The 144179-nt window shown below is 40.1% G+C and overlaps 4 protein-coding genes across 8 annotated transcripts; 3 read left to right on the top strand and 1 right to left on the bottom strand.

The window, feature by feature from the left end:
* Positions 1–39105: 39105 nt before the first annotated feature.
* FAM76A (family with sequence similarity 76 member A) lies at positions 39106–66165 on the top strand. 4 transcript variants are annotated; one of them, XM_081308678.1, is made up of 10 exons: positions 39118–39591; positions 40793–40857; positions 44274–44328; positions 45521–45673; positions 51986–52143; positions 54401–54487; positions 55025–55156; positions 59462–59597; positions 63184–63285; positions 63836–66165. In XM_081308678.1, the coding sequence occupies exons 1-10, from the start codon at positions 39511–39513 to the stop codon at positions 63920–63922; spliced, it is 1056 nt and encodes a 351-aa protein (XP_081164804.1). In that variant the 5' UTR covers positions 39118–39510; the 3' UTR covers positions 63923–66165. The 4 variants fall into 4 exon arrangements, with proteins under 4 accessions (XP_081164806.1, XP_081164804.1, XP_081164807.1 ...); XM_081308680.1 differs by lacking the exon at positions 45521–45673 and having other exon boundaries at positions 39106–39591; XM_081308679.1 differs by lacking the exon at positions 55025–55156 and having other exon boundaries at positions 39127–39591.
* An 8545-nt stretch (positions 66166–74710) lies between these two features.
* On the top strand, positions 74711–112937 carry STX12 (syntaxin 12). The gene is made up of 9 exons (XM_081306220.1): positions 74711–74966; positions 88717–88786; positions 91251–91350; positions 96690–96827; positions 102644–102687; positions 105444–105549; positions 109244–109316; positions 110189–110271; positions 111443–112937. The coding sequence occupies exons 1-9, from the start codon at positions 74849–74851 to the stop codon at positions 111533–111535; spliced, it is 825 nt and encodes a 274-aa protein (XP_081162346.1). The 5' UTR covers positions 74711–74848; the 3' UTR covers positions 111536–112937.
* On the bottom strand, positions 97573–98088 carry LOC308656691 (large ribosomal subunit protein eL42). The gene has a single exon (XM_081308012.1). The coding sequence runs from the start codon at positions 98003–98005 to the stop codon at positions 97685–97687; it is 321 nt and encodes a 106-aa protein (XP_081164138.1). The 5' UTR covers positions 98006–98088; the 3' UTR covers positions 97573–97684.
* A 5565-nt stretch (positions 112938–118502) lies between the features above and the next one.
* On the top strand, positions 118503–140973 carry PPP1R8 (protein phosphatase 1 regulatory subunit 8). Of its 2 annotated transcripts, XM_081307748.1 has the most exons (7): positions 118503–118634; positions 120489–120549; positions 127085–127238; positions 129197–129417; positions 131423–131567; positions 136871–136935; positions 139562–140973. In XM_081307748.1, the coding sequence occupies exons 1-7, from the start codon at positions 118579–118581 to the stop codon at positions 139913–139915; spliced, it is 1056 nt and encodes a 351-aa protein (XP_081163874.1). In that variant the 5' UTR covers positions 118503–118578; the 3' UTR covers positions 139916–140973. The 2 variants fall into 2 exon arrangements, with proteins under 2 accessions (XP_081163874.1, XP_081163875.1); XM_081307749.1 differs by lacking the exon at positions 127085–127238 and having other exon boundaries at positions 118567–118634.
* Positions 140974–144179: the final 3206 nt, after the last annotated feature.

Here is a 144179-nt window from a genome sequence, read left to right as displayed (position 1 = left end):
TGCTAGGCACTGTGCTAAAGAAGCAGACCCTCTGGGATCAAATCTTGGCCCTGTCACTGGCTAGAGGTTTGCCTTAAGGAAGTTATGTAACTTCTGTATCCCTTGATTTCTTTATCTGTAAAATGGGGATTCTAAGAATGCCTAAGAGGGAAGTTGTAAGGGTTAAATGAGTTAATATATGTAAAACCTTGCTTCTGGGTGCTGGGAGCTGGATTCTGAGGCTGGGGATTTGAACTTGGGTCCTTGGGCTCTGTGCTTAGGTCTTCTTCTTGGAGTATCCAAGGCTCCCATTCTTTCTTCTCCCCCCCCCTCTCTCTTTTTTAAGAGAGAGTGCATTTTTTAATATTTATTTTTTTTAGTTTTCGGCAGACACAACATCTTTGTTTTTTGTATGTGGTGCTGAGGCCGCATGCATGCTAGGCGAACGTGCTACTGCTTGAGCCACATCCCCAGCCCCTCTTTCTTCTCTCTTTATCTTTTTTTTTCTTTTGGTACTGGGGATTGAACTCAGGGGCACTCAACCACTAAACCACATCCCCAGCCCTATTTTATATTTTATTTAGAGACAGGTCTCACAAAGTTGTTTAGTACCTTGTCTGTTGCTAAAGCAGGCTTTTTGAACTCGGGATTCTCCTGTCTCAGCCTCCTGAGCCACTGGGATTACTACTGCACCCAGACTCTCTGTCTCTTTCTTGTAGAGAAACACTTTATTCATATATAATAAAATACTGGAACATAGCCCCACTTTCTTTCAAACTTGTGTATGAAAATGCACTTAGTAGATATTTACATAGTGCTCTTTAAATGAGCAAGTTCTCCATTGTAGCCTAATAGAGAAATCAGATAATGATCCAAATGGAATGTTCCAGTGACAAATCAGAAGTACACACATTAGAAGCATCTCTCCATAAAACCTTCACTTGTTGCTTGACCATTATTTGTATTGAATTTGCAAAGAGACAGACTCTAACAAGGGATACCATTTCTTTTCTACCCTAATACTAAAACAGGGTGATATGCCAAAGCAGTGGTTTCCACAACTGTCTGCACATTAAAATCACCTGAAGCTTTTTAAATTTAAATTTATTTTCAAAGCTGGGGCTGCACCCAAGAACAATTAGATCACAATCGTTTTTTTCTTTTTTGGGGGAGTGGGGAGGGGGATTGAGCCCAGGGTGGTTTACCACTGAGCCACATCCGCAGCCCTTTTATTTTGAAACAGGGTCTCACTAAAGTTGCTTAGGGCCTCACTAAGTTGTTGAGACTAGCCTTGAACTTGCATAGGTCATAATCTTTATGGGCAGTCACAGGTATCAGTATTTTTTGAAACCCCCAGGTGATGTGATTCCATGTGCAGATGTTTGGGAAACACTATGTAGTGAGAAATAAGGAGCCTGCTTTAAAGTAGGTGGTCAGGGAGGACTTCTCTGAGGCAGTGACATTTGAATGGGAACCAAAGAGTGAAGAAAGAGCCATCATTTGGAAATCCTGGGGGAGCCGGGCACAGTGTACACACCTGTAATTCCAGTGGTTCAGGAGGCTGAGGCAGGAGGATTGCAAGTTCAAAGCCAGCCTCAGCAAAAATGAGGCACTAAGCAATTCAGTGAGACCCTGTCTCTAAATAAAATACAAAATAGGGCTGGGGATGTGGCTCAGTGGTTGAATGAGCCAGTCCCTGGTACCAAAAAAAGAAAAAAGAAAAAGAAAATCCTGGGGGGAGCCTTTGGGAAGGCCTTTAGCCTGGGCCCCTGCATACCTGAAGGAAACTTTGTTTTAAATGGGGAAGATTGAGAAAGGAAAAGGCTTGGGTTTGTAGTTTCCAAGACCTTGAGTGCATGATCATGACTGAGGGGAGACCCTCTGTCCCATCTGTAGGTTGGCACCTGAGGCAGCTGAACCATGCCACATTCCTGGGAGCAATGGGTGCTGGGAGGTGAACTGTACTCTTCGTTAAGAATTCATGATCACATGGGCTGGAGTTGTAGTGCAGTGGTAGAGCACTTGTGTGGCAGGTGTGAGGCACTGAGTTAGATTCTCAGCATCACATATAAATAAATAAAATAATTTTAAAAAATTCATGACCACAGGGCTGGGGCTGGGGCTCAGTGGAAGAGCACTTGCCTAGCATGTGTGAGGCACTGGGCTCAATTCTCAGCACCATGTAAAATAAATAGAAATAAATAAATAAAGGTCCATTGACAACTAAAAAAAATAAAAATAAAAAATAAAAAAAAAAGAATTCATGATCACAGCTGGGCATGATGGCTCATGTCTGTAATCCCAGCAGCTCAGGAGGCTAAGGTAAGAGGATCATATGTTTGAAGTTGGCCTCAGCAATTTAGCAAGACTGTAAGCAACCTAATGAGACTCTGTCTCAAAATAAAAAAAAATTAAAAGAGCTGGATGTGGCTCCATGGTTAAGCACCCTTGGGTTCAATATCCCCAGTACAAAAAAAAAATCATGATCACATCCATACTCCCAACAATTTGGGAGGCTGAGGCAAGAGGATCTCAACTTCAAGGCCAGCCTGGGTCTTTTAATGAGAATGTGTCTATAAATAAATAAACAAACAAATAAATAATAAGGCTGGGATGTAGCCCAGTAGGTTCAATCCCCAGTACCCAAACAAAACAATACAATTCACGGTCACCACTTGGAGTACCAGTGGCTACGTCCTCATGTCTATCAAGACATCTCCACCACTGCCACTTGCCCCATCTTTTTTTTTTTTTTTTTTTAATTTTTTATTGATTATTTAAAGCATTACATAGCTCATGATATATCATCTTTCATACATTAGACTCAAATTGTGTTTTGAACACTTGCCCCATCTTGCTGTGACCTGTAACTGAGCGGTTCCTCCTCCTCCTCACACCTTCCCCTTGAGAGAGGCAGGCAAGGGCTGACCACTAGCTAGACAGTGACAGACTTGCTTAGCAGGCCCCACAGCAAGCTCCTGCTTCTCTGTCTGGGGCTGGTTTCAGAATGCTTTGCTGTCTCTGATCCTCCTACTTCTGACCCTACCGGGGAGATGTGGTTCTCCACTGTATGGGACATGGGTCTGTGGAGGCTGGACATCAACCTGGACAAGCAATTGTGTATGGTTAGACTAAAAACAGTAAAAATTACCCCAGTTTGGGTTTTGTGTTTATTTGCATGGCTGGCCTGGCATTTCCCTTGGTGTTGACTACAGGGAAAGAGTCAGTCCAGTAAATACATGCTGGGAGAATGATTGGGGACAAGCTGTCCTATGGGGCCATTTGCTCACACAGATAAAGAACCACTGGGCCCCTGCCAACCTCTGACTGGGCACTAGATCCTCCACTGGGAGCTCAAAACTGGGGGTTGGGTTTGGGGGCTTGGTTTTTAAAGGGGGGTGGTATTTATGGATAGGTGCATGGCTTGGTATTTTTTCCCCCTTCCATTTCTGGGGGCTGAACCCAGGGCCTCCTTTATGCTAGGCAAGAGCTCTACCACTGAGCTACACCCCAGCCCTTACGCCTTGCTTTTGGAGTAGACAAGGCTCCTTTTCTTTACTGATCTATACAGCTGAACCTGTTGCCTGCCCTGACTCTTTTGTGGTTTCATAGCACATGGATTCACGTGCTTGACCCTGCCTGTCTTCATTGTCTGCTCTGTGGAGATGTCAGAGGGGAAAGGAAAGAGAAAGCTTCTCTTTCTGCATCTCTTCATGGGGCCTTCCTGGCACCCCCTTTCTCTCCCCCAATCTTTCACCCCTCCCCCCAGCCATCTGCTTAAAGGAAGTGGCTCCTCAGTTCTTCACAGGAAATCGCAGGCCTCCTCTGCTTCAGCAACCTCCAGCTGCTGCTGGCCCAGGTCCTCTGCTGGCCCAGGCCCCTTTCTAGGTTGGACCTAGGGACACCCTGTTCCTAGCATCACCCTCTGCTGCCCAGCCAAGAAGAAATATGTGTGTGGAGTGCTCCTGTCATTTCCTTTAAATTCTTCTGACTCAGTCTTGGAGCACAGGCTGTGGGGCCTGGAAATGAGACCTGAGTGTAGAGAATCCTAAATGCCATGCTCAGGAGTTTGGCGTTTCCTGAATTGTAGGACTCAGGGCCTGGAAGGGAGAGGAAGGGCAGGCTCTGCAGGGATCCTGGGGATGGATTGCTCCTGAGCTTCAGGATCTCCTGCTGCAGAGCAGGGGCCCAGGCTATTCATTTCAGTCCCAGGTGGAGGCTGCCCCAGGGAGGGCTGTTGGTAAATGTGGAGCTGCTCAAGGATAATGAGGGGTGAAGATTCCAGCCTGGGGCTGGACTGCCACCTGGCGGTGATACAAACACATAGCACTGTGAAATTGTGGGAGCCCTTGAAGAGAGCAGACTTTCAAGGGTATCGGGGCCAGGAAGGCCTTTAAAAGATGAGGAAACTCTCTAGATAAATAATATTTTTTTTTTTGGTATTGGGAACGGAATACAGGGGTGTTTTATCACTGAGCTGCATCGCCAGTCCTTTTAATTTTCTTTTTCTTTCTTTTTTTGAGAGGGGGTCTCACTAAGTGGCTTAGGGCCTTGCTGAGATGCTGAGACTAGCCTTGAACTTGCAATCCTCCTGCCTCAGCTTCCTGAGTTGCTGGGATTACAGGTGAGTGCTGGATAAAAAAGATTTTATTAAAGATCTAGACACCTTTAAGCCAGGTGAGGAGGTGTCTGCCTACAGTCCTAACTATTCAAGAGGTAGAGGCAGCAAGATTGAGACTTAAGTTCCGGCCTGGGAACATAACAAGATCCCACCCCCAATCCCAACACCAAATAAAAAAGAAAGAAAAGAAAGAGAGAAATAAAGATATATCTCTAAACTAAGAATTTGAGAAAGACATTCTAGATGAGAGAAAAACTCCTTCTGTCCTCCATTTTACAGACCAAGAGACAGATTCAGAGAGATCAGTGAGTGCAGAGGACCTCAATATTGTCATACAGCAAGGCAACAAAAAATTGGGTCTATTTTATTTGGCACTGGGGATCAAACCCAGTGCCACACATGGGAAGCATGTACTCCAGAGCCTGCCCTTCCTCTCCCTTCCAGGTCCTACGCTACACCCCAGGCCCGAGGGTCTGTTTTTGGATTCATCTTCAGGTATGGTCCCAGAGGGAGGAGGTCCCCTGTTAGTTTCTAGTCACTGCCATTTGTGACCAAACATGGCATCTCTCAGCACCATCACCCACTTTAGTCACCAAAGTTGGCATTACAAGGTGGCTTTTGGCTGCTTCCAAAAATAAAACCCACACTGAGAGGGCCAGGAACCCAGAGGGCTGAGGCAATGCAGAAGTGCGTGCTTCATGCTCAGTAGATGTTTTCAGAGCAGGAAGCTGGAGATGATGGTATTCTACCCCCTGGCTTTAAAGACAAGGGAACCAGGATTCAAGAGAGCAAGTAACTTGACTAAGGCAACCCAACCTGCAGCTGGGCCAGGGCTCACTGTGTCTCTTTCTAGGGCTGTTGCCAAGCAGGAGTCTATAAGTGTATTCAGCATCTTTTTTTTTTTTTTTTTTTTTTGTACCGGAGATTAAACTCAGAAGCATTTGACCACTGAGCCACATCTCCAACCCTATTTTGTATTTTATTTAGAGACAAGGTCTCACTAAGTTACTTAGCACCTCACTGTTGCTGAGGCTGGCTTTGAACTCGCGATCCTCCTGCCTCAGCCTCCCGAGCTGCTAGGATTACAAGTGTGCACCACTGCGCCTGGCTATGCTGAGCATATTTTGACCTGCTGTGTTACTCAGTTCTGGTGTGTGTTCCCCATGCTGCCTCATGCTTTGTGGCCCATGAAGGCTGACAAGGGAGAGCATAGATGAAAAGAGATGAGGGTGAGGAGTTGGTGACGGGAGGGAGAAGAGGAGTCATGGATGGGCTTTGAACTTCAAGCAGATAGGGATTGGGTCTCTTTCACTGTGGTGTCTTTCGCAGCTGGCACAGTGCCTGGCACAGATTGGGTGTCCAGTAAATGCCTGTGGAATGAAGGCAAAGAGTTACTCTGCACAGGCCCCCAGGGATCCTGGGGGTGGGTGGAGTTTCTTCTTAAAGGACTGGTCATTTTCAGTGTCATTTAGCCAGAGGACTGCTGAGGCCTGGCATCTAGAATGCTGGGGGGAAGAGTTGTCCGTCTCACTCTGGCCTGGATGTGGTGGGGTGGGGGGGAGAAAATCCTGGAGGATGGAGCCCTAATTTGGTAGTCACCTTCAGGAGAAAGGAAGAACAAAGATTGTGAGCTCCAGAGAGCAAACCCTGGCTTCAAAGTTAGATTGTCTAATTCCTGGTTGTCCTTTGGCTATTTGGTCTTTGTTTTATGCAAGTCCTTAATCACAATGATAACTGACATTTAATAAGTGCTTGCTACGTGCCAGGCACCATGCTAAGCCCTTTCCATGCGGTGCCTCTATGCCTCTGCATGTCTGCCACAAACAATGCTTCTCTAGGGGCCTGGGGCAAACCAGCTGAGGCAAACAATTGCCATCTGCAGAGGCGGCATTGGAACAGGGGACAGGAGCAAGCAGAGTGGGATGAAGAATTACTGGATCAGAAGAGGGACTGGGTTAGGGGAGGCACCTGGCTTGGAGTTCCTTCTCACTGAGGTATTCCAGGCCTCTTATAGCTCTTTTGTGACCAGCCTCTTTGATTCACAGACAGCCACCTCCCGGGAGTGCAGGTCTGTCTCCTGAGCAGACCAGACTTGCAGTGAGCCTGGTACGCCCACTCACAGACCAGGAAGAACCATGATTCTCCTTAGTGCTGAAAACGGTGCCACCTTGTTGCCATCTTGATCTCCCAGGCCTCTTTGCCCTTCTCCTGCCTTGGTCTAGGCACAGAGGTTCCCCTGAACAGGCCTCCCAAGCTTTAAATCTCCCCAGCAGAGCTTGGATTGTCAGGGGCTTCATACGCACACTATCCATCCATTCCTTAGAGTTCAAATATGAAAGAAGCCTTTGTCAACCCCTCAAAAAAGCCACTTTACACCCTTTCCCCAGGGCAAGGCTCCACCTGAGGGAGTAACTCCAGTGCTTCCTCACAGAGTGGAGTCCTGGCTTCTCCATATTTGCCTAAGCAGAGAGAACAACCTGAGCTCTCCTGGCCCCCCCTGCCCCCAGCACTCCGTGAAGTCAAGCCTGGGCATTCCTTGCTCTGACAGGAGGAGGCTCTGCTGGGAAGGAGCCTCAGGGGAGGGGATGTCTGAGCTGGGTTCAGAAGGACAAAAGGGAGTTTTTCAGGCAGGTGAGCTTCAGAGAGACATTCCAGGCAGAGAACATCCTGTGCTACTGAAACAAAATCAACTGGTTTTGTTCCGCAAGCTGTGGTTGACTTGGGAAAATGAGGGTGGGGGTGGCGGGTGCGGATGAGGCAGGCCAGAGCCAGGTCTTATTGGGCTTCTCATTGCAAGGGTGATTCACAGGACAAAGTGTTTTCTGGGAGAAGTTATTCTGTTTTCTCATGTAGGTCATTGGGGAGAGTGACAGAGGAAGTTCTGGATTCCAACTGGAAGAGGGAGGGCAAGGAGGAAGGAGGGAATTCCTGGGAACTTTGGCTAGCCCTCATCCTGGCCTCTTCCCCCATTGGTTTCAAGGTGCATGCAGATGGAGTAGTCCTTGAGGACAAGGCTGCCACCAGCCCTATAAAACAAAGTCACTGGGGCCCAAGCACCAGGCCAGGGAATACAAATGTCTGGAAATCATTGGTCAAGTCTAGCCCTCTGAGTTCCAGATGGAGAAGCAGAGGCCCTGAGAGGGGATGGGACTTTGGCAAAGTGAATCCTATTTCCCTGTGTTACCATCCCAAGTCAAAGATGTGTGTCAAAGATAAAGAAGACAAAAATAATGGTTCCTTCTCTTTATGTCTTGCAGTAAAAATGCCATGATATTAATAATGCTAACAACAGCCAACTCTGTGGAGACCTCCCTGTGTGGACTGGGGGATTCACAGTGAGGCATCATTTCAACCTGTCACAGCCCTGTAATGTGGGAAAGGACACCATCTTATAGAACAGGAATGTCCCTAGCCTTGAAATGTCTGGACATTTCACCTCCCACGTAGGGGCATGGCCCTTCTCTGTCTGCCCGCCTGCTCCCTCTGAGAAGAATCCTATCTATGTATTTATTTATGTATTTATTTTTATGTTTTAGTTGTAGATGGACACGATACTCTTATTTATTTATTTTTATGTGGTGCTGAGGTTGGACCCCAGTTTCTCACACATGTTAAGCAAAGATTCTATCACTGAGCCACAACCCCAGCTCTGAAGAACTCTTTCTTTGGGGCTGATTATTTGGATTTTTGCTGTCCAGATCAACAGAGGAGGGAGGGATCAAAAAGGTCGAATGGGCTGTGCAGGATGCTGTGCACCTGTAGTCACAGTTATTTAGGAGGCTGAGGCAGGAGGGGGGACCAGCATTCTTGTAACACAGCAAAACCCTGTCTCAAAAACAAACAAACAAAAACAGAGAGAAGGGGCAGAAGGGGAAGTTTGTTAATTGTGGGTTTTCTCCAGAATTTTGGAGGAAAGAGAGAGAAAAATTTTTTTTAGATGAGTCACTTTGAGCTCTGTATCTACCCACTTTGTGGTGCTTTGAGGTACAAAGAAGACCAGGGTTGGTGTGGGATTGCTTTGGGGTGCTCACATTTGTTTTCCACTGTCATTTTCTGACATCGCACAGATTCAAACAATGTTGCGCTGAGGGTGATCATCCTTATCCACAAATAAAGGAATTGATGTTTGTTGTGATTTGGCCAAAGCATCTGTGGGGCACCAGAGAGGCTAATAGCACGGCTTCTGGCATCACACCTACTGGGTTTGAATCCTGCCTCTGGTTCTAAACTAGGTGGGAAAACTTGAGTAAATTACTTAATTCCTCAGTTCTACAGTTTCTCAGTTTCTTATGATGGAAATAATAAGGATACTCACCCCATAGAGTTGAGGTAGGCTGTGAAAATGGCTCCAAAGAGCAAAGAGGACCACCTGGTCTTCACTGCTCTTGCAGATGCTCTGCAGGGTGGCCACAAGTGTATAGATGCCCCATTCAGCACAGACAGTCACAGAACTGGCTGTGATGTTCTGCCTGAGAATCCTAGTCATGAGCCCTGTTGAAGGGACAGTGCTGAGGGAGAACCCATCCCAGGGACCCCCTTCACCTGCTAAAGCTCTCTACCCTGCAGACCACTTCCTCCATGCAGGCCTGGCACCCCAGAACCCTGAAAACCATCTCTGAGTTTTCTCCTGCCTGTGGCACAGGAGAGAATGCCGAGTGTGTGAGGGGTTCCCTACTTTATGTCTGATACTCAGGAACATTCCCGGGCGGGGGGAACCCCCTCTCATTTTTTTTCTCAGTGTCTCACAGAGGGGAAGGAACTTTTCACAGGCAACGTGCCTGGCACAAAATAGGCATTGAAAAAATTTCAGTAGCATGGAGGAATTGCCAAGAGCAGGGATTTGAACCCTAGACCCTGGCTATAGCAACCCTGCGCTGTCTGTTGTTATATCTCCACTAGTGCAGAAGCGGGTCTGGGTCTCTAAAGCAAGGATCCTGAACTCTTCTTTGTCCCCTAGGATCCTTACCTGCCTCCACGTCACGCAGGTGGAATACCAGGTGTCAAAAGAGCGATACCGCCTTCTGCCGCACGGTGGCGCGCCGCGCGCAAACTCTGTCGCGGAACCCCGGGATGGAGAGAAGGAGCCTCCCCAGGGCCTTTTTGGAGCCACATCATCTGGGTTGTCTCCCTTTCAGATTTAGAATGAGTCAGTGGGGGGAAAAAAAGCGAGGTGCGGTGGGCTGAGGCCAGAACCAGGAATTCCGTGTCCTCTCGGCACCCATGGCAGTGGTATTCTGCCCCACCTGGTGGTAGTGAGACTTAGTGGTACAGGTGCCTGGCACATGATGACAGCGCTCCATTAGTTTCCGCTAGTGTCATTACCGTGTTTTTCTTACTCTTGTGATTACTGGATAAGAGACCTTGGGAAGGATAATGAAATACTTTTCTTCTCTGGGACTCAATTAAGTTTCCCCAAAAATTGGGATATTAATAGAGCCTATTTCAGAAGATGGCTATGAATTTAGAAACTGTTGGGTGCTGCATCCTTACCAGTTAGAACAATGTCTGACACATAGAATCTGCTTTACAATATATTTTTTTAAGTACAATTATTTATTTTTTTGAAGCTGATCATCGAACCTGGGACCTGGAGTATTATAAGCACATGTTCTACCACCAAGCTACACCCCCCAGCCCCAATAAACTTATTCTTACAATGCTTTGAATATCTATCTACAGGAACCACACATTGGCCTCACATCAATTTCCTTTTTCAGAAAGCAAGAACAGAAGGTTAAAGGAGCTTGCCCAAGGTCACACAGCAAACCAGGTAGCCTAGATACATATTCAAGCCTATGAGAATTCAAAACCTGAGCTAGAAATGTAACTCAGTAGAGTGCTTGCAAAGGCCCTGAGTATAATCCTCAGCAACACACACACACACACTCACACAATTAAAAACCTAAAAACCTACAGCTGGGGCTGTAGCTCAGTGGCAGAGCGCTTGCCTAGCATATGTGAGGCACTGGGTTCGATCCTCAGCACCACATAAAAAAAATAAACAAATAAAATAAAGGCACTCTGTTCATCTACAACTACAAAAAATAAAAAAAAACTAAAAACGGAACTCTTTCCCGTATGCCGCAAAATAGGAAAGTACATATGTCGCCCAACTCACCTCAAATGTGATCTTTGTCAGCTCAATGTTAATTCTTTGAATTAAAAACAAACAAGCCAGGCTTGATGGTGCATGCTTGTAATCCCAGCAGGTTGGGAGGATAGGAGTTAGGAGGATCACGAGTTCAAAACCAGCCTCAGCAATGACGAGGCACTAAGCAACTCAATGAGACCCTGTCTCTAAATAAAATACAAAAAAGGCCTGGGGATGTAGCTCAGTGGTCAGGTACCCCTGAGTTCAATCTCCTGTAACCCCCAAACAACAAACAAATAAAAACCTTCCACACATGGAACATTTAGCATTTTATGACACAAGGTCACTTATAACAACCCCATAAAATAGGTACCATTGTTATAAACCATATATTATATATAAGGAAACTGAGATTCTGAGAGACTAAATAATATTCTCAAGGCTGCACAGACAGAAAATGGTAGAGTCAGGATTTAAACCCACAATTGAGGGCTGGGGATGTGGCTCAAGCGGTAGCGCACTCGCCTGGCATGCGTGCGGCCCGGGTTCGATCCTCAGCACCACATACAAACAAAGATGTGTGTCCGCCGAGAACTAAAAAATAAATATTAAAAATTCTCTCTCTCACTCTCTCTTTAAAAAAAAAACAACAAAAAAAAAAACCCACAATTGACTGATGTGCATGACCACACTTTCAGCAACCCCTCCAGACGGTTTCATCTATCCTCAAAGATAAGCTCACTATCCAATTAGATCCGACAATAAAGGAGCTTCAGAAATCATCCAGACCTTTTGGGATGTAAGTGGTTTAATCTCTATTTTACAGAGGAAGTAACTGAGATGAAGAGAAGTGACAGGATTGAGGCCACAGAGAACCGTTGTGACACCTATGAGCTAGGTCTCATGCCTCTTGGAGTTTTGTATTCCATCTCCCTAAAAGCCTCTACCCATCCCTTTAGTTCCAGCTCAGGGAACTAAAGGGACCCAAGGGTGCTGCCTCACTAGTGGTCATCCTGGCTCATAGGGGATGGGGCTCACAGGCAGGCAGCGTGGCTGAGGGTGTTATTTCAGCACCCACACTTCATGGCTGCTGGGTTTACCTTGGAGGAGAGATGAGAAGCCATCTTCCTGCCTGGAGCCCGCTGATAGAGGGGCACAGCAGTGAGGAAGCCGCTCTCTGGCTTAAGGCTGTTTTTTTATAATCACATTTGGATCGCCTCCACCCCACCCCAGGCAGCCAATCCCTGTCAGAGTTTCCATTTCCTGCACTCTGCAGAGTTTTCTGGTCTCCTGTCTTCCAGCTCTGCTTAGTGGCAGCATCTGCGCACTGCCTGCTGGCAGAAAACTGTAATTCAAGCCAGAGACTCTCAGAACAGCCAAGACGATTCAAAGCATGTCACGCCATGGTGGGAGCCACGGCCCTCCTGGGCTTAGTGAACTTGGCCACCAGTTTCCCTTGGGGTAGAGAGGCCTTCTACAATCCAATCCAATTTATACTGATACGTACCATTGGTTGAGCACGTGCTGAATGCCAGGGCCTGCAACATGCCCTTTGTACATGAGCTCTTTCCAATCCCACAGTGGTCTTGTGATGTACCGTATACTGTTTATAATCCCCATAAAGCTTTGGAAACGAAGTCCTTCCATTCCATTGTTCTCTCAGACTGGCTGCTTGCTTCTGGGTGATGGGCATATGGTAAGAACAGGGAAGCCCATATTCATGTGGCCGTCATCAGACTTTTTTTTTTTTTTTTTTGGCCTTAAAGTGGGTCCCCTGGCCCTGGGTAATAGATGGAGCATTTTTTAAAGCCTTTGGATGGTGATACTTGTAGAAGCACCATGGGTAAGCAATGCAACTGTTATTTGGAAAACAGCAGTTCTAGTAGGGATGAAGGGATCTGATGGAATTGACCTGCCACCAGGGGGCTGGCTGCTCTCTCTGAGCCTATTGCTGCCTCCTTCTGGCAGGTTGGCTATTTGTTGGCAGTTGCTAGATCAGCCTTGATGAGAGGGAGCCCAGGTCATTGGGCCCATTCATAGTCTCTGTTGCTGCCGCCATGGATACTCTTTATTAGGTCTATTGCAAAGCAATAGGGAGTGAAGTTTAGATGCTGGCTGACATCCACAGGTTGGGACAGCCTGACCATCTGGCTACAGAACCTCCTCTGCAGATGATCTCTGGGTCAGTATCAGTGTAAGACCCAGAGAGCTACAGGCCTTGTGCCCATTCCTATAGGTCCATCCATATGTCCCCTACCCAGACCTGTGTCTCTCTGATCTTCCAATCATTGCTATTGCCATGTCCTTGACCATCTAGCCAAGCCACTTGCCACTTATTATGTATTTGTGTATGTCTGTACTCAGTCCATCTCTCTCTGCATATAAAGGGGATGACAGTGTATACTGCTCATAGTTCTACCCCAGGAGGATTTGCCACTGTCCTTCAGCCCCACTGGGGTAATAGAGTAGTCCATTTCCAGCTGGTGTCAAAATATTATATTGACTTATCTGTGAACTGGGTTCAGCTCCTTATCTCCTTTGTCAAAGGTGTGGTGTCAGATCAACAGGTGCCATAGGAGTCTAAGACCCCTGTTCACTTGACTTTCTCATGCCTTTTTGGATCTCTTTGGTCCAACCATAAATGTACCACTTCCATTGTGTATTGGATTGTGATTGTTATACCCTTCTAATAATATCTAGCTTAAGGGTTGGGGGTGTAGCTCAGTGGTACAGTGCTGGTCTAGTAGGTGCAAGGTCCTGGGTTTGATTCCACCCACAGCAGGAGCGTGTGCGCGCACACACACACACAATCTAGCTTAATACACATAACCAGCCACTTGGCATCCAATAGTCAGATGTTTAGTCACTACTGGGGCCCAGTGATACAGCAGGACCTTTTGGATCACAGTGAGCATAGCCTAACTCCAGAATCCTAGGAGTCTTCATTGCAAACCTCCTTTTTGGACTTTCAGAGACTTTACTTCTCACAGATACCCTCCGCAGCAGGATCCTATGATCCCAAGTGACAGCATAACTTGTTTTGTGGCCTGAACCTGCTGGACAGCCTTCTCTTGCTCTGGGCACTACTTAAAATTGGCAGCCTCCCAGGCCACCCACTAAAGGACTGGAGAAAGCCAGGTGCAGTGGCACATGCCTGTGATCCCAGCCATTTGGGAAGTTAAAGCAGGGGCATTGCAAGTTTGAAGCTGGCATTGGCAACTTAATGAGACACTGTCTCAAAATAAAAAGGACTGAAGATGTAGCTCAGTGGCAAGATGCTTCTGGGTTCAAACCCCAGTACCAAAAAAAAAAAAAAAAAAAAAGACTGAAGAAATATTTCTACATGTATAAATTCTGCCTCTAAGATTTAAAGAGACCCGCTGCTGGGGATATAGCTGAGTGGTAGAGTATTTGCATTGCATATGCAAGGCCAAAAAAATCCTGAAAAATTAATAAATAGAATTGCTGAAGAGACTCACCAAACACTGTGACCTTTCTAAATGGAGGATATATGAGGTAAGAGAACTTGTAGTTGTCATGCCCTAAACCACTGAACTCCTAAAAATGTTACCAATGTGTCAGGACCATGATTTTTTTTTTTTTTTTTTTTATTATACCAGGGATTGAACTCAGGGGCACTCAACCACTGAGCCACATCCCCAGCCCTATTTTGTATTTTATTTAGAGACAGGGTCTCACTGAGTTGCTTAGCGCACTTTTTGTTAAGGCTGGCTTGGAACTCAAGATTCTCTTGTCTCAGCCTTCCAAGCTGCTGGGATTACAGGCATGCACCACCGCGCCCAGAAGGACCATGAATCTTTATGTAATTTATCTTCCACTCTCTGGCAAACATTGTGCTTACCATTTCCTGTGTTTGTGCAAACAGCATGATATCATCAATATAGTGGATCAACATGTTATCCTGTAGAATGTCAAGGAGATCAAGGTCTCTGAAGACCACATTGTAACAGAGAAAGTTAGCAATGTCTTGAGAGGAGAGAGTGAAGGTGCTATTGTTGCAATAGTGTGATATAAAAAAGGAAACTGCCTTTGGTCATCTCTTTTTTTGAGGGGAGTGATTGAATCCAGGAGTGCTTAACCACTGAGCCACATCCCTGGCCCTTTTATTTTTTATTTCAGACAGAGTCTCACTAAGGTGCTTAGGGCCTTGCTAAGTTGCTGAGGCTAGCTTTGAACTCGTGATCCTCCTACCTCAGCTTCCCAAGCTGCTGGGGTTATATGTGCACCCGGCTGGTCATCTCTTCTTAAACATATTGAACAGAAAGTCTTCACCAAACTAATACTGACACCCAGCACTTGAGTGCATGTGATATGTTCCAGTGAAGATACCACATCTAGTAAAGCAGCTTTGATGATTGGGGCTCCCACATGGATAAATTTACAGTTGCCCATCCATCATTCACCATGATCCACCATGATTCAGAGGACAGTGAATTGAATGGGTATATGTTGGGGAATACAACCACAGCCAAAATATTATGTTAGAAATAGCACTGCAGCCAGGCACAGTGGTGCACGCCTATAATTCCAGTGCTCAGGAGGATCATAAGTTCAAAGCCAGCCTCAGCAACTTAGCAAGGCACTAAGAAACTTAGCAAGAACTTGTCTCAAAATAAAAATAAAATAAAATAAAAAGGGCTGAGGATGTGGCTCAGTGTTAAGTGCCCCTGGGTTCAATCCCTGCTACAAAAAAAAAAAAAAAAAAACCTATAAAAAATAAGTTGGTAGGGTAGTGTGTTGGTTGATTTCATGTGTTAACTTGACTAGGCCACAGTACCCAGATATTTGATCAAATACCAGTCTAGATGTTGCTGTAAATTATGAACTTATTTATTGCAGTGTTAGGAATGGAACCCGGGGCCTTACATGTGCTAGGCAAGCATTCTTCCACTGTGCTACACCCCCAGCCCTGAGGATTGTTTTTAGATGAGATTAACATTTAAGTCAGTAGGCTCTGAGTAAATGAGGTTATCCTCCATAATGTGAGTGGGCCTCATCCAATCAGTTGAAGGCCTTAAAAGAAAAAAGACTCCCCCAGGAAGAGGGAATTCTGCCAGCAGACGGCCTTTCGACTCAAGCTGCAACATCAACTCTTCCCTGTGTCCCCAGCCTGCCAACCTAAGCTGCAAATTTTGGACTTGCCAGCCTCCACAATCGCATGAGCCAATTCCTTAAAATAAACCTTTCTCTTTTTTCTTTCTATACATATGTGCGTGTGTGTGCGTGTGTACACGCATACATATACATTCTATCAGTTCTGTTTCTTTGGAGAAACTAATACAGGCAGTTTCAGAAGCCCTTGCTTGGTTCTTCCTATCATAAGAGCCTTTCCTTCACAAGTCATGAAGTCAATAGAAATTCTCTCAGCTTCTACGAGACCCACTGGACTTAGGCTACATACCATCTGTCTCCTGGCCTCCTTTATCTCCTGTTCTACCTAGGAAACTATAAAGGTCCTTTGTCTCCTAGTTTCCATATCAGCTCAGACTCCAACATTTTTTTTAAGAGAGAGGGAGAGAGAGAAAGAGAGAATTCTAATATTTATTTTTTAGTTTTCAGCGGACACAACATCTTTGTTTTGTAGGTGGTGCTGAGGATCGAACCCGGGCCGCACGCATGCCAGGCGAGCACGCTTGAGCCACATCCCCAGCCCTCAGACTCCAACATTTTAACAGCCTTTGAAGATTCTGAATATTCTTCTTTTCCAATGCACAGTTCCCCTGGCACACAGCAGCAGATCATCCCTTTTGGGAGGGATTAGAGAGAGGAATATTTATTATATATAATTGTGTTGTCTTTGCATAGTTGTTTCCATAAGGGGGCGTGGTTTATGCTGTAGTTAAGAGGTTAAGTTCTCTGAATTTAGATCTATGATCTGGATGGGGAAGTGTGATTTCCCACTATGGTAGCTTATGTCAGTCTTCTGCTTTCCAGCTCTTGACTTTTTAAAATAGAAAAAATCGAAGATCATCTAATCAGCTGTCCATCCATCCCGTCCTTATAATGAATCTGCCACAGATTTATCACTGACCAAAGCACCCTCATGGTCTCTCTGGCCTTGGTGGGTATGACAATAATTACATTCACCTGGCCTTGAAGGCCACCTTGGCCATTCTGGAATCCCAATACTTTGATTTTACAGATCCCCAATTCCATGGCAGCATCTCTTTTTCTTAATCTCAGCCAGTTGCAGACAGACATCATTGACTATGCAAAGATGTTGGTGTCCTCTTTATCTGTGAACTCCTTATTGCCCTAGTGGAGACAAACTTCTGGGCTCTCTGACAGAACATAGGTGCTAGGTTCTTGGGTCTCACATTCCCTCCTCTCTGGTCTTTCTTACTTCACTTTAAATACCCTGTCATGTAAGTTCTAGCATTTGACCTCATCTATTGTAGGCCATAATCCTGCCCAGGCTTTAAGAAACCATCCTTGGGCCTAGTTCTGTGGCTCAGGAGGCTGAGGTAGGTGGATCACAAGTTCAAAGCCAGCCTTAGCAAAAGTGAAGAGCTAAGCAACTCAGTGAGACCCTGTCTCTAAAATTCAAAATAAGGCTGGGGATGTGACTCAGTGGTTGAGTGCCTCTGAGTTCAATCCCTGGTACCCCCCCCCCAAAAAAAAAAAAGAAAAAAGGAAGAAAAGAAAAAGAAACCATCCTTGCAAACTATCAGACCATATTTTAATAATATATTGCTGAATAAACAAATGGCCCAAACTTACAGACTTATAACAACAGCCTTTTATTTCTCACAATTCTGCAATCTGGGCGAGGCTCAGTTGGGTGTTTTGCGACAGCTGAAATGTCCAAGATGTCTTTCTCGCTTCCATAAATGGCAGCTCAGCTGGGATGGAGGCAACACCTGGGGGCTGCTCATGCATCTCTCTTTCGCAACATGGTGTCTCCACATGGCTAGCTCTCACTTCCTCTCAGTATGGTGTCTCAGTGTGATTGGATTTCTTCCATGGTGGCTAACATCCAAGAGGGAGGAAATGGAAGCTGCCAGTCTTCTTAAAGGCTAGTCTGGAATTGGGACAGAATGGCTTCTCCCACATTCTGTTGGTTAGGGCAAGTCACAGTCCAGTGCAAAATTAAGGATAGGAGGAAATACAATCAATCAATCTCTCTCTCTCTCTCTCTCTCTCTCTCTCTCTCTCTCTCTCTCTTTCTTCTCCTCCTCCTCCTCCTCCTCCTCTCCTCCTCCTTCTTCTTCTTCTTCTTTTTTTTTTTTTCCCGATACTGGGGATTGAACCCGAGGGCACTCTACCACTGAGACTTTTTATTTTTTATTTTGAGACTAGGTCTTGTTAAGCTGCCCAGACCGGCCTCAAATTTGTGATCCTTCTGTCTCAGCCTCCCAAATAGCTGGGATTACAGGCGTGGGCCACTGTGCTTGGCTAGACTCCATCTTTTGATGTGAGGAGTGGCGTGTACATAAAGAGAAGGACTTGATTATGACCATCTTTGGAAGCTGTCTACCAGGCACTAGCTCCAGGCATCCTTTGCAAGAATATCAAAGCCTGAGTCACTGAAGAATGGTCTGTTGTCAATGCAGTCCCCCTTAGCTAGTTTTATCTTCTACCCTGACAGCTCCCCTGCCTCTCCCTGCCATGTCTAAAATCCCCCAGATCACTCCCACATATATCAGCCAGGTCTTTCATTCCTTTGAAGTATAGTGTATTGTTCCCAGGTCAGGACTCAAATTCCCCCCTTCTGGATTTACTAGCAACTGATCCCAGTTTCTTGAGGGAGTGGTGGAGACAGGTCTGAAGGAGGACAAATGCCATATTATGAGGCATTTCTTTCTCAGGATTTCATGGTCTCAAGGAAAGACGAAACTGTTCTTCCTTGACAAGAGGAGAACAGTTGCTTCTGCCATCTAGGAAAATCCAGGAGAATTTGTAAGATAAAGATTCTTATGATTGTCTCCCCTGATGTTTCTAGGTTTGTTTCCCCAATCAATGTCCCTGTTCTTGGGATCTTTTTTTTTTTTTTTGAGAGAGAGAGAGAGAATTTTTAATATTTATTTTTTAGTTTTCGGTGGACATAACATCTTTGTTTGTATGTGGTGCTGAGGATCAAACCCCGGCCTCACGCATGCCAGGCGAGAGCGCTACCGCTTGAGCCACATCCCCAGCCCCTGTTCTTGGGATCCTACCAGGGCTTTGATTTGGAATAGGAGACCTACTGATACTGTGTTTTTAGAGTCCTCTTCAACTCTGCTCCTTGTAACCCAATAGTGGATTTGATTTTCCACAGAGTCTTTCCTTCACCACAAGTAAAACATTTAACAATTGTGGTGCTCATTGAAGGCCAGGGCTATTATCATGCTGCTTACCATCAGCAATGGGGTCCCTATTGCCTTCACTTAGGTGAGAAATTCAACTCCCAAATTATACCCTGAAGATTGCTTTTGATATGAAATGTCAGCCTGTGTTCCCTAGGAAGTACAGGCTGAATCAAAGGTTGGATGCTAATGCTTTCTTGGGGGTTGCAATCCTAAGGTAGCAAAAGTCTGCACTTTGGGATTGTGTTAACTCATTCCACTGAGCTGTTGCTGGGGAAACCAGAGCCTCATAGGTCCAGCTGGGTCAAACTAGAGTATTGAAGCTGCTGCAGTCCCCACTATCACAGGCTTAATAGAGTTCCTGTCAAAGACTAGCACTTGCCTCCCAGTGAGGCTGAGGCAGCCAATAATGCTTGATGAGGTTATGTTGGATGCTGGGCCCTTCCACTGGGAAGCATCTATACTGAGTCTGGCACAGTCTGAGTGAGGACTTTGGCATTTACTTAGAATGATATGGGAAGCTACTGGAGGGATTTGAGCAGAGGGAAGACATGTCTGGCAAATTTTAACAGGATTGCTCTATCTGGCCAGCAGAACAGTTAGGTCATTGCCATGACCCAGATGTATCGATCAGGGTTCTATCAGAGAAGCAGGAGCACTAGAAGTCATATAGAATAAGGGATTATTATAGAGATTTGACCTAATGCAGTTATGGATGCTGGTTAAACTGTTTATGAACAGCTGTTTTTTGTGCATCTGGTGCCAGAGCTGAAAGACAACAGGACAAGCAGCTGGAAAGGAACAAGGGCTGTGTAGAGGGGGAGGGCAAGGTCAAAATGGAGCAAATGATGATGAACTGGAATCTACCAGAACAAACTAGATCTCCCAAGAGTCTCTCCCCAACTCCAAGCCTCCAATTTATTTATATTTATTTATTTATCCGCAGTGCTGGGGATTGAATCCAGAGCTTTGCACATACTGACCATGGGCCCTGCTGCTTGGGCACATCCTAGCAGCAAGATGAGCTGCATCCCCAGTCCTCCAAGTCTCAGTTTTGATGATGACCTGCTTCATCAACACGTCCCTAGCCCAGGAATTTTTTTTTTTTTTTTAAGAAAGAGAGAGAGAGAGAGAGAGAGAGAGAATTTTCTTTTTTAATATTCATTTTTCAGGGCTGGGGATGTGGCTCAAGCGGTAGTGCTCTCGCCTGGCATGCGTGCGGCCTGGGTTCGATCCTCAGCACCACATACCAACAAAGATGTTGTGTCTGCCGAGAACTAAGAAATAAATATTAAAAATTCTCTCTCTCTCTCTCTCCTCTCTCACTCTCTCTTTAAAAAAAAAAAAAAAGAAAAAGAAAAAAAAAGAAAAAATTCTCTCTCTCTCTCTCTCTCTCTCCTCAGTCTCTCTTTTAAAAAAAAAAATATTCATTTTTCAGCGGACACAACATCTTTGTTTGTATGTAGTGCTGAGGATCGAACCCAGGCTGCTTGAGCCACATCCCCAGCCCAAGATCAGGAATTTGACAGGAATTTGAGAGGCTGAGGCAGAGTTGGGACCACAGCCATTCCAGAGGGTGCTGGGATGACTGTGGGCCGAACTGCTGCCTCACAGCAGCAAGGGAAGCCAGTGGATCAGGGAAAACATGCATGAGGGGCAGCTGTACCTGACCCTGTGCTGGCCTTCCAAGTGTAAACGAGCCTATAGCCTCACTTCTGCTTTCTAAATCCTGCCGAATCTCCTTTGAAAAATTATCTCCCCAAAGTACACAGGAAAGGAAATTCTGGGAAAAAAGGTTCTAGCTTAATTAAGTTGACACAACATCAAGCATCCCATACCAGCTGAGAAGTTAAGATGACTTGGACAAGAGTATTGGCAAAGAGGGTGTGAAAAATACTTTAATTCTGGAGGTATCTTAAATATCACTCACTATCTGAATCTATTTTGTCCCTGGGTTTGGACGATGAAGTTTTTTTTTGTTGTTGTTGTTTTAAGTTTTGTTTTTCTTTTCCTGTGGTATTAGAGATTAAAGCCAGGACCTAGAACAGCTAAGCAAGTGCTCTACCACTGAGCTACAACCACATCCTTTTTTTGTGTGTGTGTGAGATAGAGGGTCTCATTAAGTTGTTTAGTCCAACCTCAAACTTGTCATCCTCCTGCCTCAGCCTCCCAATTAGCTGGGATTACAGGTGTGCACCACCACACCTGGTTTAGTCAGTAGGTTTTATTGTGATCAGCAGATATGTCAAATTTTGAATTAGTGGAATGAGGAACATTATATCATAAATAACCACACATGAAGGGCAAATTTTAAGTAGGCCAAAGGTGATGGTGGACAACTGGGTTTTAAGCGACTTATATCAAGTCTAAAAATGGATGCCGATGTGGCAACTATATTTAACAAGTTTATAGCAAAACCTAATCCCCAGTGGGATAATATTAAGAAGTGGGGCCAGCTGCACACAGTGGCACTTGCCTATAATACCAGCTACTCAGGAGGCTGAAGCAGGAGAACCACAAGATCAAGGCCAGTCTGGGCAACTTAGTAAGAACCTGTCTCAAAATTAAAAAAATAAATAAATAAATAAAAAGGGCTGGGGATGTAGCTCAGTGAATTCAATCCCCAGTAACAAAAAAGAAAAAGTGGCGGAAACTTGGGAGGTGATTAGGTTATGAGTGAGGAGCTTCATGAACAGGACTAAATGCTCTTATAAAAGCAATCTCAGAATAGCCTCACTCAGTCCCCTGAGAGGTTACAGTGAAAAGCTGCCATCTGTGAGGAAGTGGGCCCTCACCAAAACCATATCTGCTTGTACCTTAAGGTTGGACTTGCTATACTCCAAAATTGTGAGAGATAAATTGTTATTGTTTACAAGCTACCCAATTTATAGAGGTTTGGGGCGGGGGGCGGGGGCGGTAGGTACCAGGGATTGAATTTAGGGACACTCAACCATTGAGCCACACCCCCAGCCCTATTTTGTATTTTATTTAGAGACAGGGTCTTACTGAGTTGCTTAGTGCCTCGAAGTTGCTGAGGCTGGCTTTGAACTCAAAATCCTCCTGCCTCAGCCTCCTGAGCCTCTGGGATTACAGGTGTATGCCACTGTGCCTGGTTATAGTGTTTTTGGTATAGCAGCCTGAATGGACTATGACAATGAAAGTCTAGCAAAATGATTCACTTTAATGATCATTGTACATAGCTAAGTGTTTTGTGGGTAGGCCAGAAATATTTAAATGAGAAATAAAGTATGTACATAAATAATAAATTATTATATATGCCCCTATAAGGAAAAAAAAAGAAAAGAAAAGAAAAGCAGCCCTGACTTTGAAAGGCACTCACAGGTAGGCCACACTACTGAACATAAATGATCTTAGAGAACACTAATCTCAGAAAAACTCACCCTGAGACCATGAAAAATGAGACAAGGGCCACTTTATATTTTGTCTAAGCACAAACAAGGCCAATGTGCCACCCACAAAATATCAAACACACCCACTCCCTGAGCTCAAATAAATGACTGCTACATACACTTTACCCTCATGTGAGTCTCCTCTCCCTGAGGATAAGATTTATTGAGATACTCAGTCACAGAATTGCCCCTGCTTTCTGCCATTAAATCTGGAGTGATCCCATGCATTCTCTGACTTTTTCCCAAATCACTCTACCCAAGCCCACATGCTAACAGGTTTATTCTGAGACCCTCTGTGATATCCTATGTGTATTCTCCCTCAGGAAAATGCATAATAAATCCAACTTGTTAACTCCAGGTGTTTTTCTGGCAGTCTTTGGCTATAGAGCGTTGACACCAAGAATGTATTTTTCTTGACAGGTTTCAGCAAAATCACTAATATATCATTATAACTGAAATTTTGCACCATTTGTGGTGTGGGTTTTGTTATTGTTATTGTTGTTGTTATTTTGACAGTAACAATCTAAAGCAGCTGTTGACAAACTATAGCCCTGGGCCAAATCAGAATGGCTGCCTGTTTTGTAAGTAAAGTTTTATTGGAACATAGCCACACTCATTCTTTTATATATTCCTATGGCTGCCTTTGACCTGCAATGACAAACATTTGCTACAAAGAACAAAACAGACTACAAAGCCTAAAATAGTTATTATCTGATCCTTTACAGAAAAAAAATTTGTCAACTGGGCATAAAATGGCTCATGCCTGTAATCCCAGAGACTCTGGAGTCTAAGGCAGGAGGATCACAAGTTGGAGACTAGCCTCAGTAACGTAGCGAGACTGTCTCAAAACTAAGAAATTGAAAGGGCTGATGATGTGGCTTAGTGGTAGAGCACCCCTGGGTTTAAACCCCAGTACCAAAAAGAAAAGAAAAGTTTGCCAATCCTTGGCAAAAGAATGAAACTCCCAAGTTGGGCATTGTGGTGCACACCTATAATCACAGATATTTGGGAGACTGAGGCAGGAAGTTTGCAAGTTTGAGGCCAGCCTCAGCAACTTAGTGAGACACTAAGTCCCCAGTGACACATAAATAAATTAATAAATAGGGCTGGGGATGTAGTCCAATGACAGAACACTTGCTTAGCATGCAATGACCCTAGGTTCTATCCCCAGCACCAGCAAAAAAAAAAAAAAAAGCACTAAGAGGCTGAGTGGGGTTTGGGGGTATAGCTCAGTGGTAGAGCAACATAATTAGCATGTATGAAGCCCAGGTTGGATTCCCAGCACCAAAGCAGGGGAAAAAAAAACACATGAAAGTGTAATTGTTTTCAAAGTAGACAAAATATGAATATATTTTGGTTAAAAATTAAAATTTTAAATGTTAATTTTGGGTGGGGAATTGAACCCAGGGGTGCTCTACCACTGAGCTGCATCCACAGTCTTTTTTAAATCTTTTATTTTGAGACAGGGTCTTGGTAAGTTGCTGAGGCTGGCCTCCAACTTTGATCCTCCTGCCTCAACCTCCTTAGTTGCTGGGATTACAGGTGTATGCCACTGAACCTGGCTAAGATTTTTTTTTTTTTTTTTTTTTTTTTTTTTTTTTTTAGTATCAGGGGTTGAACTCAGAGGCACTTGACCACTGAGCCACATCCCCAGCCTTATTTTATAGAGACAGGGTCTCACTGGTTTGCTTAGCACCTCGACATTTGCTAAGGCTGGCTTTGAACTCGGAGTCCTCCTGTCTCAGCCTCCTGAGCCACTGGGATTACAGGCGTGTGCCATTGTGTCCAGCTAGGATGTTAAATAGTTTTAAAAATTACTCCAAACTATGTAAGATTATCTATTAAAAATAAAGGAAGGAGCTGGGGTTGTGGCCCAGTGGTACAGTGCTTGCCTAGCACATGTGAGTCACTGGGTTTAATCCTCAACACCACATAAAATATAATTAAATTAAATAAAGTTAAAAAAAATAAGAAAACAAAGCAAGCTAGACCAGACACAATAGAGCATGCTTGTAATCCCAGCAATCTGGGAGTCTGAGGCAGGAAGAATACAAGTTAGAGACCAGTCTGGACAGCTTAGTGAGGCCCTGTCTCAAAATAAAAATCAAAAAGGGCTGGGGGGAGCTCAGGGGTAGAACATGTACTCAATATGTGAAAGGGCCTGGGTTCAACTCCAGGACCAAAAATAAAAGTTCTTAAAACTGACATAGTTTGTTTTGCTTTTTTTTTTTTTTTTAGTTGTAGTTGGACACAATACGTTTTATATTTATTTTATATGTGGTACTGAGGATCGAACCCAGGGCCTCACACCTGTTAGGCAAGCACTCTACCACTGAGCCACCCCAGCCCTTGCTTTGTTTTTTAAATTTAATAAAATCCTATTTTTAAAACAAAACTTTCTGACATTTTAGTGTTCAATATCCATCTAAATGCCAATAGAAAGAATTGGTGCCACTCTCCATGTGCTTTATTTCTAGATTTGTACATACACGGATGAGTAATAAGACTTGTTCAGTTGGAAAACATCTCTCAGCAGCCATGTGGACCTGTTGTAAATGCCAAGGTAATCTGTGAATACCTCCAGTTTGGAATACTAATGAAACTGGAAGAGAAGCAAGAAAATGGACCCTGGGCACTACGTGGAAATGATATTTTTGTTATATAAGAAATACTGTCATGTGTGCTATCAGAAAAGGAGGACTTGGCAAGCCAATTAATTTATCTTTTTCTCTTACCTAAGCTGTCTCGCCTCAGTCTTCCCCAGTCTCCAAAGCAGTGTCTGTCTCTGATGTTGGCAGCGACACAATCTGTAAACCTTTATAAGCCACTGGCACAGTCCACTATTGTTTCCAGGACACAGGGCAAGAAATTTTAGAAGCATTCCCTGGAGCCTGAATGGTCCTGGTCCTAGGGTGGATGTTTATGATTCCTGGTTGTCCTAGACCATAGCGGGCTGCAGGTTCTTAGCAACGGAAGCACTTTCATAATTTATTTATTTATTTTTGGTACGTGTTGTGTTTGTGATATGTAGAGTCCTCTAACACAGAGCCTAAATACTGAAAGATATTTTAAAATTTTTATCTGCATTGCTTTGTTTCTGACTTTGGAAGAGAGTTCAAATAGTGAGGGCTGTGGGGCTGGGGTGGTGGCTCAGTGATAGAGCGCTTGCCTAGCGCTGGGTTCTATTCTCAGCACCACATATAAATAAATTATTAAATAAAATAAAGGTTCATCGACAATTTAAAAAATATTACCACCCGTAATCTCGGTGGTTTGGGAGGCTGAAGCAGGAGAATCACAAGTTCAAAGCCAGCCTCAACAAAAAAGTGAGGCACTAAGCAACTCAGTGAGACCCTGTTTCTAAATAAAATACAAAATAGGGCTGAGGATGTGGCTCAGTGGTCGAGTACCCCTGAGTTCAATCCCCAGTATCAATAATAATAATAATAATAATAAATAAATAAATAATTTAAAATATTGAGGGAAGGCTGGGGTTGTGGCTCAGCAGTGGAGCGCTGGTGTGTGTGGGGTGCTGGGTTCAATCCTAAGTATCACATATATAAATAAATAAATAAATAAAAGGTATTGTGTCCAACTAAACTGAAAAAGAAAAATAGTGAGGGATACCTGGTCTTTTGCTAATAGAACCAATAGCACTTACTGACAGACTAGATGCGGGATATGAAGGGAAAAAAAGAGAAGTCAATGATGATACCAAGCTTTTTGCATGATCACCTGGAAAAGTAGAACCGTCATTACTGAAGGAGAGAGGACTACAGAAGAGCTGGGCATTTTTGGACTTATCAAGATTATTTATTTATTTATTTATTTATTTATTTATTTATTTATTTTGCAGTACCGGGGATTGAGGCAGGAGTAGGGGTACTCTACCATAGAGCTACACCCTCAGCCCTTTTAATTTTGACACAGAGTCTTGCTAAATTGCCCAGGCTGGCCTAGAACTTGCAATCCTCCTATCTCAGCCTCCTGAATGGCTGGGATTACAGGTACTCATACCGTGTACCTGGCTGGACATGTCAAGGTTAAGAGAGTTTCTTGACATCCAAATAAAGATGTCGAGTTCCGGAGAAGAGTTCAAAATTATCAGTGGTTGAAAACTAAGAACTAAGTGAGATCACTTAGGATGAGGAGAGAGAGAAAGAGAAGTCTAAGAGCTTTCTACTTTTTCTCCCAACTGGAGCCCACAGGAACAAGCCTCAAACATTCAGACTGTGAACAAATCAATGGAAGGCTCCTGGTTGCCAGCATGCTTACATGGAGTACAGCCACCAGCTGACCTGAAACACTGGCCCTAAGGCCATTCTACAAGACAAAAAATAAAACTGTACTGTTGAAGCCACTGAGTGGTTGTTCATTCTCTTTGTTATAGGAGTCTAGTCTTACCCCAGGTGGCAAAACTCGTGGAAGTTCATTCCCAACAGTGTCCAGGAAGAGAAGAGATGGAACGGTGTGGGGAGCCATTCTGACACGTGATTGGGTGACTCCCGTTAAGGGCCTGAGGCACTCTGGCTGTGTCGGAGTTATCCCGACCCTTTCCTGATGAGAGAGCCCATCCGTGTGGGGGTGTGCGTAACCACTGACCCTGGAGACCCAATCACTGACCCTGACCTTGGAGTGCAGCCCCCCCTCAACCTTCATTGGATGGAATTCTCCCCTGAATCTCTTGTCCCCCCAAATAAAAGGCTACTCCCCGGCGTGTTCGCTCTCTCTCTCTCTCCTGCTAGCCCAGAGTAATCCTCGCTGCCCTGCTGGGCGGCTGGAGGCAGGGAAACAGGGAGGCAAGCCGTCTCGGACCTAGCAATGTAAAATAAGGTACTGTCTGTGTGTTTTATTTTGATCTCTTCTAACTAACTTAATGCCAGAACCTCATTAATGAAACCACTGCGCAGGCCGCGTGGTAGAGAACGGTTGTAGAGTGGGATTCCTTATGTTTGAGGGGGGCACAGGGAAAAATGTGGAATTGTTTTCTAAAATGGCTTCAGCAAAGCAGATATGGCAAACAGGAAGAGACCTTGTCCAGATGAGGAGGACCCAGTAGCAAGCCACCTGATTGATGATTGACAATAGATGGAGAAAAAAAATGTCAATATGGACAGATGATAAAGACCAAATACTCCACACCCTGCTCCATTCCACCTGCTTTTTTTTTTTTTTTAAGAGAGAGTGAGAGAGGAGAGAGAGAGAGAGAATTTTTAATATTCATTTTTTTTTTTTTTTTTAGTTCTCAGCGGACACAACATCTTTGTTGGTATGTGGTGCTGAGGATCGAACCCGGGCCGCACGCATGCCAGGCAAGCACGCTACCGCTTGAGCCACATCCCCAGCCCCTCCACCTGCTTTTAGTCTAAGAACTCTCAGAACTTTCCATTTGTACACTGGGTTCCATCTTCACCCAACTACTGAAAGACTTTTCTCCTGTGAAATTTCTCCTCTTCATCTTGCTTCATCAATTTCTCCCTTTATTTCTGCTTCCCATTGCTATGTCCTGATCTACTTTCCTCCACCATTTCCTTCTATCATGATGTTCTTCCTCATCTTGAGCCCAGAGCACTGGAGTAGGCCAACCATGGACTGAACCTTTGAAACTGTGACCCAACATAAAATTTTCCTCAAGTTAAAACAAAAACAAAAACAAAAACAAAAACAAAACTCCCTTACTGTGACAACCTTCATTAAAAAAAAAAGAAAGAAAAAAGAAAAACAAACCTTCTCCTGACCCTCACACTCCTTCAACTGTTCTCCCATTATTAGAAAAAATATACTCTAAATCCTCTATACTCACTGGCTCTACTTCCATACTTTCTATTATCTTTCTTTTTCCACCCTCTCCTATCTAAGTAGAATTAAATTAGAATTAAAACCTATTCCAATCAAGCTTTTCCTCCTGCCAACCCAGTGAAACCACTCTTATCAAGGTCACCAAACACATCTATCCTGCCAAAGCTCTAAACAGCCTTTAACACAGCCAATAATTTCTTTCTTGAACCCCTTCCTTCTCTTGGCTTCTCAGATCCCAAACTCTCCTAGTTTTTTCCTCTCTCACTGACTATACCTTCTTAGTCTCATATGCTAGATTACTGCCCCTCCCTCTGCCACCCTATCCTCATTCCCCAACCTCTTAATGTCGGAAGTTCCAGCTCTGTCTTTAAAACTCTTCTCCTTTTCTCTCTCCCCCACCTTTTGTTATCCATCCTTCCCTCTGTTTCATTTCCTTCTCCTCCTTTCTTTCCTCCCTTTCTTTTATGAGATAGGGTCTATGTTGCCCTAGCTAATCTCAATCTAATGTACTCAAGCAATCCTCCCATCTCAGCTTCCTGCGTGCACTCTACCACGCCCAACTTGGAACTCTTTCTGCACTCACCCTCCAGGTAATCTCAAGGTTTTTAAATCCATCTATTCATTCATGACTTCTAAATTATACTTCCAGCTCTGGCTGCTTTTCTGTATCCCAGGCTTATATCTCTAACTGCCTACTAGCTCACAATCATCAAAAAATTATCATGGTCAAAACAGAAGCCTTGTGTTCCCTTCCAAATCAGCTTTACTACTCTTCACATGTCAGTAAACCCCATCACCGTTCACCTAGCCACTATGCCAAAAACCTAGGATGCTTCCTTGATTCCTCTCAGTTGCTCATCCCTCAGCCAGTCATGTAAATTCTAGTCTCAAAATTTTGTCCTTCTTTATGATCTTGGATTTGGAAATGGTTTCTTAAACATTACACACAAAAAACAATGCTAGACATGGTGGTACACACCTGTAATCCCTGCAATTTGGGAGATTGAGGCAGGAGGATCACAAATTCAAAGCCAGTCTCAGCAACTTAGTGAGACTCTGTCTCAAAATAAAATATAAAAAAGGCTAGGGATGTGGCTCACTGCTAGAGTTCCCCTGGATTCAATTCCAGTAGCAAAATTAAAAAAGAAAAGACACCCAAAGCACAGGCAATAAAATAAAATAAACAGGACTCCATAAAAATATAAAATTTTGTGTATTGAAAGAATGAAAAGACAATTTACAGCCTAGGAGAAAATATCTGCAAATCATCTATCTGATAGTGGATTAATATCCAGAATATATAAATAACTAATGCAACTCAACAACAAAACTCAAATAGTGTACTTTTAAAAATGGGCAAAGGGTCTGGAGATGTGGCTCAAGCGGTAGCGCGCTCGCCTGGCATGCGTGCGGCCCGGGTTGGATCCTCAGCACCACATACCAACAAAGATGTTGTGTCCGCCGAGAACTAAAAAATAAATATTAAAAATTCTCTCTCTCTCTCTCTCTCTCTCTCTCTCTCTCTTAAAAAAAAAAATGGGCAAAGAGCCAGGTGCAGTGGCAGACACCTGTAATCCCAGCTTCTCAGGAGGCTGAAGCAGGGCAATGAAAAGTTCAAGGTCAGCCTTGGCAACTTAGACTTTGTCTCAAAATTAAATATAAATATAATAATAATAATAATAATAATAGGCTGTGGATGTAGTTTAGTGATAAAGTGCCCCAGGTTCAGTAAAAAAAAAAAAAAAGGTATGTGTGTGTGTAGAACTTGAATAAACATTTTTTTCCAAAGAAGATATACAAATGACCAATAAGCCCCCACAAAAAAATACCCATCATTATCATTAGGGAATTGTAAATAAAAACCACAATGATATACTACTATACACTAGGATGACTATTATAAAGCAAAACAAAACATCAACAAAAATGAAAAATAAATGCTGGAGAGGATGTGAAGAACTTGGAATCTTCATGTACTCTGATGGCAGCATAAAAATGGTACAGTTACTGTGGAAAGCAGTCTGCCAGTTTCTCAAGAAAGCAAATGTAGATGGGTCTGGGGCTGGGGCTCAGCGGTAGAGCACTTGCCTCGTGTGTGAGAGGCACTGGGTTCGATACCCAGCACCACATAAAAATAAATAAACAAATAAAGGTAATTTTAAAAAGAAGAAGAAGGCAAACGTAGAATCACCATATGACCCAGCAATTCTATTCCTAGGCATATATCCAAAAGAATTGAAAGTAAGCCAGGCGTGGAGCCTGTAGTCCAGGAGGCAGAAGCAAGAAGATCTCTTGAGCCTTAGAACAAGTGGCATTGTTCACAATAGCCAAAAGGGGGTTTTATAGTTTGAATGTGTTCCCTCCAAAACTCAGGTGTTTAAGCTTATTGGTCAATGTGATAGTATTAAGAGGCAATTAGGCCAGGTGTGGTGGCATACCTGTAATCCCAGAGGCAGGAGGATTACAAGTTCAAAGCCAGCCTTAGCAAAAGCGAGGTGCTAAGCAATTCAGTGAGACCCTGATTCTAAATAAAATATAAAATAGGGCTGGGGATGTGGTTCAGTGATTGAGTGCCCCCAAGTTCAATATTATCCCCCCTTTTTTTTCTGTGTTGGGGATAGAACCCGGGGCTTCCACATGCTAGGCAAGCACTCTCTCACTGAGTTACATCTCCAGCCCCTAGACCATTTCTCTTGATGGAAATCAAGACCCTTTTAAAAGAGTCTTCAGCTCTCTCTTGCTCTTTAGCCTTCCTCCATGTAAGGACACAGTATTCTTCCCCACCAAAGGATTAGCATCAAGGTGCCATCTTGGAAGCAGAGAACAGCCCTCACTAGACATCCAAACCTGCCAGTGCCTTGATTTCAGACTTCTCAACCTCCAAAACTGTGAGAAATAAATATTTTTTCTTTATAAATGACTCAGTCTCAGGTATTTTTTATAGCAGCACAAAATGGATAAAAACAGGTAGAAACAATCCAAATAGACATTAACAGATAAATGGATAAAGAAAATATGGTATATACATACAATGGAATATTATTCCAACATAAAAAGTAATGAAGGTCTGGTTCATGCTACGTGGGTGAACTTTGAAAACATTATATTTAGTGAAATAAGGAGACACAAAAGGACAAATATTAGTGTCTGTTGTTTGAGCTATCTAGAACAGGCAAATTCATAGAGACAGAAAATAAAGTAAAGATTATCAGGGGAGCCCAGTGCAGTGGCGCACACCTGTAATCCCAATGGGTAGGAAGGATGATGAGGCAGGAGAATCGCAAGTTCAAAGCCAGCCTCAGCAATGGCAAGGTGCTAAGCAACTCAGTGAGACTCTGTCTCTAAATAAAATACAAAATAGGGCTGGGGATGTGGCTTGGTGGTTGAGTGCCCCTGGGTTCAATTCCCAGTACCAAAAAATAAAAATAAAAAAGATTATCAGGGGAATAGAGGCAATGTGGAGTTATTGCTAAATGGGTACAGAGTTTCTGTTTGGGATGATGAAAACATTCTGGAAATAGTGATAATGGTTTCACAACATCGTGAATATATTTAATGCACTGAATTATAATAATTTAAAATTATTATTCAATTCCAAGGACTGAAAGCATACTGTTTACTGATCTCAAAGAAAGAACTTTGAGGTCTCAACAGAGGGATTTTGGACATTTTGTTTCTCACACATGCCTTGCTGGTGCAGACCAGGATACAATGAAAGGCCACAGCATGCCTACAAGCGGGGGGAATATGTGGACAGGTTTTATGCCCACTGCACAGGTGGATTTCTCCAAATATTTTATGAATATAGTCTTTTACTTTACAGCCAAGTTCACTCTGTTTTGAACTTCACCTAAAGATGAGAGGTAAGGGAAGTGGCCAGTTTCCCCTCTGCATTTCCTTTATTATTATTCTTTAGAGCCCTTTTTATCTCCCTACAAGCTTTCCTAGGCACTAATTAACGTTTAGCCCAACAATAGCTAAAGTGACAAATTATACATATTTTACTATAGTAAAAGGAATGAGCGGGGGCGCTGGGGTTGTGGCTCAGTGGCAGAGCACTTGCCAAGCAAGTGAGAGGTACTGGGTTTGATCCTCAGCACCACATAAAAATCAATAAATAAAATCAAGGTATTGTGTCCATCTACAACTAAAAAAATTAAAAATAAATAAATAAATAAAAGAAATGAGGGGCTGGGATTGTGGCTCAATGGTAAAGCGCTTGCCTAGCACACGTGAGGCTCTGGGTTTGATCCTCAGCATAACATAAAAATAAAATAAAGATGTTGTGTCCACCGAAAACTAAAAATAAATATTAAAAAATTCTCTCTCTCTTTAAAAAATAAAATAAAATAAAGATTATTGTGTACACCTACAACCCAGAAGCCAGTTATAATTTTAAAAAGAAAGAAGGAAAGAAATGAAAGGGGAGAAAAAAAAAAAAGACCTTCTCTCAAATCTGACCACGTTCACCATCTCTACTTTCTCCCAAGTTTCACCCACCATCACATCTGGCTATGTAAATGGTCTTCCTGCTTCTCTTCTCATCTATTTCTTCACTACCCTCCAATTACTTCCTATCACCCTCAGAACAAAATCCTAATTTACCATGGTCCACAAAGCTCTGGAGGATTTGTCTTCTGGCTTCTCTGACCTACCTCCTATCACCAGTCCATTCACTGCCCTAGGCACCTACGCTGCTCTTGTTACTAAAATGCCTATTTCTACCAGTCTCAGGCCATTTGTACTTACTATTCCCTCCAACTGGAATATTCTTGCCCATATCTTCATGTGATTGACTCCTTCACTTCATTCATGTGCCACCTTCTCAGGGAAGTGTTCCCTGAACATTCTATCTGACATACAATCTCTCCCATCAGTCTCCATTCCTTTTCCTTGCTTTATTATTTATTTATTTATTGGGTACTGAGGATTGAACTCAGGGGCACTCAACCACTGAGGCACATCCCCAGCCCTATTTTGTATTTTATTTAGAGACAGGGTCTCACTGAGTTGCTTAGCACCTCACTTTTGCTGAGGCTGGCTTTGAACTTATGATCCTCCTGCCTCAGCCTCCGGAGCTGCTGGGATTACAGGTGTGTGCCATTGCTCCCAGCCTTGATTTATTTTTTGACTGAGCATTTTGCATTACCTTATTGTATTATACATTGGTTTTCACAGGTATCATTTTTCTCTCCCATTCCTAGAATGGAAGCTGCATGGCAGGATCTTGTTCACGAGAACTTGCTGTACTTAGAGGGCCTAGCAATGTGCCTGATACTTACTAGATGTTACGTGCATATATTTAACTTTTTTTTCCCAGTGCTGGGGTGCTTTATCACTGAACTACACCCCCAACTTATTTTGTTTCATTTTGGGACACAGTTTCACTACGATGCCCAGGCTGGACTTGAACTTGCAATTCTCCTGCCTCAGCCTCTTGAGTAGCTGGGGTTAAAGGCATGCACTACTGCACCTAGCTCAGTGCATGCTTGGAAACTAAATTCAGGTTTTCAAAATTGTATTTTATTTTCTTATTTCTTTGTACTGGGGATTGAACTCAGGGCACTTAACCACTAAGCTACATCCTCAGCCCTTTATATTTTTTTTATTTTGAGACAGGATCTTGCCAAGCTGTTTAGGGCCTCACTAAGTTGCTGAGGCTGGCCTTGACCTTGGCAATCCTCCTGCCTAAGCCTCGTGAGTCACTGGGATTACAGTGCTCAGTCTAAATTCAGTTTAAAAAAAAATATTGAATTGTGGACTGAGAATACCTATTTGCAGCAGAAGCCAGTTATAATTTTATATATACACATTTTAGTTGTAGGTGGACACAATACCTTTATTTTATTTTTATGTGGTGTTGAGGATTAAACCCAGTACCTCACATGTGCTAGGTAGGCTCTCTGCCACTGAGCTAAAACCCCAACCCAGAAGCCAGTTCCAATTTCTATCAACTCCCTCTTCTTCACTTTGGACCTGTGCTGTCCTCCTTAACGTGAAGATTTTCTGGAGACTGGAGGAAGGAAAGCAATGACACCTTGAAAGAGGTGACCCTGTCGAAGCTAAGGGTCCCACTCTGAACTTTCATGATACTCTACACATCACAATTTATTTGTCCATTATTCTCTCAATGGACAGTTTTTTTCTTTTAACATTTTCTTGTGCTACTATGAATAAAATTACTTTAGAAATACTCTTTTCTCACTGTTCCCTCAGGAGTATGTCCAATTGCAACTGCTAAAGACATTGGAAAGGAAGGACAAGTTTTGACAGGGTACACATGCAACAAACACAGGAATAAGTTCAGGTCAGTTCAGGAAATAGCAGTTACTGTCCTCGCTTTAGTTCTCCATAGCTGATGACTTTTGTTTGTGTGTGGTACTGAGGATCAAACCCAGGGCCTTGAATGTGCTAGGCAAATGGTCTTCCATTGAGCTACATATCTAATATCTAATATCTCTTGCTTTATTCTTGGACTCTCTGAAACCACTCTTTCCTCTGCATTCTCTTGCTCATAGCTTCTCTGCAGGCAGCCCTTCGACTGGACCTCTAAATTCTGAGTTTCTCTTGCTTCAGGAAGAACATTGCCCTCTCTTCTCTAGGCCTCCAAGATAACATTATCCAGACTCAGGGCATTAAAATTCACATATATGGGCTGGGGATGTGGCTCAAGCGGTGGCGCGCTCGCCTGGCATGCGTGCGGCCTGGGTTCGATCCTCAGCACCACATACAGACAGGGATGTTGTGTCCGCCGAGAACTAGGAAAAAATAGATAAGTATTAAAATTCTCTCTCTCTCTCTCTCTCTCTCTGTCCCCCTCTCTCTCACTCTCTCTTTAAGAAAAAAAAATAAAATTCACATATATGTTGATAATCCCCTGCTGATATATGCTGATAGATTAAACTCTATCTTTGCTGGGTGCAGTGGTGCATACCTGTGGTCCCAGCCACTTGAAAGCAGGAGGATTGTTTGAGCCCAGGAGTTTGAGCCCAGCCTGGGCAACATAGCAAGATCTCATCTCTGGGGGAAAAAATAGTTTTAAAAACTCACAAAAACCAAACTCTAGCTTCAACCCAGATCTCTAAGAGATATGGAGTTACCTAAATGATGTGTGTCCCTCAGGATGTCCCAGAGGTGTCTGGAACTTAACATGTCAAATAAAACTCAAAGTTTTGTCTCTGAAACCTATCCTACTATTCTTCCCTTTTGCTGGATATGCCACCATGTACACAGCTTTCTTCTTTCCCCTTACCACCTCCCAAATCTAATTCATCCCTACATCCTGTTGATTCCACCTCCAAAATACATTTTGCATCTGTCCACTTCTCTCCACTGCAACCTTTTAAGCACCACCTCTCATGTAGATGACTATAATACCCTCCTGAGTGATCCCTCTGCATTTTCTCTGTCATGGGCAGTCTATTCTTCTCCTAGCAGACAGCCAATCTTTAAAACATATATAAATCTAATCATGTTACTTGCCTGCTTAAAAACTGCCTGTGGTTTCTTTCCCATTTCACTTTGAAAAAAATCCATATCCAGGGCTGGGGCCATAGTTAGTGGTAGAGTGCTTGCCTGGCACATGTGAGGCACTGAGTTCGATCCTCAGCAGCACATAAAATAAATATATTGTGTCCATCTACAACTAAAAAATATTTTAAAAATCCATATCCATATCAGGGTTTACAGGTTAGGCAAATCTGGTCCCTGCCATTCCTGCCGACAACTCTATTTGCCCTCTGGCCCAGCCAGCTAAACTGGATTCTCTTTCTCTCTCCTCTCTCTCTCTCTCTTTCATACTGGAGATTAAGCCCAGGGGCACTCTACAACTTGGTCATATCCCCCAATCCTTTTGATTTTTTATTCTGAGATGGGGTCTAAATTGCTCAAGTTGGCCTTGAACTTGCAATCCTTTTGCTTCAGCCCCTCAAGTTGCTAGGATAGCAGGTGTATGCCACCATGCTAGGTTTCTCTCTGTTTCTTGACCATTCCAAACTCCACAGCACCTGAAGTTTTTCCCCTTTCCCTCTGCCCAGAATGTTCTTGGTTGTATCACATGGCTAAGTCCTTCTTGACCTTCAGGTTTTGGCACTGTCTCAAAGTGTTTTTCTCTTTCTACCTAAGTGACTCTGACTCCCTCTACCTTCTCCCGTCCACATTGTTGTCTATCCTTGTAGTGTGTCTTTTTTGTGTGTGCTAAAGTTGAACCCAGGGCTTGCAAGTGCTATACCATTAGCCACTTCCCCAGCCCTTTTAAGATTTTAATTTGAGTGGTTGGGAAAGGTGGTGCACTCCTGTAATCCCAGTGTCTCAGGAGGCTGAGACAGGAAAAATCATGAGTTCAAAGCCAGCCTTAGGAACTCAGTGAGGCCCTAAGCAACTCAGCTAGACCCTGTCTCTAAATAAAATACAAAAAATAAAAAAATAAAAAAGGGCTGAGGATGTGGCTCAGTGGTTAAATGTCCCTGAATTCAATCCCACCCCCCCACCAAAAACATAAAAATAAAAATAATAAAGAAAAATTTTTTAAAAAAATTTTGAGGCAAAGTCTGGCTAAGTTGCCCCAGGCTGGCCTTGAACTTGCAATCCTCTGCCTCAGCCTCTGGAGTTGCTAGGATTACAGGTGTTTTCCACCTTGCCCAGCCTAGACCACATCTTTTAATGGCTGGGATCAGATTGTCTGTTGTACTCCAGTGTACAACCAGCACCTAAACCAAAGTCTGGCACAGAGTAAATACTAAATATTTACTGAGTAAATGGATTAATTAGCCTTGTACTGGGTAAAAGGGATACAGAGGTGACCCATTTAGAAGGGAGGATGTATTTACATGACCAGGACACCAGAATCTTTCTTCTAATAACTAACATTTATTAGTTCACCAATTCAAGATCCATTTGTGTGTGTGTATGTGTATGTGTGTGTGTGTGTGTGTGTGTGTGTAAACGTACATATATATATTTTTAAGATGGGGTCTTGTTATATAAGTTGCTCAGGCTGGTCTTGAATTTGTGGCTTCCCAAGTAGCTGAATTTACAGGTGTGCACCACCACACTGGGCTTTGTTTTTTGTTGTTGTTGTGGTAGTTGGGAGATGGATTTAGATCCATCATGAGGACCTTAGGGTCCTCATGCATGCTAGGTAAGTGTTTTAGCACTGGGCTAAACCCCCAACCACCATTTTGTTTTTAATGTGCCCAAAGTCATACAGTTTCTATAAGTGGTAAAGCTGAGAATCAGGCAATCTTCCTTCAGAGCCGGAAACTATTTTTTAGGTAGGAGGGATTGAACCTAGGGGCACTTAACCACTGAGCCACATCCCCATCCCCTTTCTACTTTATTTAGGGACAAGACTTTGCTAACTTGCTGAGGCTGGCTTTGAACTTGCAATCCTTCTGCCTCAGCCTTCCAGCCACTGGGATTATAGCTGTGTGATACCGCACCAGGCTGAGCCTGCACTCTTTTAAAAATAATTTGAGGTGAAAGACACCGTTTTATCAGGTGTGTGTGTTTGCCGTACTAGAGAATAAACTCAGTCCCTACTGAAAGCTAGGCAAGTGCTCTACCACTAAGCTACCCCCAGATAAAAATTAGCCATTTTATTTTTTATAAAAATATTTTTAGATGTAGATGGTCACAATACGTTTATTTACTTATTTTTATGTGGTGCTGTGAATCACCACTGAGCCACAACCCCATCCCTTATTTTTAATATTTTTATAGTAGATGAACACAATACCTTTATTTTATTTTTATCTGGTGCTGAGAATCAAACCCAATGCCTCACACGTACTAGGCAAGTGCTCTACCAACTGAGCTATAACCCCAGTTCATCCAAAGTTAGCCATTCTAAATTGAACAATTCAGCAGCAGTTAGCACATCAATATTGTGCAACCATCACCTCTAGTTCCAAAATATTTCCATCAACTCCAAAGCAAAACTCCTACCCCTTAAGCAATTTCCCCCTTCTCTTCTCCATGCACTTTTTGATCTTCACAATAACCCAACTGTATGATTGAGAAAAAGAGGTAAGAGTTTAGTGATAGTTCCAAGGTCACACTGCTAGTAGATATGGAAAAGTGATTCTGACTCCAGTGCCTACACTTTTGGAAGAAACCACAAGGAGGGGGGCTAAATTTCTGTTGGGGCAGGGACCTAGAACTAAGTGCGCCCTCAAGTGTTGAGGTAAAACTGCAATTAGGACTGTACAGGCGATTGGCAGAGCCAAAAGTAATGCAAGCCCTAGAGCAGTTACAGGTCAGGAATTAGAAATGTCAGCACTGCAGGAAGCTTTGCAAACACCTCAAGAACAAGTCTGTCACTCTTTGGGCAGCTTCAATAGGCTCCAGTCTGTGAGTCAGAAGAGGCACAGCTAGGTGGGCGTGTTTTGCCTTCATGGGGTCAGGCCCTCCCCGGAAACCCCAGGTGAGTTGCCAGGGTGTATAGATCCCAGAAAAGAGGAGGAAGGAGATCTGAGTCAACAGCATCCCACTCTGAGGGGGGCCTCAAGGACACGGGAACTCCTTGGTCTTATACTTCTTGGAGGAACTGTCATCTCTAGTATCCCTCTCCCGCAACACAGGGGCGCTCTTTCTGGGGCTCCTCTCGCTCCCCGCCCCTCTCTAGCGATCTCAGATGAGGCACTTTTCTGAGTTATATTCAGTTTCCTCTTCTCCTTTGAGAGGGCTGGGCGGGCCCATCCTGCTCCGAAGAGAAGGCTTCTTTCGCAAGCTCTCTACTTTTTTTCTTGACCAGGGTAGTAGCCGAGTTCTAATCAACAATGCCCGGCGTTCAGCCCAATTCCGCCCCAGGTGTTGCCAGAGGGCAGCTCCATGGAAAAAACATCACAACTTCACGAAAGTATCGCGAGAAGCGCAGTTGCGCCCGCGGCCCAGAAGAGGCGGAGCGAGGGCGGGAACGCTGAGTGAAGGGGGAGGAGCCAGAGCGCTTCCGAGGTCCCGGTCCCGAGACTGTCTCTCCCTAGGCAGCGCCCCCGCGTGACTGCGCTTTACATAATCGCGGCCTCACGCGTCACAGTGGCGTACTCCAGTTCAGATCGAATCAGAGTGGTGTAAAGCTTCGCGTTAAACCCTCTCCTGCTTGATCGACGTCGAAGTGAACCAGTGAACGGGCGTTCAGCGCCGTGGTGCCCGCCCCGGTTCGCCCAGGCCCGCCCGCGCCGGCCCGCGCCAACCCGCCCTCCTGCCGCAGCTAGCAGCCTGCCGCCACCGCCAGGTTGTGCCTCAGACTGTCAGATAAAGCGGCGGGCCGGGCCCGCGGGGCGGTGAGCACGGCCCGGGCCGGACATGGCGGCGCTCTACGCCTGCACCAAGTGCCACCAGCGCTTCCCCTTCGAGGCGCTGTCTCAGGGGCAGCAGCTGTGCAAGGTGCGCGGGCTGGGGCGGCGGCCGGGAACTGGGGACGCAGCAGGCGCGGCCCGGAACTCCCGGTTGTGCGGGACGCCCGGCGGGGTCCCTCAGGCTGGGTGTGGCAGGCCCGCCTAGCTGAGGAGACGCTCCCTCCCCTCTGGGGGCCGGCGGGGCACGTGGGGGAGTCCCAGGCCCAGTCCAGGCCCCCGGCGGCTGGCGTGTCCGGGTGCTTAGCAACCGCGGGGGATTGTTTTCCGAACCCGCGAGGTCGGGGGAGGGGGACGGCGGATCCCCTACTTGCCCCTGACCAGCCACTCCGGGGATTCCTTTGGGCTGCCTTCCCCGCCAACGCGGTCCGCCCTGGGTGCCTACTCAGGGACCCCCTGCTCCGTCTGGGTTAAACTTGAGAGTTGAGTGTTGCCAGGGAGGAGTGTCTAGAACTCGGACACCTCACGGGCACTCTTCATCCGGTCTGAATCGAAGGTGGCAAGGCTCTATTTAAAAAAAAAGTCCCCAATGAAGCGCACGAATCAGGATGACTTTTAAACATCTAGTTGGTGGCCTTCGGTCCTCGCTTTAACCAGTTTTTACTCCTAAAGTCACAGTGTCTCTAACTTTGCTTCATTCACTGTGCCTATGTCAATGAATAGAAGTGCTGCAGAGCAACAATAAAAGTTACCAAGCCCACTGAAGAGTGATGTTGAGATATCCTTAGATAATCCAGAGTTTGTGACTCTGATTGGAGTAAGTCACAGTTGTATGTCAAGATTGCCTCAGATGGCCATGTTTACCAGATCTGAGAGAAGGCAAGCGCTTGAGTGCCCTTTTTAGCCTAAAAATTACATATGATTTAAGGAAGTTTTAAATATATAAATAAAAATGATTTTAATCTAGCACCTTCATTTCACAAGTAAACCTGCTCAAAATCACACAGTAGCACAAGAATCAGAACTAGAATCTAGGATTTCAGATTCTCACTCTGGGTCTTATTCATATGTTTGTTTTGCAATTTATGACCAGTACCATACAAATTCTTACTCCCACATCAACAGCACAACAGTGATGCAAATATTACAGAGGAGGAAAATAAGGCCCAGAAAGTTAAGTGACTCACTCAAGCATAGTGGCTGTGCTAGGAATAGTACCCAGGTCTTCTTCCTACTGAAGGCTGTTTCCATTTGTGAGTGCCTTTTAAAATTATATCCTCATTTCATTTCAGGAATGTCGGATTGCACACCCAGTTGTGAAGTGCACCTACTGCAGGACTGAGTACCAGCAGGAGAGGTAGAGTTTTGGTTGACCATGAAAGATGTTATTAGGCTCTTCCCTCTTAAAAAACTGTGTTTGTATTTCATGTGCAGATCTGTAATTAATTTCATTGTAATATACAGATCAGTAGTGAATTACATTATTTACAGATTCAACAGTTTCCTGATACATTGAAGGGTGTATAATACATACATTATATCCTAAATTTTATCCTTTGATTGCTTTTTTAATTTTTTTCTGTACTAGGAATTGAACCCTTGAACATGCTAGGCAGTGCTGTACCACTAAGCTACATCCCCACCCCTCTTTAATTCAATTTAATTTTTTAAAATACATATTTATTTTTTAGTTGTAGTTGAACACAATATCTTTATTGTATTTATTTATTTTATGTGGTGCTAAAGATAGAACCCAGGGCCTCACAGGTGTGCTAGGCAAGCGCTATATGGCTGAGCCACAACCCCAGCCCCCCAATTTAATTTTTATTCTCAGATGGGAGTCTCACTAAGTTGCATAGGCTGTCCTCAATATACAGTCCTCCTGCTTCCACCTTCCAAATAGCTGGGATTATAGGTATGTACCATCCTGCCTGGCCATTCCTTTAATTTTTAATTTTTATTTACTTATTTATTTTTTCGTGGTGTTGAGGATCAAACCTAGAACCACATACATGCTAGGCAAGCACTCTACCACTGAGCTACATCCCTGATTGCTTACATTTTTAAAGTTACTTAGTTTTCAGGTCCTTGATCATTTTATATAGGGGTTATGATCTTCTAGCCCTAAAGAAACCAACCCCATAGCAGTAAAACATGAGCCTCAAGTTCCAGTATGTATATGTACAGAGGATGAAAAATTTATAAGGTCAAAGAAGATACTTTTAGAAATATGACAATCCTGATAAAAGGTTTGTTAGCCCTAGCCACATTTGAAACTCATTTTACACTTTCCTGACGTGAATCAATCTCTGCCTGCGCTCTCCTTTTGGTACTAGGATTGAGCCCTAACCCTAAACCCCTCAGCCCTTTTAATTTTTTTGAGACAGATTTTGCTCTCTTGCTAAATTACTGAGGACCTCGCTAAATTGTTGAGGCTGGCCTTGAACTTGAATTTGTGATCCTCCTACCCTTTCCTCCTGAGTTGCTACGATTACTGGCTTGTATCACCACACCTGGCAAAATACTCAAATCTTAAGTACTTCATTCAACGAATTTTACAAATAGTAACCCCTAAACCTACAGAATGTTACCCCCATTCCTTTCAGTCCTGTCATGCCTCCTCCTAGTCAATCCTCAACACTCCTTGTTTTCCGTAGGCAACCACTATTCTGTTGATTTTCATTTCTGAGATCAATTAACTTTTCCTATTGAACTTCTTATTAATGGATCATACGGATCATACTTAGAGCTGTGTTTTATCTTTCTCATTTAGGCCAATAATTCATCGTGAATTAATTTTTGTGTAATGGTGAGATATGAGCTTTGATCCTTAATTTACACCACACACAGAAATTAATCGAAGATCATGAAAAGACATTTTTCTTTTTTTTAAAATATTTTTTATTAGTTATTGATAGACCTTTATTTATTTACTTATATGTGGTACTGAGAATAGAGAGCCAGTGCCTCACACATGCTAAGCAAGCTCTCTACCACTGAGCCACAACCCTAGCCTAAGGTCATTTTTCTTTGTGTGTGAGTGTGTGTGTGTGTGTGTGTGTGGTTTTTTTTTTTTTTTTTTTTTTTTTTTTTTGGTACAAGGGATTGAACCCAAGGATCCTTAACCACTGAACCACATCCCCAGCCCTTTTTTACATTTTATCTGGAGACAGGGTCTCATTGAGTTGCTTAGTGCCTCTCTAAGTTGCTGAGGCTGACTTTGAACTTGTAATCTTCCTGCCTCAGCCTCCTGAGCTGCTGGGATTGTAGGGGTATATGCCACCACACCCATGCATTGTGCTGCTTCACTAATGCTAAGCAAATACTCTACCACTGAACTACATCCTCAACACCTGCACTTCAGTTCTTTACTGTTTTTCTTTCTTTTTTTCTTTTTGGGTGGTACTGGCGATTGAGCCTTGTGCATTTGAGGAGAGTACTTTACCACTGAGTTACATCCCCAACCTTTTTTATTTTTATTTTGAGACAAGGTCTAAGTTTTCTAAGCTGGCCTCAGCCTCTTAATTAACTGGGATTACATGTGTGTACCACAACACTCAGCTTGAACTGCCTTCTTTAAGTAGCAGAAAATTGCCCTGCCCTGGAAAGTATTTTGTTTGAGTATCTTATTTATTTATTTATTTTTATTTTTGTCAATGCTTATCTCAGAGAAATCAGATTATTATTTTTTTTTAGTACTGGGGATTAACTCAATTTTGAAACAGAATCTTGCTAAGTTGCTTAGGACTTTGCTAAGTTGCTGAGGCTGGCCTTGGATTTTCTTTTTCTTTTTTTTTAATATTTATTTTTTAGTTGGACACAATATCTTTATTTATTTATTTTTATGTGGTGCTGAGGATTGAACCCAGGGCCTCACATGTGCTAAGTGAGTGCTATACCACTGAGCCACAACCCCAGCCCCTGGCCTTAAATTTTCAATCTTCCTGCCTCAGCCTCCCAAGTCACTGATATTATAGGTGTGTGCTAGTGTGCCTGATGAGAAATCAGAAATTTTGATGAAATATTTGGTTTTAAAGTCTATTTCCCCACCTCTGGGATTTTCATATGCTTTTACTTACAGAGGACCTTAGTCTGTCTAAGGTCATGATTGAATAGCAAACACCCAGTCACTAAGCTATATTCCTAGCACTCTGAGTTTATTTTCTAAATCCAAATACTTTATTCCTTATCTTAAATTTGTCAGTTATTCATCTGAATTAAAGAGAATTAATTTATTTTCTGCTAGTCCATTTTACTCTAACATAATTTTTTTTATATATATTGGGGATTAAACTCAGGGGTGCTTAATAACCACTGAGCTACATACCCAATTTTTTTTATTTTGAGACAAAGTCTTGCTGAGTTGTTGAGGGTCTTGCTAAGTGCTGAGGCTTGCTTCAAACTTGCTATCCTCCTGCCTCAGCCTCCTGAATTGCTAGGATTACAGGCATGTGCCATTGCACCCCGATCTAACATATTTTGAAATCTTTTCCATATCTGATAGTTTTATTTATATGGTAGTTAAAGATGTCATAATCAGAAATAACTCACTGTTCATATTAAGTGAAGACTTATTTTATTTGAGATGACAAAATTAATAACCACATAATAATTCAAAGAGCTATTGGCCAGATAGATACTCGAAAGTCAGTTAATTAAGTGTCCAGACCATATTTTACCTTGCCCTTGGGCAATGAGCAAATTCCTTAGACTTAAGGAGGAATTCATTTACAGATGATCTAAGAAAAACTTGTCTTCTTTTTTCTTTAATAGCAAAACCAATACAATTTGCAAGAAATGTGCTCAGAATGTGCAGTTGTATGGAACGGTAAGTAAGATTTCTCTGTTCCTAACAGTGAGTACCTGGTTCTTTTGGAAATTTTTCTTCTGTAGACTATTAATGTCATTATAACATTTTTATTAGAACTAGTTATATTAATATATCTAGTATGTCATTTTTTAATCTATTTAATATTTACTGAAATGGACTTCTGTGTTTATAGTTACTCTGTCAGGATTGATTATAATTTTCCTTGAGTGGCATTAGTGATCAGTATGAAAAGATGAGGTGAAAGATGAATCCTGTGTCTTGACTTCTTTGTTAATAGTTGACTATTTTGAAGAATTATCTTTTTTTTTTCTTCTTAATGTTAGTGTTCAGAATACTATTTCTAAGCTAGGTATAGTGGCTCATGCCTATAATTCTAGAAACTCAGGAGTCTTAAGGCAGGAGGTTGGCAAATTCCAGGCCAGCTTGAGAAACTTAGTGAGACTCTGTCTCAAAATAAAAAATTAAAAAGGGCTAGGGGTGTTGCTAAGTGATAAAGTGCCCCTGGGTTCAATCTGCAGTAACCTCCCCACCCCTACAAAAAAAAGAACATTATCTGTGCAGGCATTTTCCTGATATGTTTATACACTGATGATGGTAAAGTGGCCTTTTCAGAAATTTGGAAGCACTTGCTGGTTTCTCCAAAGAGCTGGTTCTGTTGCATTTCTCATAGAAATCTCATCATGCATACTAATGGGTTTTTGTCATTTGTTCATTTATTTAAGAAATAGTCTTGTGAAGAAAAATGTTTGTTTTAAGAATAAGTTTTGGGGACTGGGGTTGTGGCTCAGTGGTAGAGCGCTTGCCTAGAATGTGTGAGGCTCTGGGTTTGATTCTCAGCATAACATATACATAAATGAATAAAATAAAGCCATCAACATCTTTAAAAAAAAAAAAAAAAGAGCACCATGAGTTCAAAGTCAGCCTCAGCAAAATCCAGGCGCTAAGCAACTCGGTGAGACTCTGTCTCTAATTAAATACAAAATAGGCTGAGGATGTGGCTCAGTTGTTGAGTGCCCCTGAGTTCAATTCCCAGTACCTCCCCCGCAAATGAGCTTCATTTGATCAACTTAAAAGCAAATTTATAAAGTTGGGAATATATTTTTACTTACTCTGTAGGAATTATTGCTTTACAAAAATGTACTGGTATTTTATCACATGTTTATTTGATGCATTTTTCCCCCTCTTTAAGCCCAAACCTTGTCAGTATTGCAACATAATTGCAGCATTTATTGGCAATAAATGCCAGCGTTGCACAAATTCAGAGAAGAAGTATGGACCACCATATTCTTGTGAGCAGTGCAAGCAGCAGTGTGCGTTTGACAGGAAAGATGATAGAAAGAAGGTAAATATGTATTTTTCTTGATTTTTTTTTTCTTTCAGAGAAATTAAAGTGGGCCAATTAAAAAGACATATAACAGTGCTCTATATGTGTAATGTGAAATGAATTGCATTCTGCCATCATGTATAACATATTAGAATAAATAAATAATAAAAAAAAACTTTATAAAAGACATATAACAGAGTTCCTTTCTTGGTTCTCCTCTTGGCCTTGAAGAAGGTAATTAGACTGTTTAATTTATCAAATGTAAGCCATTATATTCCAACATTTTACAAGAATCCAAATTACAGGGATCAATATCCCTGTAATTGGAAATATTGTATTCTAGGTAGTAATTGGCAGAAGTCTATAGTAAATTCTGTAAGAGGAGGTTGTGACTTAAAATAGTGCTATTACTAGTATTAATATCTGATATCTGGTTCTTTACATTTTTTTTTTTTTTTTTTTTTTAGTATTGGGGATTAGACTCAAGGGTACTTGACCACTGAGCCACATCCCCGTCCCTGTTTTGTATTTTATTTAGAGACAGGGTCTCACTGAGTTGCTTAGTGCCTTGCTGTTGCTGAGGCTGGCTTTGAACTCACAATCCTCCTGCCTCGGCCTCCTGAGCTGCTGGGATTACAGGCATGGATCACTGAGCCCAGCTCTTTAAATGTTTTTATATGTTGAAGTTAAAAATCACAAGAAGCGGGGGCTGAGTTTGTGGCTCAGCAGTGGAGTGCTCGTCTTGCATGTGTGAGGCCCTGGGTTCAATTCTGAGCACCACATACAAATAAATAAATAAAATGGAGGTGTTGTGTCTAACTACAACTAAAAAAAAAATAAGATATTAAAAAAAAAAATCACAAGAAGCCGGATACAGTGGCACATGTGTGTAATTCCAGCAGCTCAGGACGCTGAAGCAGGAGGATCAAAGAGTTCAAAGCCAGCCTCAGCAGTGTCATGATGCTAAGCAACTCAGTGAAAACCTGTCTCAATAAAAAATACAAAATAGGGCTGGGAATGTGGCTCAGTGATTGAGTGCCCCTGAGTTCAAACCATGATAACCCCTTCTCCCCCACCAAAAAAATCACAAGAACATAGTTATTTAGTGTCCTGTTTAAAAATTTCCCATGGTTTCTGGTTATGCTTGAACTAAAACTCAAACTCCTTCCTTACTTGCAAGTCCTGTACCCAGCAGTCAGTCTCATCTTCTGTCATGCTTCCAGTCTCTTCCCTTCTTCCATTCCTACTGGCTGCCTTTCAGTCCTTCAGACATGTTAGTCTCATTTCCTCAACACTGCCACCTTTAAGCTGGCTGTTCTTTTGCCCGATGTGCCCTCTCCACAGTGTTTCAACCCAGATGCTACCTCCTCACAGAGACCTTCTTTTACTACACTCCCACAATTACTACTCCTTATATCCAATTACTTTCTGTTATTGTCTTCATAGCATGTAACATTGTGAAAATTGATCTTGCTTATAAATAAGTATTTTTCCATTCTTGCTAAAAATTAGCTTTTTTCCCATCTTATTGTTTCTACTATATATTTCCAAAGGCCTGGCATATGGTATGTAATAAAATAATATTTGTTGACTAGAAGAATATAGTATAGAAATTCTTTTTCAGTGGCCAAAGGTAATTTTCAGAGATGCTTAAGCTTTCAAGAGCTGACTATTGCTAACCAAACATGTTCATTTATTATGAAAGGATATAACTTTCAGTGACCAGAGTACTCCTGCCAACTAGGGTACCTTTCTCTGAATCAAGATACTAGAGAAGCTGAATTAGTAATCAAGAGGTAGCTTATAACTGTATGCTGCCCAGGTCTAGGCAATAATGCAAGCTTTGCAGTCCCCCACATCTGAGTCCCTTCTTACTCCTGGAGCTAGCTAAATGAACCTGGGAAATTTATTCTAATTATGCATCAGTTTCTTTATTTTTCTCAACAGGAATAAAAGTAAATACTTCACTAGGGGCATGAAGATATTTAATGAGATAGTTATATAAAACAATTTTGAGCTGACACGTAATATAACTCAATAAATGGTACCTGTATTAATATTAATTAGTATAGCTAATTTAAAAAATCTGTTTATACTAGAGTTCCTTAAGTTTCTACTTGTTACAATCCTAAGCGTTTGGGATATTTTTAGACATACTCAAAAACTTTTGAGACATCTACTGGGCATCATGGCATGGCCTAAGATGGAGACTAAGACTGGAAAATCACAAGCTTAAGAACAGCCTGGGAAACATGGTGAGATCCTACCTCAAAAAAAAAAAAAATAGAGAAGGCTAAACTCAGGGATTAAGAGAGGGTGCTTTGTGGCTGGGGATGTAATCTATTGATAGAGTACTTGCCTAGCATGCACAAGGCTCTGGGTTTGATCCTCAGCAACACATACACATTCAACCATAGAATGGATCATTCAGACTCAGAATGCATTTTGTATTTATTTAGAGACAGGGTCTCACAATTAGTTATATGAAATTGGACAGCTTAATCTATTCGTGTTCCAGTTTTCTTATCTGTAAATGCAGATGATCAGACCTCAGTGGTGTTAGAAAGGATGAATTATTATGTCTAAGTTCCTTAATGGAATCTGATACAGATTTAAGTGCTCAATCAGTGTTTTATATATGTATATTTAGGTGTTGGGAATTGACCCCAGAACCTAGTATATGCTAAGTCAGTGCTCACTGAACTACATCCGCAGCCCTTTTCATTTTTTTTATTTTGAGACAAAGTCTGGCTAAGTTTCCTAGGCTGTCTTCAAACTTGTAATCTTTCTACCTCAACCTCCCAAGTAGCTGGGATTACAGACATGCACCACCACACCTGACAATAATTTGTTTTTGATATTTTAATTCTCAAGATTATCTTTATGTTTAAAGTTTATTTACTTATTTATTTTGGGGATGCCAGGGCTTGAACTCAGGAGCACTTGGCCACCGAGCCACATCCCCAGCCCTATTTTGTTTAGAGACAGGATCTCACTGAGTTGCTTAGTGCCTTGCTGTTGCTGAGGCTGGCTTTGAACTCTCAATCCTCCTGTCTCAACCTCTTGAGGTGCTGGGATTACAGGCATGCATCACCATTCCTGGCTTTAAGTTTATTTTTATTTTTATTTATTTTATTTAATTTTTTTTAAAGAGAGAGTGAGAGAGAGAATTTTAATATTTCTTTTTTTAGTATTTGGCGGACACAACATCTTTGTTTGTATGTGGTGCTGAGGATCGAACCCGGGCCACACGCATGCCAGGCAAGCGCGCTTGAGCCACATCCCCAGCCCCTAAGTTTATTTTAGAGGAAAAGATTTATTTTAGAGGAAAGATTTATCCTTGGTTCTCTGTGCAGTTTCTTGTTCAATACTTATTTTCTTTCAGTGGAATTGCATTTTTTTTTTTTAATCCTTTGTTGAGGGGGTAGGGTCATGGCTCAGTGGTAGAGTGTTTGCCTTGTATGTGTGAGGCACTAGGTTTGATCCTCAGTACTACATAAAAATAAATAAAGATATTGTGTCCATCTACAACTAAAATTAAAATTTTAAAAATAATCCTTTGTTAAATTCTTAAATAAGACCTTATTCTCACAGACTTTATATTCTTTTTTTAAAGTTTATTTATTTATTTTAGATATAGGCGGACACAATACCTTTATTTTATTTTTATGCAGTGCTGAGGATCAAACCCAGTGCTTCAAGCATGCTAGGCAAGCACTCCACTGCCGAGCCAGACTTTATATTCTTGTGTATCAGAGAGAGATGTATGAAGACAAAGAAGGACATAAATAAACACAAATTTTAGAGTACCTGGTAGAAAGTCAGTGAGGTTTCCACCTAAATTGGGCAATCAGGAGATGACATTTGAGTTGAAACTAAAATGATGAGAAGACAGTAGGCACTCTCGAGGGCAAAGGTTTCTGGAAGAGACACCAACTGTGCAAAGACCTTAAAGTAAAAATGAACTTGGCACTTGGGGAGAACAGAAGGCAGGGTGAATAAGGGGAAGAGAAAGAAAATGAAGTTGTTATAGACTAGGTAGAGGTTGCATTTAAATCACATTAGCCATTGTAAAGTTTGGATTTTATAATAGATGAGAAAATCTTGGATTTTAAGGAAAGAGTATGCAATCACATTTACATTTATGAAGCCCTCATCGGCTGCTATGAAGAAATAGTTCACAAGGCCCCAGGAATGAGAAGTAGGGTGGTCCTTTGAATGGCTCTTGAAGTAGTGACAGATGAGAATGGTGTAATGGAAGTAGTGGAGTTAGAAGGAAGAGGATAGTTTCAGACTGATGAATTGCTGATGAGTTAGAGAACAATGATGTAACAAACCCTTGTTCGAGATGGTGCATATGATCTAATTTTAGCAATTGTAAATGCAGGCTATAAAATTCTATAAAATATCAGCAACCTGAGTAATTACACCCAGCTCTACACAAAGGGTTTTGCATTCCAAATGCTCCACAAAGGCACCCCAGCTTTAGAGGGTGGTGGAAGTCATTCTGCTTTCCTAGTTTGTGTCTGGCTCTCTGGTGCACAGCTGCTTCTGTTTAAAGGAATCAACATTATCTAGTTTAGACTGCAATGGAAGGCTGCCACCAGGGACTGGTGTCTGGAAGCTACACATCCATTCGTCTTTCTCTGGGGAAATTATTTCCATCTCAGAGAAGGTATCCAGTATGCCATTTTGTGAGCCATTATATAATGTATTAAAACTGAAGTATGGGAGAGTTTGGGTACATGATAGTCTAAGGTTATAAAATTTCATTTAGGGAGAATAAGTTTAAGAGATGTATTGTACAATATGGTGAGTATAGTTAATAATGAGTTGTATTCTTTTTTTTTTCTTTTTTTTGTTATTTATTTTTTAATTCTCGGCGGACATAACATCTTTGTTTGTATGTGGTGCTGAGGATCGAACCCGGGCCGCATGCATGCCAGGCGAGCGCGCTACCGCTTGAGCCACATCCCCAGCCCCATGAGTTGTATTCTTGAAGATTGCTAAGAGAGATTTTTTAGTTTTTGTTTGTGTTTGTCTTTGGTACTGGAGATTGAAACCAGGGGTGCTTTACCACTGAGATACAACCCTAGCCCTTTTTATTTTCTGAGACAGGGTCTCCTTAAGTTGCTAAGGGCCATGCTAAGTATCTGAGACTGGATTTGAATTTTCTTTTTCTTTTTTTTTTTTTTAAAGAGAGAGTGAAAGAGGAGAGAGAGAGAGAGAGAGAGAGAGAGAATTTTTTAATATTTATTATTTTTTAGTTCTCGGCGGACACAACATCTTTGTTGGTATGTGGTGCTGAGGATCGAACCCGGGCCGCACGCATGCCAGGCGAGCGCACTACCGCTTGAGCCACATCCCCAGCCCGGATTTGAATTTTCAATCCTCTTGCCTCAGTCTTCCAACTCATTAGGATTATAGGCATGCACTACCATGTCCTGCTAGATGTGTTCTCTCTCTCTCTCACACACACACACACACACACACACACACACACACACACACAAATACAAATGTAAGGTAGCTGGGAGCAGTGGTGCATATCTGTAATCCCAGCTGGTTGGGAGGTTGAGACAGGAGGATCTAGAGTTCAAAGCCAGCCTCAGTAAAAGCGAGGCGCTAAGTAATTCAATGAGACCCTGTCTCTAAATAAAATACAAAATTGGGCTGGGGTGTGGCTCAGTTCAATCCCTGGTATCCCCACACACACCAAAAAAAAAAAAAAAGGTAAGGTAAGGCTTGTTAATTAGTTTGATGTAGCCATTTCACAATTTCTATACATTTCAAGACTATATGTTGGGGCTAGGGATATAGCTCAATTGGTAGAGTGCTTGCCTTTTTAAAAAAGCACAAGGCCTTGCTTCGATCCCCAACATCACACACACACAAAAAATACATGTTATACATGAAAATACATACAATTTTTATTTGTCCATTTAAAAAGCGAAGTATAAACTTTGTTTCATCTTCTACCTTCTCCCTGCTGAGTTTCCCATAATGAGCACCATGGAAACATCTGTCTTTTGAAATTCTTGTGGGACCTTTGCTCTGGTCTGTGTTTGCTAAGATGAAGAAAAACAAAATAAGCAGGAATAAAATAGAGGCTGTTTTTACTAAACAACTTTTATGTTGGCACCATGCTAAGTGTTTTATGTACATTATGTTACTAAATCCTTGTAGCAGCCCTCTGTGACTTGCCCAAAGTTACACAGCTGACAAGTGGGAGAGCTGGAACTTAACCCAGGGGTTCTAATTCCTAGTGCCCGTATTCTCAGTCACTGCACTACATTTCCTGTTCTTTATCTTTGTCGCCTTGTCTTTCAGGTAGATGGGAAATTGCTATGCTGGCTGTGCACACTTTCATACAAACGTGTTCTCCAGAAGACCAAAGAGCAAAGGAAGCACCTGAGCAGCTCTTCTCGTGCAGGCCACCAGGAGAAGGAACAGTACAGCCGCCTGAGTGGTGGTAGCCATTATAACAGGTAACCCCAGGTGCATGAGATAGGACTAAAAGTGCTAGGTAGGTAAGATGTTGGGCAGTTAGGGAAGATACTGTCTTGTATAAGTTTTCCCATTTTCTCTTTGGTGACAAGCCTGTAGGAAGAATCCCATTTATCATATTTTATAATTCCTGTATCTTTCAAGAGCCAGGGAGATTGATTTCTTTCTTTCTTTTTTTTTTTTTAAACAAAAAACACGGGCTAGGGATGTGGCTCAAGCGGTAGCGCACTCGCCTGGCATGCGTGCGGCCCGGGTTCGATCCTCAACACCACATACAAACAATGTCCGCCAAAAACTAAAAAATAAATATTAAAAATTCTCTCTCTCTCTCTCTCTCTCTCTCTCTCTCTCTCTCTCTCTCTCTCTCTCTCTTAAAAAACAAAACAAAAACCACTAGGGATTGAACCCAGAGGTTCTCTACCACTGAGTTACATCTCCAGCCCTTTTAATATATTTATTGTTTAAGACAGGATCTTGCTGAGTTATCCAGGTTGGCCTTAAAACCTGCAGTCCTCTTGCTTCAGCCTCCTGAGTAGCTTACAGGTGTGTCCCACTGCATTTGGTGCACTTTAAGGTGTCAGAATTTTCTGACTTCGTATTGTGTCTTAAAGTTTTGTGGAACTTACTCCATGTGTAGTGTTCTTGTCATCCTTTGGATTTTTTTTTTTTCTTCTTTAAAAGACATTTCACTTCCTGAGGGACACAGCTTTTAAAATGTCTATTTGGCCAGGAGAGTGATAGATATTCTAGATTTGTTAGAGTGAAATCCAGTCAAAAAATGTTCTTCCATTGATGCCTTAACCTTCCTGTCAGAGTATCTGTAGTAGTGTTAAGATCTGTGGCTCTGGATTGAATCCTGGCTCTGCCAAGTTTTCTATGGGTATCTTGGGCAAGTTTTCTCATCTGTAAAATAAAAGAAATAATAATATTACCTCATGAGGTTGTTGTAAAGATAAATTATATAGTGCATGCACAGTGATTAGTTTTATAACTGTCACATAGGAAGTATTCAATATATTTTAGTTATTTTTTATTATTACCCTCATGACTTTGTTTATTCACCAGACATTAAGTACTCTAATGGACCAGGGGTTCTGCTGGGCATATAGAGGTGAACAAAAGAGTCATGCTGCTCTCCAAGAGTATGCAGTCTGGTAGAGAAGACAGACTTGTAATCAAATCATTGCAGCCTAATGTGAAGGGCACCACAGTGGGAACATATCAAGATACAAGTATGGGAGGCAGTAATAATTAACCATCTCAGGAAACAAGGCATGGCAAGCTTAGAGAAGAGCTGTTAGGTAACTGGATCTTGGGATGAGTTGGATCATCAGATAAGACTGGGCAGTGGCATCCTAGGCTAAAGGAATAGCATTTACAAAGAATTTGAAGTCCTTTTACTCTGTTGAAGCTTGTGATTGCAAGCTGCAGAATGGAAGGAAAAAGGATCATGCAGACCTAATAAAGGAGTGTGAAGTTGGGTTAGTAGGAAGCCACTGAAGGGATCTGTGCATGGGAGAGACTAAATCTGCATTAAAAACAACCTTGATTGGTGGAGAAGCATCAGAAGTAAAAAGGTCTGGGGGCTACTTAAGAAGCTTTTTTTGTAAGAGTTCAGATAAGAGAAGTTCAGATAAGAACCTTATCTGAGCCATGTTGGCACATGCCTACAATCCCAGTTACTCTAGAATAGGAAGCAGAATTGCAAGTTCAAGGACAGCCTGGGAATCTTAGGGAGACCTTGTTTCTTTTCTCTTCTTTTGTTTTTGTTTTTGGTACTAGGGATTGAACCAAGGAGTGCTTATTGAACTACATCCCCAGCCCCCCCCCCCTTTTTTTTTTTTGAGAGTCTTGTTCAGTTGCTTAGGGTCTCACTTGGCTCATTTGGTTGCTGAGGCTTGGCTTAAACTTGTGATCCTCCTGCCTCAGCTTCCTGAGGTGCTGAGACTACAGGTGTGCACCATTGGGCCAACTAGGAGACTGTTTCAAAATTAAAAAAGGATCAGGGTTGTAGCTTAGTGATAGAGTACTTGCCCAGCATATATGAGGCCTTTGGTTCAATCCCAGAAAGAAAGAAAAAAAAAAAAAAAAAGAAAGAAAAGGAAAGAAAGAAAAAGAAAATAAGGTCTTGCACAGAAAAGCTACTATCTTATATTGGTTCAATAGACAGACTTTCATTGTGGTATCTTATTAATCTTTGATTTCTAACATGTATTTCTCTATTTTTGCCATTAAAAGCCAGAAAACACTTTCTACATCTTCAATTCAAAATGAAATCCCAAAGAAAAAATCCAAGTTTGATTCAATCACAACAAATGGAGACAGGTGAGCCAGTTGGAGTATGTGTGCACACACAATTGAAATGCATACACAGTACCTAAAACTAGAATATGTTTTAGGTTGTACCTTGGAGCTAGTCTACAGCTGTCAGTGAACCATTGAGGGATTAGCTACTTGATAGCTGATATATTTAACAGTACTTATAAACAGCAGTACTGATATCAGTCAAATCTTATTTAAGCATAAGAATGTGTAACTTGTAACTGGATTTAATAGCAGTTGAATTCTGCAGTTCACTAACTAACTGTCCTACACTGGTAAACACTGAATGTTTTTCATTGTGGTCTGTGCCTGTAGCTTCCTCTAGGAAGGGTAGGAGTTGGTTTTCAGAGGTAGAGCAGAGACAGGTGGGGTTAACGCAGTGTTGTGTGAGAGGTATTCCATACTTTCATAGCATTCAGAAAGCCAGCCCAGTGCAGATACTGGATCAGAAGAGAATGAGATGCATTTAAATATTTTTGTTTTATTTCCAGCCTGTCTAAATGCATAATTTTATTCCTCACTTTCCTCTCTCCTTCTCAGCGATGCTTCCTCTTACGAGCTGCTTTGTCCTAATATCCAGAGTGCCCCGTCCGTGTTGGTGCAGTGGGCCACTTCCCAACAGAGTCTTGGGGCCAACCATTTTCCTGTTCCTCCAGGCCCGGGCATCTTGAAGTGAGATCACCTAACACAGTCCCTAAGTCCTTGGAATCATCTCTAGTCTGAAAATGTCTCCCATTCACAGTTCTCCCTCCCATTCAGTGGTGGATACGGGAACAGACCCTCAAATAGACTTACCAGGGCTGAATTTATTCATCAGAGTATAAAACATCTGTGAAATTTACTCTTTCCCACTGTCTTTTTCATTAAATTTATTTCAGACCCTACCAAGATAGTGTCTTTTTACAACTAATTTAATTTATGTTAAACTTCTTGAATTAAACCTTCTGGAAACATGTAACTAAATGTTCAGATTACATGAGGGAAGGAACCATGAAGACCATCTTTGTGATCAATTTTTCTATTCTCTGAGCAGTCAGCCTGGCCATTCTGAAAGCATGTGAGGCAGATAGTCTATCATCTCTGTCATTGTGCATGACCCTTCAAAAACTACTTAAAGGAATGAAGTTTTCTTTGTTTTTTAGGACACAGGGTCTCACTACATTGCCCAGGCCCAAATGATCCTCTCACCTCTCTATATAGAAGCAAGGCATTCAAGCCAAGACCTATACCTGTATTTATTTATTTTTCTTTTTCTAGGTTTTTTTCTTTTTCTTTTTAAAGACCTATACCTTTAGAGTTTTCATTTCTGTTTGTGCTCATTTATAACCCAGGTTGGATTGAATGACCTTGATAAAGCTCTTTCATGCCCTCTAATTTAACCAAGTAGTCTTTAAGTTTATCATTTAGTAGCTTATTCTGTTCTTGAAATATTGCACTGTTTTTGCTGTCCATTGCCATGGATACAAGAAACTAAAAACTCCATCTCTCTGTTCAGACTATTTTATTGCATCTCAGAGTTCAGTCACCAGCAGTGACTGTATTCCTCATGTAGGATGCTGATTCTTGAGGTCTTTTATCCATACAAGATACTGAAAGATCATTTTCTCCTTAGATGAACATACTGATTGTTTAAAGTATAATTTAATCTCAAAATTGGAAATCTGGAAAAATTTTTACACATACGTAAATTCTATTTGAATATACTATATTAGTAGTCTTAACATTTTATTCCCCTTATTTGTATTTAAAAAAAAATTTTTTTGTAGTTGTAGGTGGTCAGAATGCCTTTTTATTTTACTTATAATTTTTTATGTGGTGCTAAGGACTGAATCCAGTGCTAGGCAAGCACTCTGCCACTGAGCTATAGCCCTAGCCCCCTTATTTGTATTTTTAAGAAAACATTCATAACACAGGATAAATTACATTTTGCTATTCTGTTTAGTTTGTGGGTTTTTTCCTGCTTTTAATTTATTTTTAAAATAAATTCTTAGAGGCTGGGATTGTGGCTCAGTGGTAGAGCACTTGCCTTGCAAGTGTGAGGCACTGGGTTTGATTCTCAGCACTGCATATAAATAAATAAAAGTCCTTCAACAACTAAAAAATTTAAAAAAAAAGGCATTATGAGCTGGGTGCAGTGGTGCACTCCTGTAACTCAGTAGAATGAGGCAGGAGGATCTCAAGTTTGAGGCCAACTTTAACCCTGTTTCAAAAGATAAGAAGAGGTAGGGATATAACTCAGTGGTAGAATGCCTCTGGGTTCAATCCTTAGTACACAAACAAACAAACCTGAAGCATTCCAACAGTCCTTTGGGTTTTTTTTTGTTTTTTTTTTTTGTTTTTTTTTTAAGAGAGAGTGAGAGAGGAGAGAGAGAGAGAGAGAGAGAGAGAATTTTTAATATTTATTTTTAGTTCTCGGCAGACACAACATCTTTGTTGGTATGTGGTGCTGAGGATCGAACCCGGGCCGCACGCATGCGAGGCGAGCGCGCTACCGCTTGAGCCACATCCCCAGCCCCAGTCCTTTGTTTTTTTAAGACGTTTTTAAGTCACACAGACTAAAAAATTTTAAATGCATACCTATGTACCAAGTATTATCAGTCAAAATGTCTATTATTTACCTTCCTCTCACTTTTTAATTAATCACAAACCACTTTCCTGTCCCCACCTTTAAAATATTCATATACTTTTAAATTTATGCTCTTACTCTTTAATATTTACTCTTTATGCCTTCTGCAAGTTTGCTCCTTAACTTTTCAATGATTCTCCTCTCCTATTTATTTAGTACCAAGGCATATTTTTTTCTTCTCTTATTCTTTATCCATTAGCTTCCTATATTGTACAGACAGAACACATTATCTTAACTTTCTATAATAGTTTAATAATCATAAGGCTTGGTCTTTTCTGTTTTTCAAAAATTATAGCCTCACTATTTTTAATTTGTTAAAGTTGTAACAAAACTTTTTAATTTAAGGAAAATCTGAGCTAATGATTATCATTCATTCCTTCCTTGAGAAAATGTACCAGCTACTTTTTGATCATATTTATTTATTATTCCATAGGAAATTTTTAAAAAGCAGTTTTGGGGTAGTGAGTGTCATCGAGGCAGACCTTGTGGCTTATTGTGTCTTAAGATCCTTTTTTTCCTTGTAATTTCATTTTATTCTCCCTCCTGAAAGATAGGACTTCTGTGTGGCATTTGAGGACCAATGTGCAGGGTTATAGGGAGGCAGGTTTGGGTTCAACTTAAGGAAGATTATTATATTAACAGCTTTTGGGAGAGACAAGTTTCATGGAGAAGTAATGAGCTCCCTGTCATTGAAGGTATTTGAAAAAAGACTGGCTTTTCTGTCTTGCTAACATAATCCTCTTTTTTCATTTCTGTGGTTCTTATTGGACGAAGAGTTAGAGAGTCAGAGAGATAAGCCCCTAACATAGGATAGACAGAACTGGTTTTGTCACAATTTATTGGTAGGAGAAGAATTTTCTCTCAAGAAACAGAGGAGAGCATTAGGACCCTTGAGGACAATGATGATTTACTTATACTACTAGCTCATTACTCTGTTTCATTCATTTCTGTATTTGTATGTTTATATAGACTGTTGGTTGAGAAAAGACAGGTCCTTGGTAGTACTGAAATACATGTAAAGCTGCAGATATAAGGATACTTCACATATGAAACTGGTAGAGATTGTCATATGTCTTTTGCATTTACTTTTTGTTATCCAATAATTCTGTACAAGGATCAGTTTGTGAAATTAATCTGTTCATTCTTCCTCTGACATTCTTCTTATATGCTTCATGTAGACTAGAGTGGGGGACAATGTTCTCATCAATGAAATGTGTCTTCCAATTCTAACCATAGAAATGTTTGATTTGGTAACTGTGGGGAAGTATGTGCTGTGGTCAGGCTTGCTATTTGGAGTTTCTTCCCAAGTAGAGAAGATGGGATGTGATTTAAGATATAAGAAGGAGCTAGGTACAGTAGTGAATGCCTGTAATCCTGGCTATTCAGTAGACTGAAACGGAGGATCTCAGAGTTCAAGGCTAGCCTGGGCAACTTAGTGACATCCTGTCTCAAAATAAAATTTTAAAAAAGAGATGAAGATGTAGCTCAGTGGGAGAGCACTTGCTTACATGCATGAGGCCTTCCCTATGTTCGAACCCCAGCACTGAAAACAAAACAAAACAAAAAACAGGAAGAACCAACCACAAAGAGAACTACAAATTCTTACTCTATTGTCATAGCAAGTTGATTTGTTTTACTTTATTTTTTTAAGTTATTTATTTATTTGGTACTATGGTTTGAACCAAGGGATGCTTTATCATGGAGCCACATCCCCAACCCTTTGTATTTTTTATTTTGAGACAAGAACTTTCTAAGTTGCTTAGGGACTCATTAAGTTGCTGAGACTTGTATTAAATTTGTAATTCTGCCTCAGTCTCCCCAGTTTTGGGATTATAGCCATGTAGTACCATGTCCAACCCCTTCCTAGTAGTTTTTCACAAAAAGAACTGGTATGAAATGCAGCATCTTCTCAGAAGCCACATCTCCTCATAATGTATACACTTATAATCTATCATCTATCCAGAATTCTAGGGACGTTTTCTAATCACAGATATTATAGCTCTTTCCGAGGTACATCTTGGGGACCTTTAGTGAACCTGAAGGAGTATCTGAGGCTCTTAGAATATAGCATTTACTTTAATCCTGAATTTGAGAGAAAATGCTACAGGATACCACTGTGTTATGGTTTGAGTTGGTGTCATTCTTATGATCACCTAACCTGTGTAGTTCCAGTTCAGCAAATGCTCTTGAGTTTGGTGTGTATGAAGCAATGTCCTCAATACTAGGAATTCAAATAGTTACTCCTGCCCTTGAGGAGTTCATAGTCAAGTGGCCTAGGATGCATCCTGAGGTAGAGAAAAGTATATGTCCATCCAAGTTATGATTTTTTCACCCTCCATTTTTCTATTCAGCTTTTCCCCAGACCTGGCTCTGGATTCACCAGGCACTGACCACTTTGTCATCATTGCTCAGCTGAAAGAAGAGGTAGCTACTCTGAAGAAGATGTTGCATCAAAAGGATCAAATGATCTTAGAGAAAGAAAAAAAGGTATGGTTAGTTAACACTTTTCAGACCAGAATGATGCAAGGGTAAGGTGTATGGGACATGATGATAACTATTTGAAATTTATTGAGTAATTACTATTGATGCTTTTAGAGAGATCCCATGGCAAGGTGGGATGTCCTAGGGAGAGGCTAACCATTTGTGGTTACTCATGGGATGACATTACCTAGGTTAATTACCTTAGCCCAGTGGGTTCAAAAAGCTGATTTTTCTTAGCATTAAGAAGGGAGTTCCATGGCTGGGGTTGTGGCTCAGTGGTAGAGTAGCATGTGTGAGGCCCTGGGTTCGATTCTCAGAACCACATAAAAATAAAGGTATTGTGCCCAACTACAACTAAAACAAAATATTTTAAAAATATATTTTAAAGAAAAAAGGGAGTTCTACTTTTTAGGCAGGACATTTGTTAACCAAGATAAAGGAGATGATGTATAAAACCACAGTGTCTACTTCTTAATTCACAGTAGGACATACAATAGCATACTACTATTCTCAGCATGAACTACCTTGGACGATTGTAGTCAGAAGATGCTGAATAAGCATGGAGTTGGAATAAGAAATAGTGTTTATGTAATTGGAATGTTTAATGCTGTCAGGCTAAAAGAATCTGTTATCTCCATTTCTGTTATGGGGATGGCTGTATCCATGGTCCAGTAATACTCAGAGTATGAGGCCAAGGCTCCCCACTCCCTGGACAGTGTTTAGGTGAGCCCCTCTCCATGACTCTTGCATCACTTGCTTTGTGTCATTGCTGCAGCTCCTTTACTAAGTGACCCACTATAAATGCATAAATACCTTATTAATATTTTAAGTGTTAACATTCTATCTGCACATTAGAATATTTTCTATATTCTTATATTTCTAGTATATTTACATTAATATCTTTAGAATGAGACCAGTTTTATTTTGGTCTAAGAGTCATCTGCTTCTTCCCCCTACCCCCATTGATACTGGAGATTGAACCCAGGGGTACTTTACACTGAGCTACATTTTGAGCCCTTATATTTTTTATTTTGAGACAGGGTCTTGCTAAGTTGCTGAGGCTGATCTTGAACTTGCAATTCTTTTGCCTCAGCCTCCTGAGTCACTGGGATTACATGCGTGCACCATCTCCCTCTCTCTTAGATGGAGGGGAGCTTTTGACGTTCTAATTTGTTGTTTATTATTATTTTATTTCTGGGTTCTTAGTATCTCATTTTGTAGGGTTGGGGCAGGAGTACTAAGGAATCAAACCAGGGCCTCATGCATAATAGGCAAGAGCTCTACCACTGAACTACATACCCAGCCCTTTTTATATTATTTTGAGACATGGTCTCCATAAGTTGCCCAGGCTGGCCTTTTTTTTTTTTTTTTAATTTTTTTTCCCCCACCCTTTTGGAAGGGCGTTGTTTTTTTTTTTTTTTTTTTTATTATATTTATTTCTTAGTTTTTTTTTTTTGGTGGACACAACATCTTTGTTTGTACGTGGTGCTGAGGATCGAACCCGGGGCGCATGCATGCCAGGCAAGTGCGCTACCGCTTGAGCCACATCCCCAGCCCCCCAGGCTGGCCTTGAACTTGCATTTCTCCTGCCTCGGCCTCCTGAGTTGCTGGGATTATAGGCATGTGCCTTTGTACCTGGCTAAGAGTATCTGATTTTTGCCTTCATAACAAAAACTTTTATTGCTGACTTTGTGCCTAGTTTTACTCTAAATGCCTTTATGTATTAACTACCCATATAACAAGTTTTTGAGGCAAAAATTATTATCATAATTTCATATATATATATTAGTTGTAGATGGACACAATACCTTTATTTTGTTCATTTATTTTTTTTGTTATTGATTGTTCGAAACATTACAGAGCTCTTGTTCATTTATTTTTATGTAGTGCTGAGGATTGAACCCAGTGCCTCACGTGTGCAAAGCAAGTGCTCTACCACTGAGCCACAACCTCAGCTCCTATTATCATAATTTTATAGGTGAAGAATATCTCTGCTGTTTTTCTTTTAGGGCTCCAGTTACCTCCCTTATGTCTGTTCCTCCCTCCATGGCTATATGTTGTCTTATACCACATTCAGAATGCTGTGATTCATTCTAAGTGACTCACAGACATTTACAATGTTAAATTATCTTTTGCTTTTCCTTTTTTTTTTTTTTTTTTGGAGATGAAGTCTGTCTTTGTTGCCCAGACTGGCCTTGAATTCCTGGGCTTAAGTAATTCTCCTGCCTCCCAAGTACTGAAACTATGGGCATGCACCACTGCATGCATTATTTTCATCTGATTTCTATCTCATTTTATAGATGAGGAGACAGACCTAAAGAGGGTAAATAGTGTGTCATCACACAGCTAGTAAATGGCAGAACAAGGTTATGAATTTATTACCCATTCTGACTCTCTTGTACTTTCTACTGTGTTGGGCTATATCCTGCCAGTAAAGAAGGCACCATCCTGCCAGGTGGATTCATGGGGGGACACCCATATTCTTTCAACTTTACAATGTGACTGACAGATGAAAGTAGACCCAAGTATATTCTCATCATGGACCAGATCAGAATGGCACATAACAGAACATTTGCAAAACAGACAAAATAAACACTTGTTTTTACTGCTTTGCAGAATTGGAGTTTTGAAAAGAGCAAAAACAAATAGACTGTTTCATATAGATTTCAGGATTAAGGACACATTCCCTGGCTTGCGACAAGCTGTTCTGCATCATGCCTGCCTTTTTATTGGTCGGGGATTAAGCCCAGGGGCATTTAACCTCTGAGTCACATCCCCAGCCCTTTTTATTTTTTATTTGGCAGAGGGTCTTTCTGAGTTGCTGAGGCTGGCCTTAACTTGCAGTCTTCCTGCCTTAGCCTCCAAGTCCCTGGGATTATGGGCAAGCACCACCATGCCTGGCCTGCCTGCCTTTCTTTAGCCTCCTCTCCTGCCACTCTCCAAGTTATCATTCATTCAAATAATCTCTCAATTATCTCACATCTCTCTGCCTATGTCCACACCATTGCCTTTGCTTAGATATCATTCTTAATTTATGTGCCTATTGCTTCTGTGCCTCTTAAACTCAAAATAATCTTTCTGACTTACATGTCCCTTCTTTGTGCTCCTTGAATAACATTTCAAAATAAAAAGGGCTGGGGATGTAGCTCAGTGATATAGCACTGTCTAGCATGCATGAAGCCCTGGGTTCATTCCCCAGCAAAGGGGGGCAAAACATGAAATCTTAAAAACCTGCTAGTGGTTAATTAACAGAAATACTAATTCAAAACAAGGCACGGTGACACATACCTATAGTCGCAGCATTCAGGAGACTGAGGCAGGAAGATCCTTTCATCTCACTTAAGGGACATCCTGAGGAACAGTGAGAAATCTGTCTCTTAAAAAAGAAAGAAAAGAAATGTTAGTTCAGGATTTTTTATAATTTTCAGGGAAGCTTTAGAAAAAAGTAGGATACTCCCTGGCTTTGGCATAGGTATGGATCTGCAGGACAGCCCTGGATTTTTTAATTTGTTGGACCACTTAGCTGTCTGATACCAAAACAGTTCTCATTACATAGAAATTTATTATGGTCACTCTGCCTTTTTTCCTTCAGATTACCGAGTTGAAGGCTGATTTTCAGTACCAGGAATCTCAGATGAGGGCAAAAATGAACCAAATGGAGAAAACGCACAAAGAAGTCACAGAACAATTGCAGGTGACTGCTTATTATGTGGTAACTAGAATACTTGGCTGAGTGTATTTTAATTCATTTTCTCTTAGGTTTTTTTTTTTTCTTAAGTATTGACATATTACATTAGTCTCCCTTTTGGATATCTTTTTGTTTTACTCTTGGATATGTTCTGATCTTTTCCTCTCAGAAAATTTGCAAATGGTTCCTTGATTTTGGAATGTGCCAGATGTGATTCCAGGTGTCTGAATTACGGATTCTGTTTAACTTGCTCATTAAGGCACTGCATAGTTTGTATTACATGGAGCATCCTTTTGTAATAGTGGATGCCAAGAGATTAGCAAATACTTTTTTCCTTAAACCAAATCTCAAGCCCTAGAGTTTTCTATTATTTGTTTTTACCTGTAGAATGGTTCATCTCTTCCTGACCCTCTACATTATCTGCCTTCACATCTGCTTGGAAAACTTATCCCATTATTAATTATTATTGTCTATTAAACTTACTCTGCATGGAAAACATATTCTTTCCTGGGCAAACATCCTCTCACACTGATTTATTTGTTTATTTAATTTATAGGCCAAAAATCGAGAACTCCTAAAACAGGCAGCTGCCTTGTCCAAGAGCAAGAAGTCCGAAAAGTCAGGAGCTATTACCTCTCCATGACAGACTGCAGGAGGCTCTTCAGCAACAGCAGATGGGGTCATCCTGGGTTAGGGTTGGAGACCTGGCTGTTCTCTGGGAATTGCAAACTTTCTTAAGAATCTCTATTTTATTACAGTTATCCTTCTTTGTGTGATTGCAGTGAGCTGAATGGAAACATCTAGTTTGTGCTGTGTTATGACTGCATGCTTGAGTGTTTGGGATTTCAGGTTCAATCTCCTTCTCTTTCTCTCACACTACTCCTTCTATGCTTTTCTTCCTCTTCTACCATTTCTTCCTCTTTTCTTCTCTCCCTTCCCTTTTCTTCCTTCTATCCCTTTCTTCCCTTTCCTCTTTCTCTATGTATTTTGGTTCTACTCTTTGTTCTTTTGTGGTGGTCACTGCTCAGTGTTATGTGCAGAATGATTTTTTATGTCCATCCTTGCATCCTGCCATACCCATGAGCAAATAGTTTGGCATTAATTGTATATCACTGCCACCCTCTAACTTTAAAAACTGCCACCTTAAGACTTGGTACAATGAGAGAGGCTTTCTCTCTCCAATAAATCTTTTGCTTCAGGGTATAATCTTGGGTTTTTTTCCAGGTATATTATGTATGAACTTTGTACTATGTATAGCCAGAGTTTTATTTATTTTTTAAAAAAAGAAACTTTTTCTTGATAAAAGAATAATGGTAGCCTAGCTAGTTGTTCTTGTAAAAGCGATGCCTCTTGGGGGGAAAAAAAAAGTCCTATTCTCTAGCTTTTAGAAAATGCATCAGATCTTTTCTTTCTTGTTAACTTTAGAATCTTAAAAACTGATTACTAAGGTGAAATAATTTCAATGTATACGTATGGAGTTAAGTGCCTTTTAGAGGATTTCTTGGAAGATCATTTAAGGAGATACTTAAGGGAGGTTGCAAAGATTTTGAACAGTCTGTCTTTTTAAGTAAGGGCAGAAAGAAAGGTTGTCCAGGTTGTACTGGACATTTCCCTCCCCCACTTCCTTTATTCTTAGGTAATTGATTTTAAATTCTCATACTGCCACTTCTTTTTTTTTTTTTTTAAATACCCTTTACCTATATAAGTTGTTATACTGGGCTATTATTGTCAGAAAACATTTTTTTTTTTTTAAACAGGAGCAGATTCAAAATGGTTCAACTATAGGGACACTCTGGGATCAGTATAAACTGCTCAAGTATGGACTATTAGTCCAAATGGGAGAAATAATATCATTGTACTTTCTTCCTATTTCTCTTCACCCACCCCAGCCTGTATACTCCCTGCTTTTAATGGAAAGGTATTGAATACATGTGCTTCTCAGAAGCAGTTTGGCGTCAGCCAGAGATATGTGTGGACTGTCTTCCCTTCTTATCACAATAGGCACATGGATTCACTTTTCCAGGAAAGGGATAGACATGTATTTCTAGCTGTACTCTCAGGTACTCTATGTGGTCTTTTTAAAGAAGTTGGGGATGTGTATAGTATGTGCTGTGAAGTAACAAAATCAACTACCCTGGAATTATTAATGCGGGGGGGGGGGTACTAGAGTTAAAGGTAATGGTGAGGGCAGATGACATTTGTAGTCTCAGTCTACCAAAATTGTAGCAGTAAATTTAGCTTGTTAAAAGCAGATGTTCTATAATCTGTGATAGCATTCTCACAAGTGGAGCCATGCACATAATTGGACAGAGATGTGGAAAGGGTGGCTTCCTTCTGCTAAGAGATACAGTGGACCATGTGGCTTAGATATCGCCCTGGTAGGGGATGTAATTTTCCCTTCTAAGCAAGGGGAACAGCAGTGCTAAATAGTTTTGTAACTTTTTGAATGAGAAGCTTTTAGGTAAACTGTCAGATAATATTTTTTAGATGCATTTGCATTGGCTATGGGGAAAAGATTGAGAAAAATGACAGTCATTTTTTTTTTAAATTTTAAAGACTGAGAAACTCTGTTATCTGAAGTATGATAATATAAAAACATTTAGTTTTATACTAAATCTTTTTTTAAGGTCTTGGCATTTAATATAAAGCAAACCCACACATTTTCTAACTTTCCATAAGTTCTTAAAAGGGAAAGAAGAATCCTTAGTCTTGAAATTTTAATTTTTAAAAATCATGACACTGTTTTGCCATGAAATTGAGTAGCTAACTTTTGGTAACACCTTTTGTTTCTTTGTATGTTTGTAATAATGGACATTTTAAAACAGGAATGTTTTGGTTTGTACAGACTTTGACAAATGTGTGTTAATAAAAATTCATATTGACTCAAGTATACAATTATTAGTTTTTGTTTCTCTTCCTCTCATCTTCTTCCCCTTTTTCTTCTCCTTCCTCCTTCTCCTCTTCTCCTCCTCCTTCCCTTTTTCTTCCCTTTTCTCCTTTTTTCTTCTTTCTCCTCCTCTTCTTTTTTAAATCCTTGGCCCTCTAGTTTATTTTTTGCCAGTTCACCAGTAGACATATCCCATTATCCCCTTCAACCCTGAAAACAGAATGTCTTGCTTGTAGACTAATAGGGAATTTAATATCCATCAGAGGATAAAATCATTCTCTCTGTGATTTCATTTATATAGCTTAAGTGCTTGCATTACGCTATGCAAGGCAACAAGAGTAGCAGTAGCAAAACCAACGAAGTTATTGTCCTCAGGGATTTTACTCAAGTGGAAAATTGGACAACATCACACCATTGTTCCTTGATTTTAACATTTATCATTATTATCCAAAATATAGCTCAGTATAAATTTTCATAAGGCACAAGTCAAAGCTTTTTGAGTTGCCATCTCAAAAGAATGTATCAGTTTGAAGCTCTAGTGTTAATATGTCTTTATATTAGAAGCACTTTTCAGGCATTGTCACTGTCACACTTTGGTTATCTCTACAAATGTATAATTTGTTTTCTCTAAATAGATTGAAAATCATTGTATGTGAAATAATTTAACCATTTACTCAGTCTTAAAAACTACTGAAGGTGGAGAATATGGCATAATAAACAAGATATCATCTAGTCCTTTGGAAAGGCCTTCGACCACTCTAAACCCTCAAGAGTAATTTGGCAGGCTTTGACTTAATCCTCTTCAGTTTAAGATCATATGTCGGGCTGAGGATGTGGCTCAGGTAGAGTACTTACCTAGCATGCACAAAGCCCTGGATTTGACCTCCAGCACCATTTAAAAACAAAGACGACCATATGTTACCTGTAGTCTATGCATTTTCATCTGATGGCCCGCTCAAGTGCCTTGGAGGAGAGACCATTGTTTGGAAGGCAAGAACTGTTAGGAGTCACAGACTGTGCTGGTTAATATCACCGGCAGAACAAATTATCCCCAATAATGACTTCGAACAACAATCTTAACATGCCTACAAACCCTGTTTAGTCAAAAAAACTGGTCAGGGCACTGTGGGGATCTTATCTATTCCACAAAATTGGGTTCTGAGCTTGGAAGATTAAGAAAATGAGGGACACAGGCAAGTGGTGCAGGCCTATAATTCCAGTGGCTGAGGCAGGAGGGTGGCAAGTTCAAAGACAGCATCAGCAACTTAACAAGCCCTAAGCAATTTAGTGAGACCCTGTCTCAAAAAAAAAAAAAAAAAAAGGGCTGGGGATGTTGCTCAGTGGTTAAATGCCCCTGTCTTCAATCCCTGGCACCAAAAACAAAAGCTGAGGGACACATGAACAGGGCTAGAATTCCCTCTGAAGGCTTGTTTACTTTTTGAAACTAAGTTTAGTGCTTGGGACGAGTAAAAGTCTAGTGCTGACTAGAGAGCACTTATGTGACCTCTCCATATAGTTTAGCCTTTCCCACCAAGGTAATCAGACCTCTTAGGTGTTGCCAAGAAGTACACGCCCAAGCACAAGGGTCCCAGTGAACAAAGTTGAAGCTGCATTACATCTGACCTGTCCTCAAGGATCACATAACCTCACTTCCACCATACTCTGTTGGTTGAAGCAGTGAGAAGCCCACCTAGACTTAAGGAGAGGACACAAAGATCCTTTCTCTTGATGTCAGGGTAACAAAGTAGTAGTGGGATGGAAGCTATTGTTACCCTCTTATCAAAAACAATCTGCATCCCAGGGAGTAGCTTTTGGAACAAAATCAGATCCAAGAAAGCAAGACAGAAGCTGTAATGTCTTTTATGTCCTAATTTCAGACATCACCTATCATTTCTGCAAAAATTTTATTGGTTTTAGAGGTAAAATTACTAATACTATTCAATGTGGGAAGGGATCACCTAGATGTGTTCATTCAAGGAGGCAAGAATCATTGATATGCATCTTTGTGGCTGGGCTGCCACATTGACCTTTGATTTTTTTTATTTTTTTATTTTTTTTTGTGGTGCTGGAGATTGAACCCAGGGACTTGTGCATGCAAGGCAAGCACTCTACCAACTGAGCTACATCCAGCCCGAACACCTGGATTTTGAAGGCAGCAATGAAATTACCTTTTTGAGGAAAGTAATTCACATTCCGTAGCAATTACTGGAATAGTGATTACTCTGCCCACAATGAATGGGAATCTCTCTGCAATGCAGTATCAACCATGCTTGAAAAGTGAGATTGCGTGTGCCCTAAAATCAGATTGCCCAGCATTGAAATCCTGTCCCCATTTACTCTTAGGGTTGTTTTAAGGATTAAATAACACATGCAGAGGCTTTTAGGATAATGCTTGGCACATAGTAGACACTTGATTTTGTAAACTATTGTTATCCGTGACTTCTATAGAAGGAACATTTTCTGTTTCTTGAGATGGGAGGTGATAGAGGGATAAATTAGAATGAACGTGTGTGTTCATTTGTTTTTTTTGCTTTACAAGGTCATTTTATTCCAAGATTACTTTTAGGCCACAAGAACATTCACACAACACAAGTTTTATGCCTCTTTTACAACTCCATATTACCCATCTCATGCATGTCACTTTATTGTACTGATTCCTAGAGTGCTATTTTTTTTTAAGTTTATTAATATAAACCGGCATACTGGGGTTGGGAATGTGGCTTAGTGGTAGAGCACTTGCATAACCATGCTGAGGCCCCGGGTTCAATCCAAGCACCGCAAAACCAAACCAAACCTGGGATATAAAATGTATCCATTTTAGGAACAGATAATTGAGTTTTTGATGATTGTATAATCATCACCACAATCAAAATATAGAACATTCTGCCATCCCCAATTGTTCCCTTGTGCCCCTTGGTAATCAATTTTCTTCTCACTCCAGTCCCTGGCAACTGTTAGTCTAATTTCTATTCCTATAGCTTTTCCTTTCCCAGGATGTCATATATATGGAATCATACCGTATGTAGCCTTTTGTGTCTGACTTCATTCACTTAGTATATACTTGTAGTTCATATTGTTGCATGCCTCAGTAATTTATTGCATGTTTTAACAGTTTCTTTTTATAGTTGAATAGTTTTCACCATGCAAATGTACCACAACTTGTTTATTCAGCAGCTGATGGACACTCAATCTGTTTCTAGTTTTGCGTTATTATGAGTAAACCTACCTTCAACATTTGCATACAGGTTTTTTGGAGACACATGTTTTCATTCTTCCTGGGTAAATAACTAGGAGTGGGATTGCTGGGTTGTCTGGTAAATGTATATTGAGCTTAAAAAGAGGCTGTCAACCTGCTTTCCCAAGTGACTGGAACTTTTTGCATACTATAAGCATTGTACAATAAGTACTAATTTCTATGCAGTCTTATTTGCAACCTAAATTAATTTCTTCATTGACCCTTCCCTACCATTCTACAAGAAGCTTACCATATTGGTGATAATGACACTTCATCTTTAAAATATGAAATTTTTTACTGAAGTATAGCACACATACAGAAGAGGGCACACATCACAAATATAGGACTTGATGAATTTTCACAGAGTAAGCACACCAGTATAATCACTACCCTGAATAAGAAATATTATCCTGGGCTGAGGTTGCAGCTCAGTAGTAGAGCACTTGCCTAGCACATGTGAAACACTGGGTTTGCTCCCCCGCACCACATAAATAAATGAACAAGATAAAGGCAGAAAAAGAAAACATTCTTTAAAAAAAAATTTTTTTTAGTTGTCAATGGACCTTTATTTTATTTATTTATATGCGGTGCTGAGAATCAAACCCAGTGCCTCACATGTGCTAGGCAAGTGCTCCATCACTGAATCACAACCCTAGCCCTCAAAGAAAACAGTCTCAAAAAAAAAAAAAAAAAAAAAGAGGGGCTGGGATTGTGGCTCAGTGGTAGAGTGCTCGCCTAGCATGCATAAAGCACAGGGTTCAATCCTCAGAACCACATAAATGTAAAATAAAGATATTGTGTTCATCTAAAACTAAAAAATAAATATTAAAAAAAAAGATATATCCTATAGGTTCATTCTATGTACCCATTCCTAGTCGCTCTCTCTTCTTCCTCAAAACTGTATTTTTCTGACTTTTTCCTTGTGTTAGGGATTAAACTCAAGGATGCTTTACCACTAAGCTACATCCTCAGCCCTTCTTATTATTTATTTATCTTCTTTATTTTTTCCCAAGTTTTGAGACAGATTTTTGCTAAGCTTCAGAGGTTGGCCTTGAACTTGTGGTTCTCCTGCCTCTACTTCTGGAGTAGCTGGAATTACAGGTGTGTGCTACCAGGCCAGGCTGTATTATTCTGGTTTTTAAATAACAGCTCCATTTTTCCAGTTTTGAGATTAATAAAAAAAATGGAATGAGACAGATTATACTTTGCCTTCTTTAGCTAAATGTTGTTTGGGAAAGTTCACTCAGGTTGTTTACCTGCACTATGGCATTTATTTTTATACTCAATAATACTACAATTTATTCATCCTACTGTTGATGGATATTCTAGTTGTTTCCAGCTTGGACTTAGTAAAAATAAATGTTTCTATGGACTCTTTCATAATAGCCACAAACTGAAAGCAATCCAAATGTCCATTAATAAAAGGATAGATAATTAAACTGTAGCACACTTACATGCTGAGATTTTTCTCATCAATAAAAAAACACCAAACTTGATACATTTAACATTATGTATAAATCTCAAGAACATTCTATTAATTGAAATAAGCCAAACACTACAAACTACAGAAGGTACAAACCCCAAGAATAGGCAAAACTAATTGGTAGTGATAGAAAATATCAGAAAGTAATATCTGGAGATGAGGATAATTGATTGGAAAGGAGCATCAATTGAAGACATTTTCTGGGTGGTGATGAAAATGTTCTCTATCTTAATTTGACTGGTACTTAACACGAGTGTACACAGGTGTCAAAATTCATTGAACGAAACACTTCATATCTGCATGCTGTTGCATATCAGCTATAATTTAATAAAAATTAAGTATTGATAAATACTGCTTAGTCCTAAAGATGCTGCTATAAGCTATTCCTGGGTTTTGGAACATGTGTATGCAAATCTATTGAATATATAGTTTAGGACCACAGGGTACAGATGAATATGGATTCTGCTTCTTTTTTTTTTTTTCCTCGTACCAGGGATTGAACTCAGGGACACTCGACCACTGAATCATATCCCCAGCCCTATTTTGTATTTTATTTAGAGACAGGGTCTCACTGAGTTGCTTAGCACCTAGCAGTTGCTGGGACCCTTTTGAACCTGTGATCCTTCTGTCTCAGCCTCCCATGCCTCTGGGATTACAGGTGTGTGCCACCTTGCCTGCTGGACTCTGCCTCTTTTTTTTTTTTTTTTTTTAATATTTATTTTTTAGTTCTCGGCGGACACAACATCTTTGTTGGTATGTGGTGCTGAGAATCGAACCCGGGCCGCACGCATGCCAGGCAAGCGCGCTACGCTTGAGCCACATCCCCAGCCCTGGACTCTGCCTCTTAACAGCTGTATGACATTGGACAAGTACCCATAATCTCTCGTTTCCTTATCTATACCAAGGAGCTAATCTCATCTTGATGAGGGAAAACCTGGGAAGGCTATTTTTTAAAAAATATTTATTTAGTTGTAGATGAACACACATTATCTTTATTTTTATGTGGGGCTGAGGATTGAACCCAGTGCCTCACAACTGGGAGACAAGCACTTTACCACTGAGCTACAGCCTCAACCCTGGAAAGCTATTTTTGTTAATTGACAAAAGGACTTAGTGCTGAAGGATCTTATTCTCTAAAATTTTAGATTTTCAGAAAAAATTGCTCTTTGATATATTAGTAAAAACGGAATACTGGGTCAGTGCAGTAGTGCACGCCTATAATAGAATTGGCTCCGGAGGCTGAGGCAGGAGGATTGCTCAAAGCCAGCCTTAGCAATTTAGCTAAGCCCTAAGCAACTCTGCAAGACTTTGTCTCAAAATAAAAAATAAAAAGGGGCTGGGGATGTGGCCTGGTGGTTCAGAGCCCCTGGTTTTAATCCTTGGTAAACATACACACACACATATACGCACACACAAACAAAAACAACACTGAAAACCAAAGAAACAAACAAAACAGAATATTCTAGTCTTACTAGAAGAATCTGAGGTTACTTTGATGCAGAGAGGCAGCCTCAATTTTTTTTTTTTTTGTACTGGGGATCGAACCCAGTGGTGCTTAACCACTGAGATACATCCCTATCCCCATCCCCCCATTTTTTATTTTGAGACAGGTTCTCTTTAAATAGCTTAGAATCTCTCAGACTTGCTGAGACTTGTTTCAAACTTGTGATCCTTCTGCCTCAGCCTCCCAAGTCCCTGGGATTACAGTTCTACTGTGCTTGGTAGTAGACTCAATTTCTAACCCAGGTTCAGAACTTCAGATGAGAGGCTTTCAAATACAACGTTCCACATTTATCTTCATGTTTAGTTTCCAAGGAAACAGGATCCTGAGTTCTGTTGTTAGCTCAGGCCTGATGATAATCCTTTTACACATAGCCTGGTGTGCTTTGAAGCTGCCAAAACACTGCTTCTGGCCTTGGGATGTAGCTCAGTGGTATAGTGCTTGTCTAGAATGCCTAAGGCCCCAGGTTTGACCCCCAGTATTGCAAAGACCGAAACCGACAAACAAAAAAATTCTCCTGCTTTCAAATTTTACCTCCAGTCCGTCTTTCCCCCAAATCCTAAAATAATTCTCCTTCTTCCTGTGTTTGGTGACATGCCCCCATGATTCCTCTAGTGTGCAGTTTATAGCAGTAAGTTAATAAACTTAACTTTGTCAGGCAACAGGTGGTCTTTATCAGACGAACTTTATCTTGGGAACTTCTGATAATGTATACAAAATATGTTCACACCATCTGGTACCTACTAGAAATGGTCAAATTATTCATATTATTAATGTATTTATTTAATAAATATTTTTTTTGAAATCCACATTTGCAAAGCACAGATTCACTGCTATGAAAGATGTGAAATCACCTTTTTTTTTAATATGGAGAAAGAAAACAACAATTATATCTTCAATTCTCAGGAGAAAAATACCTTTACTGAACTTCACTTGTAGCTCAGTGCCATAGTGCTTGCTTAGCATGCATGAGGTCCTAAGTTCATCACCAGCACACACATAAAAGAAGTGTCATATGTAAATTTTAAAAATCTCAAGATTATTTTTACAGGGAAAAAAGTACAATTTACATGATTTTCTATAGGATTTGAAAAAACAAAACAAAACAAAACAAAAAAACAAAACAAAACTATGGACTCTATAGAATTAGTAGGGTTTTAACAACAGAACAAGAGCCCCAAATCTGTCCCTCTCTGTGGAGGAAAAAAAATGCACTCCAAGGAAAAAAAGCTGTAAGGCTGAACACCAGCTCATTCACACATTTTGGGCCCCTCCCACACAAGCAAGCTGCTTCCTCCATGCATTTTTCAGAGATTACAAAGCAGGCTCCAGTGTGGTTGGGTGGAGAACACAGGAAACCGCCAGTTCCCCTTCACTTCTCATCATCTGGATACTCCCAAAGCAAAATCCTATCCGTGTTTTTACTTTTACCATACGCTCACAAAATGCAGTCTTCTATGGAAACATTGTGCTTTTACACTCCAAATTAAGGGAATTATTTTTAAATTTTAGGAGTCCAGTTCTTCTAGAAATCCTTGCTTTGGATACAGATGAACAGGCTATTTGTAAGAAATTTAGATAGAGAATGGATTTGGAAATAAGGGAATGAGTTTTAGGGAAGTAATGAGATGACAAGTCAGTTTAATGTTTGAGTTTTAGAGTCAAACTTCAATAAGGCGATTAACCTCTCTGTTTTAATTTTTTCACCTGTAAAAGAAAATAATGTTTAGTTTTTGGAGTTACTTTACGGCAACATTTTAAAAACCGATTGTCCATTATCTATTTTAAAGAACACTGTCCCTTGCTATGAAAGTGCTTATCAACAAGTGAATCGCAGTGAGTTTTCACACACAGTACGTGCTCAACAAATATAATTATTATTTTATTGTTTAGATTAGAAGAGGGAAGGACAGGAGAAATGAAAATGGTTTGAGAACCATAAAAGTGCTCTGCAAATACTACCAAAGTCGTAAAGGATGAAAGTAAAATGAGGAAAATTTCGGTTACGGTTTGGTTACGGATCTGTCTCAAAGTTGTTTAATTCTCCCATATTTGGGCCTGAATTCTCAGAATAGAACAGAATAGGATGTAAGGGCTGAGATCATCTGGTACAATTTTATGCCTCCTGTCACTACGCCCAGGCGAGAAATAACACCGCCACACAAGCTCCTCCAATCGGAGCCCCCGACTATCTGATGTCATTGTTCCGCCCCACATCGCCACGCCTAGAGCACTCTAGCATCTATGCCACCTTCTAGCGCTGGTTCCAGCAGCGCTTGCGCACTGCGAAGAGGGACGGAGCGGACGCGTGCGCGCTGCGTGTGGGCGGGGCTAGTGCGCACGCAGCCTCAGCCCCTTCCCCGCCCTTTCTCTTCCCGGTTTCGCTCTCAGACTGCGGGTACCTTCTGGTGGCTGCTTCCGGTAGGAACGCGGTGCAAGGCGAGCTGGTTTCAGTTCCTCGCCATGTCCTACGGTCCCTTAGACATGTACCGAAACCCGGGGCCCTCGGGGCCCCAGCTCCGGGACTTCAACAGCATCATCCAGACATGCAGCGGCAACATCCAGCGGATCAGCCAAGCCAGTGAGCCAGGGACCCAGCTGGGGGCGGGGGGCGTCCTGGGGACAGGCCTGGGTGAGGTTGCCGCGACGCGGAGCCCGGCTGGGGCCACGACTAAGGCCACATCTGAGATGGTCTCGAGCTTCCCCTCTGGGGGCGGCGGACTGTCATCCCGGCGTCTATCTGGCCCGGGTCCCCCCAGGATCCCTAGCTCAAGATGAAGCTCTATAGTTTCTTTTCAGGAGTTCTATCCTCTCAGTGTTGGAATCAACACAACAGACCTAACAGCCTGAGGTTGGGAAGTGGGGTGTGTGTCACCACGAGGGCAATGAGTGCCTTGACTTGGCGCAGTGGTCAGCCAAGTTTTTCCTGTCATCCCCCCCCCCCCCCCACCTCGCTTTCCTCTTTGGCCTGTTTTAATCAGGGATTGTTTACTGATTGAAGCTTTAGAATGAGCCACTGGCTCCTCGGAAATCAGCAACTTTCAATGAAGGGAAGTGGAGAGTGCATGTGTTTGGGTGACAATATACAGTCTTTCCTGTAATGAATTTGGAAGTCAGACACAATGACTGGTAGTTGGGTGGTGGGTGACTTCTATTTTAATAAAGAGAATTCACTGGAAACATTTCTTTCAATTTATGTTATTTTGGTTTTTGTCATAAAGAATTTGTGTATTTGGGTTTCAAACAGATGAAAAGAGTAACCCTGCAGATCTACTCTTTTGAATAAATTTGATACACACAGAAGCTCAGGGACTTAGCCACAACCACACAGCAAATAAGAAATGGTTTGGTTGTTGATGGAATTAAGAATGTCATCGCTTATTTTAAAATACTCTCCTCATCATTAAGATCTTGAGTGAGACTGTAGCATAAGAGTCATATATTGGCTGTTTCTTGTGTTTGAAAATTATCTCAGAGCTTTAAAAAGAGGAGGTCTGCCACAGAAACTTTACTTGGAAAGAATGATGATCATCAACCTTGTTTATTATTGTGCTTTTTGATCTTGGCTCTACTCTGTTAATAGAACTAGTTGGACCTCAATTATAATTATTTTCTATATTTTAAAGAATGATCTACGACTTTGATTTTAGATTTACATGTATGTTGTAGAATTTGAGAGGTGGAAAGTTTCTGATGGGAAGGGATTGAACTGGATGATTTGGAAATGGAAAGAATGTGTGGCCTGTTAAGTCTAGAAACTTAAAAAAATGACTGCTGGTTAGAAGGTATAGTACTTTGTGTTCCAATTTCTTTTTGTGAAGGAGCTGTAATACAGGTTAGCTCAGAAAATTCTGGTTCAAGGCTGAAATTTTTTTGTTGGACTAAATCTTTTTTTTAATGTCTATTTGTGTAATATTCTGTAGTTTTTGAGTATCAAGCTATGGGAATCTGTTGAGAACATTAACAATCAAAATAAGGATGCTATAGAAAGGTTTTAAATAATAATAACATGTAGGTATTCAGGGGAGAGAGAGAGAGAGAGAGAGACCTTTTGAACCAGGTCTGGGACAATGGTAGAAAGAATTTAAACCTTTGAAGGTAAAGAGAAGAATAATATTTCAGGAATCAATAACATGAACAGACATGGCAGTAGGAAAGCATAAGGTATATATAGAAAAGCAGAGTAATTTGGCTAGAGTGATGAACTCCAGAAAGAAGTGGAAAGTAGATTGGAAAGGTAAGTTGGGGCACAAACAAAAAGGACATTAGGGACTTGGATATAATTCTTTAGGAATGTGTAAACTGAATTGGAAGTGAGAGAGACTGAAATCAGGGATATCAATTAGGGACAATGAAAATGAAAAGGAAGGAAAAGATAGGAGAGGTTTCCTTGGTTATAAAATGGGTAAGATTTAGCTTTGATTTGGCTATGGGCTCAGGGGATTATTGATCAACCATTGATAATATTAAATAGCTTTTAAGTACATTCTATTTGCTAGGCAATATGAAAGGTGCTTTTTGGGTAGTATCTTACTTAATTTTATAACAATTCTGTGAAACAGTTACCAACATTATTTCGGTATTATGGATTAGGAAACAAATTGAGAGGGTTAAATAATTTCACAACTAACAATTCAGATTTAGTTGAAATTTAAATTAAGACATTACCTTAATTTGAAACCAAGTCAGTCTCTGGTGACTAGCAGTTTACCTTTTTTTTTGTTTGTTTGTTTGTTATTGGGAGTTGAATCAAGGTTTTTTTTTTAACCACTGAGCTACTTCCCCATACTTAATTTTTTAAATTGACACAAGGTTTCATCAGGGCTTCCCTAAGTTGCTGAGCCTGGCCTGGAACTTGTGATCCTCCTGCCTCAGCCTCCTGAGATGCTGGGATCACAGGCATGAGCCCCGCTAACAATAAACCTTTTTATAATTTCTAAAGAGTATTACAGTTCTATAGCAGTTATCACTTTAAGTATACAAGTGACTTGCTTTTCAGTTCTCCAGAGGACACTCTGCAGGGGAATACCTGAAGTTGGGGTGCTGTATTTTCTTGTGATATGCCCCTCTCCTCTGCTAGATTGTTCTCTCTTTTGAGTCAGGGACATGACTTATTCAACTTTATATTTCTAGTACTTATTACATTCCCAGTATATGATAGTCACTCATTCAATATACAACATATAATATATTTTAACTATATTTAGTATTTATATATATATATCTTCCACTGAGCTACATCTTCAGACAGGGTCTCACTAAGTTGCTCAGGCTGGCCTGAAATTTGTGACCCTCTTCCTTAAGTCTCCTGAGTAGCTGGAAGCAACAAATCTTCTCTAAGCCCCTGCTATGTATGTCTTGGGGATAGAGCAATGAACAAGTGATAAATTCACTGCCCTGATATCATGTGTGTAGATATATGTACACACACACATATATACTCTTACACATATAAATCGTATCAAGTAATAGTGCTATGAAGAAAAATAAAGCAGGGTAGAAGAGAGAATGAAGGGAGAGGAAGGATGGGTATGCAATTTTAGGTAAGTTGGTCAAGGAAGGCCTCTCTCAGGAGATGGTACATTAGTTAGTAGATATCCCAATGAAATGAGGAAAGGAGCTTTGTGAGTAGTAGGGAAAGGCGTTCCAGGTGGACGACAAGGGTAAAGGCTTCGGTATGTTCAAAGAATAGCAAGGAAGCTAGTATGGCTGGACTACAGATAGAGAGGAGAGTGAAATAGGAAATCGGCCAGAGAGGTAGCCAGGGATCATATCATAGGGTCTTGAAGCTTAAAACTTATATTCAATTGATTTGAATTAATGAGGTTTTCTACTATTTCAGAACTCTTCCTGCCTCTTTTCCCTTGTACTATGTGTTACCTATCATATCCCAAGTACCTTAGGCAGTTTGAGTCGAAATTCTTCCCTTGGGATTATTTGGTGAGGGACTGGGAATTTAAATTGGTTGGATGACATTGGGTATGCCCAGAAAGGCTGGTGCCTATCTTCCAAACCTCCCAGACATGGCCAGCATAATTCATGAAAAATGTAAGTATGCAGACACATACCCATCAGCCCTGCAAGGACCTGTACCCATTGAAAATGCGAGAGAATAGCTGTTTTTTCCAAACTGCTCAACCACTTGTGTGGGTTTGGAATTGTTGAGCGCATCGTCCTGACATAGGGCAGCCTACCGCGTGGGTTGTTACAGGTACAGCTAAGGTTGGCTGCCTGGTACAAACAGTTGTTATCAGTATGTGTGGGGTACAGAGGAAGAATACTTGACTGCTAATTGTGGAATGAAGGGCAGGTGTTGCTAAGGCAGATATGAGGGGGGAAAAAACCCCAGTAGCCTCAAAGTTAACTCTGAAATCAGACAGCATTTCTAATTTATTGTTCTATTTTGTTTACTGATAAATAGTTGAACTTTTAAATGTTCATGAAATTCTGTAGGTTCTTTCAAAGTTATTTTCATATTATTTCTCCCTTTTTATTTCATGGCCTTCTTAAGTCTTCATATTGTCAACATTTGTACTCCAGAAGCATATTTGGTGTGTCTGATTGTAGTCTCAGCCCGTTCTGATTCATTCTGGTGATTCTATTATCAGTATGTCTAAAATCTTCTCTTCATGGTACTCCTCACTTCCTCAAGAACCTTGGTGGATCTCTGTTATCTACTTCTTAGATCTTGACATTCCATCTTGTTTTCATTCTCTGTGGTCTCAACCCAAATCAGCCATATTTTCTACTCCTCTTCACTCTATGCTACAAGCAGTCTATTTTTCTTAACGTCCTGAATTTTTAAAAAAATACATTTTTAGTTGTAGTTGGTCACAATGTCTTTATTTTATTTTTTTAAACATTTTTTTTTAAAGAGAGAGTGAGAGAGGAGAGAGAGAAAGAGAGAGAATTTTTAATATTTATTTTTTAGTTCTCAGTGGACACAACATCTTTGTTGGTATGTGGTGCTGAGGATCGAACCCGGGCCGCACGCATGCCAGGCGAGCGTGCTACCGCTTGAGCCACATCCTCAGCCCACAATGTCTTTATTTTATTCATTTATTTATTTTATGTAGTGCTGAGGATTGAACCCAGCTCCAAGCTTGCGCTAGGCGAGCACTCTACTCTGAGCCACAGCCCCTGAATTTTTTTTTCTCCCAGTTTTTGCTCATTTCATTCCTCCTTTCTTTAATATCTATGTTCTCCCTGTGTTGCTGACCATTTAATGATATAAATCCTTTGAGTTGTACTTAAATCCTGCTCCTTATAACTAAGCCTCCCTTTGCTTTTCAAAGATAAAGTGAGGTCAGAAAGATCATCGGCATATCTGTAAATGAGCCCCACTTTCTTTATACTGTTAATTTTTTTTTTTTTTAAAGAGAGAGGGGGAGAGAGAGAATTTTTTTTTAAAATATTTATTTTTTAGTTCTCGGCGGACACAACATCATTGTTGGTATGTGGTGCTGAGGATTGAACCCGGGCAGCACACATGCCAGGCGAGCGCGCCACTGCTTGAGCCACATCCCCAGCCCCTGTTAATTTTTTTAAAGTATTTATTTTTTAGTTGTAGTTGGACACAATGCCTTTATTTTATTTACTTATTTTTAATGTGGTGCTGAGGATCGAACCCAGAGCCTCCCCCATGCCAGGCGAGTGCTCTACCGCTGAGCTATAACCCCAGCCCTATACTATTTTTTTTTGAGTCCCCCCTCCCCACTATAGTAGTTAGGTAAGCCCAGGGTCATACTGCCTTGGACTTGGGTTGTTCGTATGCTTCTTACTAGCTGTATAAACACGTTGAATCACTTCTTTTATTCAGGTTTCTCATCTGTAAACTGGAGCTAATAATACCTACTTTATACAGTTTTTGAGGACCAAATGAGAGAATTATGTAAAGCATTAAAACAGTGCGAGCGCCTGGCATGTGTGCGGCCCCGGTTCGAACCTCAGCACCACATACAAACAAAGATGTTGTGTCCGCCGAGAACTAAAAAATAAACATTAAAAAAAAATTCTCTCTCTCTCTCTCTCCCTCTCTCACTCTCTCTTTAAAACAAAACAAAAACAGTGCCTATGGGCTGGGGTTTTAGCTCAGTGGGAGAGCACTTGCCTCGCACATATGAGGCCCTGGGTTCGATCCTCAGCACCACATAAAATAAAGATTAAAAAACAAAAAACAGTGCCACTATGTAGTAAGTGCTTAAGAAATGTTAACTACCAATTTAGGTGTTTTTTTTTTTTTTTTTCTGTGAATCTGCAAGCAATTTTCTTTTATAGTTTAGCATTTACTTATATTCTGTCTTCTTCATTTTTTTAACATGTATTTTTTAGTTGTAGGTGAACACAGTACATTTTATTTTTATGTAGTATTGAGAATTGAACCCAGTGCCTCACGCATGCTAGGCAAGCGCTCTACCACTGAGCCACAACCTCAGCCCCTGTCTTCTTCAATTTTTGACCTTGTTTCTGCAACTGGAGCAATCACTATTAGTTTTGTGAGTTAGATCATGCATTATACATTTCTCTTTAGCTACAGTGCCTGACACAGCAATGGATCAGTAGTTTGTGCTCAGTGTGTACTTAATTGATTTTATCATTGCTGAGTACATTTTTTTTGGTCTTGAGTTTGATAATAATAGCTATCCTTGATTGAGCTTTTATATGCCAGACATTGTTCTATACTTAGCCTCATATTATCTCATTTCATCCTCACAACAACCATGTGAAGGTTCTCTTGTTATTCTCATTTCTTAGGTGAGGAAACAGACACAGAGGCGAGTTCCCTTTTGCTCAAGATCACTCAGCTAGGAAGTGGTGGAACCAGGAATCAAACATAGGCAGTCTTAATTCGGAGCCTGTGCTCTTAACCACTGCATATTGTCACTGGTATGTGAAATGGAAGATTTTATCTTTGATATTTTCAACTTAGTTTAGAGCTTTACTATTGTAGTACAGTGGTTCTTTTTCAGAAGTTAGGTAATTTTTATTGTGGCTATATAGAAATAGAATGTTAGCCAGATTTTCAGAGTAAAACACTGAGATGCCTTCATTGTCATAATCACTCAATGGGCTATTGGCTATCATTTTCTCATTTGGTATAAGTAATGTTTTGGTTTTTGTTTTAGTGTAAGTAATGTTGTTTTTTTTTTTTCCCCATTGATCCCCAACCCCCCAGTTTTAGGGATTGAATCCAAAGGCACTTTTTTTACTTTTTTGAGACAGGGTCTTTCTAAGTTGTCTAGGGTGGTCTCAAAATTGTGATCCTCCTGCCTCAGCCTCCTGGGTAGCTAAGATTACATGTGTGTACCACCATACCCAGCTGAGGTTGGTTTTTTTTGTTCCTTTGTTTGTTTTTAAATTTTTTTTAATTGTAAATGGACACAGTACCTTTATTTTTATGTGGTGCTAAAAATTGAACCCAATGCCCTCCACATGCGAGGTGAGCATTCTACCACTGAGCTACAAACCCAGCCCTGTTTTTCTGTTTTTAATATACTGTACAGCATTAGATTTTATTGAATGAAGAGAAATTTTGTAATGGTAGTTGCTTTCAATATGAGTAGACTTTGATTTGGATTAAGGTTCATTTGGAGATTCAGATTCTGCTGATATCTGCTAAAAAGCACATAAGGAGTATTCAATTTAGATTAGTGTTGACATTAGCTGTAATGTACAATAAATTGATTTGCTTTATCCTCTTGAATGTTTTATTGAGGACATAATTTTAAAAGTGAGAGGTCAGTGATAGGAGAAATTGAGGCCTAGTTTTAAAAATAACAAAATTGCTTACATAAAACTAAAGGACTTGCCTTTACATTTGGCCTAGTCATCTGGTTTTCTAGGATTATGTTGCAGTTCATTGGAGATACCCAATTTCATCCAACATGTTACATGTTGATCTAAATATATAAATTTAAACTTTTTTTCATTGACTAAAATGCTCAGAAAAGGAATTTTCTCATTAATAGGGTTGTCCAGAAAAATATTTTAGATTGAACTCATTTTGATAAAAAATATTTCCAAAAAAGGCCAGGCACGGTGGTATACACCTGTAATCCCAGTGACTCAGGAGACTGAGACATAAGGATCACAGCATTAGCCACTTAAGTAGGCCCTTAGCAACTTTGTAAACCCCTGTCTCAAAATAAAAAATAAAAAGGCTGGAGATGTATCTCAGTGTTAGAATGCTCCTGCTTTCAATCTCCAGTCACCTGCCCTTACTCCCCCAAATAATTCCAAAATGTATCTTTTTGTGTGTGTGTGTGTGTGTGTGTGTGTGTGTGTGTGTGTGTATGTGTGTGTGTGGTGCTGGGGATTGTGAAACTCAGGGTCTTGTGCATGCACAAGGCCATGTGAGGCAAGTACTCTACCAACTGAGCTATATCCCCAGCCCTTGCTTTATTTTTTAATGTTTTAAGTACAACTGAGTAAGAATTTATTTGTAAACATTTTATTCTTTTTGTGCTTTAAGTTTATTGAAGGATGTAGATCTTAGTTGTAATATCTATGGATCAAGGAGTCACTTTTTTAAAAAATCCCTGATTGGTAGTGGTTACTGAGGGTAGCATACAAAACGTTTTTCTCTGGATTTCTATAAACTAAGACACCATTGTCCTTGTGATTTGAGTTTTAGGGTATCTAGTACTGCGTCTTGCTGGAAACTTTTTGGAAAATATTTGAAAATATTCAGGAAAGTAGAAATAGTTAATGAAGGCTTAGATTAATTCTGGTGCTTAGCTAGCAGATGATCCCTATAAAGTCTCCAAATGTGCTTCCCCAAACCCCCACCTAACAAAATCAGGTCTTCTCAACAAACGTAATCAGAAAAATCTAGATGAAAAATGTTCTCTGTTAAGAATACACAGAAAACAGCTGATTATTTCCCCATATTATATAAAATTCCCATAGCTCTCTAGGGTATTTAATATTTTGATAGATGATTAATAACTTGATATTTTGATATACCTTTAGGGTTTCAAAGGAGTGCTCTACTATTTTTTTTAACTTTATTTTATTTATTTAGTTTTATGTGGTGCTCAGGATCGGACCCAGTGCCTCACACATACTAGGTAAACGCTCTACTGCTGAGCCACAACCCCAGCCCCAGGAGTGCTCTACTTTTTAAAGATAATTAATAAGGAGAGAACTCTTGCCTTCACTATTTTTGTTGGATCCACCTTTTTGTTTCACCATGTATTCCACCATTTTCTGGAGGGTGGGGGTATGCATATATAAAGATGAGTTGAATGCAGTCCCTCCTCTGAGGTAGATCTAGTCCCACTTCTGCCTTGCATTTGCAAAGTTAAGAAAATCATAGTTGGATGTTCAAAGCCAAGCTTTTGGAGGGTAAAAAAAATTCAGTCGCATAACTCCCCCCTCCCCTTTTTAGTATTGAGGATTGAACCCAGGACCTCATACAAGCTAGGGAAGCACCCTGCCTCTTGGCTACATCCTTAGCCAAAGCTATTTCCTTATTATATAATTTAGAATTGAATAGTGTGGGACTATTTAGAGATCACTTAGTCCTCACATAATTGTAAAGATTTCATGAGAGAATATACCCCTCCCCACAGATACTAAGTATTTAATAAATGTAAGTTAAATCTGAATATAATCTACAATTGATGAAAAAGACACCCAGCAAAATGAAATGACTTCCCTGGTGCCGTACATTTAGTTAATGTGCAAGTCTGGCTTAGGTTTCAGATCTTTTTATTCCTAATATACCTTAATTCACATCTTCTGCCTTGGAGAGATTGCTAAAATGTCAAAGTGGGGAGGCTAACTCAATTACTTAGTAATTATTTACATTGTACTGGGTGCCTGTCACTCTGCTGGACTCTGGTGAGTACAGAGGAATATTCCCATTAGGTGGGAGGGAGTTGGGAAAGGCAACAGGTAAGAGCAAGGACGTCCTGTTTTATTTACATTGTACAAGGTGCCTGTCACTCTGCTGGACTCAGGTGAGTACAGAGGAATATTGCCATTAGGTAGGAGGGAGTTGGGAAAGGCAACAGGTAAGAGCAAGGACGTCCTGTCTGATGTTGAGGAGAGAGCTATTAAGTTAGGGTGGTATAAGATAAGAAGGGTGGGGTGAAATGGAACACTGGGAAGTCCAAGCCTGCCTTGTATGACTACATTCTGTTTCCTTTAAGAGTCAGCCCTTTGAAAGAACATAGTATGACACAAAGAATGTAGCCACTGGAATTAGCCTTGAGTTTGAATTCTGGTTTTTATGACACTGCTCAAAACCTATCAATTGCTTGTCATTTAATTAAAATTTCAAGTCCTTATAATTGTTAACAAAGTCCTATAAAATCTGACTCCCCACTTTCTCTTTGAGCACTTCTTTCTCTCTCTTTCTCATTATGCTCTAGCCACCTTGGCTCTCTAGTTATTCCTGTACCATGCTCTCTTGCATTGGGAACTTTGTACTGATTACTCTGTTTGTCTGAAATGCTTTTCCCCCAGATAGCTGTAGCATGATCCTACATTTCCTTTAGATCTCTGCTAGGTGTTACCTTATCAGAAAGGTTTCTCTGACCACCATATATAAACTAGTACTCTTTGCCTCCCTCTGTTATTCCAGCCTTCACCTGAGTTTATATTTCTGTGTAGCACTCACCACCAGCTGATGTGTATTTATTACCTATTTTTGAGAATGTAAGTTTCTTGAAGGCAAGTGTATACAGAGTAGAGTACCTACTGTATATGAACAAATGAGTTCTGTAAGTCTCATGAGCCTCATTGTGACCATCCAAATGCAACATTGGGATACTGATGCTTACTTAAAGCATTGTTGGGGTCAAATAAGATAATACTTATCAAGTACCCAGCCCAGTATCTGGTACAAAGTAAATGGTCAGTAAATGCTAATGCCTAATAATAAATTATTTTTGTGGCTTTCAAGTTAATAGCTTTAATGTGGTATCCTTGTTCCCATTAAACTTAGGGAAGAAGAAATCTACATGAAAGTGATGAAGAAAAATGGTTATTTATATTTCATGCTGTCTTAGCAGAATGCAGTAATTGGAATTGTGCTTACATTTTCCTATGGAACATCTATAAGTAACTCCATTTAATAGAACAGTTATATGTTAGGGAAGTTTTGTCAAAAGGCAAGTTTTTTAATCAAATGAGTTGTATGATCCATTATGAAATTGGATATATATATATATATATATATATATATATATATATATATATTTGTACAGGGGATTGAACCCAGGGGTACTTAACCACGAAGCCACACCCCCAGCCCTATTTTTTTTTTGAGACAGGGTCTCACTAAGTTGAAAGTATGCTTTTGCTAGGAAAACATGGTATCAAAATAAGAAAATCATTATCTGAAGTGCTACAAACCTGTATATTCTTCACTCTGGACATTTTTGCTTTGCAATACCCATGATGTAATGATTTTGGCTAGGGAGAAATAACTTGTGCATACAACTAAGGACTGGATTATTCCATTTCTGTTCACAAGTGTGGTCACTCAGCAAAGAATTAGAAGATTTTTGTTTAATCATTGCTTATGAGATTTATGGACTGATTAACATGTCAGTGCTATTGTAAAGGTACTGGCACTTAATAAACTTTAGGGTTTTTTTTGTTGTTGTTGTTGCTTTGCTAATTAGGAACAAGATTATAACTATGACCCCAACATTTTGTATTTTAAAGAGCACCATTGGGGCTGGGGATGTGGCTCAAGCGGTAGGCGCTGGCCTGGCATGCGCAGGGCCCTAGGTTCGATTCTCAGCACCACTTAAAAATAAAGTAAAGGGGGCTGGAGATGTGGCTCAAGCAGTAGCATGCTTGCCTGGCATGCGTGCGGCCCGGGTTCGATCCTTAGCACCACATACAAACAAAGATGTTGTGTCCGCCGAAAACTAAAAAATAAATATCAAAATTCTCTCTCTCTCTCAAAAAAAAATAAATAAATAAAGTAAAGATGTTGTGTACACTGAAAACTAAAAATAAATAAATAAATAAATATTAGAAAAAAGAGCACCATTAACATAAAGTGAATTTGGAACAATTCTTTTTTTTTTTTTTTTTTGAGAGAGAATTTTTTAATGTTTGTTTTTCAGTTTTCGGTGGACACAATATCTTTATTTTATTTTTATGTGGTGCTGAGGATCGAACCCAGTGCCCTGCGCAGGCCAGGCGAGCGCGTTACTGCTTGAGCCACATCCCCAGCCTCAAGGAACAATTATTCTTAAACTTCAAAATTCTAATAAGTAAGCATTTTTTCTTTTTGGACATGGAAGATTTGTACATATCTTATCCCTATAACCTTCAGAGATTATACAATATACATTGTTTTTCTCATTTTCTTCTTCTAAGCCTGTTATTTAGCAGTCTGGTATTGCACAAGCAAAACTTTGACATTAATCTAGAAAGGAGAGGAGAAACACCCATAAAGGAGCTTTATAGCTATTTTGTTATCTCTTGAAGTTCTGTTGAAACTTAAAGATAAATATGTTCCTGAGCAAAGAGTACTTGATTAATCTGTTTTGTTCTTCATCTACTTGTAATAGAAGACAATGAATGCTCTTAAAAAGCAGGTAGCACTCTGCTGTCATGTATCTAAAACGACAAAAAGGCAAGCAGGGCACAGTGAGAGGCGAGACAGGAGTACCGAACCTTCAAAGCCAGCCTCAACAACTTAGCAAAGTTCTAAGCAACTTAGTGAGATCCTGTCTCAAAAAAAAAAAAAAAAAAAAATTAAAAAAATAAGGCTAGGGATGTGGATCAGTGGTGTAGTGCCCCTAGGTTCAATCCCCAGGACGACGACGACGACAACAACAACAACAACAACAAAACAGGCAAGTGCTACTACCCACCCTGTAGTCCCAGCTTCTGTGGAGGCTGAGGCAGAAGGATTATGAGTTTGAGTCCAGCATGGGCAACTTAGTGACACCCTATCTCAGATTAAAAAAAAAAAAAAAAAAGCACTGGTGGGTGTGTGTGGGGGGGTTCTGAAGATATAACTCATGGTACAGCACTTGCCTACCATGCAAGGCCCTGGTTCAATCCCCAGTAATAACAAAATTTTTAAAAAAGCTAATCATACAACTAACATCCTCTCTGAATAAATGAATTTCCTCCACCATCCTCTGCAATCAGACAAAGAAAATGGAAAGCAAGACGCACAAGAAATCATGGACTGTATTCCTGTTGCAGAGATCAGTGATAGACAGGGGTGGTCACATTCCTAGGCAGACTGGAATTAAGAGTATTCCTTCTTATTTATAAATGGTCAGTTCCCTGGACCTCTACTTCCCTGGTCTAGGATAAGGAGTTAGGTGTCCAGGATTCAAACATGACCATTCTAAATCTTAGCAGAACATCTAGGAAAAAGTAAAAAGGATTGAACAAAAGCATATGATTGACCATGTCATGGCATAGATAGTATAGTTGAAAGAATACTCCATATGCCTATGGTTGAAGTTTTGCCCTGCAACTGATTATGTATGCTTATATAAAATACTTAACCCCTCTAAATATATTTTCCTGTCCACAAAATGAAAGTATACCTACTTCAGACTATCTGTGAAAATTAATAAGATAATGCATACAAAACACATTGAAGTGCTCAATCATTAGTAACCTATTAATAATAATAAATGTGTACACCATCTTTCCAAAATGTTGGCTATAGAAAAATTTGTATATATTAGTGGCTTTAATTTTTTTTTTCCCTCTACTGGGAGTTGAACCCAGGGCCTCATAAATGTTAGGCAAGTGTTGGTTATTCTACCACTGAGCTCTAATCATCCTACCCTCCCACCCTTTCCTCCCCTCCTTAATTTTAATATAGAGGTTAGCTGAATTGTTCAGGCTGGGCTTGAATTTGTGGTTGCTCTGCCCCAGCCTCTGGAGTAACTGAGATTATAGGTATGCACCACTGTACATGGTTGGATTTAATGTTTTATTGTTGGGGATTGATATTTGGTTATTAAGACCCTTCCAAAGATTTTGTGTGGGGGGTTTTGTTGTTGTTTGTTTGCCTAGTACTAGGAATGCAAAGCAGGGGCTTTGGGTATGTTTAGCACCTGCTCTATCACTGAGCTTCCTCCTCACTCCTAAAGGTGATTAAATTTTTAATCAATGTCATGGGAGATCTGGAAAAATTACTTATTTTTTTGAGGATGATAAATAAAGCCACCACATACTGCTTAGTGACATATTTACTCTATAGGTAAAAGGTAATTGGTTTTTGGAGGAATGTATATGGTAAGGTTTTGATCATAACCTTGATCTGAGAAGTAGGGTGCTCATGATGAATGTATTTTTCTTTTAAGTAAATCTTTTTCCCTCCCTTTCCCCAGCTGCTCAGATAAAGAATTTGATGAGCCAACTAGGAACTAAGCAGGACTCAAGCAAGCTACAGGAAAATCTGTGAGTAGCTTCCTAACAAGGTTGTGATTTGTGAGGGCACTTTGAGGACATTAGTATCCTTGCTGCGTGGCAGCTTAGGTTTCAGGTCTGTGAAGTCAGAATGAGAAGCAATGGATCAGGAGGTAATAGCTGGATTTAGAAAGGGGCAACAAAGTATATTAATGAATCCAGATTTCCACTGCTTCTCAAAGGCCTTGAACTACTTACTTTCTTCCTTTGGTCAGTATAGTAGGACAATTTAGGCACATAGAGAAGGGAACTCCTATCTCTCTCTTAAACTGTATTCTGCTCACAACTCTGCCTAATGAGCCACTTTGTTGGCATAGTACTCCTAATGTTCTAGTCTAGTTGGATTTTCAACTATATATGATATTAGAAAAATTTATTCAGAATGACCCAAGGGGAGCTTGAAGGAGAGAATAGTGGAACTTCTGATCTTCTTCTTTTTAATTTAATTTTATTTTTTTTAAGGAGAGAGAAAGAATTTTTTTTTTTAATATTTATTTTTTAGTTTTTGGCGGACACAACATCTTTGTTTGTATGTGGTGCTGAGGATCGAACCCGGGCCGCACGCATGCTAGGCGAGCGTGCTACCGCTTGAGCTACATCCCCAACCACTAAAATATTTTTTTAATTGTGGATGAACAATATATTTATTTATTTTTATGTGGTGCTGAGGATTGAACCCAGTGCCCCACATGTGTGAGGCTGATGCTCTGCCACTGAGCTACAGCCCCAGCCCATCCATTCCTGCTTTTAGAAGTTTAGTTCTTTATCTTTAAAATATATTAAGCAGTATTCCTGTTTCCTGTCCTAAACATTCTGAAGTGAACATGACTATTATTACTGTGAGCTTTTTCCAGGGAGAGATGAAATCTCTGTATCTTAGTACTGTCTGGGATGTTCTCACTCCTGTTTGACTCTCTTTTGTTTTTCATTCCTATGTTTTTTAATCCTGGAGACCCATTTGCAGTGAAAAAAACATTAATAGTAGTATGCTGTCTTAGTCCATTCAGGCTGCTATAACAAAACACTATAAACCAGTTAGTTTATAAACAACAGAAATTTATTTCTCATAGTTCTGGAGACTGGGAAGTTCAAGATCCAGACGTGGCAGATACAGTGTCTGGGGAGGGACTCCCTTTTCAGGTGATGCCTTCTCACTTGTATTTTCACTTAGTGAAAGAGGCAAAGCAGTTCTATAGGGCCTCTTTTTTAAGGAACTAACCTTTCATGACTAAGCCACTCTCATGATCTAATCACCTCCCAGTACGATTTCCTAATATTATCACCTTGCAGGTTAGGATTTCAACATATGAGTTTGGGGGGCGCATACATTCAGGCCATAGCGTGTGGTTTCTCTGTCCTCCCTAAAACCTTTGCAGAAATGACCAGATAGTAGAGGAAACCACAAATCAAAGGAACTTTTTTTTATTTATCCACTACTTTCTAATCTCACTTAATATATTATATATTTTTGCCTCTTTAATGTCCTTTCTTCCTACTCCTTTTATTTTTGGGGGGTTGTTTTTTGAGACAGGGTTCACTGTGTTGCCCAGGCTGGCGTAGAACTCCCAGGCTTGTGATCCTACTGCCTCAGCCTCTTGAGTAGCTGGGACTACAGGCATGTGCCACCATACCCACCACCCAGCTTCCCCCAACCCCCACCTTCTTTTATTGGTGCATTATAGTTGTACATAATGGTGGGATTTGTTTTTACATATCATGCACACAATATAATAATATAATTTGGCCAGTATCCTTCCCCCAGCTTCATATATACCACTGGGTTATGCTCCTAACCCCTTACTTATATATTTTTAAATAATATAGGGCTTCTTTGTTTTGAAGGGAGAAATAAAGTCAAGCATAAAGAGAAGGAAGGCATCCAAAGATAAATTTGAAAAAGAATCAGCCTTTAAGCAAGAATGAGGGAATAGATCTTTGAAGGTTGTTCCCTAGGGTAGGTGCAAAGCTATGCTTTTAATGCATATTGCATTCAACCACCTATGCCTGGACTCTAGTCGGTGGACTGTGACAGATACTGACCATGCAGAACTCCTGGGTAATTCCATATGAGAATTTTATGAGGAAGTTCAGGGTGTTAAAACCATGAGATTTAGGTGTGGGCAGTAATTGCTCTTTCTCTTGTTTCTATCAGAATTGCTGATGTGCTTTTCTCCCCAAAGAGTTAAAATTCCTGATTGTGCTTCCTTCAGCAGGTATCTTGAGGCAGGTTCTTTTTGCTTAATGTGACTGCTTCAATAATGTGAAGATGTCTTGAAGTAGGTTTTCCTGGGTAATAGTAATGACATTTTTTTGTGAACATGGGTGTTGAGGTGCCCATTTTCTTCAAATAGTCCTTCATTCCCTGCATTGTGAGACATTCTGAGAACACAGTAGTACTCAGTATGATAGCTCTCAAGAAGTGACAGCATCTTGAAATATATCTTTTTTCTCTTAGGCAGCAGTTGCAGCACTCCACAAATCAGCTTGCCAAGGAAACAAATGAATTGCTGAAGGAATTAGGGTCCTTACCCCTTCCCTTATCTACTTCAGAACAGGTTGGTATTTTCTGTTTTGCTTTATTACTAAGAAAGCACTTTGTTTTAGTAGAAAGGCAGTATGGTGGAACAAAAATTGGTCTTTGATGCTAGATAGACTTTCTCTGAACCTTAGTTTCCTTATATGTAAAGTGGGGTATATGACTATTGTGGCATTAGAGAGAACGTACGCACCAGATGTAGCAAAGTGCTTGACATTCAGTAGGTATTCAATATGGGGTAGTGCTATTATTAATATGTTAATAAAATGGATTTTACTGAATTAGAATTTCAGTGTTTGCGTCTCTTTAGGATTTGGCTAGCAGCCCCATGTTGGCAGGCTTAGACCTAGTTTGTATGGGATCCACTATCTACAAATTTCCATTAAACATCTTTCTTTCATATTTTGTGTCCCATCAAGGGTTATTCATAGGTCTCAGGTTAAGGAAATATTCAGGGAAGATTTTTTTCCTAAGTCATTTTACTCAAAGGACATTTAAATTCTTTAAATGAACACACTTTTTACTTGGATTCATTGTTTCCTAAATGTCTTCTTTCATCCTGGAGGCCAGATGTGTCCCCTCCTTCATCATGGTTTAACTCTTTTATCTCTTATCCATGGTCTACCTTAAGGGAAAAACTTCTCCATCTGCCTTAGCCTATTGTGATTCTATTTTGTTTTAGCTTCTATTCCACTCATGGGGCACTTGACTTACAAGACTTTTTATTATTGAACTTTTAAAATTATGATATCCTATCTCAGATAGCTCTAAAGACAAAGCCTTCAACTTCCCTATCCTGGGTTGTTTTTAAATTTGTGGCTTGCTGGGCTACGGTCCACACCTGTAATCCTAGCAACTCAGGGGGTTGAGGCAGGAGGATCACAAGTTCAAAGCCAGCCTGGGAAACTTATTGATATCCTGTCCCAAAATAAAAGAGGCTGGGAATGTAGCTCAGTTGTAGAGTGCTCCTGGGTTCAATCCCCAGTACTGAAAGATAACAACAAATAAAACGGTGATTTGTGGGTCTGGGGATATAGCTCAGATGGTAGAGTGCTTGCCTCTCATGTACAAGGCCCTGGGTTCAATCCCTGGCACCACACACAAAAAAATGAACTGTGACTTGCTGTTGATAACAACAACAAATAAAATTGTTAAGTGTGTTGTTGAAAATGCCAATCGCATTTTCAAAAACCAAACTAGAGGGCTGGGGATGTGGCTCAAGCGGTAGCGCGCTCACCTGGCATGCGTGTGGCCCGGGTTCGATCCTCAGCACCACATACCAACAAAGATGTTGTGTCTGCCAAGAACTAAAAAATAAATATTAAAAATTCTCTCTCTCTCTCTCTCCTCTCTCCCTCTCTCCCTCTCTCCCTCTCTCCCTCTCTCTTAAAAAACAAAAAACCAAACTAGAGTAGAAATATCAGAGCTTTTACTGTGTAATAAGAGTAAATATCATTATATAAAACTGTAGTTTGATATATATATATATATATATATATATATATATATATATATATATATATATATGTGTGAACAGTATTGGGTCATGAGGTCAAATTCATACTGTGGGTCTCCAAAAACTTGAAAAGCACCAGTTTAACCTGGCAAGCTGTTTAATGTAGCAATGTTCAGTCCAGAGTTTTGGAGCTCTTTGCACAAAAGAGGATCCAAGACTAGAAGCTTTGTCTTCCTGCTACAAAATACTTTTGATAAACAGTAAGATTATCCATATATGAGTTGATTTAGTTGTTACTCATGTTGACGTTTCTGTTATGGGACAGTGCCCCTTTACCATCCAAAATGTCTCCAGCTTGTTCCCAAATTATCTGTTTCTTCTTCCCAGCTATGTACTTAGGGAATATACATTTGTAGATAGCTTTCATAGCAATAATAAAGGAGTCTAAGGATTTGATGCAGACAGAGTAAGGTTTAAATAGTAAAGTCTAAGCAAAATATAAATAGAAAGCTAAATCTGCTACCCCCAGAATCATCTAATGTATTCAAAAACCAAACAGAAGTTATTTTTGGATTATGCATGCTATTGTTTACTTCCATTAGCTTGGATTATTAAGAACATGAAATAGATCTACAAACATATTCTCTCTGATGAAATATAACTCCTTGATTCCCTTTCTCCTATTGTGATGATTACCTTTTTGTCTTTCTACTCTTGCCTTATTTAATCTTAGCCCTATTGCCCATCTTTTCACTGACACCCTGGGCATAAAACATACATTCTATTTTCAGTTTCCCCATATATTCTATAGGTATGGGGATAACTATATACTATTATCAGTGGTCTTCTAGTTGCCAACTGGACAAATCCAGTGGCCTCTTTTGAGTTTTTATTCACTTTTCCTCTCTTGTTTTCTTTGGTCCACTAGTGTTTTTTGTTTTGTTTTGTTTTGCCACTGAACTTTCTTTTTTTCCACGATTCTCTTTCATTCTTTTCCCCAACTCTGGTTGACTTTCAGTCTCCTTCCTTGATAATATATCGTCCTAGAAGTAGGCATGCCCAAGGCTCTGCCATTGACCCTCCAGTTTTTCACTCAATACTTTCTCCCTCAGAAGTCTTATTTATGTTTATGACCTCCCTGTCACCTTTAAGATCAACGACTCCCAAATATTTTTCCAACCCTAGCCCTTTAGCCTTCCATACTTGGCCCATATTGCCAGTTCTGTTCTCACATCTCCTCTTGAAATATACTACCTGCATAAAAAATTTAATGGGGTATTGGGCTGGGGTTGTAGCTCAGTGGAGAAGTGCTTGCCTGGCATGTGTGAGTCACTGAGTTCAATCCTCAGCACCACATATAAATAAATAAAATATAAGGTATTGTGCCCATCTACAACTAAAAATATATACATTTTTAAAATTTAATGTGGTATATTATATGGAATTCCTCATTCAAACTCCTCAACTAGGGCTGGGTTGTGGCTCAGTGGTAGAGTGTTTGCCCAGCTTGTGTGAGGCACTGGGTTCAATTCTCAGCACCACATAAAAATAAATGAATAAAATAAAGGTCCATCAACAACTAAAAAATATATATTAAAAAAAACTCAAATAAGTTGAGTTTGTGCCTTTTAACCTAATATTCCCACTCATACAGATTTGTCCTAAGGAAAAATATTCTGAAGGGAAATAAGTATAAGTACTCACAAGCTAAATATAAATATTAGCTGTTATAGTGGGGCTCACTTGAGCTTTATTTATTTTTTACTTATTTATTTATTTTTAGAGAGAGAGAGAGAGAGAGAGAGAGAGAGAGAGAATTTTTAATATATTTATTTTTTTAGTTTTCGGCGGACACAACATCTTTGTTTTGTATGTGGTGCTGAGGATCGAACCTGGGCCGCACGCATGCCAGGCGAGCGCACTACCGCTTGAGCCACATCCCCAGCCCTTGAGCTTTATTTTTAATAGTTAAAAACTGAGAACAATCTAGAAGGAATATTTACATAAAACTTACTAGATTAGCCTGATGGGATATCTGAAACAAAGATTATCATTTTTTTTTAATTATAATTGTGAATATTATGGTACCATGGAAAATGTTTATGATATATCGAAAATATAGCATTTGGGGGCTGGAGGTATAGCTTAGTGATGGAGTGCTTACTTAAAACCCACTTTTTGGGGAATGTGCAAAGCCCCTTGGGTTCTCTCCTAGCACCAAAAAAAAAAAAAAAAAAGAAAAGAAAAGAAGGTAGTATTTTTAGATTGTAAGTTGGGGAGTAATTTCCCCATTATTGCTATAATGTTGTTTAGGCAAAAATAAAGATCCCAGAAAGGGGAAAACAATGTTCTCACCTAAATTTGCTTTCAGTATTTGAAGTTTGGGTCATTCTTTACTTATCTCCCTTCTTCTACCTCCAGTCACTAAGTCAGTGTTTTTTAAATTTATTTCTTTGTGAGCCAATTACTGATACTGTGTCCTCCTAAACTTAAACCACTGCAATGGTAAAAACTCATAAAAACATTTCTTTATGAGTTTCTGGGGTTCAAACCCAGGCCCTTGTGCATGCTAGACAAGTGCTCTGTTACAGAGCTATGTCCCCTGCACTGTTGCAGATTTTTTTTTTTTTACTTGTTTCTTCTTTCCATTTCACTTGGCATGTCATCACAGCTGATTTTTCTAAGTTACTCCTTTGTCCCTGTCATATTCCCAGATGAAAAATCTTCATTGCTCTTTGTTCATTAGGAGTTAAATCCCAGATTTATTAGCTTGACATTTAAAACCCACTTTTATCTTTTAGCTTCTCTTATGAATAAATCTTGATTTCAGCCAGACCATCTCCTTATAGATCCAGTTTTCTTCCACCAGCCTCTGCTTACACTGTTCTCTTGGTTGGATTTGTTCTACCCTGTCTTTCTGCTTATTCTGTTCACTATTTCTTTACTGTTCACATTCTCTTGAGGCCTTTCTTGACCACCTAAGTTCTTACTGATTGATTGTCCTGTGTCTGAACTTCTATAGTACAAGGTGGATATAGCCAATTTTTATGACTTTGTCACTTGTGTGTACATATTCTTTATCTCTAAATAGATGATGAGCTATTTGAGATTATTTCTGTGTGCTTAGTACGGGGCGGTTGATATGTATTTTTTGAGATGTAGAAGTAGCAAGCCTAATAAAGATAGCCTGTAGATAAACGAAATAGTTATCAAGTTCTTAAAGGTTATAAACCTTACTTTTATTTTTTTATTTTTATTTTTTTAAGATAGAGACAGAGAGAGAGAGAATTTTAATATTTATTTTTTAGTTGTTCGGCAGACACAACATCTTTGTTTGTATGTGGTGCTGAGGATCAAACCCGGGCCACACACATGCCAGGCAAGCTCGCTACCGCTTGCGCCACATCCCCAGTCCATAAACCTTACTTTTAAAATAAAGCCTATAGATGAAAATGGTTATGATTTTCTGGGAAACTGTGAACTTAATATACATGAATATAGTTTCAACATTTTTGTAAAAATCAATCTCTGTTTGGGTCCAATCTGAGTCTAAAGATAGTATTATTCTTTTAGATTCTCCAGGGAATAAAAATTCTGATTTTCAAAAAATAAAAAAATTTTAAAGATTCTGAATTGCTTTTTCTTCTGATATTACAAGATAAATGATATCCAGTTCTCAGGCTTGTCAGAATGAAAGAGAAAATTCTGATTTGATCTATATAGTATTAACTGGGAATTTGAGCTAGCAAGGAGTGAATTAATTAATTTAAAGAAGATTCTATTTTGTAATGATTTTCCTTGTTGGAAATCTCCAAGAGATATAGTTTTATCTGTAATAGGAATTAAAGCTAAATGATTCTGGGTTAATATAAAATCTGAAATTCTTTCTTTAATTTCCTTAGCGCCAGCAGAAACTTCAGAAAGAACGCCTCATGAATGACTTCTCTGCAGCCTTAAATAATTTCCAGGCTGTTCAGAGAAGGGTATCTGAAAAGGAAAAGGAGAGTATTGCCAGAGCAAGAGCTGGATCTCGTCTTTCTGTAAGTTGTTTCTTAAAAGCAAATTTTCAATTTCAGGATGTTCTTTCCTAAATTTTTTTTTTCCTTTTCTCCTTGACCATCAGCCTTTGTTTGTTATCACTCCAAATAATAAACATATACATCAGCTGTTATAAAAATGTCAGATTGGCCAGGTGCAGTGGCACATGCCTATAATCCCAGTGGCCCATGCCTGTAAACCCAGCGGCTCAAGAGGGTGAAGCAGGAAGATTTCCAAGTTCAAAGCCAGCCTCAGAAACTTAGTGAGGCACTAAGCAACTTGGGGATACCCTGTCTCAAAATAAAATATAAAAGGGGCTGGGGATGTGTCTCAGTGGTTAAGCACCCCTGGGTTTAATCCCTGGTACAAAAAAAAAAAAAAGTCAGATTGGTACAGCCTAGGTTTAAAAAAAAAAAAAAGCGTGTGCATTTTGGCAAAGACTAAAATGGAATGTACATAAAGGTTAAAGGTTAAGAAAAAGTAGAATTATGTATAATTTTCATTTTGTTATATTAATCTATGTTAAAAACAAAGGATAAGTCTTGTTTTCTAGAATATAGCAGGCTAGGTTGTTTGGACTATCTCATTTTGAAAAGAATTTTCAAACACTGAGATTTAAAAACTCAACTTCTCAAAAGTAGCAAATAGCCATGAAAATAAATATTAAGGTCAAAATCTAAAAGAGGTAAGCAGAGCATTGAAAATGCTTTTTGCAATGAGTATGTTTACTGAAGGCAAACTTCAGGTTTTTTTTTTTTTTTATGTATGATTATATAATTGTCATTTATTTCCCTATAGGTAATTTTTCTAGTTTCAGTATTTTCGCATCAAAATTAAATGGGAAAAAAAATCAAAAAGTTTAAAACTGGATCACTTGGCCCTTTCTCTTCTTGTCTCCTCCTAGTTCGAAATGCTTGCATCTCTTGATGGCCAGCATCCTCTTGGATCTGCAGTTTGGTTCAACACATTCAAGTCTTAGCACAATCTTCTTCGTGGTTTTAGCCTTCTTGCGGAAAATTGGCTTTGTCTGCCCACCATAGCCACTCTGCTTCCGATCATAGCGCCTCTTTCCTTGGGCGTAAAGGGAATCCTTGCCCTTCTTATACTGGGTCACTTTGTGAGGCTGGTGCTTGCCACACTTTTTACAGAAAGTCCTTCGAGTTTTAGGTACATTGACCATCTTTACAGCAGAGGTGTCTACGCGATGAAAACCGGAGATCTCGCGGCCGCAGCCCTTGCCTCGCCACGCTCGTGCCTTACAGGAAAGGGAGGAATCTTGAACTTCAGTTTTGATGTCCTCATGACATAAAGAGGATAAAAGTCACAAAGTTCAGGGTCCATGCATAGTAGAGAATATAAAAAGTGTTCTTAAACAGGACCCTAAAAGACTATATTCTTGGGATTTAAGAAAGCCAAAATAAGCCTTCCTTCAAAAACATTGAACTAGGGGCTGGGTAGAGCGCTCGCCTGGCATGCGTGCGGCCCGGTTCGATCCTCAGCACCACATACCAACAAAGATGTTGTGTCCACCGAGAACTAAAAAATAAATATTAAAAAAAAAAAAAACAAAAAACCAAAAACACTGAACTAAACAGGTGGTAGAGAGGGGTAAGAGGGAGAGAAGATCCAGACATTAAGTTCTGTTACAAAGAAATCTTCAGGCACATTTACTGCCCAAATTTATACTACCTCTATGTTCCAAAGCTTCAAGCTGCAAGTGGTTCTGGACTGTAAAATACCTATGCGCCAAGTAGAAGCAAATCCAAATCCACTTTGTGGAGACACCTTTATCCTAGCCTAGAAAGAATATCCTCAGGCTGGGGTTGTGGTTCAGTGGTATAGTGCTCACCTTGCATGCACAAGGCACTAGGTTCAATCCTCAGCGCCACATAGATTAAAATAAAGATATTGTATCCACATAAAACTAAGAGATAAATATTAAAAAAAAAACAAAAACAATATCCTCAAATACATTTCAAGCACTAGGTTAAAAATAACCAAGCACACAAAGAAACAAGTTATCCTATATAAGAACTACTAGAAACAACAGTAAAATGAAACATATCTGTAAAGACTATATTGGAATTATAAGATAGCTATACTTACTGTGTTGAAAGAAATAAATGAAAAACTTAAAAATATCTACAGGAATCAGAAAACTACAAAAAGTTTTGAAAAAGATTTAAAAAATTCTAAAATTGGAAAATATAATAAGGAAATAAAAAACTTAATAGGTAGGTGGTTTAACTAGAAAATTGGTTAGATTTTTTTTTTCCCCAGTATGTAGCACAGGGGGTTAAGAAGCTAAATATGGAAGAAAGATTACGAGAAATGGCCAGGTGTGGTGGTGTACACCTATAATCTAAGTGGCTCCAGAAGCTGAGGCAGAAGGATTGCAAGTTCATAACCAGCCTCATCAATTTTAGTGAGGATCTAAGCAACTTAGTGGGATAGTGGGACTCTGTCTCAAAATAAAATATAAAAGAAAAGGGCTGGGGATGTGGCTCAGTGGTTAAACACCCCTGGTTTTGTGAGTTACAGAATGAAAGCAGAGCAAATATAGAACAGAATTAATAGTTGAAGAGATAATGTTTTAGAAATGATATGACACTAATCCATCCTTCCTTCCTTCCCCTTTCCCCTTTCTCCTTCCTTCCCTTCCTTCCCCTTTCCCCTTTCCCCTTTCTCCTTCCTTCCCTTCCTTTCCTTCCTTTCCTTCCTTCCCTTGCTTCCCTTCCTTCCCTTCCTTTCCCTTCCCTTCCCTTCTGGGAATTGAACTCAGGGGCACTAAACCACTGAGCCACATCCCCAGCCTTATTTTGTATTTTATTTAGAGACAGTCTCACTGAGTTGCTTATTGCCTTGCTAAGTTGCTGAGGCTGACTTTGAACTCATGTCTCAGCCCCTGAGCTGCTTGACAAGCATGTGCCACCACGCCCAGTTCTAATCTATGGTTTCTAGAAGCCTAACAAATTCCAAGTAAGATAAATTTAAAAAAAAAAAAATTATCAGAACACCAAAGACAGAGAAAATTGCTAAAATCACTGGAGAAACAGTAGAATACCTTAAAGACACAATAGTTGGATTGATAGTTAACTTCTCAGTAGTAACAATGGAAACCATTAGAATGCTATCCATTTTGCAGGGAGCAAGGGTACCAGGAATTGAACCCAAGGGCCCTTAACCACTGAGCTACATCCCAGTCCCTTTTTTATATTTTTTTTAGAGACAGGGAACTTATGGCCTCAATAAATTGTTGAGGCTGCTTTGAACTTGTGATTCTCCTGCCTCAGCCTCTGGAGCTGCTGGGATTATAGGCTTGTGCCACCACACCCTGCTAGAATGCTATCTTGAATGTTAATGAGGGAGAGTAACTGCCTCATAGCACTTTAAACCCAGTAAAAAAATATATATCCACAGTGAGATCTAATTAAAGACATTTTCAGTTCCTGCCAGGCATGGTGGTGAACGCCTATAATCCTAGCTACATGGGAGGCTGAGGCAGGAGGATTGCAAATTTGAGGCCAGCCTCAGCAATTTAGCAAGACCCTGTCTCAAAAGTAAAAAAGAGCTGAGGATGTAGCTCAGTGGCAGAGTGACCTTGGGTTCATTCGATAGCACAAAGAAAGTTTCTTAACACACTTTATTTAAGGAAATTCTCAAGGAAAGTGATCCCCAAAGAAAAGTCTGAAGAGCCAAAAGGAATGAAGAGCAAAGAAAGTAGTAAATATGTGGAAAGATAAGCCACAAACAGAAAGAAGGTGTTACTATGTGTGAACAAAGGAGTAGAATTTGAATATTTTGTATAAAGAATTCCCTACGAGTCAATGTGAAAAAAAGTACAACCAATAGAACAACATTTCTTTTTTCTTTTTTTGGTACTGGAGATTGCACCCAGGGGTCCTTTACCACTGAGCTATGTCCCCATCAATTTTTATTTTATATTTTGAGACAGGGTCTCACCAAATTGCCTAGATAGACCTCTTGCTTCTGCCTCCCAAATGGCTAGGATTATAAGCTTGTACCACCAGTCCTGAAAGTTCTCAAACTTTTGATCTCAGGACCCCATATACTTTTTTTAAAAATATATTTTAGTTTTTAATGGACTTTATTTTATTTATTTATATGTGGTATTGAGAATTGAACCCAGTGCCTTGCACATGCTAGGCAGGCACTCTACCACTGAGCCACCACCCCAGGTCCTGTTATTTATTTTTTTTTTTAATAGTGAACCCAGGGCATTTTACCACTGAGTTACGTGTGTGTTTATAAAAAGTTTTATAAAGGGCTGGGACTCTAGCTCAGTGGTAGAGTGCTTTCCTCGCATGTGTAAGACACTGGGTTTGATCCTCAGCACCACATAAAAATAAATTAATAAACAAAGATATTGTGTCCATCTACAACTAAAAAATATTTTTTTAAAAGTTTTATAAACTTTTAAATATATTATTATAAAATCATATTGAAGCTAGGCACAGTGGCACATACCCCTAATCTCAAGAGACTCAAGTGGCTGAGGCAGGAGGATCACAAGTTCCAGGCCAGCCTCAACAAAGTAGTGAGACCCTGTCTCAAATTTTTAAAAAACTTAAAAAAGGGCTGGGATGTAACTTGGTGATAAAGCACCCCTGGGTTCAATGTCCAGTATCCCACTACCCCTACTCCCTACAAAAAAAAAAAAAAAAAAATTGAATAAATAAAAATGTGTCGTTCCCTAATTCAGCCTGCACTGAACTATGCCAATGCTTTTCTTGGAGATAAACATCGTGTTTCAGTATGCAACATAAGTATGTTATATATACTTACCATTTTGTCCTACAGGGTATTAAAAAGTTGTATATCAAGGGGTAGAGATTTAATTAATAATTTGTATGGCTTTATCAAAGATAAACTGTTTTTAAAAAAAAAAAAAAAAAAAAACAGTGCCTGATGATGAAGAAGACAGTATTTGGTGCCACTGCGTTGAGCCATTTTATCCACCATTGCTTTTACTTCACGAGTATAAATGTCAACACATTGAAAAAGGCAAACAAATATGTTGGTATTATTTTGAATAATGATCCAACAAATGAAGGGGTTCTTAGCCTCTTTAGTTAGTCATGGATTTTCTGATTAAAACAACAATGAAATACTATTTCATGTCTACCAGAAGGGCAGACATTTTAAATTCTGTGAACACTGCGGGTGGCTGTTAGATATGATGGAGCAGGAACTCTCCTATCTGGCCCAGGAGCAACCATTTTGGAAAACATTTTAGCTCCTTCTTCAGAACATATACATACTTTATGACTCAGCAGTTCTACCATAGAGGAACCTGCATACATATACCAGGATGTATATTCAAGAATGTTCAGAGCAGCATTATTTGTAGTAGTCAAAAACTGTAAACATTGAGGCTGGGGGTGAAGCACAGTTGCAGAGTGCTAGCCTAGTGTGGATGAGGCCCTGTGTTCAATCCCCAGCACCACAAAAAGAATTAAAAACAACCAGATGTCCTTCAGCAGCAGAGGATACAGCTAAAATGTTTTTCAAAGTGGTGGTGGTGGTGGTGGTGGTGGTGGTGGTGGTGGTGGTGGTGATGATGGTGATGAAGAAGTATGGTTTCTGTTCTGGGCCCCAGCTGAAATGCTGATTTGCTTTTAGCTACTTCACACTCATTTCTTAGTTGAGACCGATTGCCAGCATCCTCTTGTCATCTTACAGATCCTGTTGGAGCCAGGGATGTTAATTCTTTATACTATAACTAAGCAAACCCTTGTTTTATGTGTCTATGACATGTTTCTGGATGATAGCAATAATAATGCCATCTGCTTTCTAGGCAGAAGAGAGACAAAGAGAGGAGCAGCTTGTTTCATTTGACAGGTAAAGAATTATTTATCCAACCTGATGTATAGTTGATGGGAGTCCCTATTTATCTAATCTGTCTGTATGTCTGTCTATTAAATTCTTTCTATGCTACTAGGGAATTGAACCCCAGGGTGGTCTACTACTGAGTTACATCTCCAGCCCTTGTTATTTTTGGTTTTGAGACAGGGACTCACTAAGTTTCTGAGGCCTCGCAATTTGACATCGTCCTGTCTCAGCTTCCTGAGTAGCTGGGATTACAGACATATGCCACTGTTCCTGTCTGTCTGTATTTATTTACTTATTTTTTGGGTACCGGGATTGAACTCAGGGGCACTCAACCATTGAGCCATCCCCAGCCCTATTTTATGTTTTATTTAAAGGCAGGGTCTCACTGAATTGCTTAGTGCCTCACCATTGCTGAGGCTGGCTTTGAATTCGAGATCCTCTTGTCTCAGCCTCCCGACCTGCTGGGATTAAAGGTGTGCGACACTATGCCCAGCTGTATTTATTTTTAATATAAAAAATGAGGGCTGGGAAAATGAGAAATTATATCCCATCTTTGTATGATATATCAAAGTGCATAAATGCATTCTATTGTTATGTATAACTAATTAAAACAAATTAAAAACTTTTTAAAAATAATCCACATTTTCCAGCAAAAAACAAACAAACAGGGCTGGGGATGTGGCTCAAATGGTAGTGCACTTGCCTGGCATGCGTGAGGCACTGGGTTTGATCCTCAACACCACATAAAGATAAAATAAAGATATTGTGTCCACCTAAAACAAACAAAAAAAAATGGGGACTGGGGTAGTAGCCCAGTGATAGAGCACTTGCCTAGTATGTGTGAGGCACTGAGTTCGATCCTCAGCACCACATAAAAAAATAAATAAATACAATAAAAACATTGTGTCCATCTACAACTAAAAAAATTTTTTAAATGAATGAGAGGGACTGGGGTTGTGGCTCAGTGGTAGAGTGCTTGCCTAGCATGCATGGGGCACTGGTTCGATCCTCAGAACCACATAAATGTAAAATAAAGATATTATGTCCACCTAAAACTAAAAAAAAAAAAAAAAAAGATTTTTTTAAAAAAAGAAGGGCTACAACTATAGCTCAGTGGCAGGTGGCAGAGTACTTGCTTAGCATGTGTGAAGCACTGGGGGTTTGATCCTTAGCACTGCATAAAAATAAAGGCATTCTGTTCATCTACAATTACAAAAATAAAAATAAATTTTAAAAAACGAATGAGAAAAAAAAATGAATGAGAAGCCATGTGTGGTGGCACATGCCTATAATCCCAGCAACTCAGGAAACTGAGGGAGGAAGATTACACATTTAAGGACAGCCTCAGCAACTTAGTAATACCTTGTCTCAGAATTTTTTTTTTTAAAAAAGGAGATCACTCCTTGGTTGTGACTCAGTGCTAGAGTGAGGCCCTGGGTTCGATCCTCAGCATCACATAAAGTAAATAAATAAATAAAAATACAGATATTGTGTTTATTATAACTAAAAAGATACTTTTTAAAAAGTGGGTCTGGGATCTAGGGGTTGTAGCTCAGTGGTGGAATGCCTCTGGGTTAAATCTTCATTGCCACCAAACAAAAATGAAACAAAAACAAAATAATGAGAAAAAAGTACAAAATAAAGGGAAGACATGGGCTTTTCTAAGATCTTTGAATTAAAGGAGGAATAATTTCAAAGTGAATAAAAAATTTCAAGAAACCCCTGATACCCTTTTGTGGGGATGAAGCTTGACTCATGGGAATAAATATGAACCCACAAATCTACAGATTAGGAGGTCTCAGTCATCTTATCTCTAATTCAGATTTAAGTTTGCCAGTGTTATTTGGTCTCTGTTTACTCACCTCTGAAATGGAGGCAACTCATCCTTTTAGGAACATGAAGAGAAAAAGCAGATAGTTTGTATCTGAAAGATGTCTCTTCTCTAAGCTAATCTCAGATATGTATTCATGGCATTAGTTTGGAATTTAAAAATTTTTATCCTGTATCCATTTCCCCTACTACACTATGAACATCTTAAAGGCATGGAGGACTCTTGACTTATTCAGTTTGTATCTCCAAGTCATGGAGGACATTCTTTAAATGTATGGAAATGAAGTATGATTCATACATACTGTTTAAAAATGCATATCACTGTATTTTCAAAGTGTTCTGTATCTAGTATAATAATTTCTTCTAAATACTTTCAGAATTTATAATATTTCATTATGAATTTTGGTTTTACTTTGGTTTTCTGTTACGAGGTATATAACACAAAAACATAACCTTAGAGAAATTTTTGAAAACCAGGCGGTTTGATTCTGTTAAATGAATTGGTGAAGCACTGGTAGGTTACTTAGCCTGCTCTCCTCCACCCAAAGTACCAATACAGCTTGCACTTAGAGAGTGCCCTGGGAGAGGATGAGTCAGAGAAATTCATTGAGTTCAGATCTTGGGTTACTTTCCTTGTCTACCAAGTCCTAACAAGATTACAGAGTATACCCCTAAATGAAAAAATCAAGGAATCTCATCCCCAATAATTTTGCTTCATCTCAGTTTTGCCCAGAGGCTGAGACTGTTTTCTTGGTATTACCAGCTCTTTTCCTCTGGTATGAAGCTTGTGGTCCTTGGGGACTTTGTAGTGATAACAGAGGAGTTGGTGCCCCAGTTATTCTTTACATAGGTTCTGCTGGCAACAGAAGAATTGTAGGTATGTCTCATCACACCTAAAGAAGGAGGATTCATCTAGAGTGCTTGTCTCCCTGCAGCCATGAAGAGTGGAACCAGATGCAGAGCCAGGAGGATGAGGCAGCTATCACTGAGCAGGATCTGGAACTCATTAAAGAAAGGGAAACGGCTATTCGGCAGCTGGAGGTGAGAGCTAGGTCATGTTTTTTGTTTGACTCAGTGTATCTGCAGGTATTTGAGATTTTGAGCCTGAAGTTTCTCAGTTATGAAAAAGCATAAAATGAGTCATGTGTTTGCACATTATCTGTCAAATTTAGTCATGGTGGATTTTAACTACTGCTACTAAGTTGCTGTGATGGTATTGGCCTTGGCATTTAGCAGTCCCCAAATCCTTTTCTCCAATACTACATCTTACCTGGTCTCCTTGAGAAATACACAGAGAACAGAACAAGACAAATGAATATTTATTTATTTATTTATTTTTAATTTTTTAATATTTATTTTTTAGTTTTTGGCAGACACAACATCTTTGTTTGTATGTGGTGCTGAGGATCGAACCCGGGCCGTACGCGTGCCAGGCGAGCGCGCTACCGCTTGAGCCACATCCCCAGCCCGAATATTTATTTTTTATTAGGACTTTACCCCTAAATCTCAATAGCTACCTCTAGACTGGGCATGATTCTATGGAGAGTCCCTTTGTTAGTCTGGTTAGCACAGTATATAGGTAAGCCAAAAGTCTTATTCCATTTTTGAGTTAATTCTAGAGTCCAAATCCAAGTTGTAGATATTATTATTTCACTGGGTCAGAGAAATGGAAATAGTTTATGAAGTAGGGGTTTGGAGTGTTGGGGGGTCTGTAGACCTTTCTTAAATAACTGAGCTCCGTCTTGAACTTTGCATAGTAAACAGTAATATATCTTTAAATAAGTTGATTTTCTTCCCCATGGAGGTAGAAGACTACCATCTCTGGGGTGGGGACAATAGTGGAGAAACTTGGAGTGCCTCCTTGACCTTCATCTATAGCAGTGGTTTTGAACCCAGTTTATGGATATTAGATTCACCTGGGGAAGATTTTTTTTTTTAAATGCCTGAGTTCTCCTCCTGAACCATCAATTACGTGAAATTCCTTTTTTAGGTTAAAAATGGGCAAATATCCACATTTTTATATGGCTCAGCCTAATAAATCATAATTACTAATGATGCCTATGTTTTTTAATTTCTTTCTTTCTTTTTTTTTTTAGAGAGAGAGAGAGAATTTTTTAATATTTATTTTTTAGTTTTCAGCGGACACAACATCTTTGTTTGTATATGATGCTGAGGATTGAACCCGGGCCGCACACATGCCAGGCAAGCGCCCTACCGCTTGAGCCACATTTCCAGCTAAATCATAATTACTAGTGATGAGGCCCTGGATATTTTATAATTCCCAGATGGTTATAATATGTAGCCAAAATTGAGACCCACTGCTTGAGGGGCCATCAGTGTCTGTTTTATTTTATTTATTTATTTATTTATTTTGGCAGGGGTGGGTACTTGGGATTGAACCCAGAGATGCTTTACCACTTACTACATGTACCCCAGCCCTACATCTCCAGCCCCCCCCCCCCTTTTTTTTTTGAGACAGGGTCTCGCTAAGTTGCTTAGGGCCTTGCTAAGTTGCTATGGTAGGTCTCAAACTTGAAATCCTCCTGTCTCAGTCTCTCAAGCTGCTGAGATTACAGGTGTGTACCACCATGCCTGGCCAATGTCTGTTTTTAGATGAGACAGTTTATCCTCAAGTTATACCTACTTTATTTTCTTCAAATGTGTCATTTTTTTTAATATTTATTTTTTAGTTGTAGTTGGACACAAACCTTTATCTTATTTATTTATTTTTATGTGGTGCTGAGGATTGAACCCAGGCCCTCGCACATATTAGGTGAGCGCTCTACCACTGAGCCACAACCCCAGCCCTGTCACATCTCTTTTATAACTATGTCAAAATGAATCCTAACATTATATATAACTAAAAAGAACTAATAAAAAGCAAACGTATGAACAAAAATATGTTATATCTTTCCTTTTACTTTTTTAAAAAATATTCTTTTATTTAATATTTTTTTTAGTAGTAGTAGATGGATGTAATACCTTTATTTTGTTTATTATGTGGTGATGAGGATCCAGCCTAGTGCCTCACACTTGCACTACCACTGAGCTCTACCACTGAGCCACAACCCAAACCCCTCCTTTACTCTTTTTCACTTGCTAATCATTGACTTGGTTCTCTAACATTAGAAATGTGAACAGGGAGCAGAGGGAGACATATGGAGTTAAGGAAAGGAATGTAATGTAATGAATGTCAGGAATGGGGATCACTTCACATTTGACAGAGTCCCTTGGGATCAATTTTCATATCCAGTCATTTCTTTTTTGGGGGAACAGGGATTGAATTTAAGGGCACTCGGCCACTGAGCACATCCCCAGCCCTCTTTTATATTTTATTTAGAGACGGGGTCTCACTGAGTTGCTTAGCACATTGCTTTTGCTGAGGTTGGCTTTGAACTCGTGATTTTCCTGCCTTAGCCTCCCAAACCGCTGGGATTACAGGCGTGTGCCAACGAGCCTAGTCAGTCATTTCTTATCTTAACATACAAACCTTATGTTATAGCCAAATAAGTCTATTTTCTTCCAAGATTATATGAGATCAGGCACATTCAGGGTGGTTTGGCCATGACTATTTGCTCTTTAACTCACTTCCTTTCTGTTTATATGGCCTTTTCTTTGCTTTAAGGCACAACTCAAGGCCTGTCTCTTCTGCAGTCTTCCTCTTTTGCACACCTTTCTGTACCACTCATTAGTCATTTCCTCTATATCACCCTTTTTATTTATCTTATCATGTACTTATTTCCTCAGTGGCACTAGGGCACTGCCCAAATGGCAGTAGAAAACAAAAGAATCAGTCCTGGGGGAAAAGAGGCTTCCTTCCTGTGACATCCCCTCCTCCTTGCATTTACCAGGTAGTAAGATCCCATATAAATACATTTAAATTTTCTAATCCAAAGTCACAGTACTCATTATTGTTTGTTGGCACTCACAAGCTTTTGCCATAAGGCCCCATTTAGGCTCTATCTAGAGCTATCACACCAAGAATTTATCCATCCCAGCAATCCAGCTTCTATTCTATAAGCTTTTGGCTTGGGTGATCATACTGGTTCCCATATAACACATTCAACTAATATTGCTTGACAGATGGGTTTACATGCCTTCCATTGTATGCTATTAGGTAAATAGTGATAGATTATTTTCTGTTATAGAGAAATCATGTTTTATTGAGTTTTAAAAACATATTTGGGAAGCCAGACACAGTGATACACATCTGTAATCCCAGTAACTTGGGAGACTGAGGCAGGAATATCACAAATTCAAGGCTAACATCAGCAGTGTAGCAAGACTTTCTAAGTTGGGGCTGGGGATGTGGCTTAAGCGGTAGCGCGCTCCCCTGGCATGCGTGCGGCCTGGGTTCGATCTTCAGCACCACATACAAACAAAGATGTTGTGTCCGCCGAAAACTAAAAAATAAATATTAAAAAAATTCTCTCTCTCTCTCTCTTAAAAAAAAAAAAAAGACTTTCAAAGTAAAAAAGGACTGGGCATGTAGCTCAGTGATAAAGTGCCCTGGGATCAATACCCAGTACCAAAAAACCACATGTGGGACTGGGAGTATATAGATCAGTGGTGGAGCACTTACCTAGCATGAATGAGGCACTGGGTTCAATCCACTATAAATAAAACTAAGCAGCCAAAAACAAGACAAAATAAACAAACAACAGAAAAGCTAAAACTAGAGGAAAGGAATCATCTAATATGTTGCTTAATGTTAGTTGTTTTTTGTCTCCCTTAGGCTGACATTTTGGATGTCAATCAGATATTTAAAGATTTGGCCATGATGATCCATGACCAAGGTGATCTGATTGGTATGTATTATTGATACCTTTAATATCAAGGTGAGTTGAAAGTATTTGTGTGCCAAGAAGTCAGTAAGATGTGTCAAATATAAAGTTTGGGATTATAATTTTAAAATTACTAAATAAATTTTCTTAGTAATATTCATATATTGTCAAATGTGGAGGGTAAAGAGAGGCCTTTGTGAATAATTAGCCCTATTCACTTGCCATAACTTCTTGGGAAGTCTTTGCTTAAACAAATAGCTATCAGCTTCCCAGCTTTTCTCTCTAGATACTTGCACAATTATGTGATTAGTGACTTTTTAAAAACTTTTTATGTGAAATTAATCTTAAGTTTATAAAAAGTTTTTAAAAATACAGGGAACTTGGGCTGGGGATATAGCTCAGTTGGTAGAGTGTTTGCCTTGCATGCACAAAGCCATGGGTTCAATCCCCAGCACCACCAAAAAAAAAAAAAAAAACAAGGAACTCCTTTATACCCTTTATTCAAATTTACATCTTGTTATCATTCTGCCCCATTGACTTTGTTTGTACTCTCACTCTATGTGTGTACATGTATGTGTCTGTGTGTGTATATATCCAAACAGGATATTGTATTTTCACTTTGGAATTGCCATCCACAAACCAAGCAGCTCTTTGTTGGTCAGTGGAAAACTGCGCTACACACACGCACACACAGAGAATGTTTTTATGTATTTTTTTTCTGAATCATTTAGTCACATAGTTCTTAAATCCTTATCCCTAAATACTTCAGTGTTTATTTCCAAAGAATAGGGTTATTCTCTTACTGAGGTAGTAACTTTTGATTTCATGACTGGTGATAGCAAATCCAGGACCCATAATATCCAAGGGTGCTAAAATTTCCCCTGTCCTTTTTGCAGATAGCATAGAAGCCAATGTGGAAAGCTCAGAGGTACATGTTGAAAGAGCCAGTGATCAGTTACAGCGAGCTGCTTACTATCAGGTAAAAGTAGATACCAAAGAAGGTCTTTCTGTACTGCACACTTTATGGGCCATCAGGATACATTGACACATTAAACAGCTGCAGCCTCTTCTTTAGGCTTAAGCTGGAGGCAAGTAGTCATAATTGTTTTGCTGGTTCTGTTTTAGTATTTTCCTTTACCTGATTGAATCTTGAATAAATTTATACAAAACACTCTTAGCTGCAAAGCTAACCCATAAGCTAGCCATAATAGCTGAACCTAGTATAAGAATAGTCTTATATCCTAAGCAGCTGAAATGTATTTGAGTTAGAATAGTAAGAGGTACAAGTAAAGTGGGGTTTCATAGATACTGGCTATAGAAGATGGACATAGAATCAACTATAATAGCTACTTATATGTGAATAAATAAGGCTTAATTATTATTAAGCTATGCCTATAAAGTGAAATTCTTCCACTTATTAGTTGAGACTCTGGTTTTATGAATTTTGGGTCTTTATTTCAATGTACAAATATTGTAAATAAGTCCTTCTTATTTCCCTTCAATTTAGGTTGCATGTTTTTTGTTTTTTGTTTTTTTTAATAAATAAATAGCATTTCAGTCACTTTCCAGGTTCCTAGGGTATATTTTATCTGGGAATGCTCTATAAAAACTAGGTGATGGCTTTAGTGTCCATTACATATATATCCACTTGATATTGTATGATGTTTAAATTAAGAGATGTTTATGAAGAGTTTATAATAACAAAAATGTTGATGATAAACATTGAGAAAAATATCAAAATCATACAGTATGATCCCAATTATGTTGGACAACAATATGCATACATAAGAGATAAGAATGCAGTCAGTGGTTTTATCAGTGGGTGATTTTCTCCTTTTGCTTTTTTTTTTAATACAATGAACATAAAATTTTATAATAGGTATAAAACTGTTACTAAAACACATGTACAAATCACTTACTGCAAATAATGCCTAACAGCATAGGTATATGCAAAACTATTTGGGAACAATTAAAATCTGTACTACTGCCTACTGGTGGTAACTTAGAGATTTTGGGGAAGTCTCTTCATATTTGTGCATGGGTAGAGTTGAGTTTGAATTATAAGGAGGCAAATTTATGAAGCACTCTTGGAGTCTAATTAGTATAGAAAATTTTACTTATTTCATGAGTATCTTCATTTCTTTCCTCAGAAAAAATCTCGCAAGAAGATGTGTATCCTGGTACTTGTCCTGTCAGTGATTGTTGGAGTCTTGATAGTTATTATCTGGCAAGTTTCTAAATGAAGTGTGACTGCCTCAGAGCCTTCTCCTGCTGAGTTGTTTTCAAAAGCAAGTGCTTGTTGGAGTCTTGCGAGAACAAACTGATCACAAGAAGAGAGCATACACCAGAATGTCCTGTAATAATTTAGTTAGAAACTAACTACTAACTAGTCCTTGGAATTAGTGACCTATGGAGACAGTATTTATCAATTTATGTATACAGTTTATTGATTTCTCAAATTAGGAATTAACTTATATGAATTTTGCTTTCTCTTGTTTTCTGATTGCCCTTCATTCCAGGTGTTTACTGAAAATTCCATTCTACATATTCTTTTTGACAGATGACACTACAGTCTCATTATATTGTCTTTTTATGTATATATAAAATTTACCTTTTTACTAGCAACTGAGATGAATTACTTTCTGGGACCCAGCATATTGGAGTCTCTCAGAAACTGTACAATATGCCAGCAATTTTTATTATTTAACATTCTAATTTGAATTTATAAGAAGTTTATTACCTGCTTTGCAAAATTTTGGCACTATATTTAACTGGAGAATACCTGTGATTTAAATTGAATGAGAAAAAAGATGAGAAGTATCTATTTGAACTGGCTGGTTGCTGGGTATGTGTTTTAATCGAGTTTGAAGTTTACTTTATCTACTTTATCTGCTAGTGTCATCCACAGCAGTTCATCCTCATATACACTAAGCCATCTTGCTCCCTTTTCAAAGAGGTTAATTTAATCAATATTAATATACTCTATGGGTCCTTCTCCCACCTGTCTGCAAAGAAAGGGAGAATTAGACATAGCATGCTTTTGGAAAGCAAATAGGAATTGTTTGGAATGATTTAATCTTTCTGTTGTTGTTGTTCACTTGTGGTTTTACATTCCTAGTGAATGATGAATTTGCTGTCAAAAGGCTGCCCCTACCCTGTAAGGGTTTCTGGGCATTTGATGGCAGGGAGATTTTAAAAGTTAAACTGAAGTGGATTTAAAACTTAGTCCTGTGAACCTGGTGATAAAGCAAAGGTTCATTTTTGTAAATAATACTGGTTTGGTATAGTGATGTTAGACTCATTCTAATTTATGAATAAATAAAACTCCATGCATAGTTTTAGACAAAAAAGATTCAATAAAAGATTGCTGTCCTGTAATATAAATGTTGTCCACTTCCCTTTTTCACAGGCCTAAGTACATAAATGTGAACAGGGCCAACAATTTTAGTTCATCCTTTAGTGAATTTAAAGATTTGGCTACTTAACATATATTTATGTTCATTTCTTTCAGTTGCCCTTAATGTTAATTAATTTTCTTGTACTAAATTAATGTGAAAAGCAGGGAAACAAGAGCCCAAATGCATAAGTTTCTTTGCACTTTTGCACCATTCTACCTATTTAATACAAATAAACATTTGAAAAGCTTTTGTAGTAAGTTTTTTTAAATGTTTTTTTTAGTTGTAGTTGTATACAATACCTTTATTTAATTTATTTATTTTTATGTGGTGCTAAGAATCAAACCCAGTGCCTCACATGTGCTAGGCAAGTGCTCTACCACTGAGCCACAACCCCAGACCTATAATAAGTTTTTATGAGTTAACATCCTAATGAGATAGGTACTAAAGAAACATGCTATCATGAGAAAAATTGAGACTTGCAAGACTGGAGACCTGATGAAGGTCCAGCAGGGGTGGAATGTAAGTTGAAAGAGGATAGAGCTGTTGGAGTGACACAGTGGCACAGTTCTGGTTCACTGCCTTTCTGCTCCAAATTACAGTTGGACTTGGATATATCATTTGTAAACATTCCAGAAAAGGAAAGGTTTTGATTGTGAAAAACTAGTTGAATCTAGGTAAAATAAAGTGACCATAGTTCTATTCTGTAGTACTGTGTGATCAGTGGTGGTTGTAATGATGGTCACAGTGAGCAAATATGAACTTGGCCTAGGATTTGTGGCAGGTGCCAAAGGACTTGCTAGATGGGCCTAATAAACTTATTCACAGAGTCCTCCATCCCTCTGCCTTTCTTCTCTTTGGAACCACTATGATCTGGGACAGTGGTTCTTAACTATGACTTTTAATTAAAACTTTAAAAAATACTGATATCTTAGCCTCCCCACCCCAAGATTCTAATTCCATTAGTCTGGACAATGGTTTGGGCATGGGAATTTTTTAAAGCTCCGGGTAATTCTTATGTGTGGTCATGGTGAGAACCATTGGCTTGGAGGTCAAAAAGTAGACTGGATTACAAAAGACCTGTAGAATTTTAGCTCTGCCATTACTTATTGAGGCTACTTGGACAGATCACTTAACCCACAGGCCCCAAATTTCTCAGTAGTTCTTTCCAGCTATAAAATTGACTAGAAAGATGATGGGTTTAGTATGAACATACAAATTGTATGTTTGCCTTTCTACTCCCTTTTCCTTTTCTCATAGCCTATTCTACCTTCCTTTATTGAAATGATCTAGGAGCATCCTCTCTTTAAATGAATTAAAACTTGTATAGGGTAAAGTAGAAATGTCATTCTGGCCACTTCATCTGGGGATGTTTTAGAACAAGAACTTGATAAATGATAAGACTGATGCTCCCAGAGGATGTGTGTGTGTGTGATTTCTGTAAGGGCTGGAGATGGGAGTGTTCACCCATTGCAATGCACAGTCTAGCTCTCAAACCAAACTTTTACTGTCTTGCATCATTGGGCAAAAACATTAAAATGAGTTTATTCTGTCTGTGCAAAGCAAAACACTCAGCCTCTTGCATTCAGTTTTTCTTTCTATTCAGAGACTTAGTCATGATTGTGAAAAACTAATTGAATCTAGGTAATTTATAATAAAATGACCACAGTTATGGAAATGCAACTTTTTCTTTGCTTTTGATCACTAAGTGCAGAGCAGAGCTTCACTTATGTCTCAGTCTAGCATACTGTTCCATAAGCTAGGAATCACCTGCTTCTTCTCTGCTTTTCCAAGCATATTGAATGTATCCTTAAGCTTCAAAGGATTTTTTCAGTTTTACTTTTCAGTATCACAAAATAGAATTACTTTAGAATCTCCATTTAACCAAGATATGGTTGAAAGATTTTGATTCTTAGCCCATGATCTATTTTTGGACCAACTGAGTTGTTGCTCATTTGAATACCTCATCTAAATGAAATTTGATTCACAATATAGCACTAATTTTTTTTTGTGTGTGTATGGGGGTATTGAACCTAGGGTCTCCTGCACACTAGGCAAGCACTCTATCACTGAGCTGTATCCCTAATCTAATGTTTAAAAAATAAATTTGCAATAATACAGTCTTTAGTGTTGGTTTATGATCAAGGATCAAGTTTATAACAGTCCATGGAAAAACAAGAAAAATGAAGTGGTGGCTTTACCCCGCCTCCTCCAAGTTTCTGGGGATCCAATCTGGGTCCTCACACATGCTAGATAAGGCTCTGCCGCTAAGTTAACATCCCTATCGCCTTCCAACTTTTTAAAAAGGCTGGGGGTAAACTGATAAAGCTCAATATGTGTAAGGCCCCAGTTTCAATCCCCAGCAACATATACACACACACAGAGTGTTTTAATATTATTGAAGTAAAATGCTGGTGATATTAAGTGGCAGACTTCATTTTTTAAAATCTAATTGGCAAAATTAAAAAAATGATACCCTGTATTGCATTATATTGTCTGGTCCATGACATCTCTAAAGTCCTGAATTATCCATGTAGACTAGCCTCATTAATTTACAGTGAAAGGCCTGAGGCAGGAATAGCAGTCTAATAAGGAATTGAAAGTCTTGAGAGGATGCTCGGTATGTGAATGGTCATTTGTGGAATATTTTAACCCTAATGGCAAGATACTATGCTAAATGTTTTATATTTATTAACTTATAAAGCTATGTGAGGATCCCTTTTTAATGGCTCAGAAAGCTGAGGTATAGTAAGCTATCTGCCCATGGTCATACAGCTTACAAGTGACAGAGCCAGGATTTAATGAAGTACTCAGGCTTCAAAACCACACCTTTAGACACTGTATACTGTCTCCATGCATCGCTAATAAATAGATCTTTTGATGTCCTGCTTGCCATCTCTTCCACGAAGCTTTCCCTAAAATTCTGGGGTTTTTTTTGTTTTGTTACAGGAAGGGGAATGGGGATTGAACCCAGCAGGTTTAATCACCGAGCCATATTCCCATCCCTTTTTATTTTTTACTTTTTAGATAGGGTCTTACTAATTGCTTAGGGCCTTGCTAAATTGCTGAATCTGTCTTTGAACTTGCCTCAGCCTCCTGAATTGCTGGGATTATAGGCATGCACCACCATGCTTGTAAGTCCCTAAAAATCTGAGGAAATGATCATTTCTACCCAACTTCTCATGAACATTCTTTCTTCTGTCAGCACATTGTGCACTTCTTTTCATTTACCACCCTATTAAATGAAGCTTCCAGCTTATATACAATTTTTCAAATGGATTATACTCCATTTGATCATTCATAAGTCATATCAAAGATGCTTTAAAGTTTTTTGACACTGATATGTTCCTAATGTCTTTAGATTCTAGTCCACTCTTTTTTGAGATACCAAAATCCAAAGGCAGCTAGTTCAAGTCTCCATTTTAAAAGATGAAAGGCCTGCATTACTGTCCTCCAGTTTGCTGGTCTGTACTGACATCACTGGCGCCCAAACAAAGAGCATTTTGCTTTATAAGGACCTGGGTAAATGTAAGGTCCCATTACATCAGAGGCCAGTGTGAATATCAGCTGAGCTGGAATTGGGGAACATGGCCAAGGAGTAAAGAATTATAAGGGTAAGATTATAACTTTTAGGGTTCTTGGCTGTATGGATTATACTGGAAGGACCATGTGAAGAAGCTGAGAAATTGAAAGGCAAAGTTGACATAAGATTTTGTCAGGTCATTGATAGCTAGAAATGGCTTCAACATCACCTCATCCCTGAAAGGGGCATGAACCTCAAAGGCCCATATAATCACTGTAGATTAAAAGTATGTTATTCCTTTCTGTTACAAATCAGAACATGTTCGAGACTATTTCCTTCTTTCTAAAGAATCGTATCCTTGTGCTTAAAGGAGGGAGCCATAGGATTACTTGTTTCCTTTTGTTTGGTGCTGGGGATTGAACCCAGGGCCCTGTGCCTGCAAGGTAAGCACTCTACCAACTGAGCTATATCCCCAGCCCTAGAATTACTTCTTTCCTTGAAATTAAGTTTAGAAATAGGATTTTTCCTATCTGCCTGGTCTTAATTTGGAATCACCAGACTGAAAAGGGGGATATGAATCCATTAATTACCAAATTCTTAATTATGTGAGTATTTCAACAAAATTAACAACAGATGCATCGGTTTCCCATAGGTTAGAAATCATAATCTAGAGCTTGTATGTCCTTTACATATTTTTTCATATATATTTTTTCAAACACTAACCATTCACCTATTACTTTTCTCAAAAGAAAATATCTCCAATAACATAATTATTTCAAAGTTACCATAAATGGCATATTTGTTGCTCAAGTTTTTATAGGTGTTCTACATCTGGAACAATGGGACAAAATGGGTTTACAGGCCATTTGATAAGTGATCTGATTATCTGGATGAGTTTATTGTGCTTTGAAGACCAGAGTTAAAAGTGATTATTTAACCTACCTAGGAGTTTATCATTTTAAATTTCATGTTAATATTGAAGTTAAATCTTGAGTACCAGAGACTTCACTACGGGCAAAATCTTCTGAATAGGCTGGTTTTCTACATATGATCTATACAGTACCAGCAGAAGGGAATCAATAAAGGAAACTTCCATCATACAAAGATGATTCCATATTTTGTTGAGCAACGCCTATTTCTGGGTAATGATAATGATACAATTCATTTCTTTAAAGTAAAAACTGCAGGTCTGATAATTCTCTGACTTCCTTCAAAAGTGAAAAAGGGGCCATCTGTTGCATACCAATAAATATTATAACAAAATAAGAGTATGAGAGATGGTAGTTATTAATGAGCATTTGGCATTAAGTAGACTCAGGGATCATAATAATCCTTATCTCAAAGAGTGCTGTGTTGCCAGGGCCAGTTACAAACGCTTATAATCCCAGCAACTCAGGAGGCTGAGGCAGGAGGTGGTTGCAAGGCCAGCCTCAGCAATTTAGCAAAGCCCTAAGCAACTTAGGGAGACCCTGTCTTAAAAATTTCAAAAAAATAGGGATGGGGTAGGCGCTGGGGATGTAGCTCAGGGGTAAAGCACCACCTCTGGGTTCAACCCCAGTACCGAAAAAAAGAAGAGTGTTATGAGGCTTAAATGAAAGATTCATATAAAATACATACTTGGCCCTTGGCCCAGGTAAGTACTCAGTTACTCAATACACATAGCTATTACAACCAAAGGCCATGTAGTTGATCTCCTTCAATCAGCTGGTGGCCTAGGGCAAGACTGCAATTCTAATGCTTTCTTGCACAGTATGAGCATTATGACCAAAAGAAAAAAATCCCGATGGGTTACAACTTGATTAACCATTTGAGTCATGTACAGTCAAGATACGGACGCCTGCCTTCTGACTGGATCTGCTCCAGCTTGTCCAGTTTTCATAAACATACTAATACAAATTCCCAGATAATCTACAGAAGCCCTCAAGGCCCACACGTAGGGCAAGTGGGTAGGATGCAGCTTTCCGGAAAAGGGCCGGAAGAGGAGAAACAGAATGAATAAGCACTCTGCTCTCTGAATATTGCCCTCTAGTCTTTCTCTAAATTGAGGGTAAGCCCTAGGGGAGCACGCAGTCACTAGATTTATAGAGCTCGTGAGCATTTGCAGGAGGATGTAGACAGAGACTGACTCTCCACCCTTAAGCCCGTTTTCCACTGACAGCCCAGCCTACCCGTACAGAAGCCCAGAGGTCAACTCTGAAAAGATCTCAAAATCAGCTTAGTACCCACTAGAGGCGCCGCCTCGCGTGCGTGCGTGCGTGTGTGCGCGCGCGTGCGTGCGCGCAGGCTGCTGGGAAGCCGCCTCTTCCCTCCCGGTCTTCCAGTTTCCCGGCGTGCTTCGGGCCCGCCAAATGGGAGGGGGAGACGCAAGATGGCGGCAGCCGCGAACTCCGGCTCTAGCCTCCCGCTGTTCGACTGTCCGACCTGGTGAGTGGTGGGGCGGCCGGGGCCGGAGTGTCCTGGCCCCAGCAATACTGGGCAGGAAGGGAGGTCGGTTTTCTTTGGCGGCGAACCGAACGGCTCAAAACCCCTGGAATGGTTAAGAGAAAACTGTCTGCTGTGAGGGGCCGGGCGACGTGTGGAGGAACCGGGAACCTGAAGCTCGGGCCCAAGAACTGAGGAAACCTGGGATTGGGGACTCAAAGGAGCTCACTTAGGCAGTCCTTTGGGTGTTGAGCCGCTCGCCTGTGAGGTTTGGGGCCTTGTCCCCGAACTTACCCCTAACTCCTGACTGAGTGCCTGGTGCTCTTGTGGATCGCTGTACCTAATCCCCCTCCTGTACGTCCGGAGCGCGCACGAGCCAGCTTCCCGACCCCAACCCGGCCTCAGAGCCCTATATCCTTCTGTCCTTGCTGCATCCTGTGTGCAAAACTCTAATGTCTTCCATAGACTGGGAGCTTCCTGAGGGCAGGGATGGCGCTGACCAGTCCCCTTGTTCTCAGTGGTCCTCATGAAACCTGGTACAAAAAGCATCAGTAATTGTGGAAATGAATGCTTTTCATCCCATGGAAAGTTTTGGAGAATAATGGGATAATTAAGCCTTTGGGTAGGGTACAAGATGAATGAATAATTGCTTTGCCAGGAGACGCTTCCCAGTTAGAGCTTTCTCTCCTGTAGCTCATCACAGTGTATTATTAACGTCTTATCCCTCTGTCTCCTGTTATAGTGAGATCTTCAAGGGCAGAGACTGATGGGTCTTTGTATTCTCAGCTCCTAAACATGAGTCAGGCACATAGTAGGACTTAAGAAAGTATGTTTTGGATTTAACATTCCTTTCCCTGTTTTCTGGTCAAAATGGGCTTTTGTTCAGTGCATTATTCTTTCAATTATTGCCATAGAGAAGTTGGGGTAGGACTATGAGATGATTATGTTGCATCTTCAGTTTTAGATAGGATACATTTTTCATGTTCAAATGTAGGGCTTCTGGTAAGATTGTTCTTTAAACATCAAATGATTAAATCCAAGAAGCAAGTGAATGTGTGGATATTTTATGGATTCCTTTACACTTTTGTAACATCCAGTTGCTTTCAGTCTACAAATTATGTGTCCATTTTGATCTATGGCTGCATTGATTTCAAATGCAAACATAATTAAGAAGAGATTCTTTTAGATCACCTACCATTTTATCAGGATCTGTTACGTACCAGGCATTGTGTTAAGTACTTTGACATATGTATGTCCCCCTTGAATGGTATTGTGAAGTGTAGAACTTTGCATTATCATGTCATTGTAGACAGACTTGTTCAAGAGTAACACACCTCCTGTTTTGGTACCTGGTTTTGTGGGCATGATTCTGAATTGCCCTAGTTCCCTAATGATGCATCTCTGATTTGTTCTTAGAGCTCAGAACAATATCTTCTGCTTATTTTATGATGAGACTAATCTTGACCAGCACCAAGCAACAACTAATTATTCTACCTTTGTATATTAGGGTATTAGCAAGTCTTAAGATTCAAACTCTGCATGACCAGACTACCCCAGGTGTAGTACTTCCGGCCTCTTTGCTGCTTTCTCTTTGAAGTGACTATCCAATGTTAAAATATAGGTTTCTTTAGTGCTGCTCGAAATACAGAGCCACTAAAATCTGTTTTAGAGCAATTGAATCTCTTGGGAAATAAGTGTCAAATGTAGAAAGGAGCTGTAACAGTTAAGTAGATGACATTTTGCCTGAACATGAACTAATTATAGGCTGGTAAGGGAGCTGCAATATTGAATGGAACAATAATTGTAAATAACATTTATGAACTCATCCTGAAAATTATTTTTACATCTTTTTTTCAGGGCAGGTAAACCCCCACCTGGTTTACATCTGGATGTAGTCAAAGGAGACAAACTAATTGAGGTATGAAAATATATGTCTCCCTGCCCCCCGCCATTCTAAAGATTTTTGCCAGTGACTCACTATTCCACCCCCTCTCCTGTGCTTTGTTTTCCAGCAATGCTACTCGTTCATCCTGAAATTTTTTTCTATTAAAAGCTTATGACGATATAACACATTCAAAGCTCATATCTCCCACAGACACTCAGTTTTTTGTGACTTCTCTCACCTTCCAAATGAAGAGTTTTAATAGGTCATGGGCCTGTAGGCCCCAATCAAACTGGAAGCCTTCTTGGTGAATTCCTTCTCTCTGAGTACATGGAATTGTGTGGAAGGCACAAGGTATGCAATAACCGAAGAAGAAAATGAATGGTATAGATTGAGTTTAACTTTTGAATTGGTTCTATGAGATTCAGGCCCAACACCTTCAAAGAAGTATAGTAAACTAAGCCACTTTTTCAACATAGGATGACAGTAAAATTCATTCATTCAAAACATTTATTGGATGATTACTATGTGCGTGTCACTGAGTTAGCAGAAGAGACTACAAAAGAGGACAGAACAAAAGTTTTCTGTCCTCTAATTACCCTTTAGAGAGAATCACATAAAAAATTGCATAATTATAATTGAAATAAGTACAATAAAGAAAAAGTTGAGCTGAATTTCAGCTTTATACAAGTCTCTAGAGTGAATACCACATAGATTTTTAAGAAAACACAAGTTAGCTGTTAGATTGTGTAAATTTTTTTAAAATCCATATTGTGTTATTAACTAAGAAGTGGAGATTAAGCATACTGGTTATTCAGCTGTAATTTAGGTTCAAGGCCCTAATATTGAATGCGGTTGTTTTTCTTTTTTTTTTTTTTTTTTTTTTTTTTTTTGTGGTGCTGGGAATTGAACCTAGAGCCTTGTGCATGCAAGGCAAGTACTCTACCAACTGAGCTAAATCCCCAGCCGTTTTTCTTTCTTCCTTTTTAAAAAATATTTATTTTTTTAGTTGTAGTTGGACACAATACCTTTATTTTATTTATTTATTTTTATGTGGTGCTGAGGATTGAACCCACGTGTGAGGTTCACGTGTGAAGGCAAGTACTCCACTGCTGAGCCATAACCCCAGACCCATGAAGTTTTTCTTCAATGTATAGAATAAAAACATTGTAATTCCATGGTTGATAGCTTGAAAAGCTAATGGTCTTCTGAAGGATGCTCTGCAAATGTATTGTCACTTTCAAGATGTTGTGGCAATAACTGGATACTTTGCAAAATATGAAAGCATCTATGGGTTACAGTGAATTCTCCTATTATTAATTCTTCTAGCTCTCAGCCAGACACATAGATCCCTTTGGTTAAATGTCAAGATTACTCAAGAAAATAATTTAACTAAACTAGCTATAAAATCTCTTTTACTATAGGTGGTTCCACAGATAGAAAATATATCTGTTGCTAAGTAGGATAACTTGAAGCTTGAAGGTATATAAAAATCTATTTTGTTACAAGAATTTAGTAAATCTTTTTTTCTGCCTGTTCGCAGTAGGAACAAAGAAATAATTTATATTTTCAAAACACTGTAATTTATCCACTACCCCTATGATTATTGGTTTCCATTTGCTGATAATGTTCTCTTTCAGTGCTCTTAGGTATACTGAGTTGCCACGCAGTTATCAAGTTGCAATCCTTAGACATCTCTGTATTGTTCTTGGTAGGAATAGGCCTAAGAAATGTGTTTTGCAGTGCTGGGAGACAAACCCAGGGCCTCATTCATGCTAGGCAAGTGCTCTACCACTGAGCTACATCCCTAGCCCAGAGGTGTTTATTTTTAAGGATTTAGATTTTCATCAGCACTTGATACTAACCGAGCTGTCTATATCCTAGCCTTGTGTCAAAGGCTTGTGATATGCTGTGGTAGCTGGGTTGAAGAAGTGCAATATTAAAATAAAGCCATGAGTCTTTTAAGCCCAGTGTGTAAAGATACACTCTGAGTTATAACTCAAAGGCACAACTGTATAGTGACGTTGGTCATAGCTGGTCAAGGAGTTATGGACTTAATGAGTATGGAAAAACTAATTTATTATTTCATTCACCTTTTAACATATTTCCTTGATTGTAAGAAATACTGTTTTCCACTAAAGTTCCATACATTTGAACATTTCTGCAATTGGGATGCCTCTGGTAGTGAATATATACATTTAATTTAAGGGCCTCTTCTTTTTGCTTCAAACAGATCTCTTAATCTCTGGTATGCCTGTGGCAACCTACAAATATAAAATTTGGACATTGTTATTCCAGAATCCAAGAGTTGGTGGTCTTATATATTCCTTATGACCCACTGTGAACATTGTGGGCATTTTTAAACTTATGAGAACATAATCTGTGTGCATATTGAAATGAATGAAAAATGTATGAAGGTTCAGACTGAATAAATATTACCTAGAAAAAAGATGTTGAAATTTCAGGGCTTTCTTAATTTTTTTTTTTTTTAAGGATTTATTAGCTTTTATTTCTCTCTCTCTCTCTTTTTTTTTTTTTTTTTTATAACTTTATTTTATGTTGTGCTGAGGATTGAACCCAGGGACTTGCACATGCGAGGCAAGTGCTCTACCACTGAGCCATAACCCCTTTCTTAATTATAAAGCAATATCTTATTTTTTAAGAATTTTTTTCACAACTTTTTTGGATCAAACCCAGTGCCTCACACATGCTAGGTAAGCACTCTACCACTGAGCTACAACTCCAGCCCTGCAATGTCTTATTTTTAACCCAAATCTTAAAACTTAGGCCAAAGCAGACACAAGGGTGACTATCTAATTGAATCGTTAATTCCTGGTGCTCTGTAGTAGTATGGCCCTGGAATGAGTGCTACCAGCAGTAGATGGACACTGTTGGAAATGGATTTCCTAGAGGTGACTCACATATCCAAGCTAGCTTGAACTCATTGAAACTTCAAGCTAAAGCTTGAAATAAACTAGGTAAATGGTTATTTAAAGAAAAATAATGTGACCCACAGTACTTATTCACTCCTGAAAATATTCCTTGATATATGGTACATCTTTTGATGTTAGGAATGAGGAAAATATTAATATGGTTAAAAGAGTCTAGACACCGGGGTTGGGGCTGTAGCTGTAACTAAGTGGCAAAGCACTTGCCTAGCACGTGTGAGATACTGGGTTCAAACCTCAGCATCACATAAAAATAAATAAAGACATGCTGTTCATGTATAACTACAAATAAAAAATTGAAAAAAAAAAGAACCTAGACACTAAGGTCTCAATTTTTAACCCACCCCACAAATATCTAGCTGCATGAAGTTGAGTATGTTAATTTATGTCTCAGTTTTTTAATCTATAAAAATAGGAAGCATAGTACCTACTACTCACCTTATAAGATGCTGTCCTCACCTAAAATGACAACGTAAAACTTTTATAGCACAGCATGTGACACATAAATGTTCAGCAGTTATTACTGTTATCAGTGCTGAGAGTCTCTTTGCATGAGGTACAGTGACACTAAAGGCATAGGGGAGAACAGTAACTCACTGACTTCAAGAAATTAGCTAGGAATAAATATAATTTCTTGATTCCTAGTCTGGTACTAACTTGACTATACTTCTCAGCTTTGTGCTATCTTTTCTCAAGAGATTATAGAAAGAGTTAATGTGAAATGTAAACTAGAGCTTTACTTTGTTTTTAGAGGAAAAAGGTGCTAGGCATATGTCTGTAAGCCCAGAGACTTGGGATACTGAGGCAGGCGCATCTCAAGTTTGAGGTCATTCTCAGCAATTTAGCAAGACAGTGTCTCAATAAAAAAAAGGCTGGAGGGGCTGGGGATGTGGCTCAAGCGGTAGCGCGCTCACCTGGCTTGCGTGCAGTCCGGGTTCGATCCTCAGCACCACATACAAACAAAGATGTTGTGTCCGCCGAAAAACTAAAAAATAAATATAAAAAAAAAAGGCTGGAGATGTAGCTCAGTGGTAGAGTATCCCTGGGTTTATTCCCCAGTACCAAAAATAAATAAAATACAGCATATATGAATGAGGGATGTTCTTCAGTGGTCAGACTAGATTACTACACCACTAGCAATGTTCTGGACTGCTAGAATTGGTAAAAGTGCTAGTGAAAATTCACCCTGGAACCCTTCCTCTGTTATAATTTGGTTTACACCAATCTCTGACAAAGGATTTATTGATCAGGATTAAAAGAAATATAAAAACGGAAGTGGGGTGAGTTTTTTATAAAGTTAAATTCAGCTCAAAGAATGATCCTTCATCCTTGCCTGCCCTTCTCATCTTCTGATAAAGTGACCCTTCTTGTATAAAATGATGATGATACTGGGCCATGACAGTTAAATGCTGTGGAGGTGTAGCTTAGTGGTAGAGTACTTGCCTAGCATTCCCAAGCCCCTGGTTTCAGTCCCCAGTACCTCCTTCCACCACACACACACACACACACACACACACACACAAGCACCCTTATTTGACAAAAAGTAAACATGTCAGCATTTTCCTCAGTTTTTCTTTCTTTTTGTACTGGGAATCAAACCCATTGCCCCACAGTTTTTTAATAATAGCTTGCTGGTCCATGAAATTCTGCTTTATGCTGTTATATTATAGCAGCTGAAACATTATAGAGTTCTTCTCAGAATTGCTCCAGACCCATGGCACATTGTTTAGGATATTAGTATTACAAATCGGTCATACCTGGGTTTAAGTCCCACCTTTGCTGCATACTTACCCAACCACATTAGATGACTTCATCTCTGACTCTGTTCTCTCATCATTAATAATAAAGGTGATAGTTGCAGGCTGGGGATATAGCTCCGTTGGTAGAGTTCTTTCCTTGCATGCACAAGGCCCTGGATTCAATTCCCCGCACCACCAAAAAAAAAAAAAAAAAGTGATAGTTGCTTCACAGAGTTGAGGATTAGATGAGATATTGTTTAAAATGCTTAGCAGTAATAGTCCTTCAGTAAATATTAATTCTCATACTGTCTTCCCCCAAACTTGGAATGTCTTTGCTACTTAAGGAAGTTCACATTTAGACATAGTAAATACTCATTAGAATTAACTCTATATAATACTTTTTTGTGGCCAGAGTAAAATGAGACGGTAAGTTGGATTTGGGCATTCATACAGTGATGTCTAATGTAATTCCAGTATCTAAAGAAAGTTCCAGAAATTCTTTGGTGATATGGCTGCATGATTAAAATATACCCCATTCCTTTTCCAATCAAGTGATGATCTTCATTTGAATGTATACTTTCTAAAGAGCAATCTGGTTTTGGGGGGGGGGATGTACCAGGGATTGAACTCAGGGACACTCAACCACTGAGCCACATTCCCCAGCCCAATTTTGTATTTTATTAGAGACAGAATTAGACTTGAGTTGCTCAGCGCCTCTGAACTCGTGATGTGATCCTCCTGCCTCAGCCTCCCAAGCCTCTGGGATTATAAGCGTGTGCCACTGCATCCAGTTGAAGAGCAGTCTTATTACTTCATGGACATATTTTGCACTTCTTATTTCCTATTTGAACTAAATTTAATAACCAAGAAAATTTCCAATAGGCAGAAGAATTTTTTATCTCTTGGAGACAGACTTATTGCCTCTAGGAGAATTAGGAAAAGCTATTTTCATCCCAACACTAGACAATTAAACACTGCATTTGGGTAGGTTAATTAACATTCCTCCATTCCATAATGTCTTAGTAAATTATTCTTTATGTTAAGGAATAATGGGCATACCAAGGTGCAGCAGTCTATGGGTGAAGCATTCTTGGTCATCTACACCCTCTGGCTTGGAAAAAATGGTCAATGACATGCTTATGGAATGGACAGAGACATATTTTCCCATTCAATAACCCCCTGACCTCATTCTCCCAACAGTTTCGCCACAAAAGAGTTTCTGCTGATTTTGGATAAATCTAGTGCCCTAGGAAAAAATCATTCAAGATATTGATGACACATTTTTGTAATAGTAGTAAGTCTTCCAGGAGCCAGTAGGTGAAATAATGGATCAAAATACTTTTTCTCTTGCCCAGAGGCAAAGATACTGGATATTGATCATTTAGGAACTAATGTAATGAATGTGAAGGATCATCCCCATTCAGTACCTTATGTGACTGATTAGACCTTGATGATCGCTTAGGAGCACACTGTGGGAAAGACTGGGGGATCTCTCATTGGGTGGGGGTGGGGGGTGAACTGATTTTATTGTGCTCTGGAGTTTAAAAAAAAAAAAAGCAGGGCACTGTGGCATAAGTCTGTTAGCTTGGGATGCTGAGTCAGGATTGCAGGTTCAAGGCCAACCATCAATTTAGCAAGGCCCTAAGCAACTTAGTGAGACCCTGTCTCAAAGTAAAAAATAAAAAGGGCTAGAAATGTGGCTCAGTGGTAATTGCTCCCGAGTTAAATCCCCAGTACCAAAAAAATAAACAAGCAGTGGGAATTTTTTTTTTCTCCTTAGCAAGAAATTGTATCAACTCAAAATCCTTATTTACTTGATTTCGAGTTTTTGGTAAACCTTGTTGTAACAAGATTTAAGTAATATTTAATTTAATATTTATTTAGAAACTCATTATTGATGAGAAGAAGTATTACTTATTTGGGAGAAACCCTGATTTGTGTGACTTTACCATTGACCATCAGTCTTGCTCTCGGGTCCATGCTGCATTGGTCTACCACAAGCATCTGAAGAGAGTTTTCCTGATAGATCTCAACAGTAGTGAGTATCTCTCCCACTTTACATATTCCCTGTGGGCAGTGTAAAAATGCTTTTGGGGGTTTTTAGTTAGGAAAACATGTTTTATTGTTCATCCAGGGAAAAGTTTGTTTGGTTTTTAAATCCTTCTCTATTTCAGTGGTTCTGTTTTCCTGAAGTAATGACTAGGGAGAGAAGAGGACTTTTATAGAATTGTCCTAAGGAAGTCACAATGTATACACAGCAAACAAAAATGGCACCAAGGAATTAGGGAGTATTGATATTTGAGTATTGTAAGTCCATGATAAATTGAAGTTCAATTTAAGCAGAAACCATGATTAACTGCATTAATGTAGGAAAGCAACAATATATAAGACATTTAAAAAATACAGTGACTCAGGGGCTGGGGTAATGGCTCAGTGGTAGAGCGCTCGCCTAGCATGTGCGAGGCCCTGGGTTCAATCTTTGGCACCACATAAAAGTAAAAAAACAAAGGTATTTTTAAAAGAAAGAAGGCTTTAAAAAAAAAAATGCAGTGGCTCAGGAGAATCACAAGTTTGAGGCCAGCCTTAAGAACTTAGTGAGACCCTGTCTCAGAAACTTTTAAAAGGGCTGCAGATGTTGCTCGGTAGTAGAGCACCCCTGGGTTCAATCTCCAGTACCACCAACAAACAAATAAAAAAACTTGAGCAAATTTAGTTATTTATATTAGGTTCTTTATCCCAAGTACATTTTGGGTTTGTTTGTTTGTTTTTTTCTCCCAGTTCTGGGGATTGAACCCAGGGGTACTCTACCACTGATATACATCTCCAGATTTATTTATTTATTCATGCATTCATTTATTCATCCATTCTTACAATATTGAGACAGGGTCTACTAAGTTGCTCAGGCTGAACTCAAAACTTTGATCCTTCTGTTTCTACCTCTTGAGTACCTGGGCATGTACCACCACAACCAGCTACTTTTTGCTTTGACTGTGATTACATCAGTTTTAATTTCAATTAGTAAGACTTTAAACCTTTACTAAGATAAGCCACAGAAGTACAAATAAGGCTTCACTGTGTGGGACCCTGAAGTTTGTTCATTTTTCCTGTATATGAATATGATGTGAAGTGTAAATGGTCCTTCTGCTTCCTGTAAGGCTCATCATTGTGTTTGACTCCTCTTCCCCGACTCCTAAACCACATAGACACATATCTTATGCAAGGTACTTGGTCACCTTGTCTCACAAGAACACTTCTCTGCATTTCATCACATGCAGAATGGTGACATGGAAAATTATTTAGAATCTCTAGTAGGATTTTGGCTTGCCTTGGCATTGACAGTGCACCTATTTCGGCCAGGCCCCTTTCTGGTCTTATGGGAAATTGCAAGGCCAGCAATTTTTGGGTTCCTTATACTTGAAGCTGGAGAGGATATAGACCACAGCAATGCCTATCTCATGCCTTGGTGGCTTCTGTTGGGTTGGAGCCATTCCTACTGGACCCATAGGAGCCAAGCCTGTCTGACAGCAGAGAACAGGCAGTAGTATTTATTATGTGGATGAACAACAGGTCTGAAGATGTGTAAGAAATCCACTGAAGAAACTGGACATACTGGTGCATGCCTGTAGTCCCAGTCACTTGGGTGGTAAAGCAGGAAAATAATAAGTTTGAGGCCAGCCTCAACAACTTAGTGACACCCCCATCTCAGAAAAATAAATCTATTGAAGAGATTGAAGGCTTAGTGAAGAAGTTTTCCTTCTCAATATAAGACATATCAGAGGATGCAGTAGATCCAGTACCATTTTCACTTTAAAAGACTTGTTCTCTGACCATAATCTTGAATGTGGGCATTATTATTATTTTTTTTAATAAACGAAAAAAGCAAAACTGATGTTCTGGGAGAAGCTGATTTGATACGAGTCAAAGATGATGCTCTCCCTTCTAAACTTAGGCTTTTTTTGGTTTCTCCTCTTACATTTCTGATTTGGTTATTCCCAGCACATGGCACTTTCTTAGGTCACATTCGGTTGGAACCTCACAAGCCACAACAAATTCCCATCGATTCCACAGTCTCATTTGGCGCTTCCACAAGGGCATACACTCTGCGCGAGAAGCCTCAGACGTTGCCATCAGCTGTGAAAGGAGATGAAAAGATGAGTGGAGAGGATGATGAACTCAAGGGCCTATTGGGGCTTCCAGAGGAAGAAACTGAGCTTGATGTAATTCCATATTTATGTCATTGTTTTGTCTTTTGGGACACTGGTTTTTGCAGTATATAGCTGTTCTGTGTAGCTTTTAATGCCAGTGGCTTAGCAGCAGGAGGTTCTCTTGAGCCAAATAATGAGTTTTGGCAATGTTGTGTGATTCTCCTGCCACTAGACCTCCTCTTAGGGGTCTTGTGCTCTTTCACTGGCTATTAGAAGCCAAGACTGCGAATTATATTTTTCTGTCTCTGGGACTGCTTAGAGCTATGTTATTCAATGCAGTAGTTACTTAACCACATTTCAGATAATCAGAAGTCACATATAACTAGTGGATACCATAATTGGATAGTGCAAATAGAGTCAACCCTTCACATCAGCAGGTTCTGCATTTTTTGATTCAACCAACAGCAGATAAGTTGTTCACTGAGGGAAATTGCTTCTATATAGAACATGTACAGACTTTTCATTATTTCCTAAAAAATACACTATAATAACTTTAGAGAGCATTTATGTTGTATTAGATATTATTCGTGATACAGAATGATTTGAAATACATAGGAAGATGTGCATAGGTTATATGAATTTTTTTTTTTGAGGGACCAGAGTGTCTGTAGATTTTGATATCCATGGGGAAGGGAGTCCTGGAACCAGTCTTCTTCAGATACCTAAAGGTAATTCTTTCCATCACTGCGAAAAGGTTGACAGCATTAACTTAGCAGGACTGACACTTTAATTTATTTTTGTAGCTTTTTTTGGTAGTATCTGAACAGCCCAGGAGTCTTCTGACTAGAATTAGACTGCTTTTGTTCTTATGGGCCTGGATGCCCTGAAGGCCAGGAATTTTTACAAAATTTAAAATGCTGGAAGTTTTTTGTCATTGTTTTGGCACTAGGATTGAACCCAGAGCCTTGTACATGCTAAGCATGCACTATACCACTGAGCTATATTCCCAGCCCAAGTTTTCCTTTTCTAGAGGCTGACACTAGTAGCCTTCACGTGTGTCACTGCACTGATGTAATTTGTCTGTTCAGTTAGACCAAATGAAACCATGTCCTTAACTACCCACATGCATTTACTCTTCCTATACACCAAGGCAGTTTCCTAGTCTTTAGGAAGAAAAATACAATAGAAATCTTATAATTTAGAAGTCATTGTAAGGCTATTGCAGTGGCTATGCTTGCTCTTTTTCCCTACAGGCTGCTTTCCTCTGGTTTTTTTTTTTTTTTTTTGGTTCTTGTTCTTGTTCTTATTTTGTATCTTACAATACCAGGGGATTGAACCCAGAGCCTCACATAATCTAGAAAGATCGTCTACCACTTACCTACATCCCCAGCCTGTTTGCCTATATTTTAGTTCAGTATTTTAGGTCTTCTCTAGGTCTTCATTCTAATATATCAAACTGCATTGCAGATTGGAATAAGTCCAGTGGACTGAGAAGGAGGCAGGCAACAGTGCTAAGGCCAGGTTAATCATCAAGATTAGTGGATGGATGCTTATGAATATAACTGGGGCAAGACGTAAGAAGGAGGTGACAAAATATTAATGCCAAAAATTAAGTGCACTGATAATGTCCTTAAGAATTTTGAAGGCGAGAGCTATTGAAAAGAACAGTCAGTTGTCCTTTTTATCTGTTTAGTTACTTTAAAACAGTTCTTGGAGTCCTCCCAGACACATTTTAATTCTCATCATGAAAATATGATAGCCTTCCTTTTAAAGAAAAAGAAAAAAAAAACCCTCAACTGAAGGGTATTTGTATTCATACAGATGATGACCTATTCTCAGTGTTCTTTACGTCCTTTTTTGAATAGTATTCCCACACTAGTCAATGTGGATTTTCCACTTTCTTTCAAATGAGACTTGTTAGTATTAGCAGTCTTAGGATAGTATGAATCTTCCCTAAATGCAGAAGAGAGTCTTGGAGGTCTGATTAAGCCCCTACTGCCTTTCTGCCCTTTATTATTGTTTTTCCATCAAAGTCCCTGTACTGACTCTTGTCTTTTCTGTGTGAATCCCGGCCTAGAATCTGACAGAGTTCAACACTGCCCACAACAAACGGATTTCTACCCTCACCATTGAGGAAGGAAATCTGGACATTCAGAGACCAAAGAGGAAGAGGAAGAACTCACGGGTGACTTTCAGCGAAGATGATGAGATCATCAACCCAGGTGAGATCTTTTCCTGGTTTCTTCTGTTGAAATGTTATGATCTCAGAGAGTAGTGTGTACAACTGACAGGTCAATTGGAATGTTTCTCAACAAAGATTAGGATTAGAGGCAACATAGGTGGAGTACCCTAAACATCCAAGAATTATCCAGGTACAGTGACAAAGAATTAAAAGGGGGCTGGGGTTGTGGCTCAGTGGTAGAGCGCTGGCCTAGCATGTGTGAGACCCAGGTTTAGTCCTCAGCACCACATAAAAATAAAAAAACAAAATAAAGATACTGTGCCCATGTATAACTAAAAAAAAAAATTTAAAAAGAAAAAAGATTAAAAAGGTCTTGGGGGCTGGGGATATGGCTCAAGCGGTAGCGCGCTTGCCTGGCATGTGTGTGGCCTGGGTTCGATCCTCAGCACCACATACTAACAAAGATGTTGTGTCCACCAAAAACTTAAAAAAATAAATAAATAAATATTAAAATTCTCTCTCTCAAAAAAAAAAGTCTTCCATTGACCATTTAAAAAAAAAGGGTCTTGGATATTAAATAATAAGGCTATAATTATTCTTTGCTGACCCAGCATTTCCGTATCATAGTGGAAGTTTAACTAAAATATGGGTATTTATCTTTACCTTACAATAAAATGTTATTGTCTTTATGACGTTCTGAGTAGGATTGGTAGCTCCAAGGTTGGAATACCTTCTGCCATCATTAATCACATTGAAGTCTTTTTTTTTTTTAATTATTAGTTATTGATGGACCTTTATTCATTTATTTGTTTATATGTGGTGCTGAGGATTGAACCCAGTGCCTCACGCATGCTAGGCAAGCCATCTACCACTGAGCCACATCCCCACCCCCACATTGAAGTCTTGCTTGTCTCTAAGGAAGTCACAGGTAATTGAACAGGGTTCAAGCTTCAGTTTGTAGGGATGGCCACAATAAAATTGCTAATTTATTATATCATTCAGGTGCTCTGGTAGATGGCTGACATGGGGGAAGGAGTATATATAGTTAATATAATGGTGATAGGCCTGGGTTTTTTGTTTTCTTTTTTAAAACCTTATTTGGAATAAAATTAATGGATACAAATGAAAAATACAGCCTAACAAGTTGCTTTTACTTCCCAGATTGAAATGCTACGAGAATAACTTTCAGGTTCTGCAATTAAGTTTTAAGTTATTCAGATGGATACCTGTTCCACTGATGGCCCAAGGAGTTGGGGCAGGGAGATCTAGGGATTTTAGTTAATTTAAATGCAGTCTGAGTCATCAGGAGATATAGAAACAAATTAAGTGCAATTCAAGATTGCATTAACTATAGACTGGTGGGGACAGTAACCCTACTAGTCTGTGTTCTGAATAGAACTACCCCCAAAATGTGTAGTCCTGAGGGAGGAAGGCTTTTGGAGTGAGTTACCCTGGGTGCCAAGAATTTAAGGGGAGAAGGGGGGAGCATGGAATGGTCAGAAAGGAATGGGACAAATTCAGAACTAGTGGGTACCAAGTATTTGGTGCAGCATAAGGAAAAGGGGAAACCAGCAAATTCCCGACTTATATTTAGAAGAATTAAAGATTCACATGAAAGAGATCAGGGCATATATAAATGTACCAAAGGGAATTTCTCCTTTATTATATGTAGAAAGTACCAATCAATCAAAAATAAATAAATAAAGGGCTGGGTTGTAACTCATGATAGAGTGTTTACCTAGTTAGTCATTTGAGGCACTAGCTTTGATCCTCAGCACCACATAAAAATAAATAAATAAAATAAAGGTATTATATCTGTCTACAACTTTAAAAAAAGTTTTTTTAAATAAAGAAGTGAAAGGAATATCTGTTAAGTAGAGGAGGGAATAAAAAGGGAGGGGGAGTGGGGATTGAAATCAAATTCCTTGTTTGTATAATTTTGTCAGAAGGAACTCAACTACTGTATATAATTATAATGCTCTAATTTTTAAAAAATACGGGTTCGTTAGGAAAAAAAGATGAGGGAACTCTTTCTAGTGACTACAAATTCACTTTCTGATGGTGTATGAAGTGGAGTAAATTCCTTCTCAAAGGAGTAAGTGTGCAAGAGAAGTTTCAGACAGAGACTAGACCAATCTGAAAAGCCAATTTCTGGGCCCCAGACCTATTGAATAAGAGTTTCCATGGGCTAGACCTAGATTCTTTTTTTCTATGCTAAGGATTGAACCCAAGACCTTGCATATGCTAGGCAAGTACTCTACCACTGAGCTATGCTTCTAACCCCCTAGAATTTTGTTTTTAAGCTAACCTCTGGCTAGGCACTATGGCTTATCCCTTTAATCCCAGAATTTTGGGAGGCTGAGGCAGGAGGATCCTGAGTTCAAGGCCAGCTTCCGAAACTTAGCAAGATCCTGTCTCAAAAAAGGGATGGGGATGTAGCTCAGTGGTAGAGCACCTTGGGTTCTTTCCCCAACACCAAAACAACAACAACAAAAAAAAACCACTTTGTGTTTATACTAAATAAACAGCCAGCAGTTTGAAATATATTTAGATCATCTCCAAAGTCTCTTGGTAGTCATGGCATGAGCTGCTGTTTTCTCCTTGAAAATTAGCACCCTGGAGCTTTATTAATATAATGTGGTTAAGAGCAGAGCTTTGAAATCAGGGGACCTGAGTCTGGAATCCACCTTTCCACTTAGTAACGTGTAACCTGCCAAGTGATTTAACAGGCTACTGACCTCACAGGATTATCAGGAAGATTAAATTAGTATATTGAAAAATATTTGCGGCTCGGGTTGTGGCTCAGTGGTAGAGCACTTGCCTAGCATGCGGGAAGCATTGAGTTCGATCCTCAGTAACACATAAAAATAAAATCAAGGTACTGTGTCCACGTACAACTAAAATATATACATTAAAAAATACTTAAGGATACTTGGTATAAAATTCTCAATAAATGCTAACTGGTATCACCAACATCATCTGTCTTTCACCCATGCCACCTTTCCTATGCCAGAGGTAAAGTTAGCAAGGAGTTTTGTGTGTAGGTCTTCAGAAGCACAGATATACTGGAACAGTGTATCCTTTCTAGAACTAGAATGGCTGGGAAAAAAGGAGCAGAGGGTAAAACCCTGAGCACCTTTGGCCAGCACAAAACGGGGATGTCTGGAGGGCAGAACTCCACTAATTGCTTTTTTATTTATTTTTTAATCCTTGAGGTAGGAGCTCTCTGAGTTGCCAAGGCTGGCCTTGCACTTACAATATCCCTTCCTCAGCCTCCAGGGTAGCTGGGATTCCAGTTGTGTACCACTGCATCTGGCTTCCTGTTGCTCTTGTTTTTCATTTAGCCCTCCTTGCTTAAAAGGTGATTGGAATAGCACTCCTATAGCAATAAGAGAAAAGTTAGAGCACCTTTGGAAGGACTTTGTCTCTTTCCTAATGACCCTAGATCTTTTCCTTTCTTTTCTTCAAAGTAGAAGCCATTCATTGAACAAAGATTGGTTGTGAATGTGATACCAGGTTCTACTCTTAGAGGCATTCTAATATGTGAAAAACTACACTTAAATAAATCAGAAGCAAATTATTCAAATTAAATTCGGAATTCTGTTTTTTTCCATTGGGATTCATAGGAATGTTTTTTCAATAGCAGACAACTTCGGTGCATTTAAAATAGACATATATGGGAATAGGAAAGATAGTAGAATGAATCAAACATAACCTTTCTAAGTGATATTGGGCGGCTTCCCATCTCACCTGAAGAGGACTTTTTTTTTTTTTTTAAGAGAGAATTTTAATATTTATTTTTTAGTTTTCGGCGGACACAACATCTTTGTTTGTATGTGGTGCTGAGGCTCGAACCCCAGCCGCACACATGCCAGGTGAGCGCGCTACCACTTGAGCCACATCCCCAGCCCTAAAAATAAATTTTTAAAAAATGTACAGCTGGGCGTGGTAGCGCATGCCTGTGAGGCTGAGGCAGGAAAATCATGAGCTCAAATCAAGCCTCAGCAACTTATCAAGGCCCTAACCAACTTAGGGAAACCCTGTCTCAAAATAAAATACAAAAAGGGCTGGTCCCGGTAGTGTACACCTATAATCCAAGCAGCTTGGTAGGCTGAGACAGGAGGATTGTGAATTTAAACCAGCTTCAGCAACAGTGAGGCATCAAGCAACTCAGTGAGACCCTGTCTCTAAATTAGAAATACAAAATGGGGCTGGGAATGTGGCTCAGTTTTAAAGCACCCTGATTTTAATCCCCAGTACTGAAAAGAAAAGAAAAATGAGATATGCAACATCTGTTAGGGAAAGAATTCCTTCTCTGCCACAATAATAAGCTAAAAGGGGTTTGGAATAGTTTTCAGTAGTAGTGATGGGTCTGTGCCTGCTCTTTTCCACATGCTCAGTCTTTTTTTATGTGGTGCTGAGGATCAAACCCAGGGCCTCGCACATGCTAGGCGAGCGCTCTACCACTGAGCCACAATCCCAGCCCTGTTTTGCACTTCTTTTGAAGCATCTCTGTTGTGTTGTAACCTCTCTGGTTCTGTTATTGTGCACTCCTCAATCTTGCTCTTTATTTCCATACCTGGTGATCAGTACATGAGACTTGAGAGAGTAAGTGACTGAAGAGCAACAACCTGAGTCTAGTGCCTTCTCCCTGCAGAGTGAATAAATCCAGAAGGTTTGTAGGGCACAGTGATATGTATAAGCAATTCAAAGGGAGCCATTCTCCCATCTTATCTGGACAGGAGGCTTCAGATACATACATGTATATTGATATGCATACATGTGTACTGATTTTATAAAGTTCAAGTTATTCAAGTCAAAAATTCAGGGTAAATTTTTGAAGCTCTGAGTCTGGGTCCTAAATCTGTTCTTCACTAATGAGCAGGTATTGGCAAGATCTGTCGTATGTGACCTCTTGTCATTGTTTTAACACTAATGTGAGATTGATAATATCTATTCTTTTTCTCCCCTTAAAAGAGGGAAATGCATGGAATGGGAAAGATCTTGGGGAAGGCAATGCAGCATTGTGGTGTAGAGCATAGATGTATTTCTGGTTGCCTGGACTGAAATCCCAGCTTCTCTCCTCCAGTGGGGAAACTGGGCCAGTCCCTTTACTCCTCTCAGCCTCAATCTGTTTTCTCATCTACCTAATGCTGATTGCAGTAGTGCCTACCTCATGGGTTGTGGGAGGATTTATCACAGTGTCCAGTGCACAGTGAACACTTCCAGTGTTGGCTGAATTTGACCGTTTATTTGAATTGTGGTTTAGTGTGCAGTCAGCCCTGTACCTTTATTCCTTCCAGCAGAGTACCAACCCAACCCTGCCCTCATCTCTTTTTGCAGAGGATGTGGATCCCTCAGTTGGTCGCTTCCGGAACATGGTGCAAACTGCAGTAGTCCCAGTAAAGGTAGGAAGCACATTTTAACAGTGTTTGAAATCACATGTGATCTGGAGTCAAAAACCCATTCTAGAGGGTGGAAGTGTAGCTAGCATGTGTGTTTTGCAGGTATGAGGCCCTGGGTTTGAACCCCAATATTATATGCATTATTTTTTGTTTGTTTTTTCCCCCTCTATACTGGGGATTGAACCCAGGGCCTTGTACATGCAAGTGCTCTACCATTGAGAGCCTCTAATCCCTAACCTAGTGAGTAACTTTAAAACACATTCTGTGTTCCTCTCATATTTTTCATTCTGTGGAAGTACTTTGTGTGGGGGTGGGGGTGCTGGAGATTGAATCCAGGGCCTCGTGCATGTAAGGCAAGCATTCTACCAATTGAGCTATATCTCCAACCCTGTGGAAGTACTTTTACCCCTGTTTATGTGTAGGGAATCCTGGAACACCACAGAAGGGATACAGGTGACCAGCCAGTTTGATGTGAAACATATAAATTATGTGCTAATGTGAATCTATAAATTTAACTTTTAGAAGGGTGCAGAGAGACCCATCTTCCTGTGGCCATTCCCTTCTAACTCAAAGTAAGCTTTTATGTGAGGGAAAAACATTATTGCAGTACTGCATGGCACCTGTGTTTTTTGCCATGCCATTATTTTGTGCACAAGAATGGCACAGATAGGAAAGTTAGTTCAGTCTGGAATAGGTTTAAAGATTAGATATTTTGAAGAACTAAGAAGTGAAGGTTATGATGGCACATACCTATAATTCCAGCCACTCAGGAGGCTGAATCAGGAGGATTACAAGTTTAAGGCCAACCTTAGCAACTTAGACCCTGTCTCCGAATAAATAAAAAAAGAACTGGGCTCGGACTGGGGCTTGGGCTGGGGCTTAGTGGTGGAGCGTTCACCTAACATGTGTGAGGCCCTGGGTTCGATCCTCACCACCACCTAAAAATAAACAAATAAAATAAAGGTATTGTGTCCAACTAAAAATTAAATATTAAAAAAAAAAAAAAAAAACTAAGCTCACATGCACAAGGCCCTGAGTTCAATCCCCAGCACCAAAACAAACAACAATAACAACAAAAAAAAACCCCTGGGGATGTGGTTCTGTGGTAGGGAACCTCTGGGTTCCCAGTACCAAAAAAAAAATCCTTCATGTACTTCTTCTTTTACCTCTACAGTATGGGCATTGAACCCAGGGGTGCTTAACCCCTGAGCTACATCCTCAGCCCTTTGTAATCTTACTTTTTTGTTTGTTTGGGGGCAGAGGTTAATACTGGGGATTGAACCCAAGGGCACTTAACCACTGAGCCACATTCCCAGCACTTTTTATTTTTTATTTTGATACAGTTTCTCATTAGGTTGCTGAGGTTCTCTCTAGGTTGCTGAGGCTGCCCTCATGTCCTCCTGCCTCTGCCTCCCAAGTTGCTGGGATTGTAGAAAGAGTCACTACTCCCAGCTTTTTTTTTTTTTTTTTAAGAGAGAGTGAGAGAGAGAGAGAGAGAATTTTTAATATTTATTTTTTAGTTCTCGGCGGACACAACATCTTTGTTGGTATGTGGTGCTGAGGATTGAACCTGGGCCGCACGCATGTGAGGCGAGCACGCTACCGCTTGAGCCACATCCCCAGCCCTACTCCCAGCTTTTATCTTATTTTTGACACAGGATCTCAGTAAGTTTCCTAGGCTGGCCTTGAATTTCCCAAACCTCCTGCCTCAGCCTCCTGAGGTAGCTGGGATTATAGGTGTACACCACTGTGCCCAGCACCTTCTTGTCCCTTTACAACCATTCCCCTCCTACTCAACCCCAGGCCACCAGTAGACTACTTTCTCCACTGCAGATTTGTTTTGCTTTCAGATTAATGTTTAAAAAATGGCAGTCAGTCTGGTGCACACCCGTAATCTTAGTGGCTTGGGAGGCTGAGGCAGGAGAATTGCCAATTTAAAGCCAGCCTCGGCAAATTTATTGAGACTCTGACTCTAAATAAATAAATAAATACCATAGATAGATAGATAGATAGATAGATAGATAGATAGATAGGGATGTGGCTTGGTTGCCTGAGAGGGAATAGATTGGCTTGGTCAGAGGTCAGAACTCCTGTTCTGATTAGTAACAGAATTATGCCTATAAATAGTCACTGCAATCCTGCCTGTGAACATAGTAAGACCCTGTCTCTTATTAAAAAATAAACTGAATAAAGAATTAGACACCCAATATGGAAATGCTAACTTTGTATTACCCCCTTCCAAAAAAAACAGTTGAATTATCACCTCCACATCCTAATGGGGTATTTTTACATTAATAAGAGAGGAAGGGTTGACTCTAAAATAGAGTAGTCATTTAAATTGAATAAGTTTTACTTCCTGTAAAACTCATAACACTATTCTCATTTTTCTGATTACATAGAATAGTGAAAACTTTACTGTAGGGCAACATTGGGAGCCATTGTATTAGATGACAGCTGTGAGGTCTCTTCGAACTGTAAGATTTCAGGACCATGGAATAGGTTGTCTGGGAAATAAAACAGGCTGGAAGTTAGGAACTTTTCCCAAAGGCTGGAATGGAAGAAAAAGTTACAATCTGTTTCACCTCTTGTCTCCACTCTGTTCTTTCCCTCTCTTCATGGCAAACCACAGAAGAAGCGGGTGGAGGGCCCTGGCTCCCTGGGCCTGGAAGAATCAGGGAGCAGGCGCATGCAGAACTTTGCCTTCAGTGGAGGACTCTACGGGGGCCTTCCCCCCACACACAGTGAAGCAGGCTCCCAGCCGCATGGCATTCATGGGACAGCACTCATCGGTGGCTTGCCCATGCCATACCCGAACCTCGCCCCTGATGTGGACTTGACTCCCGTCGTACCATCAGCAGTGAACATGAACCCCACACCAAATCCTGCAGTCTATAACCCTGAAGCTGTTAATGAACCCAAGAAGAAGAAATATGCAAAAGAGGCTTGGCCGGGCAAGAAGCCCACACCTTCCTTACTGATTTGATATTTTTGGTCATGGAGAAGGGTAGGATTGGGTGGGAATGGGGTGGAAGGGTGATGGGGCACTAATGAACTAGGGAGAAAAACGTTCCATGTGTGCAGTATCGTCTTTCAGAATGTCTCCTGGGGTCCTAACCATGTAATATTAAGACTGGGGGTGGGGCTCAAATATACCATAAAGACCTATATTCAGAACACTTTCTATGTAGAGAAAGGTTTCATAGGTCCTTTAAGTAGACTGCCCTGGCTCTTTCCCAGGCCTTTTATTGCCTCTTTTTCCTTCTCCTTTCTAGGATCATTTTTATGTGAGGTCACATAACCTAGGGTGAATCCAGAACTGTGGAGGTAGCAGTAGCCTCACCAGTTTCAGGGTCCCCACAGCCTCATTTGTATTTACTGTCTTTGCAAGTCCCAGGTAGCAAAAGGGTTGCCATGGATCCCAGGACGATCAAAAAGGTTTAGCATTCTTCGGTTAAGCTAAGGTTTAAACTCAGAAGTGTTTTCTTGGGTCTTTGGTTTTGAGGTCCAATGGTTAGGCTTTTCTCTTTGATCCTTTCTGTTGGAATGAGACTCCCCTTTGTCTGTGACCAGTGCCAGAGGCACAGGTTTATAGTTTTAACTTATAATATTGTGTGAACTTTTCTTGTCAAATCTGAGCACTCCAGTTGCCTGTGTTTCTCATTTATTTTCAGAGTACTGTCCTCTACTCTCCAAGGCATTACTTTTCTTTTTGAGTGTGTTATGAGGCAATTTTTAAAGGATATGATTAGTTAGGGCAACTAAGATTAAAAATTAAAAGATTTACTTTGCAAGTAACTGAAGTCTATAAAGAGGACGTTTTTTAGCTGTTGGTTTGGAGGCTCCCCCCCCCCCCCCCCCGAGAGCTCTGGTTGCTCAGAGCAAGACTAGACCTGGCTAACAAACAGGAGACAAAGGTAGGAAACATTGATATGAGCTTTGTACAGAGATTTGTACATTTGTGTAATAGGCCTTTTCACGCTTTATGTGTAGCTTTTTACCTGTAACCTTTATTACATTGTAAATTAAATGTAACTTTTGTCATTCTGGTGCAGTCTAGAGTCTGTCCTCACCATCACTGATTCCCACTGCAATCAGAGTACATGTCAGAGGTATGATGTTGGCTTGGGAGGTGATGACTTGTCCCCTTTTATTACCACAAATGAAGATAGTCTCAGAAGACTGGAACCTCTAATTGGAGATTCCAGTCCCCAGACTGAGGCCTCACAAAGAAAAGTGGGTTAAGAGGTGACTGTTGCTCTTTATTGGGGAACAGAACAAGGAATCTTGTAAGGGGAGACTTTGGCGTTTGTCCTGGGATGGGCATGATTTAAACCTAGTCACCCACTCTCTGCATTTGTGCTACAGCTCGGTGGCTGTTCCTTCAAAACAAATACCCAGCTTCTTTTCTCTCCTGGGTATTTGTTTTGAAGGAACCAAAAGAAGCTAAAGTTGTGTGACTTTAGAAGGGATTTCAGCAGGAGTTTGGATGGAATGGATATTTCCTGCACACTGGAATCTCACAGTAGGCACGTGTAGTGAGATGCATTTTCACACCTGACTATGATGGAGATGCCAATTAGGTTACAAATCCTAGGGGTTGTGGACTCACAGCAGGAGCAGCCTTCTAGAAAACAGATCCATGCAATCAGATTTTCAAAAAGTTGACTCCACAGGTTCTAATGAAGAGTCCTTGCCAGGCTCAGGGGCATATGACTAATCCCAGCAGCCCAGGAGACTGAGATAGGAGGATCATAAGTTCAAAGTCAGCCTCTGCAATTTAGCAAAACCCTGTGTCAAAATTTAAAAATGGGTTGGGGATGTGGCTACGGTTAAGCATAGCTGGGTTCAATCCCTGGTACCTAGAAAGTCATCTTATGAGGCCAATATCTTCCTCATTATAGCAAAGGCTAGTGGTAATGAACTTTCACTCTGAGCACGTACCTACCACCTAACCATTTAGAATATGTCATTTAATTCTTGTGGCCCTAAAAAGTGTCTTTATGCCCATTTTACAGATAAGAAAATTGAGGGTAAGAGACAAAATCATTTGCCTATATGCCCACTATAATAAAAAGTTTGGAGTGAATTTTTTTTTTTTTTTCGGGGGGAACATACCAGGGATTGAGCTCAGGGGCACTCAACTACAAAGCCATATCCCCAGCCCTATTTTTTATTTTATTTAGAGATAGGGTCTCACTGAGTTGCTTATCACCTCACTTTTGCTGAGGCTGGCTTTGAACTTATGATCCTCCTGTCTCAGCCTCCTGAGCTGCTGGGATTACAGACGTGTGCCACCGCACCTGACATCTGGAGTGAAGTTTCTGAATCCAGCACCTTAGGTTTATGTGGCTTGTGGTTAGCACTCTGTTATGCATGGCTGTAGCTAGATTTTCTGTCCTGGGTATTTGTTTTGAAGTTAAAAATGTCCAAACTGAACAATTCCTGAAATTAAAGGATTTAGAATATATCCTTCTTGGTAAGAGGAACTATGCCATGCATTTTGGTTTCAGAATACCTACTAAACAGACCTGTCAGTGCCTGGGGTCCGTGCTCAGGATTGGCTGCTTGAAGACTGCTTGCTTATATGCAAGTTGGGATTCCAGGGTCAAAAGTAACTCAGGAGATCTGTCCAGATTCCTCATTTTGGTGGTGAGCAGACCTTGCTAGTGTGGACTCACTGCATTCAACTGCCAAGGATGAATGTCTGAGCTGGGCATATGCAGGTGTAATACCCCTGCCCACAAGAAGCCCACGTTCCAGAAAGAAAGAGCCACTCCCCACCTACGGTGCTGTCTAGACAGCTGAGAGCTCTAATGAAGGAATAGATAAGGTGAGAGTGAGAACAGCAAGCCCCTGACCAAGACCTGGGGAGTCAGGGAGGCATCCAGGGAGATGACACTGAGATGAGCATGGAAGAACAAGTAGGAACTTGGCAGCCGAGGAGTGTGGACCAGAGTCCCAGGTGGAGGGACCACTGTGAAGCATGGAAGGAGGACATGGCATGGGGATGCAGCATTTCAGAGGAAGGAGGAGAGTACCCTGTAAGCCCTCTGGGAATTTGAAAGTACCAGGAAGCAATTTTTTCCTTTATTTAAAAAATTCAAGGACTGGGGATCTGGGGATATAGTTCAGTGGTAGAGTGTTTGCCTAGAAAGTTGGAGGCCCTAAGTTCATTCACCAGCACTACAAAACAAAATCGTGGGGAAAAAAATGCTTGTATAGCTATTTTAGAAAAAAACACATTTCCCAACCCACCTTCCTCACCCAGAGTTGGGAGGAGATTTCCCTGGGGAAATTTCAGGTATTTTAGGCAAGGATGGTAAGTGGTTGGGTTCAGATACTAGAAAATACCCCTGCCTGGCCTCTAGAACACACGGGAAGGTGTTCTAGTTCTCTCTCTTTCTCTCTATGTTCACTTTAGCAAATCTACAAACAAGTCCAAATGTTGCATGTTCCCATTAATTCTGATTGTGGCTAACAGCATTATGGGTATCTTCAAAAAGGGCCATGTCTCCAAGTGATGGAGGGGAGGGGCAATTAAAGAAGTAAAGATGGGGCAGAATGGGTTGTGATGGCATGTGATGGGATGATGGGAAGTCCCTTGAATACCTCCAGAGTTCTATTTTTGCTAGGGAATAAAATCATTGCCTTTTCCCTGGAGATGGTTGGAGTCAGGCATTCCCCTGGGCTCAGAGGTGCAGTTCCAGAGTCCACCAGCAGGCGGGGACCTGCACCCACTCTTGGAACCACTATGGAAACCAGCTAGGACCTCTAGGGCTGCAGGGCAGGAGTTGGGCAAACAGGGACGGGAACTAATCTGACTTATTGTGACTTATTGTTGGTCGCTGTGCCAGGCATTTTGTGTTGTCTGCCTGCACTGAGTGGGGGTGGTGGTGGTAGTATCCTCATTTTACAGATGGAGAACTTGAGGCTCAGAGCATCTAGATCAAGGTCATACTGCAGGCATAGGATAAAGCAGGAGTTGGTGCCTGGCCCTGATGTGTTGGACTGTGAATAGCACAGGGCAGCTCCTGACAGGGCTATTGCCCTGTCTGTTCTGGAGTCTGAGAGTGCTCTGGATTTAGGTCTCTTTCTGATTTTTCTCTTACTCAGTTTCCTACTCCTTCTTTTTTTGTGTTGCTGGGGATTGAACCCAGGGCCTTGTGCATGCAAGGCAAGCACTCTACTAACTGAGCCATATCTCCAGTCCAGTTTCCTATCCCTTTTACTGCCATCTCTGGTCCTTT

The sequence above is a fragment of the Spermophilus citellus genome (assembly GCF_964194105.1).
Source record: "Spermophilus citellus genome assembly, chromosome: 9".
Classification (NCBI taxonomy): Eukaryota; Metazoa; Chordata; class Mammalia; order Rodentia; family Sciuridae; genus Spermophilus; species Spermophilus citellus.
Note: the sequence above shows the minus strand (reverse complement) of the source record. Positions and strands in the feature narration are given on the sequence as shown.

Coding starts and splice junctions, on each gene's coding strand:
- FAM76A (XM_081308678.1), top strand. CDS start 39,511: ATGGCGGCGCTCTACGCCTGCACCAAGTGCCACCAGCGCTTCCCCTTC. Junction 45,674..51,985: donor GGAAAGATGATAGAAAGAAG/GTAAATATGTAT, acceptor CTTGTCTTTCAG/GTAGATGGGAAATTGCTATG. Junction 59,598..63,183: donor TCTTAGAGAAAGAAAAAAAG/GTATGGTTAGTT, acceptor TTTTTCCTTCAG/ATTACCGAGTTGAAGGCTGA.
- STX12 (XM_081306220.1), top strand. CDS start 74,849: ATGTCCTACGGTCCCTTAGACATGTACCGAAACCCGGGGCCCTCGGGG. Junction 96,828..102,643: donor GAGCTGGATCTCGTCTTTCT/GTAAGTTGTTTC, acceptor TCTGCTTTCTAG/GCAGAAGAGAGACAAAGAGA. Junction 109,317..110,188: donor TGACCAAGGTGATCTGATTG/GTATGTATTATT, acceptor TCCTTTTTGCAG/ATAGCATAGAAGCCAATGTG.
- LOC308656691 (XM_081308012.1), bottom strand. CDS start 98,005: ATGGTCAATGTACCTAAAACTCGAAGGACTTTCTGTAAAAAGTGTGGC.
- PPP1R8 (XM_081307748.1), top strand. CDS start 118,579: ATGGCGGCAGCCGCGAACTCCGGCTCTAGCCTCCCGCTGTTCGACTGT. Junction 120,550..127,084: donor AAGGAGACAAACTAATTGAG/GTATGAAAATAT, acceptor ATATTTATTTAG/AAACTCATTATTGATGAGAA. Junction 131,568..136,870: donor TGATGAGATCATCAACCCAG/GTGAGATCTTTT, acceptor CTCTTTTTGCAG/AGGATGTGGATCCCTCAGTT.